General features: G+C 45.5%; 7 protein-coding genes across 10 annotated transcripts; 5 read left to right on the top strand and 2 right to left on the bottom strand.

Annotated features, from left to right (window-relative positions):
- The first annotated feature begins 7,907 nt into the window (after positions 1 to 7,907).
- Positions 7,908 to 20,352, top strand: LOC118779469 (cytochrome P450 4F3). Its single transcript, XM_036531599.1, has 13 exons — positions 7,908 to 8,010; positions 8,371 to 8,590; positions 11,594 to 11,738; positions 12,329 to 12,382; positions 13,627 to 13,754; positions 15,476 to 15,597; positions 16,683 to 16,962; positions 17,538 to 17,604; positions 17,864 to 17,993; positions 18,445 to 18,578; positions 18,879 to 18,943; positions 19,065 to 19,147; positions 19,770 to 20,352. The coding sequence occupies exons 2-13, from the start codon at positions 8,372 to 8,374 to the stop codon at positions 19,939 to 19,941; spliced, it is 1,599 nt and encodes a 532-aa protein (XP_036387492.1). The 5' UTR covers positions 7,908 to 8,010; position 8,371; the 3' UTR covers positions 19,942 to 20,352.
- Positions 20,353 to 21,298: 946 nt separating this feature from the next.
- LOC118784458 (tripartite motif-containing protein 35) lies at positions 21,299 to 28,138 on the top strand. The gene is made up of 6 exons (XM_036538697.1): positions 21,299 to 21,792; positions 23,420 to 23,515; positions 23,624 to 23,854; positions 24,848 to 24,870; positions 25,245 to 25,363; positions 25,898 to 28,138. Exons 1-6 carry the CDS (start codon positions 21,394 to 21,396, stop codon positions 26,431 to 26,433), a joined length of 1,404 nt encoding a protein of 467 aa, XP_036394590.1. The 5' UTR covers positions 21,299 to 21,393; the 3' UTR covers positions 26,434 to 28,138.
- A 2,057-nt stretch (positions 28,139 to 30,195) lies between these two features.
- pnpla6 (patatin-like phospholipase domain containing 6) lies at positions 30,196 to 70,639 on the bottom strand. 3 transcript variants are annotated; one of them, XM_036522945.1, is made up of 36 exons: positions 70,602 to 70,639; positions 67,170 to 67,252; positions 65,532 to 65,591; positions 65,001 to 65,088; positions 64,428 to 64,510; positions 64,210 to 64,301; positions 63,608 to 63,748; positions 63,239 to 63,398; positions 62,681 to 62,761; positions 62,095 to 62,223; positions 61,887 to 61,967; positions 61,574 to 61,709; positions 59,360 to 59,434; positions 58,833 to 58,936; positions 58,078 to 58,260; positions 57,153 to 57,230; positions 56,304 to 56,509; positions 55,534 to 55,665; positions 53,950 to 54,073; positions 53,470 to 53,583; positions 51,725 to 51,800; positions 51,096 to 51,245; positions 50,611 to 50,674; positions 49,950 to 50,118; positions 49,133 to 49,315; positions 48,500 to 48,618; positions 47,990 to 48,146; positions 47,225 to 47,341; positions 46,594 to 46,663; positions 41,794 to 41,910; positions 36,385 to 36,533; positions 35,750 to 35,902; positions 34,616 to 34,732; positions 34,093 to 34,180; positions 32,528 to 32,673; positions 30,196 to 31,937 (listed from the first exon to the last, which is right to left on the bottom strand). In XM_036522945.1, exons 2-36 carry the CDS (start codon positions 67,209 to 67,211, stop codon positions 31,860 to 31,862), a joined length of 4,062 nt encoding a protein of 1,353 aa, XP_036378838.1. In that variant the 5' UTR covers positions 67,212 to 67,252; positions 70,602 to 70,639; the 3' UTR covers positions 30,196 to 31,859. The 3 variants fall into 3 exon arrangements, with proteins under 3 accessions (XP_036378838.1, XP_036378827.1, XP_036378831.1); XM_036522934.1 differs by lacking the exon at positions 41,794 to 41,910 and adding an exon at positions 39,450 to 39,566; XM_036522938.1 differs by lacking the exons at positions 41,794 to 41,910; positions 70,602 to 70,639 and adding exons at positions 39,450 to 39,566; positions 70,465 to 70,583.
- A 3,277-nt stretch (positions 70,640 to 73,916) lies between these two features.
- atp5pd (ATP synthase peripheral stalk subunit d) lies at positions 73,917 to 78,115 on the bottom strand. The gene is made up of 6 exons (XM_036542421.1): positions 78,080 to 78,115; positions 77,042 to 77,175; positions 76,158 to 76,254; positions 74,863 to 74,934; positions 74,543 to 74,605; positions 73,917 to 74,159 (listed from the first exon to the last, which is right to left on the bottom strand). The coding sequence occupies exons 2-6, from the start codon at positions 77,161 to 77,163 to the stop codon at positions 74,028 to 74,030; spliced, it is 486 nt and encodes a 161-aa protein (XP_036398314.1). The 5' UTR covers positions 77,164 to 77,175; positions 78,080 to 78,115; the 3' UTR covers positions 73,917 to 74,027.
- A 413-nt stretch (positions 78,116 to 78,528) lies between these two features.
- On the top strand, positions 78,529 to 83,833 carry kctd2 (potassium channel tetramerization domain containing 2). The gene is made up of 6 exons (XM_036541127.1): positions 78,529 to 79,220; positions 79,608 to 79,716; positions 79,915 to 80,006; positions 81,899 to 81,994; positions 82,519 to 82,644; positions 83,670 to 83,833. Exons 1-6 carry the CDS (start codon positions 78,879 to 78,881, stop codon positions 83,697 to 83,699), a joined length of 795 nt encoding a protein of 264 aa, XP_036397020.1. The 5' UTR covers positions 78,529 to 78,878; the 3' UTR covers positions 83,700 to 83,833.
- Positions 83,834 to 92,913: 9,080 nt separating this feature from the next.
- LOC118786682 (monocarboxylate transporter 6-like) lies at positions 92,914 to 104,597 on the top strand. 2 transcript variants are annotated; one of them, XM_036541928.1, is made up of 5 exons: positions 92,914 to 93,058; positions 96,881 to 97,326; positions 99,399 to 99,542; positions 100,611 to 101,447; positions 103,937 to 104,597. In XM_036541928.1, the coding sequence occupies exons 2-5, from the start codon at positions 96,918 to 96,920 to the stop codon at positions 104,194 to 104,196; spliced, it is 1,650 nt and encodes a 549-aa protein (XP_036397821.1). In that variant the 5' UTR covers positions 92,914 to 93,058; positions 96,881 to 96,917; the 3' UTR covers positions 104,197 to 104,597. The 2 variants fall into 2 exon arrangements, with proteins under 2 accessions (XP_036397821.1, XP_036397829.1); XM_036541936.1 differs by lacking the exon at positions 92,914 to 93,058 and adding an exon at positions 94,086 to 94,111.
- A 10,375-nt stretch (positions 104,598 to 114,972) lies between these two features.
- On the top strand, positions 114,973 to 120,281 carry LOC118784630 (monocarboxylate transporter 6-like). Its single transcript, XM_036538963.1, is given in 5 exon segments — positions 114,973 to 115,107; positions 115,110 to 115,250; positions 116,295 to 116,435; positions 117,565 to 118,401; positions 118,819 to 120,281. Coding segments are annotated over 5 exon segments (1,389 nt in total). The 5' UTR covers positions 114,973 to 115,052; the 3' UTR covers positions 119,034 to 120,281.
- The last annotated feature ends 5,890 nt before the right edge of the window (positions 120,282 to 126,171 follow it).

Raw genomic sequence — 126,171 nt, 5'->3', positions numbered from 1 at the left:
GAGGACCTCAGTCTTTTCATGATTTAACCTGAGGAGGTTATTAGATACCCAGCACTTAATGTCTAACAGACAGTTCACTAATGGGTTAAAGTACAGTCCTTATTTGGTAACACAGAGATACACAACTGAGTATCATCAGCGCAGCGATGAAATTTGACACCATGGTCACAAATGATTTTGCCGAGGGGAAGCTTAAGCAGAGAGAAGAGGAAAGCGCCAAGGAATGAACGCTGTGGGACATACATTCAAAGAAACATAAAACTGCTTCTCACTTAAAGACAACTTGAACCAGTTCAATACTGTTCCAGAAAGGTACACTATCTGGCCAAAAGTGTGTGGACACCTGACCATCACACCTATAGGACCTTAATGGACATCCCATTCCAAAACCATGGGCATTAATATGGAGTTGCCCCCCAACAGCCTACAACAGCCTCCACTCTTCTGGGAAGGCTTTCCACAAGACTTTGGAGTGTGTCTGTGGGAATTTGTGTCCATTCAGCCAAATGAGCATTTGTGAGGTCAGGCACTGATGTTGGACGAGAAGGCCTGGCTCGCAATCGGCATTCTAATTCATCTCAGAGGTGTTCAGTGGGGTTGAGGTCAGGGCTCTGTGCAGGCCACTGGTGTTCCTCCACACCAAACTCGTCAAACCATGTCTTCATGGACGTTGCTTTGTACACAGGGGCACAGTCATGCTGGAATAGGAAAGGGCCTTCCCCAAACTGTTGCCACAAAGTTGGAAGCATACAATTGTCTAAAATGTCTTTGTATGCTGTAGCATTAATGTTACCCTTCACTGGAACTAAGGGGCCTAGCCCAAACCCTGAAAAACAGCCCCAGACCATTATCCCTCTTCCATCAAACTTTACAGTAGACACTGTGTATTCCAGTAGGTAGCGCTCTCCTGGCATCCGCCAAACCCAGATTCGCCCATCAGACTGCCAGATAGTGAAGCATGATTCATGACTCCACTGCTCCAGAGATCAGTGGCAGTGTGCTTTGCACCACTCCAGCCGTAGCTTGGCATTGCGCATAGTGATGTTGGGCTTGTGTGCAGCTGCTCAGCCATGGAAACCTATTTCATGACACTCCCGACGCACAGTTCTTGTGCTGATGTTGCAGCCAGGGACAGTTTGGAACTCTGTAGTGAGTGATTCAACAGAGGACAGGTTTTTACATGCTATGCCCTTCAGCAGTTGGCGGCCCCTCGTGGTCTACCACTTCGTGGCTGAGCTGTTGTCGCTCCTAGACACTTCCACTTGACAATAATAGCACTTACAGTTGACCGGGGCAGATCTAGCAGGGCAGAAATGTCGTGAACTGACTTGTGGCAAAGATGGCATCCTGTGACAGTGCCATGTTTAAAGTCACTGAGCTCTCCAATACGACCCATTCTACTTCCAATGTTTGTGTATGGAGATTGCATGGCTATGTGCTTGATGTTATGCACCTGTTAACAATCTGTGTGGCTGAAACACCTGACCTCAATAAATAGGAGGGGTGTCCACATACTTTTGGCCATATAGTGTATAACCAGTGTTGAAGGCAATCAAATAGTACTTTATTATCAACAGTAATGAAGGCAGCACTTAAGTCTAACAAAAGAGCTGACTCATTTTTTTTTAAGCAACATGCAGATGAAAGTCATTGACTATCTATACTAGAGCACTCTCAGTGCTGTGATTAGTGCAGAAACATACTTGTAACTTCTCAAGAAAGCTACATCAGCACATGAAGTTATTGAATTGTTTAAACACAAACTACTCCACAATTTTACTTGAGTGAAACCAGAGAGGTTGGATATGGAGCTAAAATTGCCAACAGAACAGTCCAGATTATTTTTCTTCAGTAGAGGTTGCTCTATAGCTCTCTTAAGAACAGTTGCAAAATCACCAGTAGCAAGAGAGAAATTTACCGTGTCTACCACACTTTCTGATGGCCGAAAATATCTTTAAAAGTTTAGCAGGGATATGATCAAGACAGCACATAGGTTTCATTTGAGAGACAACTTTGCATAAGATACCTCAATTCATGAAAAGGAGTCCATGACAGTCTCATATGGTACACAACAGAGAGGTTAACCTCAAAATGTGCACAAGTCCTTGCCATGATGAACATAATCTTTTCTTGAAAGAAAGACGTGCACTCTTCACACCTTGTCTGGGAAAAAGGCCTAGTGAGAGCCTTCAGAAGGCAAAGCAGGTCTAACCAAGCAGTCAGTTAAGAGAGAAAAAAATATTCTTGGATTATTCTTACTGCTAACAACAATTGTTGAAAAACAGGCTTGTCTGTCATATTTTGTGACTCTGTTACAGATTTAATTGTTCTTTTAGGATGCCTTCGTGAGTCTGTAGCCCTCTTTTTCTTCCTCTTTGCTCAGCTTTGTTGTAAATATTTTGTATCTGGCTGATTGCGACAGACCTCCATGGCATCTTAGGTATTGAAAACATCTTTTTTTAAATTTCTGAGGGGCAACAATATCCATGACAGCACTTAACTTGTTGTTGAAACTCTCCACCAGCTCCTCCACACAGCAGGAGTCAGGTGACAGCAGAGGGATATTAGCAAGGTCTGCAAATGATTTTGTCTTGCCTTGTGGTCTTTACACATGTTTAGTATACTATTGTCCCTTCCACATGAGCTCTATGGATCAAATGTCAAATGATTGGTATTCCTGACCACTCATACATATCACGTATTCATTTAATTAGCAAATGCCCGTTTCCAAGTCAGCTTTTATAGCATACATTTACAATTATCCATTCATATGGCTGTGTATTTTCTTCTGAACAAATATAGGTTAGGTGTTGTATTAACAATTAAATCGCTACTTCTTGTTCAGCACAGTTCAGAGATGGTTAACCAGATTGTGCAATATTATGTCATCCTGTTGAGGAGCACTGACACATAACTAACCTGGGTCTGGGCTGCTGCACCAGCATGACCAGAGGCAATATAGACACATGCATGGATAAATTTGGTCTGCTTCACCCTCTAAGCCACCAACAACTGATTATATTCTGAATTCTATGATGCTGTAGATGGCAACTATCATTACAATGATTGTTATTGATTGAAGCACTATTATTATTGTTATCATCATCATTATTATTGTATTATTTTTATGTAAGGTGATAAGTGATAACAGCAACAAAAAAAGAAAATCAAAGACAATGCAGCGGACTACACGTTTTTCAATTATTAGACAAACGACTGGATTAGATTTCGATGTTCATCTGGAATGATATTCTGGCACATCTTACCGAGGTCACACATACGGTCTTCCAGTGCATGGGCAGGTGTGGGATACAGTGCAGAACACTGTTATCCCACACAGCAATAATCACGTCGCTCAGCATCTCCGGTAACTATAAATAAGGACTTCTGTTTCCTCTCTGTCTGACTGACTGACGCTGTGACCCCCCCCCCCCACCCCCCCCATCTTTGTACTCTTTTTTATTGGCCAGAAATAGACTGTGTTCGCAACTGTGAGATAATTTGAAGGAAATACAGCCAGAAGGAAAACACGCAACCCTGCCAAGACTAAGAGGCGCTCTGTAGGGCAGCAGAAACAGAGCAGATGATAAGAGAGAGAAAAGAGGAAAGCTATTTGTTGAACATGGGCTATATAGTGTGTTTATGTGTGTGTGCGTGTGTGCCTGTGTGTTTGGCTTTTTGTCGGTATCTCCCGCCACGTGAGAGAATTGGCATTGACAATTACTTCATCCTTCAATCAGTTACAGTCAGTCATATCTTCACTTGCAGTCACAGTTTTGCGGCAATTACGTAACTGAATACATAGTTGAATTGCATAACGTCAGAGGAAACATTCCCTCTGTTGGTTCAACAGTTATATTGCAACATTACCAAGTAGCTTCTCATTTTCCACACAGTTCACTAATTCAAGACATTATTGATTGTTTGCCATCTTATTTAAGTGCAAAGAAATAGCCTGCATTTGGAAACGGCCAGTTTCAGCTTCCCTTGCCAACTATTGCATTCTGTGCACTGTTCAGAAATACATTTCATAATTAAAAAGGCATTAAACTAAAAAGCAAGACCACCATTTTAAGAATATGAAACATTGTTAAGATATTGGCATTCAGAAAAACAACTGCAAGGGCTTTTTTTTCCACTGAAACCACATTGCCTGACGTCGGATTCATAAAAGGTTATAGTCACAGAACACATCAATTTGGACTGTCAACCCCTCTGAAGTGCTCCAAGACGCACCCCCATCCCGGAATGGACATCCTTTCCTTCTCCATGTCTGTTTTACCAAAAAGCTGTCAGGGCAGGCATCCAGCCTCCGAACAACCCCTGCACAGCACTTTGCCCGGTCCAGTGGCAGTGCTTTTCAGGCTTATCGGTCCTCCTACAGGCCCTGAAAGTTCTTAGTAATGGCAATGCATGGCAGCCAGGCCTGTCAGAGAGCAGAGACTCTGCCAGCCTGTTCCAGTCAGGTGTACAGAAGTAGTTGGGTTTAAACAAAGTGGGGAGGTGCACAGCTGAGCGTGGAGTCTTTCCATACATTGCACAGTTGCGTGTGCAGGTCCGGTTTGGACTGCACAGAAGACAGTTGGGTTTAAACAAAGTGGAGAGGTGCACAGCTGAGCGTGGGGTCTCTCCATACATTGCATAGTTGCGCGTGCAGGTCCGGTTTGGACTGCACAGAAGACAGTTGGGTTTAAACAAAGTGGGGAGGTGCACAGCTGAGCGTGGGGTCTCTCCATACATTGCACAGTTGCGCGTGCAGGTCCGGTTTGGACTGCACAGAAGACAGAAAGGAAGCATGGGATACCAAGTATGCAAACCCTTTCCATGCTTCTGACCTGACCTACCATGTCAGTAATTAGACACGCATATTTTGCCTCCTGCTTACCCTATGCACCAGCCACTATTCTCCTGCTTCTTCGAGATGCTTAGCCGTCTTCTGCTCATATAACCGCATTATTCTGTTATGTCCTCTGTCCATCTTGGCCCCCGTGTGGTGGAGCGAGCTTCCTGTCGAAGTCAGAACAATGGAGTCGCTGGCCACCCTCCCTCCAGAATTGAAGACCCACGTCTTCAGACTGTACCTCAGTCCCCCTACCTAACTGTGATGTCTAATTCCCCATATGTGTGGTTTTATACATGGCAGCTTAAATACAGGATATGTGGTAGCTATTCTTTTAGAATAGTATAGTGGCTATAGCGTGTAGTGTATAGCATATAGTGTATACAGCATCAAATATATTCGATTGCAGAAAGTCATTGAACCAAGCACACACTTGTGATCTCAGAAACTGTATTTAGCACTGACACATGTTTGAATGTGGTTGGTAGTTTCCTGTGTGCACCACTTTTCACGCCATTTCATGAGTTGTATTTTGTGTGTCACTGTGAGTAAGAGCATCTGCTAAATGATGAAAATGTAATTGACTTTGATATCCGTGGTTCACTGACGGGGCTGACTTTTCTGAGCCATGGTTCAATCACAGCTGCTACATTACTCTCTCTGCCAGATGTACTGTAGGTGTCTAGAGGCGTGATGTCAGCAAGGTCGGCCAGGCCCCTCAACCCTGTGTAGCATGCGGCCAAGTGATGTTGTGTCTCAGGTTCAGCTGATGGTGGACACTTGCGTGTGACTGCACGCCCTGAAGACCAGTCTGTGAGCAGGAGAGGTCGGTCTACTGTATGTCAGGGATGTGGAGGAAGCAGTATCCAGGCCCACACGAAAAATGATATAGTGTGAGTATTAAAGTCATTTTTAGCTCAATCAATACGCTGAAAATATGTAGATTTTTGTCATTTTGGTGTACTACAATATATTTCAGTTTGCATTAACATATTTTGAATGTATTTTCAATATATCTGGGGGCTGAACAACAAATTTCTCAATATATTTCATATTCCTATGACGGGATCCAGTGCAGAGTCAGGGAGCCTGTCCCTCAGATGCTGATCTGCCCTCAGAAGCCTGCAGGAATGCACAGGCAAGCTTTACACTCCCAACTCTCCTCTGTATGTTAGACAATTAACTCCATTCAGCCTTAGCGCCCTCAACTGGTGGAAAAGGGAACAGCAATCGTCTGCTGGGATTCGATTCCTGAAAACCTCCACTTAAATAAAGCCATTTGAACCTGTAATTGTGTGTCCCGTCTCTAACAGAAAAGTTCGCAAAATCTAACGTTAGACGGCTAAAAATGATTTCAGAAAATAATATTAATAAATAAAATTTATTATTATCATTAGGCTATCATTATTTAGGGGTGCTGAGATGAAATTTAGGTGTGCTTGAGCTCCCCTAAAAAGAGTCTAAAATCGCCAATGTCCTAAACCCCACCAGAAACGCTCCTTATACTGCACAACACAAAATCAATAACCGTAAAACTGTCAAAAATAAATGCACAATGATTTTTTTAATATTTCAATTTTAAATTATATATACAGTATGAGAAAAATGTCCCTATGATCTAGTCTTCAAGTAAGAGCCATGCACTGTAGAACTGTCAGTGTGTCAGTTAATTTTTCCGTCTGCAAGTTTTGTAGTGTCCAGCCAACCAATCAGAAATTATTGAAATCGTTGATCTAACCAATGATATTGACACTAGGGGGGCAGAAAAACGTGATTCGCCTACAGGATTCCAAACGGACGTAACTACTCTGACAGATGTACACATGCGTCTGGCCAGAACAACGATCAGTCGTTTGCGTGGGCAATGCCCACCACTGCCCGCCTCTAGTTTCGGCCATGGCCTAATCCAGCGTTTCCCAAACCTCCCCTGGAGGACCCCTTTTCCTAGCAGGTAGAGATGTAAAACATGCAGGACAAGGGGTCCTTGCTGGAGAGGTTTGGGAAACTCTGGTCTAATCCACTGTTCGGTAAAATTACTCGCTGGCTTCCACCGAAAGTAGTTAAAAACAGATGGAAAACATTCTCAACTGTGCCACAGTATGCGCACTTTCTGACACATCCTTATTGAACTTGTTAACTTATTTGCTGGAGGCGATGCTGTCCTGCAATAACCTCCGCTGGAGGTCACTCACTCTTTTGGGGAGTGGAGTTCTGTCGAAGTCTCCAAAGAGGGCGAAAGATATGGGAATTTCATTGAAGAAAAAAAAACTAAAAAATGTCCAGGAATGCAATAATAATAATAATAATAATAATAATAATAATAATAACAACAACAATAACAATAACAATAATAATAATAATAATAACAACAACAATAACAATAATAATAAATAAAAATTCATGTTGTAACAGGACGAGCGGCCATGATTTGCATTTGTTCGAAAGAATGCGCAATTCTAACTATGAACTTGTGGAACTATAAATCAATAACCATAAACACATGACGTGGAACTACAGACCGTGTAGGACTGCGGTAATACAACTTGTACAGCAGTGCTATCAACAGAATAATTTATTTAGGAAGATAAGACATGTTTTATTTTGTTCATGTAAGTACATTTGTTTTAAAAGTCATTTCGCTGCAGAACTCTCGGTTATTAGATGCAGCATTGCCGTTTGGAGAGCGATTCTCGTTTCTTGCACTGCATATTTTGTCAGCACAATTATTTTCCTATATTTATAAACATGAAAGTGCGAAACACCATTCGCGGTACTGCTCTCAGAAACTGAGATGAACGATAAGGCTTTTTTCTTTTTCAAACGACAGTTTCTAGATGTAGCGCTGCCTTTTCAACACACACACGGTCTCTACGACGCCTGCATAAATAAACATTTGCGGTTCAACACAACAGGCTGCATTTCAATAGATAATCGTGTTAATAAAAGGTCAGAAACTAGTTTTCGCAATTGAGGAAGTAAAGCGTTTCTGAGAGCTGCTTACGAAAGCAGCGAAACACATTCTTTTGCAGCAAGTCAAAACACAAGCGCCTGAGGGAGGCGAGGAAACGATGCGAAACGTCCTCGTTGGAGTCAGTATCAAGGCTGCAATATTAGTTTGCTCGGAATTTGCGGCGAACTGACAGCCTCTCTCGCGGTGAGCAAGTCATCAGGTGAGTTGTTCGAAGGAAAGGTTTACTCCGACAAACCTAAGGGAAGACAGTGTGGGACTTCTGTAACTTCTGTTAACTGTTACGCACAACACGCGGGTGCATTTAGGGTGAAAGCTAGACGTGTTAAAATTCTGAATGTGGATGCTCACATTCACAGCTAGAATTAATGATTACACAGCGATGCCACTGAAAGTCTACGCTGCCCTATACTGAAGGGAAGTAAAAGAAAGAAATTTCTTGCGAAGGAAAATGGTCCAGAGCAAACTCATTGACGGGGTTTTGGGGGGGTAATCAGCATCAAATTTCCTTTATCTGTTTCTTTCCTGTCTGACTGGGGACTGGGTAATCTCTGCCCCACAGGATGGCCTTCAGGGTGGATGGGGTTTTGGGGCGCCTCCTGGGGCTGCTACCCCCCGTCTCCTCCACGTTCGGCCTCCTCCAGCTGGCCGCTCTCGTCCTGCTCGCCACCCTCTTGTGCCGCTTCGCCTGCTGGGTCTGGCGCTACACCCGCAACATTCATCGCCTGAAATGCTTCACCCAGCCTCCCAAACGCAACTGGCTGCTGGGTCACCTGGGGCTGGTGAGTGACTGACCGGGCACTGTTTGCACATACACATATACACAATGTATAATTGCACAGTGCTGTGATATCGGGACACGGTGCATGTGTTGCCAGATGATCTGTTGCGATGAATATGCTGTAACACGGTCTTTTTTAAAAAGAGTACATATGGTATTACATGACATCACAGAGAGCACGTATGATGTGATGTGATCTTTTGTGATTTGCTGCGTATGATGCGATATGATCTGCTATGGTTGAGCACATATGACGCAATATGATCTTTTGTGATAGAGTGCATATGATGTGAGATGATCTTTATGATGAAGTACATATGATGCAATATTCTTCTGTGATACAGAATGGTATAGTGGCTACATATGGTGTAAAAAATTGCATTTTTGAAACTGCTGGATGAAATAAATGTAATGAAATTAGACGTTTCAGTGTTGTGTTACCAAAGCGTGGTTGTGAATTATGTCAAGTCTCAGCCGATACATACATAGATGAACAGTTGCTGAGTCAGTTGCACCAGAGATGGTGGGCATAAAATAAAAACCAATGATCTCTCTCTCTCTCTCTCTCTCTCTCTCTCTCTCTCACTCACTCACTTTCTCTCGCTCTGTTTCTCAAACCACTCACCCAAACCACAAAGTAGCTGCAGTTGTGCCAACAGAAAAAGTAATGCATGCTTTTTTTTTGCAATTTGTTCATAAAAAAGGCATAAGTCAATGCTTATTTGTTAATTTGGCCATGTCGACAGATGAGGAAGCTTTTGTGTACATCAGTTTTTTTTTTTTTTGTCCGTGTGTTGTAAGAGCCCCTCTTCCTGTTCTGGCATTTGCAACAGTTTTGTGTCAAATGGAGAAACCATGCTGACATTATGGAATTATACTGCCATGTCCCCAAGACCATAGGTCCACTTTCACTAAGGTTAACAGCAGCAACAACAACAACGAAATACGGTGCCATCCCATTCTAATCAATAGTGTCGTTCTTCAGCCGCACTCCCATTGTCGCCACATAAATGTTTTCCTTTCTGCCTGGCCTGTACATGGATGATTATGTTAAGCTGTAGATCATGACAGTGTGCCAGTTTGAGTATAGGAATCCATGGCTGTACAGACCACATGGACTTGCCGAGAGTCATGTACGCTTTGCAAGCTCAGTAGAAACCACAGTGTGACAAGCCTAGCTATGTAGCAAGCCATAGCATAAACTCTCATAAGGTGAATTTTTTTATGGACATGTGTGTGAGTCTCAGGCTCACAACCATTGCAAAGCCTTGCCTCGCGTGACTCCCCTCTGAATGGATATGATGCTAGTTTTGCAATGCAAAAATATTCTGCATCCTCATTATATGAGTACAGACAGTGCAATGTTTGTTTTAGGCGTAACCGCCTTGCAGGGACAAAGTGCAACCTCACAGGCACAGTATATGAACCTGAAAGGGCTTGGAGGAAATGCCTGTGTTTACTGAAAGTACACCATGATAGCATTTTGCATACATTGCAGAGATGACGTCTGTAGCATTGATTCATCAGTAGTAATCCTGTTTTAGTGGGGTTAAAACATAACTCTTGACCAGTTATTGTGCTGAGGCCTGCTTACAAAATGGACAGTGCCTGTTGCCTGTCAACCTTTCTGTCTGCAGTATGCTGCCGTGTCCAGTTATCTGTCCTTCAGATGTTGGTCTGTCTGCTATATCTGGCACAGTCTGTTGTCTCAAGCAAAGCCACTGTCTGCTTTTAAGTTTTTAAGTCTGCCTGTCTGTGCTCTTTGTAGCACAGGAAATATGTCTGACTGCCATCTGTCAGTTTGCAACTGTCTGTCTGATAATTTGCCTGTTTCTGTGTCCATTTGTCTGACTTGGGGACCTCTTTGTGTCCATACATTCAAAGCATTAAGGTTGTGTGATATGTGGTCATAGCGGTACATTTGTTTGGCTTGGAGTCTGATGAAGAGATTTCACTTGGCCTTACATTACATTACATTACATTACTTCATTTAGCAGATGCTTTTACTCAGAGCAGCTTACAAATAAGTGCATCACGATGCTAGGAGTAGTTATGGCAAAGTATTACAAGAGGTCAGTAAGATACAAAGTTAAGTGCTAGGCTAGTGTACAGTGGCTTTTTGTTATAATGAAAATAGCAATTGATAGGATAGATAGACATAAATAGGGAGGAAGATAGACTACAGATACAGCTTGAACAAATCAGTTTTAAGTTTTTTCTCAAAGGTGTCCGGGGAGTCCGTTATCCGAAGTTTAGGCAAAGGTTGTTGACCCCTCACACTAGGACATAAAAACCAGGGAAAAGAAAAAGGGAGATGGGGTGGAGGTGGGATGCCATAAACAGCCGATGCGGGCGGGTAGTGGAAAGTGGGATTTTTACAGTCATGGATGAGCCCAGTTTGTCTGTGTTACATATATTATTGTCATTTAGGAGACACTCGTCTCTGGAGTGACTTACGTAGCTTACACTTTTTACATGTTATCTATTTATACAGCTGGATATTTTCTGAGGCATTTCTGAGTTAAGTACCTTTTCCTAAGGGTACAACAGCAGTTTCCCAGTCAGGAATCTTCTGGTTATGAGCCCTGCTTCTTACCCTGTGCTATACTGGCACAGTTTGGTTAATTACATAGGGATCTGAAAATTCTTCTCCCGAATCTTTGGAGATTGATTTGTGGTTCTGTGCATTTCAGTCTGATTTATTGCGCTGGGCTCAGAAGAAGGACATGTTATGAGTGAGTGGGCATTATGAGGGCGGCAGTGTAGCATAGTGGTTAAGGAGCAGGACTCGTGACCAAAAGATTGCGGGTTTGGATTCCCCACTGGGGCACTGCTGTTGTACCTTTGGGCGAGGCACATCACCCCAAATAACATTGTAACTGATGTAATGCTCCGGGTAAGAGCGTCTGCTAAATGCTAATAATGTAATGTAATGAGTAATGAGTAATCACCATCGCAGTGTTGTTACGCCCGTCAGTGAGCGGAGGTCTACCTGTTTCCCCAGATGCGAAACACGGAGGAGGGGCTCCAGGCTGTGGATGAGCTGGTGAAGACCTACCAGCACTCCTGTGTCTGGTTCCTGGGGCCTTTCTACACCCTGGTGCGACTCTTCCACCCTAATTTCATCAAGCCCCTCCTGATGGCCTCCGGTATCCCACCTCCCGCCCCTCACATGGATTGCAGCTTTGTTTATTTGACACAACTAGCTTAACACATTACATTACCACTGCCGTCATTTAGCAGATGCTGTTATGTGACTTGCACAATGCATCTAATAAGTTCCATGAAAAGTTGCACAAACTACGACACCAATACATTTACATGTACATTTATTCATTTAGCAGACGCTTTTATCCAAAGTGACTTACATAGGTTACAGCTCTTTACAATGTTATCCATTTATACAGCTGGATATTTACTGAGGCAATTGTGGGTTAAGTACCTTGCCCAAGGGTACAGCAGCAGTGTCCCAGCAGGGATCAAACCGGCAACCTTTCGGTTACGAGTCCTGCTCCTTAACCACTATGCTACACTGCCGCCCCAACTTACCACACATGAATGAGCATCAGCGCAAAACAGTGCGTTGAGATCACAAATGTGTGCCTAGGTTGGCATTGACTAGGCTTGTATATCCATAATAATGATGAACTGTAGATTGCCACAATGGAAGTGGAAGGACTGGTGTACTAATACCTTCTCTCCACTGTCTGTCTGTCTGTCTGTCTGTCCATCCCTGCAGCCTCCATCGCCATCAAGGACGAGTTATTCTACGGCTTTTTGCGACCATGGCTGGGTAAATATACACCCATCGACACAGACTCAAATACGTGCTCCCACACACACACTCACATGCACACAGTGTATTGCAAGATGAGTCAGTGAAAAGTGCATGTTTTTATGTGTGTGTGTGCATTTGTTTAGAAATGTGTGTGTTTGTGTTGCATTAGTGAAATGTGTGTGTTGCAGGACAGAAAATGTTTATTTGTGTTACAAAAATAAAATGCATCTGTTTGTGTAACATAACTTAAACACGTGTATTTGTGTTACAGAATTGAAATACATGTACACTATATGGACAAAAGTATTCGGACACCTGACCATTACATTGTAATGACATTGTATTCAAATACATATACTTCAATATGGAGTTGGTCCCCCTTTTGCAGCTATAACAGCTTCCACTCTTCTTGGAAGGCTTTCCACAAGATTTTGGAGTGTTTCTGTGGGAATTTGTGCCCATTCATTCTGTAGAGCATTTATGAGGTCAGGCACTGATGTTGGATGAGAAGGCCTTGCTCGCAATCTCTGTTCCAGTTCATCCCAAAGGTGCTCGATGGTGTTGAGGTCAGGGCTCTGTGCGGGCCAGTCAAGTTCTTCCACACCAAACTCATCAAACCATGTCTTTATAGTCAGGATGGAATAGAAAAGGGCCTTCTCCAAACTGTTGCCACAAAGTTGGAAGCATAGCATTGTCCAAAATGTCTTGGTATGCTGAAGCATTAGGATTGCCCTTCACTGGAGATAAGGGGCCTAGCCCAAACCCTGAAAAACAGGTGTGGCCAAATACGTTTGTCCATATAGTGTACTTGTTACAAGATAGAAAATGTTTATGCTACAGGACTGAAATATGAGTGTTTGTGTTACAGGATTGAAATATGAGTGTTTGTGAAATGTGTCTGTTTGTGTAACACAACTTAAACATGTGTGTTTGAGTTACATGGCTAAATTGTGTGTGTGTGTTTGTGTTACAGTGCTGAAATGTGTGTGCTCGTTACAGTACTGAAATGTGTGTGCTCATTACAGGACTGAAATGTATGCGCTTGTTACAGTACTGAAATGTGTGTGCTTGTTACAGGACTGAAATATATGCACTTGTTACAGTGCTGAAATGTGTGTGCTCGTTACAGGGCTGAAATGTGTGCACTCGTTACAGGACTGAAATGTATGCGCTTGTTACAGTACTGAAATGAGTGTGCTTCTTACAGGACTGAAATGTATGTGCTTGTTACAATACTGAAATGTGTGCGCTCATTACAGGACAGGGCCTCCTGCTGAGTAACGGGGAGCACTGGTCTCGTCACAGACGCCTCCTCACCCCCGCCTTCCACTTCGACATTCTAAAGATCTACGTGAAAATCTTCAACAAGTCTACCGACATCATGCACGTGAGTGTGGGATGGGGAAGCCTGAATAATGTCACACCAGGGTGAGGGTTTGGAGAGAGGGAACCGGCGTAGCGCGTGTCTGGAATCGGTTCAGGGAAGGAATGCTGGAAAGTTCACGGTTTGCAAAATGAACACCAGGCCTTTCAGATTTTTTTTGTTATTTGCCTCCAGAGACACTTCCATTATAGGAGAACTGACTGTACAAAATAATTGTCATAAACACTTTTAGTGTTTTTGTCATCCCTAATACTCCTCTGTCTGTGTCTGTGAGAGGGCATTTTTTCTAGTGCATTCCAAACTCCTACTTCCTCTGACCCGCTTCTGTTCTATACTCCAGCTGTTTTTTCTCCCCTGTGCGTGTCTTTCACAATGCTATTGAAGGAATGCGATACCGTGCCATTAAAGACAGTAACGTCCCATAGAAAACAGAAAAGAGATTGCGTCTGTCTGTGTTGTTAGCTAAAGCTTAGTTACTAAAATACAGTTATTACCTATGTCAATTAGTGGTGACTTTCGTAAAATGACTTCCTTAGATTCATAATTTAAAACAATGTTTACATTTATGATACAATGATAAACAGATTTATGTATGAGAAGATAATTAGGTAATAAAATGCAGAATTAATAGATTGACATTATCACAATATGCAGTTTTTTTCCCAAAAAACAGGATAACACAGAGTGTGATCAAGCAGACATTCAAGTTGTCTTGTAATGTCTTGTAAAACTGCGTGTTTTGAGAAATGTGTTTGTCACTAGTTCTCATATTTCCCTGTCTCTGCCCCTGCCTCTCATCTTTCAATAATTTCCAATTGACAGAAACCGGTCACTTCGCCTCTCTGTCTAGGTGTCCTCAGCGTGACATTAAGACGTGGGCTTAAGCAGTTTTCTCCCCGTAAATATGAATTCACCCTATACAAACTGCAACATCCAACCCTCTTGAATCTAACACAATCTGAAGTATGTGTGCTGTCAGAAGACACAGCTTTAAGCAATTTTGAATGAAAGGCGAAGGCCAGGTTTGCAGTTTAAGCAGGGGGACAGCTGTGGGTAGACACTGCTTTGAACAGTGTGCAGTTTTTTTTTGTTTTTTTTTTTCCCCCGACTGCAGCATGTGGTGTAGATTCAGATTCACACTCAGATTCCTTTATTAGTCATGTTAAAGACATGACAATTTTGTAGTGGTCAGAGAAGGATCTTGCCGACCCAAGGTTCTGTGGGACTTGCTGTGATCCCTAGTTAGGCATTGAAGAGTGGAGTCACTAAATTGTTTCAGGTTAGAATAAAGGCGAGCGGGATTTCTTTGGTCTAACCAGGGAGCTCTTTCTTTCACGGCTCTTTCAGTGGGTATGAAAGGCATACAGGAACAGGCCCAACCGCAAATAAGGTCACATTTACCATGTCATAAAACTGACAAGCAAAACTGTTCTGCAGTCAAACCTGTATGTGTTTACTGGAGCTGAGTCAGCTCAGTACAGCCATATGATGGTGATACTTTAGATTTGTTATGAGAAATACTTTTTACCATAAATGCGCAGGAACCGATAAAGGGGAAGCAAAACCCAATACAAAAGCTGTTTTTCCTGTGTGAGTAAACATTTCTCTATCGCTCCCTACATATATTTCTGTCTCTCTCTCTCTCTCACACAAGCACACATGCTATGTGTGCGTTTTTCTGACACCTCCTCACCCTCTCATTTCTGCTGCGGTCTCTGTCGCAGGCGAAGTGGCGCCGCCTGGTGGCGGAAGGCAAGGCGTGCCAGGACATGTTCGAGCAGGTCAGCCTGATGACCCTGGACAGCCTGCTCAAATGTACCTTCAGCTATGACAGCAATTGCCAGGAGTGAGTTTTCCCGTCGCCAGCACTGATGACCGGTCTTTGTAAACACCGCAACACAGAGACTGGGGGGAAAATGACTACTTTACCGCACCATTACAGCACCCACACTACAATTATGTTTACAGCTCAGCTGAGTTACATGTGCACTGTGTCTGGTGTTGTTTTTAGCTGGAATCCGGGCTCCGTAATCAGCGTATTGCAGGGGTGTAAAACGTGATTCCTGGAAAGCTGGGGGTGTTCTGCTAGCCACAGCTGCTGCTCCTAATGACTTTGAATTCAAGCAATGTTTTTTTTTTTACTTTAACTTTACTTTGACTTTATCTGGCATTAATCAGACTTAAAGTGAGTGTCCTTCACACACTCGCTCACTCGCTCACTCACTCACTCACTCACTCACCCACTCACTCACTCACCCACTCACCCACTCACTCACTCACCCACTCACTCACTCACTCACCCACTCACCCACTCACCCACTCACTCACCAACTGAATGAATTGCTCCCCTTTGGCTTTAAATGCAAAGATCATGATTTCAGAAAAACAGGATTCAGAATGGAGCTAGCCATATCGCTAAACAGAACATGGAATAATATACAGACTCATTTAAAAGCATTGGCTGGGATGTAATTCTCTTTACATTACATTATTGGCATTTAGCAGTGACTTATATCAATTACAGGTTTGTACAATGTTATCTGCTTATACAACTGGATATATACTGAGGCAATTGTGAGATTAGTGCCTTGTGGGTTACCCAAGGCAATTGGGTCATTATTGTCATTATTGGCATTTAGCAGATGCTCTTATTCAGTGCAACTTGCATAGGCTACAGTTTTTACATGCTATCCACTTATACACCTGGATATTTACTGAGCCAATTCTGAGTTTAGTACCTTGTGGGTTATCCAAGGCAATTATGGGTTAAGTACTATGCCCAAGGGTACGGCAGCAATGCCTCCACTGGGAATCGAACTGGGAACCTCTCGGGTACAAGTCCCACTCCTTAACCACTACACTACGCTGCCACCCTGCCTTCCCTCGCTCACAGTTTCCCTCTCCCCCCTCCCTCACCTCTCCCCAACGCAGACAGCCCAGCGAGTACATCGCCGCCATCTACGAGCTCAGCACCCTGGTGGTCCGGAGGGAGCACCGTATGCTGCACCACTGGGACTGGCTGTACTGGCGCTCCCCCGAGGGCGAGCGCTTCCGCCGCGCCTGCGGCGTGGTACACAGCTTCACCGCCAACATCGTGCAGAGGCGCCGCCGGGAGCTGCTCCAGCAAGGGGAGCCGGAGAGGCACGCCACCGAGAGCGGGGCCGTCAAGAAGAAGGTGACCGACTTCATCGACATCCTGCTGCTGTCGAAGGTCAGTGAGCGTCTTTGGTCCTGCGCGCGCGTGTGTGTGTGTGTGTGTGTGTGTGTGTGTGTGTGTGTGTGTGTGTGTGTGTGTGTGTTTGTGCGTGCGCGTGTGTATCTGTGTGTGTGTGTGGTTGTGGTTTTATGAGTGTGCATGTGTGCATGCATACATGAATGTTTTGGTGTGTCTGTGTGTGTGTGTGTCTGATTGAGGAAGGCAAATGAGACAAAGGGCAAAGAGAAGGAATGAGAGAGAGACAGTGAGAGAGGGTGAAAACAGAAGAGTGTATAAGTAAAAGAAGCACTATCGTGAAAACAATGATGAAGAATGAAGGATATCGCATTGAAAAGAGTCTGGTGTGAAGGAGAGTAAAAATCTGAAGTGTTTATGAAAAAATAGATAAATTTGTGGTTGGCAGATGCATATTATGAAGCATAGTCAGAGGGAAGACATGCTGGAGAGAGACTGAGAGGGATGGGAAGGAATTTAAAAAACAAAAACAGCAAAAACACTTTTTAATTCAACCCCTGCATAAGAGCATAACTGATACAGAAGTGATGAACTTGTGCATTTCTGTATTCTAGGATGAGGAGGGCAACGGCCTGACCGATGAGGAAATCAAAGCAGAGGCAGACACCTTTATGTTTGAAGGTGACATTTAACGTGCTGAGTGTTTATAAACTGATTAAAGCCCATTTTGGTGTCTGTCCAGACAAACATGTTACTAAACCTCATTCTTCTCTCCCTTTCTGTTCACATTCCTTATCCTTCTACCCCTCCCCTCTCTTCATCTCTCCCTCTCCATCTGCATTTCCCTCTACCCCTCTCCCTCTCTTCATCACTCCCTCTCTCCGCTCTCCTCCTCCTCCTCTTCCTCTCTCTCACTGCTCTACTCCCTCTCATGTACCAGGTCATGACACCACTGCCAGCGGTATCTCCTGGGTGCTGTATAACCTGGCTGTCCACCAGGAGTACCAGGACCAGTGCCGGTCAGAGATCAACGCCCTGCTGGAAGGCAGAGACACAGAGGAGATAGAGTGGTCAGAGCAATCCGCCACACCCTTGCTCCTGTTCGACATAACCTCGTGACTCATTAATAATGTTCTTACTCACTTTCCTATTCCTGGGTGTGTAGTAGTTATTGTTGGTGTAGCAATTATGATACCGATGCTCTTATTCCAGCAATTATTACATCACCGTTGCGTCAGCAGTTATTGCATCACAATTACTGTACCAGCAATTATTACACCATTTTTACAGCAGTGATTGTGCCATTTTCCTTCTACTCCTCTCGCCCCTGTGATGGTAGTGACACATCAGAAGTGTCCTATCCTGATAATAGTAATGCTTATGACTACAGTGATGAAAATATAGGTCATGATTACAGAGGGGATGTTAATCATGTTAAAGACCATGGCATTTGTTAACGGTAGAAGGACCAATAACAGAGGCTGTTGGCAATAACGGTAATGACTGTGGTTGTGGCCGTAGGGACGACCTGACCAACCTGCCCTTCACCACCATGTGCATCAAAGAGAGCCTGAGGCTCCACCCCCCAGTCACCGCCGTCACTCGCCGCTTCTCCCAAGACATGACTGTGCCCGGGAGCCGGGTCATACCAGAAGGTGGGGGCTTGCGGGTTTAATTCCTATATGGGGCAGTGCTATTTTGTCCTTGAGCAAGGTCAAGTGGACTATATGTTAAAAAAAGAAGAAGGAAAAATAGATGGTTAGAGAGATAAGTTGTCTTGGAGCAGAGCATGTACTAAGCAAATTAATAATGAGAGATGGGACATACCAAAAGGCACAAGGTGAATGGGGGGTGGATGGGTCATACCAATGAGAAGGAGTTTGGGGGGATGTGGAGGGCCTCTACAATATTAAACGTGAGATGTACATTTGTAATGGACTGTGTTTATTCCTCAGGAAATATCTGCCTGATGAGCATCTACGGGACCCATCACAACCCAGAAATATGGCCCGACCCAGAAGTGAGTGGTTCTGTACACTCTCCCCATTCAGAAACATTGGCTTGACCCGACTCAGGGGTACTGGTAAAAGAGGAAACTGGCTCTCAAAATGACAGTTCTCTCTCTCTGTTTCTCTCACAAGGTGTACAACCCTTTACGCTTCCACCCAGATAATTCAAAGGGTCGGTCTCCTCTTGCTTTCATTCCCTTCTCTGCTGGACCCAGGTATGTGACCCGGTGCATGACCCCACCCCTCAACAAACCCAACACACCGGATATGATCCCACACCTCCGCAAACAAAACACACCTCACATGATCTCACACTCAGCGCACACTACAAATCCCAAAACCCAACACACCCAACATGACCCCACACCCAACCCGCCCCATACTTACTCACATTTTTCATGCCCCACCCCACACCTCCACACCCTTGTCCCCCATGCTCCATTTGCCACAAAACCTGAGATCATCAACAAAACAGGAACCTTCACCCAAACCAAAAATCACCCCATCACTCCAGAGACAGGCAGAGAAAGAGCTTAGTAAGGGCTCAGAAAAATAGGCTCTCAGAGCTCATTCTAAAGGCTGGAGTTGGGGGCGGGGGTGCTGTGGCTCCAGCTGGAACCCCTGAACCCTTCCTTAGTAGAGACCCCACGTCTCTGCTTAGCGCCCTCTTCAAGCACAACCATAACATAGCCATGCTGTTTTGCTATACAGGCTGTTTTCCCATGCTGTGCAGTGTTGCCCCGGACCCACTGCAGTGCAGGCGTGATGCAGTAACACTCCTCTGTTGCTGTGCCCTCTTCCCTCAGCCTGCTCTCTCTCTCTCTCTCTCTCGTACAGGAACTGCATCGGGCAGAACTTCGCCATGGTGGAGATGAGGGTGGTGGTGGCCCTGACGCTGCGCCGTTTCCGCGTCACGCCCCGGGAGGGCGAGGTGCGCCGGCTCAGTGAGCTCATACTCAGGGCCGAGGGGGGACTGTGGCTCACCCTGGAATCCCTAAGCGCCCCCTAGTGGACATCCTTTGCCTCTGCCTGGTTATCAGCTCGAGCACAACCATACCCAAGTTTTGGTTTTTTTTGCCTGAATATGTTGCCCTGGATATTTCCTTTCTGCAGTTTTTTACATCTCACTGACCGAGGGAAAAATTTTCAATGAATATCATCCAAATGTTCTTTTTAAGTTTTGATAGTGTAACTGGAAAAGCATTACCTTAAAACACCCTGTTTTTTAGTTATTTGTTTTGTCTTTTTATATCCATTTATATATTGTCGTGAGTGTTAGCTGTTCATCCAGAATGTAATGTACTGTATTCACCACCATCCTTGAAGGCACAGGATGAACTTCCACTTGCAGTAATAATACTGTGCTTGATGAGTGACACTGTGATTGATGAGCAAGAGTGTGATTGATGGTAATGCTGTGATTGACAAGTAACATTGTGATTGATGGGTAATGCTGTCATTGATGATTGATGCTGTGATTGAGGAGTGAGACTGTGATTGATGAGTGAAAATGTGACTGACGCTGTGGGTGAATGGTGACCAAAACAATCCACCTACAGAAGTGGCACAAGCAATCCTAAGGATCTGAAATGTAATAAGAGAATCACTGTCATGGCCATACAACCATGTCTGCTTTTATTCGGAAGATGCTGTTCTTTTTCAGCTTGTTTCTATGAACCTAGGTGTCTACAGCGTTTTTTGGACTATTAATAAATAATGAGAAACTGTTTTTGTAGTATCACGTATGATATGGTAAGATATGGTTTCACTTATAGTTCAAACATTTCCTGCACAGGTAAGAGCAATGAACACGTTTTTGGATTCACGCATACAATTTGAATGAACAGAATATCATTAGAGCCTATATCAAAATGAGTTAAAGATGCTGCTTTTCCCAGTGTCTCCCCAACATCACTGGCATTTTCAATGAAAGCGACACTTGCTCCATTTGGCAGCCAGTACCTGCGTGTTGTGTTGTATTCCCAATTGTTGGTGCTAGAATATTCATGGCAGCTGTTGCTCGCCTGTCGGTGGGGCCGTCCGGCCGTAACTCATGTCATTAAACTCATGCGACGTGTCAGCCGCGGAAACGCTGTCCCTCGGTGTGACTCAGCATGCCCCCTGCCCAGCCCCATGCAACCCACTGCTCTCCCAACGAGCACCCCTCTCCGGGAGCAAAACGGTGTTAGGTTCCAGCGCTCCACACCATCAGGGTGAGCTCACAGCACCTCTGTCTAAATACATCACGCTAAAAATAGTATAAAACACACACATACACGCACACATACAAACACACACACACACACCACACAGAGTGCTTGGGGGGATTTCCTGTTGTGTCAGCCTACCCGAAGTTGCAAGGCGAGCGGTCGAGCATAGAGTGGCGAAGGACGTTAGTTCAGGGAGAGAACGAGAGAGCAGGGTGCCGTGAGTAAGCAAGAAAAGAGGGCGAGCGAGAGCAATGGCGGACGAGCAGACACCCCTCCCCGGGGAGGCAGAGCCCTCCTGCCCCGGATGCCAGGGCCGGGACCCCCTGGCGCTCCCCTGCGGGCACCAGCTGTGCGAGTCCTGCCTGCAGCTGTGCCGGAGCGAGCTCGGGGAGAGCGGCTGCACCGTCTGCTACGGCCGGGACGTCCTGGACAGCGTGGTGAAGGGCCTGCTGGACTCCCTGTTCTGCGGGCAGCCCCGGCGGGACGCGGCGGGCGGCAGGGGGGGACACGGAGGGCTCTGCGCCCTCCACGGGGAGAGGCTGACGCTGTTCTGCATGGAGGACGAGGAGCCCGTCTGCACCGTTTGCCAGGCGGGAGAGCACGAGGATCACGAGTGCCGCAGCACGGAGGAGGCCGTGCAGGACTGCAAGGTTCGGGGCACTGCGCGTGTGTGTACGCACACTCAAAAAACACACACACACACACCACACACATCACCATGCACACACACACACACCACCCACATCACCATGCACACACACACTCACACACATACACACACACACACACCACCATGCACACACACACTCACACACACACACCCAGACACACACGCACACAAAACACACACACACAAAACACACACACACAAAACACACACACACCACACACACCACACACACACACACACTCACACACACACCGCACATACACAGACGTAAACACAAGGACACACACATACACGCACACATTCTCATTCGCACCACACACATAAACACAAGTACACACATGCACATACTCACAACACACACGCACACACACATACACACACACGCATAACACACAACGTCCGACATCCTCTGTCCATTACAATAATCAGTCAATCAGGACAAATATGCTCACAGTCACAACAGGAGCCAGACAGCCATGTTTGTGCATCCTGAACTGTACTGAGAACTCTTTGAGAATCTATGCAGACCTTTTTGTAGTCATAAACTGTTCACTGAGACACATTTGGTACAGTGAGAAACTTAAACAGAAAAAAACTGTTCTGCTTTGGGCATGAAATGCGTGTCATTTATGTTATCTGTCAAACTACAGGAAAAAAACAGCAATTGTATGAAGATGAGAGGAGGCAGCTGATGTATGTCCATCCAAGTTACTCTCAGTTCTTATTTTGTTACGTTACATTACATTACATTACATTGCGTCATTTAGCAGACGCTCTTACCCAGATCGACTTCCAAATGAATGCATCACTGTGCTAAGAGTAGTTATCGAGAAGTATTACAGGAGGTCAGTAAGATACTGAGTTAAGTGCTAAACTAGTGTAGAGTGCTTTTTTATAGAAAATAGGGATAGGATAGATAGAAAGGAAGGTAGACTAGAGATACAGCTTGAAAAGATGAGCTTTCAGCTTTCTCTTGAAGGCACCCAGGGAGTCTGTACGAATGTCAATAGGAAGCTCATTCCACATGTTATATCACTGTTTGCCTGTAAGCGTTTTTAACTGACAGAGGTTCTTAATGAAGCCATAGAGGAGCCCCATAGTACTGTACACTTCCAGTAAGACAGTTCTAGCCTGATATACAGGCTTACAGATCCATCATTAGCCTGTGGTCTGTTTGACACAGAGAGAAGTGATCCAGCTCCCTCACCACTGGATTGGCTGGTCCCAGCTCACCTTTTCATTGGCTGATTTGAGCTCACTCTCTGATCGGGCAACAAAACACAGTTGCACTGGTCACAATCATACACATGCACCCAAGGAGGGTTTTAGCTGCATCATTGAAATCTTCCATCCTTTGTAGTTTAATCACTGTGGAGAATCTTAACCATGAGCCTTACCACAGAGCCATCAGCATTAGAAAGCTGAACTGCGATGTGTCTGAATGAGGTGCGACCCAGCAGTGGGTACTGTGAGTGTTGTACTGAAACAGGATCCCTAAACTGACCCCTATTCCCTGGCTACTGGGGCTCTTTGTCCCCATTGGATGCAGGATTTGCTGTCAGCCTGTGTTCTCCAATGAGGTATCACAACCTATCCTTTCATTCCAGAAGGAACTGAAGTCTGCACTGAAACCCTTACAGGAGAAGCTGGAGGCTCTAAACACAGCCAAGCAGACCTGTGACGAATCCGCAGACCACATTAAGGTAGGGGTGATAAAAAGGGTGTTTAAAAAAAAAAAAAAAAAGACCCAACAGTCCTGGAAACTGGAACGGAGAAATAAAGTGGCTCACTCTCATCTTTTCCTCTCACAGAGCCAGGCCCAGCTCACAGAGAGGCTGATTAAGGAGGAGTTTGAGAAACTCCACCAGTTCCTGCGGGACGAAGAGGCGTCTTTAGTAGCCGCCCTGAAGGAGGAAGAGGAGCAGAAGAGTCAGAAGATGAAGGAGAAGATTGACAAGATGGCCAATGAGATCGCCTCTCTTTCAGACACGATCAAGATGGTAGAGGAGGAGATGGAGGCGGAGGACATTTCTTTCCTGCAGGTAAAAAAACAATAGTGAAAAGTAACAACAGAGTAAAACATCTCAGATATTTTATTCCAGACATACCCCCAAAACATGGATGGATAGACATTTTTAAGTAGTTTTTTTCTATCATTTGGGTGAGTCAGTAGGCGATATGAGGGGGGACGCTATCCCCCTTGTTAGCAAAATGACCAAAATGCATCCCCCTTGTTAACCTGCCATCCCCCCTCTCCAGCACCTAGTTAGTAGCAGAGAGAGTGCTGCGTGTGCATCTGCTATCCCCCCTGTTAAAAATTAACAAATCACCTACTGGGGTGAGCCATTTATTTTTAACCAGAGTTGACAAATCCAGAACATTTCAAACATATTTGGTGAACTAAACCATAAATGTTGAAATAAACATGTGTATGTGAATGTTGAAATACAATTGAAACACACTGTTCGAATGGAAATACTGAACAACTTGTGAACTAATTTTTTTTTAAAGCAAAACAAAAAATGAAAAAAAAAATTCAATCATGAATCTCCCTGTGTATACTTGTGGCTGTAGTTATGAGAATTTCCATGACCTCTGCATGTCAATATTTACTCGGGAGGGCAGTTTGCAGTGGACAATTGTAGCCATACTTAATAGTATATGTTACTACCATACACAGTAGTATAAATTATATACTAATCACAATTTATATACTAATATATACTCCATAGTAATATACTATACTAATATATACTAATTATATATTAGTGTATTTAATAATATACAATAGTTATTATGATGTATAATGTAGTTATTACATTATGATATAATTTTGTATTAATTGTTATTAATACAAAATTATATATTATATACACTTACTGGTTTATGTCAGTGCTCAGTGCAATACCCTAGTAATAGTGACTTTGACAACAGATTTGCACTGTTGCCTCTTGTGTTTCTCTGTGGAATGGTACGTGTGCGTGGAATTAGCAGCTGCATCGTTAATCTCATCTCTCCTTTCTGTTGTCCTGCAGAACTTCAAGGCGACCGTGGAAAGGTACGCTGGAGCCCCTTCCTATCCCCTTGCACCCTTTGGTCCTCCTCCTATTCTTCCTCTTCCTGTGGTGCAAGCCCAGGCTTAGACCGACACCCAAGTGTTACACTACGTTACACTACTATTATTTAGCAGATGCTCTTATCCAGAGCGACTTGCATAGGTTACAGTTTTTACATGTTATCCACTTATACAGCTGGATATTTACGGAGACAATTCTGAGTTAAGTACCTTGCCCAAGGGTACAGCAGCAGTGCCACAGCAGGGAATTGAACCGGCAACCTTTCGGTTACAAGCCCTGCTCCTTACCACCACACTACACTGCGGCCCAGAGCAAGTGTCGCGTGCTAACGATCCTAACGAGCGTATCGTTGCAGGGCCCACTGCACAACGCAGGATCCAGAGACGGGCTCCGGGTCGCTGATCGATGTGGCCAAACACCTGGGCTCACTGAATTACAGAGCCTGGGAAAAGATGCAGGGGATTGTTCAGTATGGTAAGTCCTGGGAGCAGGGATTCCAAAGAGTCGAGGGGTGGAGGGGTGTCCATTGGGCTAAAGCTAAAAAAAAAAAATCAAGGCTGTATGTGTTTCAAAACAGTAGGTGTATCAGTCTTCGTTAAACACAATACCTGGGCTTGGATATAAGAGGCAAATACTGTTTTCAGTATTACTTTTTCAGTTTCTGGTTTAGCTTGAGTCACGTGTACTGGCTTTTATGAGAGGCTTTTATGAGAGTGCAGATGGCAGGTCTGCCTGAGAGAAAAGCCAAAGATCTTGAGAAACAGAGGAAGAAAATACATGTAGAGGAATAGAATACATATTGCTCTGCCTTGGTGATTATTTGACATCTGTCTATATGTAAGAGACAGTGCTACATGTGTTTTCCTTATTATTATTAGTAGTAGTATTGCCATTTAGCAGAAGCTATTATCCAGACAGGCTTACATACAGTAGGTTATGCTGTCCTGATGGATGGCTCTACAGATGTACTTACTCTCCTGCTTCTTCTTCCTCTCTCTCTACTTCCAGTCCCCGTGACTCTCGACCCCAACACGGCCGACACCTGTCTCATCGTGTCGGACGACCTCACCACGGTGAGGTACACGGACGAGGAGCAGCACCTCCCCGACAACCCGGAGAGGTTCAACTACTATGAGTGCGTGTTGGGCTCGGAGGGCTTCGGCTCGGGCAGGCACACCTGGGACGTGGAGGTGGGGGACAATTCGGAATGGGCCCTGGGCGTCGCCAAGGAGACGGTACTGCGGAAGGAGTGGTTCCCCCTGAGCCCCGAGCGAGGCCTGTGGAGCATCTGCCTGTACGCGGGGGAGTACCGGGCGAGGGCCCCCATCTCCATCCCCATCACCGTCAAGAAGAAGCCCCTGCGGGTGCGAGTACAGCTGGACTGGGACAGGGGCAAGGTCACCTTCTCCGACCCCAGCGACAACACCGTCCTCTACAAGTTCCAGCACCGGTTCACGGAGAGGGTGTTCCCGTACTTCTCCAACACCTGCAAGCACCACCCGCTGCGTGTCCTGCCGGGGAGGGTGTCCGTCAGTGCAGAATAGCCCCGGCGGGCGTGCCAAAAAAAACCACGCATGCTGTAGAAGATGAACTCATAACCCGACGAAAAGTGCTTCAGAGGCAGTGAGCGGCTAGGACCTGTAACTGAGCCTTTGGCTGCATATTGTGTTGAAACCTTTTTTTTACTGTAGTGTGATGTATTTAATTGTAGCGATTTTAAGCACAATAAATACAAAGCAGAATTTGGAGAAAACCCCTCCCAGCATTTTGTGTTATGCGGTTCTTGGCAAAGTAGTACAGAGGTGGGAGTAACTGAAATTTAGTTTGCTGAAACCGACATGGATATTCGCTCATCTTCCTCCCATTCCCCTTGACCTGTCTCCTTTGAATGGCATTCGAATCCATTTTGAAGGCATGAGTGGACTGAAGCCCTAAGTGTTGATGCATGCTGTTACTTACACTAAAGATTGGCAATGCAAAATCTGCAACTGTGGCTGTGGACATGGTGCGCTCTGCGTTTTCCGGAAGGAAATGAAGAAACAGGAAAAAGCTGTGAAAGGAAGAGGAGGTTATATGATGAATAGTGTTTTTGTTTTTTGTTTTTTTTTTTGCCGGTGGTGCTGTTATTTTGTATTTTCCCTTCATATGAAGCCTATACGAGTTCATATTGTGGGATCTGGGCATAGACTTAATAAAGAAATCGAGTAGCATACCCCTGCGTTTTGCAAGCTTTCTGCTAAATTGCCCACAAGGACGATGCAGTTCAATTCCATGCAGAAGCCCCCGGGTGGCTTTTTCGACTAGGCCGCACCTGCCGCTGTCTGTCAGCGCGGGCCGAGACCACGTGACCCTCGATGGAACGCCGGAGGGGAACTCGATGCCCCTGCTGCGAGCGCTCCGGCGGTTTTGGCGCCCGGACGTGTTTGTGACCTTCCAGTCTCCGTGCTTGCTTAGACAGACGTGCAGATGGCTGCGACTTGCGTGACTCTCGGCCAAGAGCGCATCGGAGAGAGAGAGACACACACACACAAACACAGGGCAGAGGCAGCTGTGGAACCTGTTTGTTTTTACCCTGCAATGCGCACTTAGCAATAAGTGCCCTGTATTCGAAACGACTCGGCTCTGCTGCCAAATATTTACACCCTGAGGCTTCCGCCCTCAATTATCAGGCTGAGTTAGAGTAATTGCCTTCTAAAATTTCTGAACGTACCATCTCTTTTTTTGGCAGATACCCTCACTCAAGGTGATTGGTTTTCAAGAGCAACAACAGGAACTATTCCAGAGATAACCGAGTGCAAGCACAGTGAATACAAATAGTGACAAAAACTAGACAACTAGTGCAAAAACAGAAAAAAATATAGTTTATCAAGCTGCAGTCATAACAGTAGTAACTGTAGTATCACTACACTGAGGTATCAACTACTGTGGACAGAGTTAACAGCAAATAAAATAAATTACACAAGGTATGATGTGTCACATTAAGATGTATTCATTTGCACACATAAGATATTTATGACTGGGTTGGAGGAGACAGTATGTGAAATCCGTTTTTGCTCTATTGCCAGTGGATAGAGCTGGGGGATCCACTCTAACATCACACCTGCGTCATGTCCCGTAGGGAAAAAAGAGCCTGACAAATTTCTGCCCCTCTGAATTATTTCAAACAAATGTGCATTCTCTTTAAAGGCAATAACTGCTCCTGCAGTATGTGATCTCTTCAGACTGGTGAAATATGCTCACCAAAGCGGGTGAAAAATCACTTTTTTTTGCTTGTGTTGTACTCTGCCTCACTTGTAAGTCGCTTTGGATAAAAGCGTCTGCCAAATGAATAAATGTAAATGTAATGTAAATGTTTTCTGTGAGCTCCACTTTTTATCTTGGAAGTTTACTGCCCTCTGCTGTTCACATCCTCACAGTTAACAAACCCTTTCTCCGGCAGCATACCTCAGTGGCTCACACTCAAAGGCTATTGCCGCGCGTGCTTTGGGTCATCTGTAGAGGCATGGTATTCCTGTTATCTTGCACCCAGGTGCTGTTTCTCAGATCCAGTCAGTAGCTAAGAGGGAGCCATGGGAGGGCTGTCCTGTGTAAAGATCTCTTCCATCCTGGTGTCTGTGTTTGTGTATATTCTAAAGTCTAAAGGGATACGTTCCCCCCTGCCATATGGCCAGGGCGCTTGGAATGTCTGCATGGGGTGAAGCTGGAAGCCGTAGGAACATTTCAGGGGTCCAGCATGGGGTACAAAACCCTTTTGCAGGTCTAAATTTGGAAGATCTCAGGGTCGTTCCAACCTTCAAGTAGGGGTTTGGGACAAGGAAAAAGACAAACGGACCATGTCCTTGGTGTGCCAGAAGTCCAAAAAAGCATAAAGGTCACCTCTGATGCCTTACAGGGGAGGCCGCACAGGGTTTTCAAGAACAGTTAACTGAAGAAAAAGGGAGATACACTGGTATTTCAACAGGATTTTAACCGCTGAAATTTCATTGGATATCTCTCTCTTTCTCGGTCTATGATTGAACCACAGCCATATTAATTGTGTATTCCATTGGGAACTAGGATTTTAGTACCAATAAAATGACTATAGAACAGACACTGTCTCTTTGGACAAATGCTGATTTGTCCCCAAGGAAATGAAAATAAAACCTTAGAGCAACATATTTTCTTGAGCCATGGAATTAAAAAAAAAATCCTACTATGGCACAAATCCAGAAAATTAATCTTAAACAGACTGATTTCAAGATAAATGCTCTTAAAATGAGAAACATTTTCCCTCCTGGGCTTTTCAATATTAAAAACATATCTGAAGTCAGGCTTATCCAGTGGTCTTAACTGGTCATATTCTGGAGCAGACTGGCCTGAAATTGCCCCTCTCTCCTCAGCTCTGGCGACTGTGGATCCCAGCACTATGAACCTTGCAGAAAATATCTTGAGCTGAGCTGGAAGAAGAGGTCCTGAATCATGATCCTGTTTGGCAGTAAATGCATAGCGTTATCAGTGACATGCCTGGGATCAAATCAGAGAGCAATTGGCATTACATCTTTATCATTATCATTCAGCAGACGCTCTTATCCAGAGCGACTTACACAGGTTACAGTTTTTACATGTTACCCATTTATACTGCTGGATATTTACTTTGGGCATTTCTGAGTTAAGCACCTTGCCCAAGGGGACAGCAGCTGTGCCCCAGCAGGGAATCGAACCGGCAACCTTTTGGTTACAAGATCTGCCTCTTACCACTGTCCTACAAATGGGTGGAGCTGAGGACAACACCCACGCATACACTTTTAAACACAATTACAGAGGAGACAGCATTTCCCACCTCTGGCAAAAGACTACAAGAGTCACACTCTGAGGGTCTTACCTGTGAAGGTACCCAAGTGAGCAGAGACCAGTAGTAAGCATAGTCACTGGCTTTAACAGGTACATTACTACTATTCTGTCAGTTAATAGCAAACACTAGAATATGCATGTAAAACAAATGAAATAAGAAATGGACAGATGATCTACTTAAAACCATTAAATCTTCAAATACTTTTTGGAGACGATTACAATTAGCGGACACCAGCCAAAGCTAAATGGTAATACAATCCCCTCGGTCTCAGTGATTAAATACTGTGCTGCTGTTACACTCAAGGTTTGTGTCTTGATACAACGCTGGACTTTAGATCACGAGCACTCTAAAACACAACATCTACATTCACTAAAGACTCCGACACTGCTGCTTCCATTAGATTTAGATTTATTTTTCAGTATTTTAGTTCTTTTTTTTTTGTATACATTTCATAAATTATATATCACATCCCGTATACATTAGATATTCCTATTCCATCGGTATTTTAAAACGGATCGAAAATAAAAGTTGCATCGGTCCCTCCAACATGGAATAATTCTACATCAGTACCAGTGCAAAACAGCTAAAGCAATGCTAAAAAAAGAGAATATATACATTAGATTATATCTGTATCCATACATCTCTCATTTAGATTTTCCTCAGTGTTAAATAAAAAAAAAAGTTTAAAAAGAAAAGCTATCAGTAGAACAATTAGGGGAAAAGGTTTAAATTGGCAAACCATTCTGTACATGAGAATGGAATCAGTAGAATGCGCATTTTTTAGGCCAGAGTTCAGAAAAGCAGCAAAGCAGACCGTTTCGTTTGAATAGATAAAATTTTTGTGTTTCATTTACATAAGTCTGTTGGTTAAAGTGGTTCCTCTCAGATGGTGCATTTATGTACATGTTTCTGTCATGCACACATTTCCACATATGAGATTCTGGCTTGTCTTTCCTGTGATGAAATGTTACTGTGACCACGTGAGTTTTTCAAGCAACTGCCAGTCCAAAGAAAAGGGCCCGACAGCCTAAGAGGAGTGGAAGGAGTCACGGACGTCTGAGAGCATTGGAGGGAGTCACAGACATCCATGAGGTTCAGCTGAAGGAGTCACAGACGCCTGAGAGCACTGGAGGGAGTCTCACACATCCGTGAGATTCAGCTGAGGAAGTCACAGATGTCTTCTGATCGCCGGAGAGAGTCACAGACGTCCGCGTGCTTCGGTGAAGAGATGCAGCGGGTTCAGATTCCAGGTTCCAGTGTCATCACAAAGGAATTTTTCCTCCAATGCTTAAGAGTGCAAGCTGAGCTGCAGTAAAGGCAGGAACTGAAGGCAGTCCAGACAGACAGGCAGACAGACAGACAGAGGGAGGGACACACGCCACCCTCTCTCTCTCTCCTTCCCCTTTCTTTCTCTCGTAAGACACAAGCGGACAGGGAATGTCCTCTCCGTGCACATATTCTCTCGGGCTCCTCAGCCAACATTAACAAAGTCAGAGAGCAGCGACCGGCAGAGGCCGGGTCTCTCTGAGGTTAAAGAGGGCAGAGAGAGCGACTGTGGGATGAGCTGCAGATGGCTGCGTCTGCACCAGGCCTCTAGTCTAGTCTACAGTCCCACAGAAGGATCCGGAGCTCCACCTGAGGGTTTTCATCATGGACGCACAGGGTCATTGCTGGGAGAGCAACAACAATGTTATTGGGCGATTCCCCTTAGTCTCGGTGGTTCACGGACAAGGGCGAGCGGCAGACCCTGTCCACAAGGTCACGCAATCCTAAAACAGTGAGGCCTCCCCCTTCTCTGACGTGAAACTCTCCCGAGACAAAGTACCCCCTCCCTCATGTTCCATTGTGACAAACCCGGTGAAGTCCTGGGTTCTGGGATTCAGAAAACAGAGAGCTGACGACTCACTGTTTTAACAAGAACAAAAACAATATGATTCAGTTCAGTTAAGCTGCCAACGCTGGCTTTGGTGTGCCCCTTGCTGTCCGTTTCTCTCCGCCTCTCGAAACCCTGTGCACAAGCCTCGCCTGCGTGCTGTTCTTCTGAAGATGGGGCACACCAACGCCCCTCACATCTTTGCCTGTTCCCCTTCGTCGCTCTACCTGACCCCCCTGCCTGCCCGCCTGCGCCCCCTACTCGGGTCAGCAGTCGGAGATTTCGGAGCAGGTGTTGGAATCGCTGGGGTTTTTCTTCCGCTGGCGAACGGACTTCTCCTCATCCTGCGGCGGGAAAAGCAAGAACACGCAGCGCTTAGCGTGTGTGCTTTCAAAAAGCTCTCAGTCTGCTGAGTGCTGTGTGAGTGTGAGTGTGTGTGAGTGTGTGAGTGTGTGAGTGTGTGAGAGTGTGAGAGTGTGAGAGTGTGTGAGTGTGTGTGAGTGTGTGAGTGTATGAGTGTGTGAGAGTGTGTGAGCGTGTGAGCGTGTGAGCGTGTGCAAGCATAGGAGAGGTGTGTGTGTGTGTGTGTGTGTGTGTGTGTGTGTGTGTGTGTGTGTGTGTGTGTGTGTATGTGCATGAGCGTGGAGCAGGGAATGTGTATGCATTTGTCTGTGTGTGCTTGCACATGCAAAACTGTAGGAAATTGTGTGTGTGTGTGTGTGTGTGTGTGTGTGTGTGTGTGTGTGTGTGTGTGTGTGTGGTTCTTTGCTTGTGTGAACAACAGAAAAAGAGAAATACAGGTATGTTTGTGTCTGTGTGTGTGTACGTGAGTGGAGAATAGTGATGTGTGTGAGCGAATGAAGGAAAGTGGTGTGTACGTGTGTGTAAGTGTGTAAGTGTGAGAGGGAGCGAGATCACACAGTCAAGCGTGTACCGTTTGGAATACACCATTGGGCCCCCATTCTCCAGGGGAGTGGTCCTCTGGGTCATCCGCCTCTTCCTCTTCCTCCTCCCCCTCTTCCTCCCTCACCGTATCCATCCCGTCTTCCTCATACTCCGTCAGGCAGTCCGACTCCTCCGCTGTGGGACACACAGGGGAACGGTGACGTACACCGGCATACACAAACGCAAAGACACACACAGACAGCCACAGTGAAAAAGTAAGACAGAGGTGCAGATGAACTACAGAGGATAATGAACAGGGGTGCACATGACATTTTCGGTCCGGGTCTCAAAGGAGCACCTGAAGATGTTGCTTGGTGCTCTCCTTTCACACTGCCCGAATTTAGTTTGCACTGTGTTCATGTGTTCTTTACTCTTCCCGTCAAAAGCTGGACGACTGAAATTTTTTGCCCCTATATAAAAGGCACTGATTTTATCTGCGAGATCGGGGTCTTCACGGCGTATTTTGCACCACATCTCTGTGTGGTCGTCACCTGTTTGGAGCCATGCTGCCTCCTGCAGCCACTTTTCCGCTAACGCTCAGGTTCAGAACCATGTTCAGGTTCAGTCTGGAGTTTCTTTGAAGGTGGTGGAATACCAAAGTAATTACTTAATGTAGCTTGCTTCTTGGACATGTAGATGAATAAATGAAAATCTTAAAACCAGAGAAAAAAATGTTAGCTAGTTATAACGCAAGCTAACTACTCGCTGGAGCTAACCTTGGTAACTTGGAAAAAAAATCTACTTTATCTAGAACGAAGGCTACAAGTTACACAATTACCAACTGATGATTAACACATTTGTCATAATGGCCAGTGATGCATGGAGAATATTTTAATGTTTTAGTAGGTAACAGTTCCAAAAATGCTGTGAATCGTTTATTTTGACCACGCATGCGCACCTGCGCACCACTTACGCACACCCCTCATAATGAACCATCTTATACACACAAACACATATCCACAAACTCCATTAACACAGACCATAAGATGATTAGAGCCTCTTAATACTTATAATGCTTATACATAATGCATAATCTTCCTCAGGAATTATCCAGCGCTTTCCATATGTCATAAACTTTTAACTCTAGATTAAATTTAGGGAAAAACATGAAATATTAGTAAAAACAAATGGTAAAATCTCAGCACTGCTGTGTTCTTAGGGGTGTAATTCAAGAAGAATTTCTAGGCAATGTGGCAAGACCATGCATTCTTAAATGTTTCTGAGAAATGTGGAAAAACTGCATTAGTGCAAAAGTTACTTGTCTGAGGACACAGATCTTTTTTTCTTTTTCAAAAAAAGTACTTTAACAATTGCATGGTTATGCAAAAAGTTCTTTTGAGGAACTGGTTACATTGAAAACTGAACAGAAAAAGTTTTTTTTTTTTTTTGGCTTGTGTTCACACGTAAGTCGCTCACATGTAAGTCGCTTCGTATAAACGCGTCTGACAAACAAACAAATTTGGTGTAATTTATTAAAAATAAAAGAGCATGAAACATAGCACATGGCTTATCTGAAAGCTGTGAGGTCACATGAGGTCACAGCGAGTTACTCACCCTCGGCGGACACGTAGCTCTGGACCGGCTCGATCCGGGACACGATTTCGGCCAGGTCGGTGAAGTCCGCACCGGGACACGTGCACGTCTGAGGGGAACACATACGTAATGGTAAAGCCTGAACTCTGGAGGCAGTGTGCAGAGGGCAGAATATATGCTGTGAAGTGTCTGTGTGTGTGTGTGTGTGTGTGTGTGCATGCGTACATGTATCTGTGTGTGTGTGCATGTGTGTACCTGTGTTTGTGTGCATATATGTGTGTGTGTGTGTGTATGCGTACATGTATCTGTGTGTGTGTGTGTGTGTACCTGTGTGTGTGTGTGTATGCGCGTGTGTGTGTGCGTGTGTGTGTGCGTGTGTGCGCATATGCGTACATGTATCTGTGTGTGTGTGTGCATGTGTGTACCTGTGTTTGTGTTTGTGTGTGTGTGTGCGTATGTGTGTGTGCGTATGTGTGTGTTTGTGTGTGTATGTGTATGCGTGTGTGTGTGTGTGTGTGTGTGTACACGTGTGAAGGGCACTTACATCGGTCTTCTTGCTGTCGTTGTAGTCGGCGGAGCGGTGGTCCTTCAGCATGTTGTCGATGATATCCCCCCGGGCCCACCCTGTGAACAGCACCTTACCGTGCTGGTACCCCACATCCTGAGAGAGACAGAATGAGAGAGAGAGAACAGAGAAAGTGTTTGTACCCAGTGTATTAATAACCTCTAACCTTCAGTGTCATGTGTACAGAAATGTACAGACTGTACAGAAATCATGTCAATCAAATTTTCAAGCTTCTCATTGAGACAGTAAAAAGAGATGATGCGTCTCCTGTTCTGGGTACGTTATTGTCACTGCCTCCTGGGGACACACACGTCCTGTAATTAACCACAGCTTCTTTCACTGCGAGCCCATCCCAAAACTCACACCCTTAATCATGACAGCAACAGCTTTTTTCAAAAAGACAAGAACGTTCTTGCAAAGAGGCAATGCCACTGCCAGCTCTGAGAGGACTGGCAGCTCAGGGACTTCAGCAGTGCAGCTCAGACTGTTTGGTAGACTTTGAAAATAGGCAGATAAGTTTTAGATGATCCTTGACAGTCTGTAAATGATGGTGTTTATATCTGGCAAAAGGCAAAGTAGTAACAGTGGCTACAACTTGTGAGTGCCAGTAATTTAGCCAGCGAGGCTGCTTACTTTAGCTTGACGTAGCCGGACTACTAAATGACTGCCAATTATTAAATAACATTGAGGGTGGATTCTTAATTCCAGCCTAACACTTACCATAGATTTCTGAATATTTTTCTCAGAAGAAAGAGAGGAGAGAAGGGGATTGTGGGTAGAACAGAGGAGGTATGGAGAGAAGAGAAAGGAATTATGGGTAGAATAGACGAGTTATGAAGAGGAGAGAAAGAGACTGTGGGTACAGTAGAGGAGGTATGGGGAGGAGTGAAGGGGATTGTGGGTACAATAAAGGAGGCATTAAGCAGACTGAAGGGGATTATGGGTAGAGTAAAGGAGGTATGAAGCAGATTGAAGGGGATTGTGGGTAGAATAAAGGAGGCATTAAGCAGACTGAAGGGGATTGTGGGTAGAATAAAGGAGGTATGAAGCAGAGTGAAGGGGATTGTGGGTAGAGTACAAAAGAACAGACAGGCAAAGGGGAGCCAGACTCACATAGATCTCGTCGAACTTGCCAAAGTCCATGGTCTTGAAGCGGTCTATGGGCGGGCGGATGTACTCGCAGTAGGCACTTTTCTTGACCACCTCCAGCTGCCGTACGCAGGACACATAGGCCAGACGGGACTGGATCTCAGCCATGTCCGGGACCTGGAGAGACAGCGGAGTGAGCAAGAGGGGGCGGAGAGTGCTGAGCCTGGGAAGACAACATGCGTCAGGGACGCATTTCTTTCTTGGGGGAGGGGCGAGTTTAAGTCTCATTAATTTGTCTAAATACAATAAAAGTTCACAGTGTTTAGGGGTCTTTTCTAGCACTGTGAGAATTTTGGTGCATAAGCGTAAGACCAGAGTCTTACGCCCACTACATTACATTATTGTCATTTAGCAGACGGTCTTATCTAGAGTGACTTACATTGGTTACAATTGTATCCTTTTATATGGCTGGACACCTACTGAGGCAATTATGGGTTATGCACCTTGCCCAAGGGTACAACTGTAGTGTCCCAGTGGAGAACTGAACCAGCAACCTTTTCGGTTAGGAGCACTGTTTCTTACCACTACACCGCACTACCGTCCCACTAGGATCTGAATCTGTAATGTAGTCGGACACGGTCTCTGCTCTCTTTCCAAACCTTGACTTTCTCGGCCCAGGGGTTGATCCGTTTCCACAGCAACCACCAGCCGGACAGGCTGTCCCCGTAGTTGCAGAGGTCGGTCTCGTCCTGGCTGCCCACGTCGATGGCGATGACCGTCTTGGCGCCCATGTTGCGGGCGATGTCCGCTGTGAGACGTGGGGGTGGGACAGGTGAACAGAAGCGCACGGACAGGCGGCGCGTAAACAGCACCAGGACAATGGGACAGAAGTCAGGAGCGCAGTGACATTTCAGAAGAGCAGAGAAGGGAACGCACTGGTTCACTCTCCCTTAGACACACCACCCAAAAACGGCCACGTTACGGGACCTTCCGCTAAACTCAAGGCTAGCAAGTGTGTGCAGACACCCACACACGCACACACACACACACATACACACACATACATACGCACCCACGCACCCACACACACACACACACACACACACACCCAAACAGTGTCTGCTGTCTCAGGATTATTAGGTTTGATTTGAACTGCTAGGTATGCAGCTTGAAAATGCCGATCTGTGCAGGTCATATCTCAAACCCTGTCTACAGTGCAAGAGAAGGTCTCACCCTCACCCTGAGTCCTGGATGGTCTTCATAATGTGGCCCCGAGGTGTGGTGTGAGCCCCCTGTTCTGGGACTGCCCAGCGCTTGCAAGAAGAGGCTCCAACACTGCAGACTTACATCTATGAAGGGCAAGGGCCCCAGTCTGTAGTGTTGGTCCATTATGCGCAAAGCGAAAGTGACAAAGTCTACAGTGCTGGCACAGCAAGACATTCAAAAGCCACAAAGCAGCAAAAAGACTTTTAAATGTAATTTTTCAACATACAGCCTGCTAAAGTTTGGGATCGTTCTACACATGACCAGCATCTTAAAGACACATCCTCAGGAAAACCACAGAAAATTATCATTTTCAATTTTGTTGGGTTCCGAACTAGTTTCCTCATTATCAAAAAATATATAAAATATATTAAAAATATTTAAAAGATGCTGTTAGCCCATTCTGAATACGGCTGTATGGCTTCTGCATAAGATCCAGACTAGATCCTCCAACAGAGAGATCCATCCAAAGACAAAATCAGACACACTACTTCAATCAACCAATCAAGTAATCACACAAACCGAGGCTGATATCACCCCCCACTCTTCCACAGGACTGAGCATCACTGTAGAACCATGCCAGCACTGTAGCCAGGGTCACACACACACAGACACTACACCGGCGAGCACAAGCCTAATTCCAAACGTCCGCGCAAAACCTCAGTTTCACAATAGCCGACTCCATTAGCTCCACGGGAAGAACAGCAAAAAGGGGAAGCCCTTATGCAAACAGCACAATCATCTGCGTTTCAGTTCGTGAAACGTGCAACAAGATTTTTCTCAGGTTTGATTGCGACCAGTCAGATCCCCACTCCCGCCCCCCCCCAACTGTAACCATGGAAACCAAACCAATGCCACAAATCCACATGTGAGCTGGTGCCCATATGCAAAATTTGTGGCTGCCACTGCCTTGTTTGCCAGTGTACAACAGAAAGGAAGATGCTGCTTTTCTGCTTGCGACTCATTGGCTATTCAAATACTCGTAAACGTGCACACCGGAAATTACCTCCGAATGGTGGAGAGGACAGTAAGAATGCATCTGATTAGTATGTTATTTCAGTAGAGCCCATTCCCTTGACCATGGTGACTTGCATGGCTTGTGTCTGGAAATTGTTTATCCATTTAAATGGCTGGACGTTTACCAAAGCGGTTCAGGATGAGCACTTTGCTCAAAGGAACAAGCGCAATGTCCCAGCCGACGTTTGAACCTGCAACCTCTGGGTTACAATTCCTGTTGGCTGCTGCCACAACACACACCTGTGCACTGATGCTATGGGTGATGTCACGAACAAACGGTCTGTAGCAAGCACAAAAACACTTCCTTTCAAAAATCTTTCAAAAACAAACCAATTTCCGTGAAGTTTCACGAGTTAATTTCTAGTTTCACCCTGCTGAAATGCAACAGAGCGTCACATTTTGGTGAAAAGATGCATGGAGCAAACTCCAACGCTACAATCACATGCATTAACAACACCATTAAAGAAGACCCAATTTAAAAATCATTACCATGTTGCCATTCAACTGGACATTTATGACAAGCCTATGCTATCTGGTGATTTTACTTGTGTAGTTTTTTTTTTTTATTTTTCCCCAATAATAGAACAATTCCATAAGTCTTTTTGACCAGTCTAAACAGAAAAAGTAATTGTGCTTTACAAAGTTTAACCAGACGCATCCCAATAAGAATGCATTAATTAATGACCCAATAAAGGTTACTTCCCACTTTTGTATCAACCAATCAGACACCAGATAGCCCATACAGGCAGCATGGCACATGGAACATCATCGGCATCACAGACAGGTTAATTAAAGCGCTGCCGTGCTGATGATGAGGGTCTTTCACCCTTCACCCAGGACAACCATCAGTGACCTTTCTGTTTCCATCTGAATCTAGTGTGAACACAGCCTGGTCTCAGCCTGGTCCAACACCACATTTTGAATCTGAAAACCAGCTTACCCATTGATGACAGAGTCACAGTGTGTTGATTTCAATTCCTGAGGCAATAGACATGTTGGAAAGGCTCCAAACTTCAGGGTGTGCCTCTGCTGATTATCCTTAACGGCCTGTTACAGCACATGTTTGCTCCTTGTTTACAGGGGTCCTTTCAGGCTATATTATAGCAAAAACTGGACCAATAACATACGCTGTATGGATTTTGCAAGAGACAGCTTTCAAGAGCGTCCAGTAGGATGTTCTGTCATGTTCACAAGGGAGAATGGAATCAATTATTTGACCGCTGCCTCTGTTCACTCCAGCGCAGATGGAAATATGGTCAAACCCACCTCCCCGCCCTAAACAGGAACCCATGGTACTTACCTGTGGACAATTCCTTCCCTTCCTGTTCCACAGTAACTCAAATTTTTATCCACCTGCAACCTCCCCCCCCCCTCCTCCCAACACCCCCTGTTTGCTGCCCAACCTCCTCCGTGTTGGGGGGGGAGGCGGTAGGCCCCTACTTGCCTGGCAGGTTGTTGATGTAGCCACCGTCCATGAGCAAGTTGCCGTCTTTGGGGTCGCAGAGGGGCGGCAGGTACCCCGAAAGGGTCATGCTCGCCCGCACATAGCGCCACAGAGAGCCTGACACACCGGGGAGGGGAGGGGGATAACGTCTCAATAACGTCTCAGCAACGTCTCCATTAGTCGGCAAAGACGGACCGGGCCCGGCGGCACGCCATTGGCCGGCCTGTCGACGGGGCGCCGCCCTGCCCCGCCCACCTGACAACTCCTACCCGCTCCCTCGCTCTGCACTGCGGTCACCCTCATGCGTGCGTGTGTGTGTGTGTGTGTGTGTGTGTGTGTGTGTGTGTGTCCAAGGGTATATGCGAGGTATGCGAGGGTGACCCAGACAGAGGCACAGGGGTTCAGGCGTAGTCAGAGTCGAGAGGTGGGTCGATCTCCAAACCCAGTCACCTGGACACTCTGCAAACCCTACTGTGGAGCTAGACCAGTCGATACATAAAGAATAATGTCTGCCATTGGGTCTTAAAATGTTATGGAAAAGACGTTCTTGTGAGTGTGTTTCTGTGCATGATGGAGGGTGGGGGTGCTGGTCCTCCCCCAAGCATTTTCAGCCAGTGTGACCTGAACCCTAATAATTGACCTAAAATTTTTGGGGATCTGCAATCCGCAGCTGCACACCTGAATGAGAGATTCCTCACGTCTCGCTCGCAAAGGGCGGGAAGATGTTTCTGGAACACAGCACAGGGGTGCAGAGGTCGCAGGGGACGAGGTTTGGGCGATCTATGCCATGGTGAACAAGTGGGGGGTCAGCCAGCCAGTCCTGCCCTGCAGTACCTTTCTGAGCCAGCAGGGGGCAGGAGGCTGGGTGCAACATGGATTGGAAGGAGAAGAGAGAGCTCCATGAGGACAAGCTCATGAGGGGGGGTGTGGTGATGCATGGAGTTTTGGGGTGGGGGGACGCGGGGGGCAGGGGTGGGAGCGTGTCTGAACATGATCACTTGTGTGGTAATGTTGAGGAAGAATTCAATGAGGCTCCAATTGGATTGAACTTAAGTGGAAGTATGCTTAGCAACCTATAATTATTAAAAGTTTCCTCGTTTCCTGCTTGGGCTCTTCGTTAGGGGGAAAAAAGCTGTTTTCTTTGGGTAGGATCCAGAACACTAAGACTGCTTGTGAGACAAAAAGGATGTAAGGCAGTTTACATGTCGCATATAGAAAATATATATATTTAAGATAAATATATATGTATTCATTTCCATGTAAAAAACACAAGCGAAGCAGATGATGGGGAAGCCCTGGAAAGCTGTTGTTGGAAACAGCTGAAGCAACACTTAAAAGCAGATTTGTCTGCACGCAAAAAGGCAACAAAATAAATACAATAAAAGCTTCAACAAATAGCAAAGAACCAAAACCAAAAGGAAAAAAAAAAAACCGTGGAAAAAAAAAAAGGAAAAACTGAAGCATGGAAATAAATATGAGGGTTTTAGCTCTCCCGTGAAAAAAGAAGTGAACGAGGTGATGCTGCATTTTGGTTAAGCTGCGCAGGTTCGGTTGAGAATTTCTACCCTGAAAGACTCCTGACCGAGTAGCTGGTGCTATCCCAACCTCCTGACTCCACCCAGTCCACTCGCCTTTCCTATTCTGCCAAATCGTCTTGCGCCATGTTTCCGAGTTCAAACCAGCTTCTGAGCTGAACAGGCTCCAATTGGAGGAAAGGGGAAGCAAGTCGAGAAGCAGGAAAAAGGATTTCAGACTTTCAATAAAGTAATCTCCCCCTGTTCCCTTGCACCTGAAACTATGAGGGGAGGGAGACGAGAAAGAAAGGATCACCAAGTACTAAAGATTGATAAATACTGCCCTCAACCATGAGCACAAACCAAGAACTTATCCACCAGTTCCATCTTTAGCAGGGGAATGTACACAAGTATATATATATACATGCATGTATATATATATATAAGATTGACATTATCACCTCATGTACCAGCCAAGTGCAGACAGGTAATGTACTGATGGACAGGAAGCCAAACATAAACCAGAGAACACCAGGACGGGAGCATGCATCTCCGACCCCTGGATATGAACCTGCCTGAGCAGAGCTTTGGGATTGGGCGGGGAGTGGGGGCGGGGGGGTATTGGGCGGGGATGTTCCAATTCGGGAAACTGAGTCTGAGACTGTGGGAATTGTGGAGGCTCACACCCATACAGAATTAACCTTCCTTCCAAGCCATGGGTTCCCAATGTCCAACTGGTCAGAGGGGGGTTAAGAGTTGGGGGAGGGGTTACATTGTTTGGGTGGGGTAGAGGTGGGTGTGGGGGGGTGGGGGGGGGGCACAGTTCTGACCTGGGACATTGTTTACATAGCAGCCATCCACAAGCAGGTGACCATCCTTGGGGTCGCAGAGAGGAGGTAAGTAAGGGGTGTAGGAGGCACTCGCTCTAACATAGCGCCAGACACTGCCTGTCAAATGAAGATGGAGAGGATATCAAAATGTACAGCCCCGCATGACAGAGAGAGAGGAGGGGGGGGGAAGAAAGAGAGAGAGAGAGAGAGACGGAGAGAGAGAGGGAGAGTAGGTGAGAGGTAAAGAAGGAGAGAGGGAGCTAGAGACAGAAAGAGAGGGAGAGAAAGAAACTGAGGAGGGGACAACAGGGAAAAAAGGGGTAACACATAAGCAGGAATTTCAAAATGTACAACGTCAACCCAACCCGGGAAACGTAACAGACGCTATCGCCGTTTAGGCTCCTTTTTGTGTGGGGATCCTTTTCTACACTCACTGAGATATAAAAAAAAAACGGGAATGAAACAGATAGTACGGTCCACGCACACACAAACACATACACACACAGCGCACAGTTTGATCCAACAGAAACACAGAAACGAGCTCGACCTGACTACAACAGACCAACACAGTTAGCACACTGACCCCTCCCCTTGGAGCTACACTGCTTTTAAACATTTCCACTGTCTTATCCTCACAGTTTAAAGCCTGTTTGAAATGGCTGATCCTAGACATCAGGGGTTCCTAATGTGCAGGCCAGAGACAATGTGGAAATATACACAATTATTCTACTTTGGTAAATTATCTTTCTCACTAAATAAGCTTCCTGAGACAACTAAGTCCCTTTCGTTCTCCCTGCCTATGTTCTCTCCTTTAACTATGTGCAGTACATGAACATACATTTTAAATGACACACTCTGGAGGAAGTGAAAAGCAGTGATGTCAATAATGTCAACCCCTTCACCTGATAATTTAATAAGTTATCACTAAATTTATGTATTAATTTAATCACTGACAATTTAACACTCCTGACACAGACCGGACTGTCACAATTGTCTGAAATTTGGAAAGGATTTGGTCATAGGGAAAACTACCAAAGACCCACCTCACTTCAACTCGCTTCAACATATACTGCACTGATGAGTGTGTCTACAATGTTGCAGCGTTTACATAGCCTTGGTTCCATACAATTATACAAACACAGTTACAGGGTGGGCCTTGAACTAAGCCCCAGCTGTCGGGTAACTCTTCTGGTGTTGATTATTAAAAAAGGGCCTCAACTTCATCTGACCTAATCTAATCTGAATCTAGCAGTTGCTTGCTGCACTGGTGTGTGTAAAAGCCACAGTCTGAACTTTAGTTTTTGTTTTTCCACACATCACTGCATTGCTATTTCTCAATTTATACCTTAGCACAATTACTTCACACCACATTTCTGCATACTGGACCAAAGCTTCAGAACAGCTGGTTCTGTTTCTGTTTTGGGTGTTTGTGCTTCTTGTGTGCCGGGATTAGAGTTAGCCTTGTTAGAGAGACAGACAACTGAGTCAACACCAAGCCTGAGGGAGAGTGAGAGAGGGGTGAGGAGAGTGTGTGCGTGTCTGTGAGAGAGAGAGAGAGAGAGAGAGAGAGAGAGAGAGAGAGAGAGAGAGAGAGAGAGAGAGAGAGAAAGAAAGAGACAGAGACAGAAAGAGAAATGACTCCCACATTCGCCAAGAATCCACATGCGTATCTTTCCACAGCCCATATTCCAGCCACGCAGACTAAGTTCTACTGTGCTACGCAATGTCCCAGGGTCAGAGAGAGGAGCAGAGAAATAGAGACAGAGAGAGAGACTGGGAGAGAGAGAGAGAGAGAGAGAGGGGAGGTTCTACAAGCCAGGCTGGGTGTTACCCCACACCCATGGAGGAGGATCAAGAATCTTTTTGGAGCAACCTTTTGTTTGGGGGAGTGTGCAGCCACAATTGGAATTAGCCACACGCAGACGTATGAGATGGATCCACCAGACCCCCAAGGGCGGGAATCTGCCCGAGGGCCAATGAAACCGAACAAGCCGAGCAATGGAGTTGCGGGCTTACATCTAGGCTGTTCCACATGCGCCTGCAGCGCGTGGCAAATGGACGAGACATAAAGCGGGGCCTTGCACCACAAACGAAACGCGCCCCCTTTTTTTCCATCCCTCTTTCCGGTAGACAAAGCTTTCGTCAAATGTTGCCCTGGCCGAGTGTGGATGACCTCCCCTCCTTGAAGGTGTGTGTTAGGGTGGTTAGCTCACAGACAGTGGAGAGGTCTAAAGTCACAGGAAATGGGTGGGGGCAGGGCTGGGGTAGCTAGCAGGGAGGAGTGTTCTGGATCCTACCAATTCACAGTGGACCGGGGGTGGGGGGGTGGGGTAGAGACACGTGGAGTGGTTCCCTGCTAAGTGCATAAGCTGATGTTGCTCTTGTCCATTAAGAGATGAACCGTCAGTGAAGGGAATATTGTTAAATCGTTCTTAATGGGTTTGGTATCTTTTCTCAATTTTAGAATGTTGAGACACACAAATGACAGCTAAGGAGAAGAAGCAGTCGGTAGAGGAAACCATTTTTAGGGTCTACATAACTAACACAACACAAAAACAACAAGTAACATTTTTTTTTTGTAAAAACGCTCAGCTAGGTTTGCCAGAGAGAAATAAAAACAGAAAGAAGAAACAGGCAGAAAGAGGAGGGGGGGGGGACCTTCGGGCTGTTAGATGATTGACAGCAGAAGGAAGTGGGGCGGTGAGGAAGAGGAAGTGTGGGAGAGAGGCAGTCAAGACAAGCTCTCGCTGTTAGTGTCATGCCAGGAGCATCTCAGCAGCATTCGGACTGGGGGTAGAGCAGCCCCCCCACTTTCAGGAGACCCCAGCTCAGCAGGAAAATAGTAGCCTTAACAAACCATCACCAAGGGCCGACTAGCATATCCATTACTTTTTTTTGTACATTACATTACTGCCATTTAGCAGACGCTCTTATCCAGAGCGACTTACACAGGTTATAGTTTTTTACAATGTGATCCACTTATACAGCTGGGTACCTACTGAGGCAATTATGGGACAAGTACCTTGCCCAAGGGTACAGCAGCAGTACCCCAGCGGGGACTTGAACCAGTAGCCCTTTAGTTATGAGACCTCGTCCTTAACCACTATGCTACACTGCTGCCCCAGATGCAAATGTGAATGCAGAAAACTGGAGGGCTTAACTGGCACCTTCTATAGGACCAGTCAACAGTTTGGACACACCTGATTAAGATAATGGGAAACATGCATTCAAAGACATTTTGATCTAAAGACTCATGCTTGAATGTTTGAAATTTGTTTCTTAGGCATCAACTTCACTATTTATATTTGTCTATGCATGAATTTCTTTAAATTTTTTTTTTTTTTTGGTTTCTTTGAAGAATCTAAAATATAAGACAGTTTGGACTTGTAGAACATAATTCTGTGTTATTTCATAGTTTAGGTGTCTTTACTATTATTCTAAAATGTGGAAAATAATAAAAATAAATAAAAACCCTTCTATGAGTGTGTCCAAACTTTTGAATGGTACTGTACATTCAGTACTGTCTACCTTTCAGTTACTATACTGCCACACACTTTTCCATACTGTTCAGCACACAGTATTTAGTTGTAGCTTTTTTCATTTTTTTGCTTTTCTAAATATAGACTGATATGATTTGATCAGGATGAGGCAGAAACAGTTGATGGTAAAGGAATAGGACACTGGTGTGGTAACGCAAGCTCCCCCTCTGGGCCCCTGTGCGCCCCCCCCCTCCCCTTCATGGTTTCTGGCACTAAAGGCCTACTGAACTGGGGGCCCCTGGGGAACCTGGGTCCAAGCCCAAGACCCTTGGGAATGTAAGGGGGAGGGGGGAGGCCCCCAGCCCTGCCCACTCAAGTTATACAGCAACAAGGATACATTCAAGTCAATCAAACATTATACAAAAATCACCATCGATCAATGCATGAGGAGACAGGGATAAAGGTAGACGTTTTTTTCTTTTCCCCCCCCCAGACCATAATTCCCAGCCACCCCCCTCCCCCAATTTGTGACTTAAAGGAGGAAATTGAGTCTGGCAAGCCGTGACGTCAGCTAATGCTCTGCTGTGAGTAATGTGATGATGTAATGTGATGATGTAATCGGTCTATCTCTGACTGAATAGATGCACACTCTGTTTATTTTTTTCTTCCCTCTACGCCTGGAGCCTCGTATCTGGCTGGAATAACAATAGCCGTTGCTGAAACTGGGCAGCGACTGCAGTTTTATTTTGTCTGGGGTGCAGGGCTGCGTTACAGTACGGTGATTATTAATCCTGGTGGGTTCTAAAATTAGTTCTGTAATCTCCCTGCTGTCTTGTGGTGAGGCAGCTGGGTCTGTGCGAGGAGTTGTGCTCGCAGCAGAGTCATGATGGTTATCTCTGACCTGCAAGTCCCTTCGGGGCACAAACACCACATATGTCTGTGGCAGTTCTTGTATACTAATATGTGTCCATGTGTGCGTGTTCAACAGACTTAAATGAACAGAATTCCTCATGAGTGATGTAGTCTTAAATTCAGATGTCAGCTGTCTTGCCTGATCCGACATTATCAAAACAATAAACCTTATTTTTAAAAACTTGTATAATGATAACTAATGCTTTAGAGTGAGTGCAGTGAGTGCCTATGATGAATTGCCCTTAAGGGCAGAATTCCTGTGTCTGGGTCTGTGTGGTTCAGCTGAAATCTTTATGACATCGTAATGAGCAGAGTGTGTGTGTGTGTGTGTGTGTGTGTGTCTGTGTGTGGGTGGGGGGGGGGGCATTGATAATGGCGGGGGGGTAGCTTACTAATGGCTGTGACTCACCGTCTTTGTGTACACGCATTGCGGAGGCTGTGATGTCAGTGGTCACGTTGAAGTAGGGCAGCCACAGGTCCTGAGAAGGAGACGGTAACGACAGACACAGAAACACGCAGGCAGACAGGACGACACAAACAAAGGTTTGGACGAACCACACAGGGGGACAGACAGGAAGCACAGCATGAGATTAGACATGGACTAAACAGGCAGTTACACAGTCCCAGTGCATTATAAACCACCAGGTGTCACTCTCTCTGGGTACCACCTCTGCAGCATGGATTCTGACAGTAGTGCTTCTATTACACCTTTGTGTAGTCATGCTGAAAATAAAATTTAAAAAAATACACACATCCACACACATACACATACACTGTAGAAACACTCTACTGAAAAAGCAATCAACTGCCCCATCTGAAGATTACTCAGACTACCTTCTCATATATAGATTACATATATATTACAGATTAAATTTATATATAGACTGTTTTAAACCTTTCAGCCTCCATTAGATGTATACCATGTATGATATTACTGATTAAACCCTTTGCCTCCTCTAGCTACCCTAAACCCTGCTGACTCCAGGCAGGGCCCTCACAACCAGCCCCTCCTTCTCGGCCTGATCAGCCCTCCACCTCACCTCTGCCTGCTTGTCCTGGAACACCTTGGAGATGCTGGTGTTGAAGGCGGAGCCGGAGAACATGGAGGTGATGGGATAGGTCAGGTCCAGGACGGTCTTGAACACGGAGTTCATGGCCTTGGAGAGCAGAGAAAAGAGGGAGAGAGAAAAACGGAAGAACCCATGGTGAGTAAAGGGATGAGTGACAGGGTGAGTTAAGGGGTGTGTGAGGTGAATCACACACACACACACACACATTACATTACATTGCATTACTTCATTTAGCAGCTACTCTTACCCAGAGCGTCTTCCAAATAAGTGCATTACTATGCTAAGGCTAATTATCATGAAGTATTACAAGACGTCAGTAAGATACAAAGTTAAGTGCTATGCTAGTATAGAGTGCCCTTTTTTTGTGAAAATAGCAATTGATAGGATAGATATAGACAGACATAGATACAGAAGAAGGTAGGCTAGAGATACAGCCTGAAAAGATGAGTTTTAGGTTTTTAATGAAGGCGTCCAGGGAGTCTGTTGTCCGAATCTCGGCAGGAAGCTCATTTCACCAGTGTGGAGCCAGTGCTGAGAAGAGAAGGGTTCGAGAGATGCTGCCCTTTCGGGACACAGAGGCGACCTGGGGTAGTAGAGCGCAGCGCTCTTGCAGGCTTGTAGACCATGATCATGTCCTGCACTGTATGTATTGGGGGGCTGGTCCGTTAAGTCCCTTCAAGGTTAGACACACGCACACACGCACACACACACAGACACACAGACACACACACACACCTTGGACCACTCGCGGGCCCGCTGCTTGGTGCGCACGGCGCTGCGCTCCTCGGCGTACAGCGCCCCGATGAAGGAGCCGATGGAGGTCCCGCCCACGATGTCGATGGGAATCCCCGCCTCCTCCATGGCCTTGATCACACCCACGTGAGAGCAGCCCCTGGGAGGAGCAACAGGAGTGTCAGTCAGAAATCTCACACTGGGTGTGCATATCTGTGAGCATCAGTGTATCAGTGGCAGCGTGGCATAGGGGAAAGGAGTAGGGCTTATAACCGAAAGGTTGCTGGTTCAATTCCCTGCTAGGGTACTGCCGTTGTATCCTTGGTCAAGGTACTTAACCCATAATTGCCTCAGTAAATATTCAGCTGTATAAATGGAAAACATGTAAAATTGTAACCTGTGTATGTTACACCGGATAAGAGCATCTGCTAAATGACAATAACGTAATGTAATGTGTCAGTGCGAGTGTGTGGATGTGTGGAAATTACGATATCAAAGGACACAGGTGCTCACCTGGCGCCTCCTCCTCCCAGTACTAGGGCGATGCTGTTCCCCGTCAGAACTCGGGCCAGCCGAGAGAAGTCACTGTGCCTGTCTGCTGTCTTCTCGAAAACTTTCTCATACACCTCCCGCTGTGCACACACACACACACACACACACACACAGAGCACAGAGGTCAGACACGCATACACAGCTGAGAGTACAACCTGGGTCAATATCAGCTTTGGGTTTCTGTGTGTGAATACTGGGTCAGTACCAGCTAGGTAGGATTCTGTGAGAGTATACACATTGGGTCAGTAGTAGGTCTTAGCAGCACTATTTAAGGGTATACATTTGCTCAGTACTTGCTTTGGGTTGCCATGTATGAGTATATATCGGCTCAGCAGCAGCTCAGGGTTAACATGTGTGAGAATATAATAGGTCAGTACCAGCTCTGGGTTGCCATGCGTGAGAATATATCAGGTGGTCAGTACCAGCTCTAGGTTGCCATGTGTGAGAATATATCGGATCAGTACCATTTCTGGGTTGCCATGTGTGAGAATATATATCGGGTCAGTACCAGTTTCGGGTTGCCGTGTGTGAGAATATATATCGGGTCAGTACCAGTTTCGGGTTGCCGTGTGTGAGAATATATCGGCTCAGTACCAGCCTGGTGGGGCTCCGTCGGGAGAACACTCTTCGGGGGCACTTGAGGTGCAGGTGTCCGGAGCACCAGCTGCGCATGTTGAGCCACTCCACGGTTCTGGAGGGGCCCGGCCCGTCCTCACGGTGGAGCAGAATCAGCTGCTTCAGGGCCCGGACCGCCGTGTTCTCCAGCATCTGCTCCAGCTTCAGAGGGAGGGAGAGGGAGAGAGTGAAGGAGAGGAGGGAGGGAGGACGGGAGACGGAGAGAGGGAGACATGAAGAGGCACAGAGGGAGAGGAGTAGAGTGAAGGAAGGAGAGAGGAGGGAGAAAGAAGAAGAAAGAGTGAAACAGTTATGTATAAATACAGATATAGAGAGATAGGTTCCTCTATTATCTCATTACACACAAAAGCCTGATGATAGGTGGCAGGGGTGTTGGGTGAGAGGGTGTGGTCTCAGATACAGCCTCTGTCCCCTCCTCCCATTCCTCACCAGACACTGTGACCCCTTACCTGTCCCATGGTGTTCTAGTCTCCCTTCACTACCCCATACCTGCCCCAGCGTGGGCTACTGTCCCCTAACTACCCCTTAACTGCACCAGGGTGTGCTACTGTCCCCTAACTGCCCCTTACCTGTCCAAAGGTGTCCTACTCTCTCTTCACTATCCCTTACCTATCTCAGAATGGGCTACTGCCCCCTAACTACCTCTTACCTAACCCTAACCCAGAATGGGCTACTGCCCCCTACCTACCCCTTACCTAACCCTAACCCAGAATGGGCTACTTTACTACCCCTTACCTACCTCAGAATGGGTTACTGTCCCCTCACTACCCCTTACCTGTCCCAGCGTGGGCTCCTGGTCCCCCAGCCCCACGATGAGGATGCAGTCTGCCTGGCGGATGCAGCGCTGGGTCCAGGGGGTCATGCTGCTGTCCGTCTGGTACAGAACGATGCGGTTTATGTCCTCCTGCTGGGCCAGCCAGCCGGACAGACGGTACTCGTGGATACTGAGGAGGGGGAGGAGACGGCAACAACAAGATCAGCTGACATGAGAGGAGGACCTTGCTCAAGGGTGCAAAGAGCAGATGGGGCACTGCTGTTGTACCCTAAGGCAAGGTACTTAACCCACAACTGCCTCAGTAAATATCCAGCTATATTAATGGATAAAATTGTAACCTGCATGTATGTAAATCGTTCTGGGTAAGGGCATCTGCTCAATGACAATTATGTGAAGTAATCTAAATTCATATAGTCTTCACAAACACACACTCACATGCACACACATATGCAATATGTACTAATGCAATAATGATAATAATGTAACGAGGATACAGTGACTGAAAGGCAGGGAGGAATTATGAGGGAGAGGTAGGAAAGGGGCAGATAAAGACGTAACAAAGGAAACAGAGATGAGATAGCCACCAGATCTGATTAGTGCTGTTCTACATGAGAAGCGAACACAAAAACCCCCGTCTCCAAGGCGACGGCAGCCCACTGACCTGTCGAGGGCCGAGGCCCCCAGTCTCTCCCGAATGATGTCACTGGTCAGCAGCAGGGTGGGTCCTGCGATTAAACAGATTAGACCGAGCTGCAGTTGCGCCAGCAGCTGACACGAAATGACTGTGAACAGTGAACAGCCCAAAACACGGCTTAGCATTAGCTACGTATCTGCTAGGCAAAGAGCGGGAGTCAGATTCAACAGGCTCTAGGATGTGATACAGGGCGGCAGTGTTGCATAGTGTTAAGGAACAGGACTTGTAACCTAAAGGTTCCTGTTTCGATTCCCCGCAGGGGCACTGCTGTTGTACACTTGGGCAAGGCACTTAACCCAGAATTGCCTCGGTAAATATCCAGCTATATAAGTGGGTAACATATAAAAAACTGTAACCTAAGTTGGTCTGGATACGAGCGTCTGCTAAATGCCAGTAATGTAATGTAATGCGAAGTAATACGACAGGACTGGGGAGGAGCGGGCGCGGCATACCTATGGCATTGAGGGCGTGGCTGAGCTCCAGGTTGAAGGCATTGATTGGCACCTCGTCACACACCGGCAGCACTGCCACAGTGGAGAGGTTGCTGGTTGGGTTGGTGACGTCCGGGCTGGACGACACATTGGACAGGCCCAGGGTGGAGCCTGGAGAGAGAAGGGAGAGAGGATTAGAACTCAAAAACAGAGTTAAAGAGAAAGAAACAGAGAGGGAGACAGGGAGAGGATTAAAACTTTTAAACACAGAGGGACAGAGAGAGACAGACAGAGATGGGGAGAGATTAAAAGTTAAAAATGGATAAAGAGAAAGATAGAGGGGGATACAGAGAGAGGATTAAAACTTAAAAGCAGAAATAAAGAGCAAGAGACAGGGAGAGAAAGAGATGATTCAAATGTGGGAGACAAGTAGGTTTAAAATATGTTAGGGACATAGAGAAAGCACGAGAGAGAGAGAGAGAATGAGAGCACAAGAGAGTGAAAGATGAATAGAATGGAGCCAGGAGATAAGAAAAGGACAGAAAGTTAAATTTTAAAATGTAAAACACTGAACATAGGCAGAGGGCAGGAGGGACACCACGGGGGGGGGGGGGGGGGGGTGGATACCTGGCGTGTCAGCTGCTGCTTACCTGAAAAGGGCCCACGGGCCTGCTGAAGGTTCCCCAGAATCTTCTGGCCCAACAAGTGGATCAGGCGGGTCACCACCTGCAGGTAAAATCAGAGCACAGGAAACACTGCTGAATCACACACAGTCAGAGCACAGGGCGTACCGCTGAACCACACACAGTCAGAGCACAGAGCATACCGCTGAATCACACACAGTCAGAGCACAGGGCGTACCGCTGAACCACACACAGTCAGAGCACAGGGCATACCGCTGAATCACACACAGTCAGAGCACAGGGCATACCGCTGAATTACACACAGTCACAGCACAGAGCATACCGCTGAATCACACACAGTCAGAGCACAGGGCATACCGCTGAATCACACACAGTCAAAGCACAGGGCATACCACTGAATCACACACAGTCAGAGCACAGGGCATACCGCTGAATCACACACAGTCAGAGCACAGGGCATACCGCTGAATTACACACAGTCACAGCACAGAGCATACCGCTGAATCACACACAGTCAGAGCACAGGGCATACCGCTGAATCACACACAGTCAAAGCACAGGGCATACCACTGAATCACACACAGTCAGAGCACAGGGCATACCGCTGAATCACACACAGTCAGAGCACAGGGCATACCGCTGAATCACACACAGTCAAAGCACAGGGCATACCGCTGAATCACACACAGTCAGAGCACAGGGCATACCGCTGAATCACACACAGTCAGAGCACAGGGCATACCGCTGAATTACACACAGTCACAGCACAGAGCATACCGCTGAATCACACACAGTCAGAGCACAGGGCATACCGCTGAATCACACACAGTCAAAGCACAGGGCATACCACTGAATCACACACAGTCAGAGCACAGGGCATACCGCTGAATCACACACAGTCAGAGCACAGGGCATACCGCTGAATCACACACAGTCAAAGCACAGGGCATACCGCTGAATCACACACAGTCAGAGCACAGGGCGTACCGCTGAATCACACACAGTCACAGCACAGGGCGTACCGCTGAATCACACACAGTCACAGCACAGGGCATACCGCTGAACCACGCACACAGTCAGAGCACAGGGCATACCGCTGAACCACGCACACAGTCAAAGCACAGGGCATACCGCTGAATCACACACAGTCAGAGCACAGGGCATACCGCTGAACCACACACAGTCAGAGCACAGGGCATACCGCTGAACCACACACAGTCAAAGCACAGGGCGTACCGCTGAACCACACACAGTCAGAGCACAGGGCGTACCGCTGAACCACGCACAGTCAAAGCACAGGGCGTACCGCTGAATCACACACAGTCAGAGCGCAGGGCATACCGCTGAATCACACACAGTCACAGCACAGGGCATACCGCTGAATTACACACAGTCACAGCACAGGGCGTACCGCTGAATTACACACAGTCAGACCACAGGGAACACTGCTAGACCACGCAGTTAAAGCAGTCTCTTGCCCCTCACACGCGCACACACATGCGCACGCGCACACACACACACACACACACAGACAGACGGACAGACAGACGGACAGACGCACGCACGCACGCACGCACGCACGGACAGACAGACGGACAGACGCACGCACGCACGCACGCACGCACGCACGCACGCACGCACACACGCACACACACACACAGACAGACGGACAGACAGACGGACAGACGGACGCACGCACGCACGCACGCACACACGCGCACACGCGCACACGCGCACACGCGCACACTGACCTGAGGATATCGCCTCTTGATGTTGTTGAGCGTTCCCTCGGGCAGCTTCACCAGCTCTGTGTCCCTGACCGCGTGAACAGTGGTAGCCCGAGGCTGTCTGGTCAGAGCCTCCACCTGACGCACAGAAAAACACACTCACTCAAACACATATTTCACACGCCATTAAAAATTAAAGGCAATTTTTCATCGATTTTCCCTGCAGCTGGGGGCACAGAATATAAGCGCAAACCTCACATAACAATGTTACATTAACCTTCACGGGGCACAAAAAATACGATCAATATTATCTGATTCCTATAAAAAAGAGCTTGTTGAAACTGTTTTTTTTTTTGTTATGCAACCATTTATCTTTTCCCCCCTCGGGTTCTGATGAGTCATGCCAAACATCCTTTATCCAGCTCGGTTCAGGAGTTCAGAGAGAGAGACGCGGATCGATGGCCGTTTGACGGGGACACTCGGACACGCGGCGAGCTCTCTCACCACTCCGATGAGGTCACCCCGCCCGTACTCCCCCACCAGCTCCTTCTTCCCGTTGGCCTTGCGGATGACCGACCGCAGGCGGCCGTTCAGGACGATGTAGGTGCAGTCTGACTGGTCGTCCTGCCTGGAAGGATGTGTGGGGGGGATATAAAGGGGTTTAGGGGGATAAAACTGAAAAGGGCATTTCATAATTTCCATATCAGCTCAATGTAATTGGGGGCAACGATCCTTGTAGAAGCAGTAAGCACAGTCTCACAACATGTTTTGGATTCTGTGATCTAGTGACTGATGTATACTTGGCTTTCCTTGTCTAGTCAGGTTGTACAAGTTGTGGTATGCTCATACTCACTGGTCTGGGGGTGCTGTTAGCCTGGGCTGTCACTGTTGCTCATTTAAACTTGAATAAATAAACTTCTGTTCCCTTGTGCTGGAAGTCACTCTGGATAAGAGCATCTGCTAAATTCATGTAATGTAACTCAACTGTGATGTACAGCAGCGTGATGAAGTACTATGATGCTGAAATCATGTACGACTTACAGGACGACCTCATGCGATTTTCACTTTATAAACAAGGAATCCGCCGCACCGCCAGCAAAGCCACCCGATCCGATTAGCTGGATGGCAGACGGCTTTCTAGAACCAGCTGAACCCATGCCGTGCAAGGAGCGTTGCAGCTACAGTCGCAGCACCGCAGCGGTCAGCAGACAGAGCTTCAGTTTAAAGCTGCAGCTTTCCTTCCGAGACTGGCACGCGTCTCTGAACCGTGCCAAGGGTCGATTATTTTCGGCTGCGCAACGCTTATTCAAATCTCGCCCCCTCGCCCCCACCCCCCACCCCAGAGGACAGAAAGGCCACGGCAGTGAAACTGAACCCTTCAGAGAAACGGCAGAGGAACGAACACCCCTCTGCTTTTCCAATGCATTTACTCATTTCAGGAAATTAGCCAACCGCTGCGCCAGTGCCAGGACATGATACAGTGGATGAGGGCTGCCCGCTGCCCTTCAACAAACTAAGACGATGGAATACTTGTATCATAAGTTATTTCTGTGTAGCACTACATTGCGTACAAACATGAAAACAAGCATGGGCATATATGGGTGTCATTTAGCAGATGCTCTTATCCGGAGCGACTTACATAAGTTATATTTTCGCATGTTATTCATTTATACAGCTGGATATTTACCGAGGCAGTTCTGGGTTAAGTAACTTGCCCAAGGGTACGGCAGCAGTGCCCCAGCGGGGAATCGAACCAGCAACCTTTCGGTTACGACTGCTGCTCCTTACCACTATGCCACACTGCTGCGCATGTGCAGTTAGGTATGTTTACCACAACAGGCCATGCAAGTTAAACTGCTTAAATACATTGCATTTTAAGGAGGCCCCTACTAATAATTAGATAATGTAATGTAATAAGGTGATTCTGCTGAGTCAGAAACAGCTGTGTGGGGAGGGCATAGAGCCCTACAGATCAGCCAGAGAGGAAATATGGGGGGAGGATGAATGAAAACGGGTGAGGGGCACTGCTAGAGGGGCTCAGGGTGACAGGGTTGAATGAGGAAAGGGAGGGGCTAATGGGGGAAGTACCTGTAGAGCGCCCGCCCGGCCTCCACGGCCATCCAGTCTATGGCGAAGTCCATTTGCCGCACGAAGGCGGACATGCGCACCGCCACGGTGTGGGCGGCGCTCAGCACCACGCTGGGCTGCTCTCGCATGATCCTGCAGGGGGCGACAGAGAGCGCAGCGGCGTTAACCACAGGGCAGCTCAACAGGGTCATAACGCTTAACATCTTGCTAAATATCAGCCAGGTATAGATTAATATAATGTATACACTGCGTGGTACAGTCCCGTTGCCAAGGCAATTCACACCACAGATTTTAGGCCCGGCGGTACCCCTGGCCCTATGCCTTGCAATAAGCATTTAAAAGGACTGAAGGTGACTACCAGCAGTGAGGCCGTGTCCTGGGGCTGCACATTTTTTTGTCATGTTTGTCATTTTTGATAGATGCTCTTATCCAGAACTTGCATAAGTTACAGTTTTGACATGTTATCCATTTATACCGCTGGATATTTACTGAGGCAGTTGTGGGTTAAGTACCTTTCCCAAGGGTACAACAGCAGTGCTCAATCAGGGAATCGAACCAGCAACTTTTTGGTTATGAGTCCTGCTCCTTACCGCTATGCTACACTGCCACACAGAGGACAACTCGCACTTTAACGCTTCATTCTCTGTGCCGTACTGGGTGTAAAGGTAACCAGAACAATACGCAGTATAATCCATGTTCATTGATAAAGTTAAGCAAGCTGGGAACACTAGAGTAACCTTTCCTTCCTGAGCTCTCGGGGCTGGACTCACTCGTAGAAGTCGGACTTGGAGATCTTGAGGAAGGTGCAGTCCCGCACGGCCTTGATGGTGAAGATGAGGGGCTCGCCCGTCAGCACGGCCAGCTGGCCCACCATCTCGCCCGGCTGGGTCACAAACAGGCACACTGCCTCCTGCTTGTCAATCATGCGCTGGTACACGTGCAGGCAGCCCGACAGCACAAAGTGCAGACTGACGTCCTGCGACCGGGTGGGGGGGGGCGCGGAGAGAGAACGGGAGGAAAGGGCAGTAGGAGGGAGAGATGTAGGTGAGAAGACAGGGAGGGACAGAGAGGGGAAAGGGGTCAGACAGAGGGAGGAAGGGATAGAGGGGAAACAGAGGGGGCAAAGGAGAGAGGGAGGAGAGGAGTGAGGAAGCAATACAGGGAGGGGTGGAGGGAGGAGAGGATAGAGGGAGGGAAAGGGGAGGAAAAGAGAAAGGGAGGGAGGGAGGCAAGGAGAGTTTATTTAGTCACATCTTTCTTCTGCCACATGAGTCGTTTTGCACCCAAACCCAAGCAGACAACATGAGTAAGATCCTGATGAGTCAGAGCTCTCTCTCAGAAGGAGCGGATGGGTGGAGAGAGATGAGCATTAGTAGGCAGACAGGGGGGTGAAGGAGGAGGAGAAAGCAGAGGGGACGGCATGTGAGGCGGGGGGGGGCTGACAGGAAGGAAGGGGAGAAGACGTGGAAGAGGAGGGAGAGGAGCAGAGGCTATGAATAGGAGAGGAAGCAGTCAGAGAGAAGGAGAAGCACTAGCCTCACAGAGAGGGAGAGGGATGGGGTAAAGCCACACGGGGATATATAGATGGAGCCCACTGCAGTGCCAAATTCTGTGCCTACCTGGTCCCCCTGTCGAGCCAGCACTGCCCCAGCCTTGGCATGGTGAAGAGTCACCCTCCCATTGAGTAAAGCAGGATCCTGATGGGAGAGAGGGAGGGAGAGAGAGGAGGGAGAGGAAGAGAGAAAGAGAGAGAGAGAGAGAGAGAGAGACAGAAGGAGGGAGAGAGAGGGAGGGAAAGAAGGGGAGAGACAGTGGGAGAAGGGGGACAGGAAGAGAGAGAGGGAGGAGGAGGGGCGAAGAAGAGCGAGAGAAGGGAGGGAGAGGGAGAGACAGGGGAGAGAGAGAGAGAGAAAAACAGAGAAAGGGAGAGAGAGGGAAAGGGGGGGGGGGAAGGGGGGAGAGGGGGACAGGAAGAGAGAGAGGGAGGGAGAGGAAGAGAGAGAGGATGATAAAACAAACCGGTGTTCAAACCCAGCTATTGCAGCAGACTGCATGCACTTCCTCCAATGGTTATCAACACCCATGTCGGCCTTGATCTGACAGACAGAAACTGATAAGAGGACGGGTGGGGATCAAAAGCTTCTGCCAGGATGAGAAGCATGATGCAGCGCTCTGTGCAATCAAAACCACTGCCCTGCGGTGAAACAAGGCTGGATGTGTGCTGGGTGGCGCCGCCTGGGCCTAGAGTGTGCTCTGAAGCCTCAGAAAACTGCACGTGGGAAGCTTGAACTGGTTTAACACTTGATGAGCCATCTGGGCCTATAGTGTGCTCTGAGACCTTAGAGAACAGCAGTGGGAAGCTAGGTCTGGCCTAACTCTAAATGAACCGTCTGGGCCTAGACTGCGCTCTCTCTGCCTTACAGAACGGCACGTGGGAAGCCAAGTCTGGTCTAATGCTGGATGAGCTTGGGCCTAGAGCGTGCCCTGAGGCCTTAGAGAGCAGCCTATAGGAAAGCCAAATCTGGTCCAGCACACCACACACACCTCAATCCTCATGAGCTTCAGGATCTCCTTCTGCGCCTCCTCGAAGAGGGAGCCGCAGGGGCGCCCGGGCAGCGGCCCGTAGAAGGTATCCATACCCCCCTCCTCCTCGGGGTACAGGTACACCCCCGACGGAACCTCCTCCACCGTCACGGACTTCCTCTCCCTCTGGTCCTGGGACACCGACTGGAAGCAGAGAGGAGAGATCAGTGTGGCACTATGATTTAAATCTCTCCAGTATGCAAATATTAAACTGTAATATCTGAGAATGACTAGATTTTCTGTGACACCACAACAAATAAACATAAATGAGTGTGTATGTGTATGCATGTAGGGATGTGTGTGTGTGGGTGGGTGGGTGTAAACACACATAATACAATTCAAGCTCAACCAAATATGAGTTTTCATATGTGTATCTCTTTGTGAAGACTATATAAATTTACATTACATCACATTACTGTCATTTAGCAAAGGCTCTTATCCAGAGCAACTTACATGGGTTACAGGTTTTATCCATTTATACAGCTGGATATTTACTGAGGCAACTGTGGTTAAAGCACCTTGCCCACAGGGAAAAGCTGCACCACACTGATCTTAGAAAATAAGATTTGTCTTTTTCTCCTCTGATCATCTACTCCGAAAAACCCTTGTTCAGCTTCTCCAAGTGTCCTCTCTGGACCCCAGATGGTCTGTCACTGCCTCTCCCCACCCCCCCCCCCCCCCTTGCCCAGCTGCCCCCCTACCCCTCCCAAACTGACCCGTGTGAAGGTTGGCGGGGTCGGGGTGCCGTCCTCCGCGGACACCGAGATGCGGCCCCTCTCGTACGCCATGTCGAAGTCCGACCGCAGACTCTTCTGGATGCCTGCGCAGACAGATGTGAGTGCAGCACAGAGCGCGCACAAGCGCGGACGCGGCGCAGACGAAGCACACGCTGCCTACAACATGACATCATCCCGGCCGACATGCGTCGCAAAAGCAAACGCAGGTGTGAAAAAAACACATCGGTTCCCGACAGATCTACCCACAAAAACACAAACAATGGAAAAGAAGCAATGTCAACCCATGCAAATGGCCGCACAGCACCAATGGCAATGCAAACAAGGGCAATGGAAAAGGGATGCAAATGAGTGAACCACAAAAGGCCCTGCCTATTGGAAGCGCCCTTCTGAGTTTGCTTTCTTGCTGCGGCGCAAATCAGATGCGAGGTGTTGGGGGGGGGGGGGGGGGTTGGGACAGGTGGTGGTGGGGGAGGGGGGGGGGGGGCAGGACGGGTACGTGGGCTCACCTGCGATGTCCACAGGCATGGAGATTGCACGGCTGAGCGTTGGCACTGAGCTTCCGTCCTTCCCCTGATCTCCACCTACGGGCAGACCGAACGCAGGAGCGTTACGCAGAGGGATTCACGGCGCCCACGCACCACAAACGCCCACACACAGCACCACTAAGCTGTCATTTATCACCAATGAGGCTGTGCTTTTCTCTTCTAAATGGCCCACTTACCCTAAAATGGAATCATTTGTTTTATTACCAACCGCCATGGTGTCTCATTCATCAGTATGAAAACATCCGATGTGAATCAAGAGTCTGACTGAAGCAGACTTAAGAGCACAGTATTAACTTAACTGATCATTTCATTGCTAAATCAACACTTCTGACAGAAATGGAGGCGGCAGTGTAGCAGAGTGGTAAGGAGCAGGGCTCATAACCAAAAGGTTGCTGGTTCAATTCCTTGCTGGGGCACTGCTGCTGTACTCTTGGGCAAGGTACTTAACCCAGAACTGCCTCAGTAAATATTCAGCTGTATTAATGCATAACATGTCAAAATTGTAACATATGTAAGGCATTCTGGATAAGAGTGTATGCTACATGCCTATAATGTAATGTAATCAAAGCTAATGATGTTAAATTGAAGCGGGAGAAAAGTCCCATACACCGTGTGGGAAAGTCTTGACTATCACCATGACTGGACCATCACTGTAATTTTCAGCCAATCAAAGGTTTTTTCAGGGTTGTCAGATTTAGATTTAGATTTCCAATGACTTTTAATTTTAATAATAAGTGTGATACTTTCAAGGATTATATTTAATGCTGCAACAGTCACATGCTGTTAAAATTAGGCTACATCAAAACTGAAATGGGGTACTTTTTGAGACAAACACATTGAATTGAATTACTATAATGTAATGTAATGTAATGTAATGTAAATGTAATAAATTGGCTTACTCTTGGCCAACAATATCAGTCTCCTCTGACTTGGCAGCAGGCTTCATGTACAAATCAGTAGACTCGCCAAACTGATAGAAACATCAGGGCACTGACCTCACTACATTACTTGTAAATGGCCTCAAGCGAGTGACACATAGAGAAGCACGCATACATTTTACTTGCTGTAAAAAAAAAAAAAGCGAGTGTAAACTTTTTTCCACAACTTTTAATGTAGAGTGGGATATCCGACCATTTTCTGGTGACTGCCCAAAATGAAAACATTTCAGGGTTTTCAAGATTTTTCAGTCATATTTTCCCATGCGCTGACACATATAAGAATTAAGTTTCATTTTTGTGACCAGACGATTGAGAAACCCATCAGTGATACACATCAAAGAAATGCTTAGCAGTTCATGTTGCTGAGCCTGTCTATTACACAACGAAATGCAATTTGCACTTTGCTATTTATTGGGAGTCACAGCGGAAGCTTGACCAATCAGATGAGGGATGCAGAGGCCCTCGGACCAAACGATAGCCTGCAGCAGGAAACGCTAACCCAGACAGAGCTTAGGGCAGCTGCTCTCCTTCTGCAAGGCTGCCTCTGTTGAGGGGGGAGGGGGTGTGTAAATAATGCATGCAGAGTCCACTCTGTCCCTGCACTTCATTTGCAGTAAGAGCCCTATGCTAAACGCTGCCTTCGCGTGGGTCTAAAAACCACAGACAGGCACACCCGGGCTGGCGCAGTGATTAATGCTAACTGCCTCCTCTCCTCCTGTCCTGACAGGAGAAAAAGAGATAACCACCAGGGAGGATGTGACTCCCTTTAGTGTCTGTATCGCACCCCTTGAGAAAGTTCCATGGGTGTTTTTTTTTTTTTAATTCCCTTTCATGAGAGTCCATTTGAGTAAAGAAAAGTAGTACTGCTGTTCTGTGGAAATGCTGTGGAAGATGAGTATGGCTCTTAAACAACCTCTCTGTGCCCCTCCCCTCCAGTCAAACCCTGATGTATCTCTTCTCTTTCACCGCTTTTTCCCCTCACCCTCTCCACCTCCTTCCCCCCCTTCCTCCTTTCACCCTTCCTTTCTGTGTCTCTCTTTCTCCCTCCCTCTCTATCTCTTCCATTCCCCCTCTGTCCCTCCTTCCCTCTCTCTCTCCGTTTCATCCTTTCCCACCCTCTCTTTCCCACTCCTGGTTCTCCAATTCATCCTCTCCCTCTCTCTCTCTCTCTCTCTCCTCCAGTCCTCCACTCCGGCTCTCTCTCCCACCGTGCCCCTCCCCCCTCCCCCCTGCTCACCTGCGGTCTCCGCCTTGCCGGCAGCCTCGCGGTGCTCCTCGGTCACCGTCATGCTGCCGAAGCGCTTGCTGTGCCGGACGGGGCTGGTGCGGGATGGGTGGGGGGACAGGGGCAGCAGGCGGAGGGGCTGCATCTCCTGCGGGGGAGTGGGGGGGAGCCAGCTCTGTGAGCGCCACTCAGAAAACACTACAACATGGGTATATACTAAAACCAGGGAGGAAGTGTTTCTGAAGGAAGAAGAGGAGTGTGTGTGCATGTGTGTGTGCGTATACATGTATAGTGTGTGTGTGTGTGTGTGGGGGGGTTCACTCACATGGCTGAAGAGCTCATTGGTCAGCCCCAGGTAGTTGTGTAAGGCCAGCACGGTTACTCTCTGGAGACGAACCATGATGATCTGCACGACGAGAGAGAGGCATTTAGTTATTGTTGAGTTCACTCATACACACACGCACGCACGCGCACACACATACACACACTATACATGTATACACACACACACACACACACACACACACACTCACCTGCACCACCCGCACCAGGCTCTCGGGGTATTTCTCAAAGATGGACAGAAAGGCCTCCACTGGAAGACGCAGCACGGTGGACACCTCGGCTGCCCGCGCCGACACTGTCCGGTATGGCTTCTGGTGGCCCTGCGGCACACAGGAAAGCAAACACAACTCTCATAACAGCGCCCTCTAGGGACAATCCTCCAAGCATGAAGTTAGGAGTGTTTTGATTGGACTGTTTTATGTAGCATCTTTCTCAACATCTGCAGGCTAGCAGTGAAGAAAATGTTGGGTGCTTACGTAATAAGCAAATGGCACTCATTAGAATGGGCCGAAGGCACAGACCACATTTTCACCTGTCAGTGTTTGAGTCGTCGATACATTATTTTGCCTGTCATTTACAGATTTGAGTACATCAGAAGTTTACAAGACGTAAATCCATTTCTGGATTACTCATTTATATAGACTATTACTCAAACAAAGCTATAGCTTCACTGGCTGTAGCCACACATTTTTCCAGCAGAAAACTATTTTGACAGACAGGAGTCCAAAAAAAAAAACGCAGGAAGTGCAGAACATGTGACAGGAAGTTGGCGCTCACAGTGATGACGTCCAGGATGCTGAGGAGGCTGTGTACGCTGTCTCCTGGGTACACCTCCTTCACCACCCCATCTTTGCCATCCTGCACAAGAACGGGAGGACCAACACATCTAAATAAAACACCCAGGCAAGCAACAGTTTTCTCACAGAATGGAGGATTTACTGGCGTAACTAACTTGCTCTGATAAGTTTTCACATTACATATGCAAGTGAAAGTCTTGTATTCTAACACGGTTTTTCTTAATTCACTTGGTTGTTGCATGTCTGGTATGAATTCAATCTCAGCTTTCAATCATTTGCTCGTTTATTTGGATTAAAAAACAATAATCTGATTATCTGTAGTCAAATGTTAATTGGTGATAATCACTGAAGCTGATGTCTTAATCGGATTCTAACTGGAAGCAAACTGTAAAATCCCACAGCCGCACCTCTAACACACAAACACCCTCCAAAACACAAGCGTATGCACAGACACACACACATACATGTACACACATGCACAGACATACGCAGACAGACATACACATGTGCGCACACACACACACACACACACACACACCTGGCCTGTAAGACACAGCTCGAGCTTGCCGTCCTGCACCACGTAGATGCTGCTGTCTGGCTGTCCCGGGCGGAAGACATACTCCCCCTGCTGGAACTGCAGGAACACCATGTGTTTACAGAGCTCCAGGAAGAGCGGCTTCTCAAAGTGGCCCAGGACCCTGGAGGGGGCAACCACCCACACGCAGAGGGTTAGTGGCGGTACTCACACACACAGACATCACCACGGTGACATGACGACCCCCGGCATTTCCATGGAAAATGCGCACAGTGTCAGTCAGACGTGCACGAAACGGACAGGCGTTTTGAGAGACCCGTCTCCACACACAAAGGAGGTCAGACGGACGTACGGACACACGGATAGACACACCTCACGTTCTTCAGCATGTAGAGCACCTCAGAGGGCAGGTGGGAGTTGGCCACGTCGAACTCGGTGAGGTCGGCCTCCAGCACGGAGGGCGGGGGCTCCTTCATCTGCAGGGTAGGCACCTCCTTCTTAAAGCGTAGGATCCTGGGAGGAGGGGGGGGGTGAGGGGAGGAAGGAGGCAGGACAGGAGAGACGGAGAGAACGAGAAGAGGAGGAAGAGAGGTAAAGAAGGGCAAAAAGAGGGGAGGAAACGCGATGGGGTTAAATGGGGGCAGGGGAGACAAAAGGACAGTACATCACATTACATTACTTTGATTCAGCAGACGCTCTTATACAAAGCAAACTTCCAGCACAAAGCTGAATGAGCAACAGCGTCTGACCAGGCTAACAACACTCCCAGACCAGTGAGCATGAGCATAACACATGAGCATAACGCATAAGAGAGTACGTACAGAGATCACGAGGGAATGTTTATACTGCACCACCAGTAAGCAGTTCAGCCTGCACCACCAGCTCAGCCTGCATTCCCCACACCCAGCTACATAAAAGCACACATAATGCATAATTAAGATCTGCCCGCAGCGCCTGTGCGCTTCGAGCCGTACTTTTTGGCAATGTTGAGCATCTTCTGCTTCTTCTTGAGGCGTGGCCGCGAGGAGGAGGTGCTGCCCACCAGGGACGAGGTAGACTGGGACACCTGGGGGAGAGAGAGGGGCGTGAACAGACAGGCAAGCAGGGCAGCCAATCAGGGTTGAATCTAGACCCGAGACACACATGGAGCCTCCCTTCACCCCCCACAACCCCCCCCCACCGCCCCGCTCACCTTCCGCATGATCTTGCGCCCGTAGAACATGACCTTGTCCCTCTTGCGGAAGCGGTACTTGGGGGTCTCCTGCGCCTCGAGGTCTGCGCGCCCCGCCACAGGATCGAGGGAGGAACAGAACAGAACAGAACACCTTGTGATCTTTCCTCCGCCCCCTCGGAGCTGAACCTCTGAACAGTCAGGGCAGCAGGAGCGTTTTTAAAGAGATCATGTGTTCCGCAGAACCGCGACTGCAGCAATATGGAGAAAATTAAGAGCACAGAGCCATAATGGAGAGAGAACAGAACAGACAGTCCTGTGAGCGGGACGGCACAAAGGGGCTATGGACACAGAGGGGTCAGTATGGAACAGAACGGTGAGTTCATGCTTTAAGAGAATACAACAAGATTGAAGAGACAGAGGAGTTAGTAAAAAAAAAAAAACAGGGCAGATAGTTCATGCTTTAAGAGAGTATAAGGACATTAGGGAGACAGAGAGATTAGTAAAGAACAGTGTAGCAAGCGCATGCTTTAAGGGAATGTAAAGAGACTACTGAGACAGACAGGCACTCAGACGGCGGTGAGAGGCACTGACTTCGTAGCTGGATCCTCCGCAGGACGAAGAAGATGAGGATGGCGATGAGGACGATGGCGATTCCCGCGCCAATCACGATCCCCACCATCTACACAGGGAAAGACAGAGGAAGAGAGAGAGAGAGAGAGAGAGAGAGAGAGAGAGGAGAGAGGGAGGGATGGAGAGGGACAGAGGGATTGGGAGATGAGAGTAGATTAAGAGGTAGAGCAGGAGATGGAGATGGGTGGAGGGTAAAGAGAGGGGAGCAGGGAGAGCATTTTAAATCAGAGAGCAAAGGGGGGGGGGAGAGAGAAGGACAGAGGGAAAGGGAGAAGGTGGAATAGGTGGGAGACAGGAAGAGTGTGGGGGAGCAAAATCACATCTGGATCATTTTATGCCATTAAACTCAATCACGGTGACAGAGTTACAGTTTAATCCGAGCATAACACAATAAAACTTTAAATCCAAATCCGGGACTAACAGCTGCATTAGCTAGTGATGCTGAGAGCATGTGAGCAGTGGGTCAGTTTGATTATCAGAAGGCTGGCTCACCATGCTGGTCTGAAGCTGATCCTCGACGAAGGACTTGATTTTGATCAGCCCGTCGTCCTGCTGCAGAAGGAAAAGAACAGAATGGTCAGGACGCGATTTTTCCGCAAAGCCAGCAAGTTTCCATAGCGTAGCGGTTAACATCTTAGCCTGGGCAGCAGTGTAGCATAGCGGACTCCTAACCAAAGGGTTGCTGGTTCGATTCTCTGCTGGGGCAGTGCTGCTGTACTGTCGGGCAAGGTAACCCACAATGGCCTCAGTAAATATCCAGCTGTATAAATGGATAACATGTAAAAACTGATTTAAATCACTCTGAATAAGAGCATCTGCTGAATGACAATAATGTAAAGATGCACTGCTAGTTGCATCCTCAGAGATTTTGCGATATTAGTGGGACAAGCCCAGCAGACAGAGGGTGTTCGCCGTTCTAGCTTTCTGAACACAGGGCCTCTCAGTACAGTGGAACAGGCCTCTGAGGAGAACTTGACTCCCAACGCCACGGAGAGGAGCCAGACCTTAACTGATCCGAGATCAGTCTCTCACGCTCCGTAGCCGAGTATATTAACCACATTCTCAGCACATTCCTGTGGCCCAGACCGTGACCCGGGCTCTGCGTTTTAAGAGTCCTCCTGGGAGTGCATGCTGGGGAACACAAACACTGTTCTTTCTCTCCGGGTTCGCGCTGACGACAGCGGCGATCGTTACAGCGATTCCTTTCAGCCCGTTTCCCTTCAGTCGTCGGGTCTGGTTAGGGCCAGAGCTCGCATGATGGCGGGCGCTTGTGTAATACACCTCAATGCATGGCCAATGCAGAGGACACCCAGGCTGCAACGTAGTCCAATCCGAATGGGACCTGCTCTTTAACCCTTTCGCACGTGACTCATTTCATGCTATGTAGCGCGCGTGCTACCTTACATGGTTTGCTATGTTTTCATTAGCGCTGTTAAGCTTCTCATCGCTTTCACCGCCGCGTTTGCTGTACTTTTTAATGTTAAATTGCCGTTTCCTCAAAGCTAACATTAGCTCGGATTTTTCCAGTCTAGTGTTCTAACCGCACCGGTTTGACCGTACGCGCTACGCGGCTAATCACACCGGCTTGACTGTATGCGGGAAAGGGTTAAGGGCACGGCCGAGTTGGCGAAACGGCCAGACAGGAAACGCTGCACCTTCAGGTAGTGGCGGAGGGCACAGGACAGGGGGACAGGCGGGCGGACGGAGGGAGCCGCGGGTCAGCTGACCGTGGCCACGGCCGCAGGATTGCGCCAGGGGGCCGCACGTGACATGCACTTCCCTTTTCTGCTAGCCACCACGTCACAGGGACGGTGTAGCACCATGACCAGGGGGCGCTTACACGGTGCTCCGGCACGTGCAGTTCAGTGTGTGTGAGACGGGGTTTTCCGAGCCTCACGTGAGCATTGTGTGTCAATCACAGCGCAGACAATGGGGGCAGGGGGACGGGGGGGGGGGGGGTGTCCATTATTGATCTCCTCTGAGGAAGCCAAGCCTTCAGTGATCAGATTTCTAGACTGTCCATTTGGAGATGCACCCTGACAGATGGCAGGCAAGCCCTCGGGAGGTCAGGGGAGGGGGGTCATAGAGTGGTCAGCGAGGGGTGGCGGGGTGGGGGGGGGTTCCTCTCACCTCAGTGGGCTCAGACTCTTCTCCTGAGGTGTTCTGTCCCATTGTAGCCCCGCCTCTCCACACCACTGGTCCATCAAAGGACGCTGAAAGATAAGACAAATTTTATCAGTCTGCACTCGCACACGTCACACAGGCATGTCGGGACAAAACCAAGACACTCCAGCTCAGACGGCCCACCAGACCAACACCAAGGGGCCGACTTAAGCGCACATTTCACACATAAATAGCAAACAGGGCAACACATGTGTTCCACATCACCACATGTGAAGAAGAGATACACACGCAGCATAAAGTGTTCTGAAAACCGCTGTGGCCTAAACAGGCCGGGCCGAAGCCACCGTCATCTCCATTAAAACGGCGCGGATAACAGAGGCTCGGAGAGCACACACACGCTCAACGGTGCGCCGTGCACCATATGGCCCTATCTGGAGCTGATCCTCTTACCCCCTGATTCAAGCGATGCCCGGGGGACTTAGCTCTCACTGATGCCCACTGCCCCCCTCCCCCCCCCCCCCCCCTCCTGGACATTCCGCGGGAGTCAAACGTCATGCTAGGTCCTTCCCCTGAGTTCACCCCCCCCCCCCCCCCCAAGCTTAACCCCATATGCAAAACATTAACAGCCACAGATGCAACCACATAAACTCCACTTTCTCCACACACACGCACCTAGGCCCACACACACACGGGTATACCTGTATACACACACAGGTATACCTACATACATACATACATACATACACACACACACACACACGCACACAAAGAAGCACAACCCCAGTACACACCATGCACAGTGCAGACTGAGATGATGCACATATTACACACGCTGTCTGAAACATACCCTGCGCTCTCTACACAACCGCCTCATGACCATTCATGTTCCTGGGAATTTTCCATCAAGATCCCTGCCATTGCGTTTTTGCGCCAAAGTAAAAACCGCAGTACGGATGAAATCACATCTTCAGGCGCCGGCCGCCAAAGGCTCAGATTACAGCACACGCCCACGACAGTATTTATTCTCTCTCTCTCTTTTTTTTTTTTCTTCCTTCCGTTCCATCCACAGTATCCTCCAGGGCAAAGCCACAGGGCTGGGCCCCGCACCACCCCCTTCACAAACACTGATTACACTCCTCATGCTCACCGGAACTGGCCTATACTACAGTCCCATACCTCACTGAGCATCAGAGCCAAGCTACTCGTCTGCTTATGAGCTACTCTCCCACGGAAAATGAGCACTTAAAATGCCTCCTTCACCTGCCTGTAACATCAGCCATGAAAACACACCCATCCACTCCATGATGATGTGCCTGCCTGTTCTGCCATTCAAACGTGACCCTGTCCACTGAAACTTGATGTGGGGGACGGAGCTGCCAGCAGGTAGAATCTTTCCTCTTTGGCCCCGCCGTCCTCTCAAGAGGAGAAACCGGCCAGCGGTCAGACGCCACGGCTCGGCTTCACTCCTTTTGCCAGCCCGCGCCTCCGCGGCTCATTGTTCCCGCGGAAACAATGCGGACAGTGTCCCGAGGCAGGGACGGGGGGCCGGGAGGAACACGCGCACAACTCCCACACGCTGTGCATTCTGGGGCCCTCTGGGTCAAACAGCGTCAGCCCGCCACGTTAACCATGAACGCACCTCCGGGTGGGGGATTTTAGGGATCACTGCTAACGCTCAGATCAGGCAGGGTTTATTCTCAAGCATCATCCTTCAGATATTTCCACTGGCCTGAAGCTATTGCAGTTGAAAAATGTAACATGTCCACACAAAACACCAATAAAACAAGAAGGTTCTGGAAAATGTCCACAGTTGTCAAAGCAACCTTCATGGCCACATAGCTGTAACGCAGGCTGACGGTTTGCTTTTAAGACCCACCCGCGTAGCTACACGGGGATAAAAACTATGTCTTATTCTTGTTTTATCTTGTGGCAGTGGGAGGAGATAACGGGCAGAGAAACTCTCAGCTGACAGAGTTTGACCAAGAAAACACGGGTGTTCGAGTCCACGCCGTGTAAAAAACGTATTCTTTTTTTCTTGCTTTCACCCCCGACATTCAGGAGTCCATAAACCAGTACAGAGGAAGAGAAAAATTCTAAGAATTTGTCCTGGACAGTAGTGGTCCAAACCGTAATGAGGAACTGCGCCAAATACAAACCCCGACCGTGTGGCTTTCGACCTTTAGTGGGATGTCGGTGCCGTTCACGTGTAGCCAATTGTTTATGAAACCGAATAACCGGGGAAACACCCGAACGGACCCCGTCCACACACACCGGTCTGGCCGGGGTTAGTCGCCATGGGACACGGTTCCACAATTCAATGGCGTAGTTGCGAAATTTCCGTGGGACCCGTGCAACGTCCCATTGTTCTTCAGCTCAGTCGGAAAAGCAACCTAACGCACATTAGAGTTTAAAAAAATGCACTGCAACGTGATTCAAAACAATCTCTACACGTTTTTTATATACATGTTTTGACAGACAAATCTTTATTTTAAACATTATTTCACTTTGTAAGCCAACTAGCATGCCTGGTCCTGTCCTAACTCGCAAACTCGGATGTAGCCGCATTTGACTTCAGGCCTGCGCACGGAGGTTCGGCGATAAACATAAGCGTAGAATGATGTAGATGTAGCAGGCACACGCACGCCGCAAACCTATTTGTACATCACCGTTCAGAGAAGCACAGCACAATACAGTGTAACATCTGATGTGAGCCAATAATTTTATGACACGCGACTGTGTCAAGGTGCGCTGATAAAAACGAAATGACGCTTGAAGTCTAGCCAAAGATGTGTTGTCCAGATAGCTAGCTACCAACCTAACGTTAGCCGTTTATGTTTATCCAAAGGTTATTCACGGTCTTTTCCTCGGCAGCCAACTTTGATGGAATCAACCGTTCGGCTAGCTTGTTAGCTTGTAGTGGCCATCTCGCCGGTAACATTAATCAACTAAAGATCACGGTTGCTGGCTGGCTAGCGACCAAGCCATGGACGATGGCCAAATAGCCAGAGAACTCCATACCACGCTGCACAGCTACACGTCTCTGTGGATTATTTGCAATCTTTTGTTTTTTTCCGATGGTGACATTTCTTTTTATGTTAGCTACTAGCTCCACCTGTGCCTACTTTAACATCGACAGTCTACTTTTTAAGCGATAACCTTGTGTCAGCGGTATGAGAAGACGAAGATGACACATTTTTGACCCTGGCAGCAACATCAACGAAGAAAATTGACATGCTAGGCGCAGCGCGCTGCCACCTCGATCTGGCGTGCATCTCAAACCCCGATAGCTAACATCACCTACCTAGAGATAAACCGCATACGGAAGTGGAATCCGACAATGCTCATCCCTTGTTAAAAAGCGACATTAACCGCTTTATATCACACATCTGTTTATTACAACAGCAGGATGCTGAACGCTTACTTCACTACGGCCCTTACCTGATCCACAGTGGTTCTCGTCAATCTCCCCTGTCAAACAGCACCGACTCCGGATACACCCATGAAGAGAGTAACTCCACCCTCTTTCCACTGGAAACCGGACTTTGGCCAATCGCGAAGGAGAATCCCCGCTTTTTGAACCAATAGAGATTAATGAAAATCAATCGTCAGTCACCACCCACCCAGGCACGACATAGGAGAGTAAATAGCCAATTCCGCTGCGACTTTCCGGAGAGACGCTCAAAATATGTCGACGATTGGTGTGGAATTTAGAGAGTGACGGTGATGTCACCCAATGCGCAGAAGTACAAAGGGTCCGCAGTATTTTAATATAAACTTTGACTATGACATTGCCACTCAGGAACATGTCCTCTCGGTCCGCTCGCACCGGTCTTGATATAACACCATGACAACATGTATTTACTTCCGGTTAGATCAGTGTGTTGATGAGGGGCGAAATGCTTTCTAACAGTCTATCTCATTTTAAAATGTTATTTATGCTGTTCCTTCCTGAGATACATATGCAAGCACTAATTATGACGTTGGTCTTTTTTACAGTATGGGCTTCGTTCTTTTTCTTTACAGTCATTACTGTATATAAATTTAAAAAATAATAATAAATAAAAAAGTTTTTTTTTTAACATTGTAGCTCATTAATAAACCCTTCTAACTAATTAAACCTTGTAACCTATGTGAATCGCTCTGGTAAGAGCGTCTGTTAAGAATAGAAAATGTAAGTGTAAAAAAACGATAAAACGTTAGAAGTTAGAGGTTAGAAGTTAGATATGAATAATATGAAATAGATATGATAAGAAGTTAGATATGCCGTGTTTGTTCGGCACTTCTCTTTTATCCCTGCAAGTCATTGCAATGATCAGACTAACACAAAGGCGTTTTGCATTTACATAAGGTGTCAGAAACAGTAATGCAGTACAAAGTATGTCTTTTTAAATCTAATCCCATGTATCTGGAAACGTGTAATGTATTTACTTTTTATTTTGCTCAGCTCATGAATACACAGAGGGTTGAATGATGAGGTCCATGATAGAATATGTGACCACATCTCTTCCTGATCTGTTCTGCTGATGTTGTGCATGAAACAGAAACCAAGAGCCCACCAGCCCAAGTGAAATGCTCCCTACTGAAGGGTTGTATTACACGGCAAACAGAGCATTAGGTGATAACAATGATGTGTTTTTCACTGACATTGATTCAGCTGCACCTCAGCCACAGCCATGGTTTTTATTGTGTTTACATTACCCCCAGGTTATAGCACAGCCAGGGCGGGGACTGGCCCGCCTCAGTTCACTTCCTGTCACGATACTTGTCTAGTCACGAACCTGGTCCAAGCCGAGGAGGGTGTGTTTACTGGAACCTTGTGGGACCAGGAACGGGAACGATTTCACTTCGAGCAATCAATCAAAGTTTATTACATATTTTGCATTTTTGCAAATATTTGTCACAAACAGTGTCACGTGAAAAAATAAGAAAAATAAATTGTGAACAGAGGGTAAAATGATGAGCAACGAAAGCAAAATATTGCAGGACAAAATTTAGAAAATGAGAATGAAGAATGTAGAATGTAGAATGTAGAACATAGAGCACAAATGCACGTCTCTATAGATTGAAGGAGACTGGAAGGACAGTGTAACCAAACCCAAATGAAGGACAATGAAACCAAAGCCTACACAAGCAAGCCATGGGTGACAGTGGTGAGGAAAAAACCTGCCTCAGAAGAGGAATGAGGGCGATACCTTCAGGTGAACCATACTCAGTGGGAGAGCCCACACCCTCAGCACGGAACCTGCACTGTGTGACACATGTGTTATGAGAACAAAGAGCCTCAAAAGTGTAAAGATTTTGCTGTATTCCATTGCTACAAGAAACAGCACAAAATGAAGGAAAGGTGGTGAAAAATAAATTCTATAACTGCTGCACTAATCAGTCAAAAAACATATTGCAATATGTATTGTTCACTGATCACAGAAAGTTTTTCAACTACAGAGGCAGAGCTTCATAGTGAGGCAGCCAGGAGCACGCAGTGTGGTGTCTCCCTAAATAATGACTGCTGCTATTATCATTGTAAAGTCTGTAGAGTGCAGTAGCTTGCTGCTATAGTGAATCATGTTAAAAAATAATCAACAGAGCTCTGTTTGAGTCTGTCACAGTCTGTGTGTTATGGGCTGAAGAATTTTATGCTCAGTATGATGCTTGAAAATCTCAAGTGAGTCAAACTGGGAGTATTCCTGACACACTACACAAGTAGGCTACCAAATTAACACTGTGTTCAGGCTGACACACCACATAACTCTTGAATTCAGGGAATTTGCGCATCACCACCTCAGAATGCAGAGACTTTTATATTAGCCTACTACGTGATGGCTTGCGGTTTTCCTAACAGCTTCCGCAGAGGTTTTTAAGAACAGGAATTAGCTAACTTTGGAATGCACCAAATCTTCAACACTCGCTTCTGCCAAGCCACCTGGCTATTTCTTTGTGCTTCCATTGTTTGTCGCAGTAGATGAACAGATGTTATACAATCAATGATCTTTAAATAATCTGTATGATTTATCCCATTTACTGAAACTCATATTAGCCAGTTATATTAAAAGTTTTGTAAATCTGCACATCAGATTAGATAAAAAAAAAAAGTATTTTATTGTGGAGCCATTTTTAGTTGCTGGCAGCCCATTAAAATTGGCAGACTCCTGTGATCTGACATCCAATGCAATTCTGGCAGAAGTGGATTCTAAACCACAACAGTGAGGAACTACTTCTTCCATGGCAAGTGTCTACTTATTGGACCAGGTTTCCAGCAGAATTAATGTTGAGATGTAGCACCATCTGCTGGAATCTAAACAGCACATTAAACTTATTTCAATGCTGGCTTGGCACCCTCTGCTGGTGGAGGGTAGCATCAACACCAATTTATCTGAATGGGGAAACAAGCAGGCTTGCAACGTCCCTGTGCCTCTCCCAATCCGTTATTTCACCTTTCCCCGCAAATCATGGATTTCTTTGAATTCATTTCTACTTACATAAATCCAATAGGAGTTTTGTTACACTGAGAAGATAATTCTGTACGCATGTGTTTCCAATTGTAAAAGTGAAACAATTTCAGCATTCTGTCCGCTAACACCAATCTGCTTTCGGAAAGGTGTGGAGCATACAAAATGCACAGTTCTGTGGCATGATAGCTTTTCAATCACAGACTGTTGAGCTATATAACCATATCATCTTCACAGTATTCATTTTGCTCTGTTCAAATCTCACTGAAAAACAACTGATTAATGGTACACAGGAGACACATTCTCAGTACTGTACAATGACTTTTATTCATATTTCATCTATAATCTGGGAGGGTTTGCAACCAGACTGCTCCCACAGGGAGTGCAGCAGACGGGTAGACGTGGAAAAAAAAACAAATTACAGATCGGCAATGGGCTTGTGCGGCCAGTATGGATATTTTTCCTTGTCCAGCTTCGTCTCTGGGAACGTTTCGTTCAAGTCTTCGACAGTCATCTGATCGAAGGGAATCATGTTCTTCAGTTTCTCCAGCTACAGACACAGAAAGAAAGGCAGGGGAATAAGAGATTACCATGCCATTACATTACATTACATACACTTAGCCGACGCTCTTATCCAGAGTGACTTCCTGCACATTACAATATGACCATTTAGTATACCCCTCTACACTGACAGCAATGCAAGTCAGTAACACTGAGTGAAGGTCAAGAGAATACCAAGGACTGTCTAATCAATGAACTCTGTTCTGTATAACACACATTTTACATACCCTGCCATTATGGTTATGGTTAAGGGAAATTGCACTGATCTCTTGAGCGAACAGATTGCCTGTTGCCAATGCGTGACAGCAGTGTGTTTGAGCAAGAAGTGTGTGTGTGTGTGTTTGTGTGTGTACGCGTGCATGAAAGCCCCACCTCCTTCTCATACTGGGCAATGCGAACTTTGGATGCCTCGACGTAAGCTACGGCACTTTTGTTCTGGAAAAGAAAACGAAACACACTCATTAAGGGCTTCAGAGTAAAAATGCAGTGTACATTAGACAAACAATAAACCCCCCCTACTGTAAGAGTGAAGAGTAAATTTAATACGTCAGAATGAAAAGGGATTCAGGAAATGAAAAAATATATTCAAATAGTAATTATAAAGTCAGGCTTTTTACAGAACAGGCTTCATTCTTTGTTCTGTGTCACCTGTCCAAGACTGGCCCCCAACACGAACACACACAAACACTCACCGCCTCCTGCTCCTGGGTGTCAATCTTGCTGGTCTGGGTGTCCACTGGCTCAGGGATCTGCAGGGCCGTAAACTGCAGGGTGTAAAGAGGGTTAAGGTGAGTTCAGTTTATACTGTAACAATGACCTTCTACCAATAAGTCTGTGAGGAGGACAACAGAGATGCACGCTGAAAAATCCATAAAAGTAACTCAGACCAAGAAAGGAAAGCTTGAGGATGAACTTTAAGCCTGAAAAAGTCCAGCATAGTAATAGCTAGCTGTTACGAGCTTTGCTCAAGAGACTGTATGTCCGTGGTCACTGTAGCAGGCTCAGTGTGACGTCAGCTCAACATTAGAATGTTCAGATTCTCAGCGATCTATCCATGCTAGTCAATGTAAAATCACAAACTTTGGAAAATATTTTGTGTTGACACAAAAAGCACAAGCAACACGATTGTATGCTGGGTAAAGGTATTGGCCAGGTTTTGCACATGTAGCTAAACGCTGTAAGGAGTTAAATACAGAAACTCAGACAGAAGAAGAAATAGGAACAGTAAGTTGGTGTTTTTCAAGGCAACTCAATTGCTGGTAGAATTACCAACTTCCAGCATGCAGGATGGTGCAAATTTAGTGAAGAAAGTCTAGAGCAGTATTTTCTTCAACTGCACAACAGCAACACCCCACTCTGGATTTGGACTTGCAACCTTCCGGTTAGAAGTCATTTGTCTGACACATGCAGTACATTACCAGTGCATCTTCCTGAGACTTTTGATATATTGCCCAATACCCACGCTTTAATGCACAATTCCAAATTGTTGCTCAGATCCGTTTTTTTTGTCTGTCATATTCATTTTTAAAAGTGGCAAGTATCCGTTATGAGTGTGAATGGACCTCCGTCCTGAACTGTCCCACATGTGCATATAAATAGCAAAATATGTCATGTCTAACTAGTCATGCAGAATTATAATGAATTATAATGAAGTGTAACCTGTTACATGCAGAGTGATGTAAAATCAAATGGGCCATTTAAGCATGCTCAATTCCGATATGAACATCCACACAAAGGTCATAGGGCTAGATATCCAACACACTTTAACTTATTTCTGCAGTTTACACTTTTCTAAAACCATCTGAACTGGGTAATATATGAGGGGAAAACATCAGAATAGGGCCACTTTTATCTGCAGTCCGAACGTGGCCTTTGACATTTTCCCCCCATTACCCTCCACTTTAAAATATTACTGGACAGTATTTCCCACTTCCAGGCAGGGCGACATCGGTGGAAGCCACCGGGTGGGAACAGTTTTGGCCCTCACCTTCTTCTCAAACTCCTCCACCAAGGCAACGTTGGCCACAGCGCTCCTGTAGTAGCTCCAGTCAATCAGTGCAGGAGTCTCAGGCAGTGAGCGCAGCCTGCAGACACAGAGGCATCCTTAGAGTCCTGCGTACCACCCTGGACTGACATTCTTGCCATTTTGACCTTGTAAATCTAAAATTCTTGGCTTGTACTTGTAGCTCTATCTCTTACCTTGTATTTGTAGCACATTTTTGCCTAGGTAGTATAGCGGTACTTTATTGTCCCAGTGATTGTATTCCATATATGTAACCTTAGTTCAGATTAGTTCTGACTCACTACACTGACCTTGTGCTCAGCTTCAGCACTATCTGCATTGTATGACCTGTACACATCTTGCCCTTGTGCCTGTTTACCCACTACATGCACTTTTGTACGTTGCTTTGGATAAAAGCATCTGCCAAATGAATAAATGTAAATGTAAAAGCAGCTGAAACCACTAGGACAGCTGCACTACATTTATCTGTAAACTTTACCACTCATGCACACACACCTATGTCAACCAAACGTCACAGAAAGAGGTCACCAGCCATGAGGAAGCTAGCATTAATTGTGATCATATGATAACAATCACATCAACACATTAAAACCTTCAAATGTTTAGCGTTATGTTACTATATACAGAGGCTCCAACACGGGTCAATGGGAAGGGACCTTTTTTCAGAAAGGGCTTTAGACCATCCTGTAATATACTGCATTTGTAATAAAGGAACCATACAAAGCTGGTACTGTCCGTGGGTGCCATTGAAGGTGTTGTAACTTCCATATGGTTGGACGTAGACAGCCAAAGGTAAGGAAACCCCACACTAAACCCCGTCTCACAGAAAAGGTGTTTGGCTGACAGACCTGGCAGCGATGGCATCGCTGCGAGTCTTCAGGCCGTTGAACATGGCCCTCTGGTTGGGCGGAACCCTCTCGGCGAACGCCACCCAGTCGATGGCTTTCAACGCAGCGCGACGTCCAGACATCTTCCCAGTCTCCTGCACACCGTCCGGAGGAGATAAAACCCGTTATGTGCATGTGCTTGCAATTACAAACGCGCAAACCAACGTTTAACAACAGTAACAGTTTCGTGCACTGAGGAATGGAGAACCGCTTCTTTGCTAACGTCTGAGGTTCCCGATACTAACTGTCTTTCATTTAACAGTAATAAGTACGAAGATCGTACGTCAAAAATAGCTAGGATACAAGAGCCCAACTTATGCAATGCAGTTGCACCGGGATTAGTGCAATTAGTGCATTTTGACTGCGTTGTATCACTGTTATACAACACTTAAACCACGGTGATTTGGTGGCGCAATTTCAACAACTTAGTCTGTAATCATCGGGTGCATTGGAAATGAATTTAATCACTGGGTTTGTGCACATATGCAGAATGCTCACTTAAAGTGACGAACTGTCCTTCTTACACCACGATGAACTTGACTGCCCGTTTGGCTTCTTGGTTAAAAGTCAGTAGCTAGCTGCAGACAGCTACGGCTAACTCGCGGCCAACCTCACTAGTCTTGCAGCACAGCTAACGTTAGCTTGCAAGTTACAATGATAACCTAAGAGCAAGCTAACTTACATATTTATTTGCTCACTGAAGCCCTAAAGTCACATATTTAACATCAGTTTACTTGGATGTAATACGTTCAACAAAATATTTATCCATGTAGCACGCCAATTGTCGCGCAAGCTACACGAGCTAACCTGTCAGTGAAGGTCCCGTCTTTCATTTAACACAAGGTCAGAATGCAACAGGACTTAAAATACTGGCCTGAAAAATTGTCTACGGACGATCTTGTCATTTAAAAACCAACTGGGCTACGGTTAATCGAAAAATACGTACAAATTAAGGGTTAATAGACCAAACATCGTAAAATCTTAAGACTACTTACTCACCTTTCTCTCTGCGCCCGGGATTGAAAAAAGTAATGTCCGACCGGATCCGGAATTTACGTCACTATTAAAAATAATCCAGTGACACAACAAACATGGCGCTTATTTCCAGCCATTGTCTGAAATATACAAAGCATGATGAAATAGGGTTTAATTTCATTTTCGTATCAGCTTAGTGATTACAAATCGATGTATAATTCACGTTCCACTGCAATATTTGAGATATTTTGTTTATTTTTCGTAAGTTTTTTTAAAATAGGTAGTCACAATTTAGCAAGCATTTGTGGGCCGTGGCACTGACACGGAAGAAATACCAATGCAGCTGGCTAATATTAAATTTTATCTTGTTTAGTGCCTCATAAAACAGCTCAGTCATTGCATATTACGTGATGTAATATTAAGTATTTACTAACTATCCATGTAACTACGTAATTCCTAGGCAGCAGTAGATCTGATGCTCTGGAATGAGTATTAGTTTACTGGGTAGTGTTTTTCTAGCTTCCTCTACATCTTGCAGCACGCTATACTGTCTGGCAACCCGGAAGCTCTGCCTCCCACTGATTGATTTAATAAAACAGAGCAATTTTGTAGAAACAGAAAGCTAGCTTGGTAGCTAGCTAGCTACTTGAGGAAAAAAAACCGTTTGAAATTCGTTTTGTATTGGGGTCACCCTGCTCAAAAATAATCTAATGCGTACAACGCACCGCGGTCGACCATCACGCTGTGTGAAAAGACAGCTCTATTTTCTGCTCGGAGGGAATAATTAGTATTTTGTGTGAGAGGACTGTTTGACAGTGAAAATATGGCAGAGCTACATATTGTTGAGCCGAGTGGTACTGGTACCATAGAACAGACGGAACACCGGGAGATCCGCGGAGCAGTTCGGCTCGCCTCTCCGACACTCATGATCCCACCGCGGAGCGGCTTGTCCAGCCCCGGGGTGTCGGCTAGATCAGTGTTTGGATTCCCCCTCAAGAGCAACCCTAGTTCCCCGTCCGACCAACCGGAGAAGCCAGGCTCGCGGTGGGTAAGGCTCAACGTTGGTGGCACCTACTTTGTTACCACCAAACAGACATTGTGCAGAGATCCGAAATCGTTCCTGTTCCGTTTGTGCCAAGACGATCCGGATCTGGACTCGGATAAGGTAGGTTCTGTCAGAACGGTACGATCGTGGGCGTTTACTGACCAACTAACGGACTCCCCAAGTGCTCAAGTACAGCTCTTAATTTTAGCTTTCTGTTCAGTCATAGTAGTTGGTAGGTAGTCAGTTTAAAAAAAAAAACAATGAAAGTATCTGTAATGTTAAATGTTCTGGTACATATGGGGATACTTCTGCAAATACAGCTAATGGCAGTGTTCCCCACTGATTACAGTTTGATCCATTTTGGCTTCAGGGTAGACACAAGTTCTTAACGACTGTAGATATGCCACCCCAATGCCAGTACTTTAAGACCGCGACAGACCTCGTGGCACACTGTTTTTTGCGGCGCGTTTTAGCCCCTGCCGTAATAACCCCTGCCTTGTGCTGCAGGACGAGACAGGAGCCTATCTGATCGACAGAGACCCCACATACTTCGGCCCCATCTTGAACTACCTCCGGCATGGCAAGCTTATCATCAACAAGGACCTGGCGGAGGAAGGTAAGGCCTGCACGTGTTTTGAGTCCATTAGCCTGCGGCAGATGTTTCGTTAATTATGCGTTACTTGCTACTTTTACAGCTCTTACGATACGCCTCTTATCATGACGACGCAGGCATTCGGGAATGCCAGATAAGTAGGTAATGCTAACGACATTAATTGTTTCTGAAACTACAGCTTCCCGGTGTTTTTTTTTCCAGGTGTCCTGGAGGAGGCAGAGTTTTACAACATTGCGTCTCTGGTACGGTTGGTCAAGGAGAGGATAAGAGACAACGAGAACAGGACATCCCAGGTGAGCAAGGGGAAGCAGTCTGGGGTGTCTCTGAGTTTGACACGTGCTATTGATGTTATTAGCCTCATTGCATGTGCAGTTTCCACAGTGTGTGCAGTATTGGCAGTGATTCATGCGTATATGTGCAATATCTGTATGTGTGCTGTAACACCCTGCGTGTGCATATCTTTCTATGTTCTAGTTCCTACATGCAATTTGTCTCTGTGGGTGCATTTGTTATGCTCAGTATCTGTGTGTTGTGGCAATTAGAGGCACAGTATTTAAGCTCGTTGTCAGCTTATCATTCAGTAGGTTCTAGGACAGTACCACTTTTCTACAAGGTTGTAGGAGTAAGGACATGTGAGACATTTTTGATGTTTACCCTAACCTCTTTATTCTTACAAGGACTGTGTATTAGTGACAGACAGTGACTCTGAAGGGCGTAAAGCCCTGAAGGCATTTTGTTGATTTTAGGTAGGCTGTCTATTTTAAAAAAGAATTTTAAAAAAGATTTACTTCAGGCATTCACCTTAATCAACCTCAGGGAAAACTGGAACTCTGATGGAAAATTTAGGGATTCACATCACCCCTCTGTAGTGTCTCCACGGCAATTACACACCTGTGTAGTTCCTGTTGCCAAACCTCACATTATTATCAATTGCACTACACATGTTTTACCCCAAGGCTCTGGGCAAAGGCTTTATGGGTTGACACTTTGCTGGTTCTCCTCCTAATCAATACCCTTTTTGCAGATGGGACTTTTGGGACAGTTATTTGATTGTTAGCTCCACTGGTGGTATTTTTTTTTTCATCACTTCCGACTCATTTGCTTCCTTTTAGCATATAGTGTTTTGTTATTATGTTTGCATACATGTTTGATTAATTGTACCACTATAAGATTCTTGTTCAGGTAGCCAGCGTGACTGAATCCATCTGCTAGATAGTGTGAACACTTCTTTTTGCTTGTGCTGGAAGTCACTCTGTGTAAGAGCACCTTCTAAACAAATGTAATGGAATATGTATGGAACTTTCATCCTGAGCCATGTATCCCAGACACGGACTATGTGTTCAGTTTTCCTAGCTAAGAATCATTTATCATAAATACAAATATACACATGCCTGTACTGTTTTGAGACCTTGGTCCACTTATCCTAGAGGCATGGTGTAGTGGAGGAGATATCAGGAAATAGGATCCCTCTACCTCTTCAGAGGGCTTCTGATCAGGACTTGTGAATGCTCTGTCCTGGATGCCAAAAATACGTACCATATGTCTGTCTGACTGTAACGTACAGACCCAGAGCAGATTTCGGCATGTGTGTACCTGTGTGGGCATGTGTACATATTTGTGTGTGTGTGTGTGTGTGTGTGTCTGCGCTTGCATGCGTAGAGCTCGGAACCAGTGATGTCAATAACGTAGCGTATATAGGCGTACATTTGAAGGAATGCGCTACCTAAGAAATAACAATCATGTGTTGTGCGTAGAGTTCAGAGCTAGCTGTGTGTGTAATTGCCGCCGCCTCTTCATGCTGCATTTCTCCATATTCTACCCACCTTACGATCGGCATTTTAGAGTATAGAGGAATTTATTACAGTTTCACATTTAGCCCAGGGTGCTCACTGGCAGCTGCATTGCTACCTGTGAGAAGTGGCAAGGGGGATAAGTGAGACAGGAATCTTTTATGTCAAAGGAGAACATTCTTCTACCTTTAAGGAGCAAATGCCTTCACTCTGTTGTAAGTTACCTCCTGTGATTGCCATAGATTTTTTTTTTTTTAACTCTGGAAAAACTTAACTTTGTCACAAAGGACCTTTGCATCTGGGGCTTCACCAAGGTGTGGCTGTAACTGCATGTCTGTCTGTGTGTTTGCATATCGTGCTCATTATCTGGGTGTTGGTGCGTCTGTCTCCATCAGGGCCCAGTGAAGCATGTCTACCGGGTGCTGCAGTGCCAAGAGGAGGAGCTTACCCAGATGGTCTCCACCATGTCCGATGGCTGGAAGTTTGAGCAGGTAGGACCGCAGGAAGAGCATCATGATTTCGCTTGGACAAATAGGTTATTGCAGTAGTTCTCTAGTGAAAACTGTAGACCTCCGTCAAGCATGTGTTCCTCTTAATACATCACACAGTACATATGTAAAAGTAATGCAAAACATTCTCAGACACTGTTGCAAAGTGTTCTACTGAACTGAGCAAGAGCGGTATACCAGGAAGGGATATCTAAAATGTATGTAATGTGTAATATGTAATGTATATTTAATATATATAATTTCTCTGTGGAAGACCAAATATATGATGCAGCACTACATAAAGGAAGGGCAGCATCCACAAAGTGAAGGAGGACTGGAAATTTTTTTTTCTGTCTGAATGTTTTTCGTGTCTTACACAACGCACAAATTCTCAGATGGAAATCTAGTGGAGATGAATGGCAGAGATTACCTTTGATCAGTAATGATGGATCTCCTTGGTGTTCCCTGTTCTGGTTGCCTCTCCAAACTTACGCTGACTCTGTAACTTTTCCCCTGCCTCATCCCAGCTCATCAGCATCGGGTCCTCCTACAACTATGGCAACGAGGATCAGGCGGAATTCCTCTGTGTGGTCTCCCGGGAGCTCAACAACTCCACCAATGGCATTGTGATCGAGCCCACCGAGAAAGCCAAGGTAAGAGCATTACATGAAGTTATATTGTTGTCATTTACCAGATACCCTTGTCCAGAGCAGCTTACATACGTCGCCTGTTTCGTTTACAATTTTATCCATTTATGCAGCTGTATATTTACAGAGTCAATCGTGGGTTAATTTTCTTGCCCAAGGGTACAATAGCAGTACCCCAGTGAGGGATCGAACCAGCAAGCTTTCGGTTATGAGGCGTGCTCCTAATCACTACACCACGCTGTTGCCTACGAGCGACTGCGAGCGCTAAGGTGTTCAGGGGGTCTGGGGGTTACTCCTGCCACGTCCCTGGAATCTCTACAAAATCCTGTTCCTAACCTAAAACCAGACTGGCACCTTGCAGTGCAACGAACCAAATCCAAGGTTTCGTGCTCAGATCTCACCTAATAAGTGTATTTTCAGCATACGTGTATTCTTGCAGCTGAACCGGAGTCTATATGTGTCAACAAAAAAGTGGTTTTTCGGCAGTTCTTAAATGCGGCCAGGTCCTAAAAATGCGGAGTTGGCTGTGGTACAGATGAATGGACAATCAGCCTTGGTATCACATGTAGTGGAATCTGACCCCTTGTGATTAGAGATAGCTTCTTAGCTACATACTGGAGCTGTCCGTAGACACACCTCTTATAAAAATGAGTTTCAGGAAAACATTTGTTTTTCTAAATATGATAAAAGTAAAAGCATTCATAAGTCGATGTTATTCATACACAATTGGACGTACAGTGGGACTTTTCAGACATCATGTCTGAGTGTGTCCCATGCATATGATCACGGAATATGCAGGCGCTCTGATTTTTCAAAAGACAGCGGTCTCATGGAAGTGATATAAATATCCTATTTTGTTTCCAGCTTCTTCCCTTGGCAAAAATGTAGAGACGGGGACTTGGCAGGATTTAAAAGTGAAAGTGCATAAGCGTCTCTCAGTTTAGTTCGCTGGCTGTGTGGTCTGCCTGTCTGTCTGTCCGTCCGTCCATCAGTCGCTAGGTTGTCACGAGTTTTACTGTTTGTCCCTACAGATTCTTCAGGAGCGAGGCTCCCGGATGTGAGAATCGCCCAAGGCCTAAACGTCCCATCGCAGATGTTCCGTTCCTACAGCTTTTTCAGATCCCTCCACTCCACCAATCACGCGTCTCTCCAAGAACCACGGTCCCAGCTCTGCATGGTTGCCTCTCCTATACCCCCCCCCAGGCCCCCAGGCCCCCAGCTATGGGCTTCCTTCTCTTGCTTGTACCCCCCCACCCCCAGCACTATAAACCGCCACCACACTGTTGGATTCGCACTGTTGACCGTTAAAAGAAATGTCCATTCTATTAAAAGTTATACTAAAAGGCTATACACCCTAATGATGGTAGTGATGGAGACTGTGGAAAGAGGGGACCTGTAGTGTCCAAGCTTAATCACTAATCTCAGTGCCGTCCTCCCCGCCCAGTGCTCTTATCATTGTTATAGTCCCCCCCCCACGCAGCGGCTGGACACCCCCACCGACCTCTTCTTCAGACACACTTCAGTGCCAGGCTGTGCCCCCCCCCCCCCCCCCCCCCCCCCCAGAGGCAGAGGCCAGGTTTTCTTCTGCTCAGGACCAGGAAGGACACAGGACGCAGGACCGCTCGAACCCGTGACGCCCCGCCCATTCCGTGGCGTAAGTCTGCCCCTGTTTGAGGTGGCGGTCGTTCCCTCTCTGAGCTTCTTATGTCTCCCTATGCACGCCTGTGTGTGTGTGTGTGTGTGTGTGTGTGTGTGTGTGTGTGAGAGAGAGCTGCCCGAAGCCTACCTTCCGTCCCCATGGCCGCAGGGGGGACACGGCACAGCGAATCACGTGACGCCAGGAGGTGGGATCCAGGGGTGGGGGGAGGGGGGAGGCTGCGAACGTTGGCTTTGCTTGCCTGTCAGAGAAAGGACCCACAGAAGAGCCAGAGACGGAGGACGAGGCAACAGGTTTCCCGAGTGTGGATGATCGCTCAGCATAGCTAGGGGCGGAGTGCCAATCATCCCGCCGCTGGGGCTGACCTCTCCAGGAGGAATGAAGGTGTGGGGAGGGGAGGGGGAAGGAGGGGGGGCGGGGCAGACCCCACCTTTCATGCCTCAAGCGTCGTTAACCCCTCCCTGACTGACCTGATGGCCTTTAGAACTGTGCATCGCCCGGTGTCCTGCTTCACATTCCGGGTCAGCTTACAAAGGCGCTGTTTTTTTTGTTTTGTTTTATTGTGGAGATCACAGCTTGTCAACATTACAGACAGTGAAGTAACACATCATAAATGGAAGGTACAGCTCACCTGTACAGTTATCAGGTAGGGTAAGTGTAAATACTGTGGGGGAGGGGAGGGGGGGGGGTGGTAAAATTCAGCTGGTGTAAAGCCCTCTCTTGTAATGTGTGTAACTGTGGTGGTCGTAACTTTATTAAGGCGAGTTGTTCTGTTCGATGGAAAAAGGTAGTGCTCAAATCTTTCTTGTGCCCTCTCCAAGGTCCTCTCCCAAGGTGAGGGGGAGAACCAGTGCTGTGTGCAGTACCTCTCTCCCAAAATGTGGCACCCTTCAAATGAAGCTCAAATCAAGGACAGTTTTAGCAGCCCCCCCCCCCCCCCCCCCATTTTCCGTTTCGTCTTGCGTTGGAGCTGGGCAGCTGCTCCTGTCAGTCCTGTCTGCGCGGCTTTGCATGCCTGGTGGCCGGCTGCCTCTAACCAAACGAGGAAGTTGGCCCTGCGCCAGGGGGCCTGCGCGACAGCTCGGTTTGAGCACGGGGGCGGGTGTTGGGTTGCCTTTTGCAGACTGACTTTACTTTTTATTGCACGCATATCGGCTGTTTCGGGAAACGACAAGTCCCCCCCCCCCCCCCAATGCCCCCGAGGCGCTTCCTGTTCCTGTGTTCTGCCCTCCTGCCCGATTCATCGATTAGACCACCGGGTCTGCTGAAACCGGTGCACTTGACCATATGTTCAAGGTAATCAGTTATTGTTGATTCAGAGACCTGGAGAGCGAGGCCGGCCCTGGCGCGGTGTTGCCTCGCCCTGGTTTAGCCCCAGCCTGGCAGCATGTCAGCCACAGCCTTCCTCATCCCCCTTTCTCGCGTGGAGAATGAGGGGGTCGTGTACCATAGCCCAGTCACATTTTGTTTTTCTTACAATGTGTGTGGTGAAATTCTGTTCTATTAAAGCATGAGTACAAGGAATGTTTGAATTAAAAAAAAGAAGAACTTTGTGTGTGCCGGGAGGGCAGGACTGGTTTGGGTGCTTCAGATGAAGAGACGGACAAAAACTGGTCGAGGTACTTGTGCGGTAAATCATTTGAAGATTATATGAAAGTAGCTAAATGCCACTTTTTTAAAAGCTCCCAGACCCTGTCGTAGATTTCCACGTGCTTTTGTCACACTCTCCCGACTTGTTGAGCCTGTAGAATCCTGACCGTGTTGTCGTGAAGTCTTAAGACTGTGCTTCCAGGATGTGCCCCTCCCCTCTCTCCTCCGTGTCCGGTGTCGTGCCTTTAACTGTACTGTGTGCACGGTTTTACCCTTGCTGATCGGGGCAGAGGTGGCTTTTCCACGTATCGGCTGAATCAGCGCTGCCCAGCACATGAAAGAGAAATTGGACTGGGATAATCCTACAGCCTGCAACGTTTTGAGAAAAATCTCCTTCCTCTCTCAGCTGCTTTATGAGTGGCTCATTCCGGATATTTGTTTATATATACAGATATCTGTTTAAGAGATGTTAGTTGGTGTTCTGGTTCAGGCACACAGTGCTTATTGTCTGGTGATATGTGGACGCATGTGCTGGCTCTGAGATGAGTAGGTGACAACATATGAATTTCATATCTCTGTGGGTGCCTACCGTCTTGATCAGTTGTGCTGCTTTGATGTTTCCAGCCCAGCCGCCCCAGGCCTATTCATTCACTTTTGACCTTTCTTGTCTTCATGGTGCCATTCTTTTCTTCTCCTCATTTTGCTGTGGGCCATACCTCCCAAACCTGTGTGGGCCTTGCATATCGTTACTCATGCACTTCACCTCCAGCCATTCTCTCCAAACTCAAAACCCGTGCCTAACCTCTGAACTTCTCATAACCCTACCAAGGAAATTCTCACATACTTTTAACCCCCCCCCAATCCATTTTTCTCCTTCTGGGCCTACAAGCCAGTTAGCATTCTCCCACTGCCACTCCTGTCAGAGGCATGTTGGGGAACATGGTTAATTTTTTGGTGTGCTCACATTGCAGATTTGTGAAACGCACCCAAAACTGCTCAGCTCATGAAATTGGCAGATGTTGAAGAGACCTTTTGGATGCGCTGTTATGAATTTTGTCTCTTTTCAAGTGACGCCCCCTTACCTATACATGCGTCGATCTGATGCGATCCCGTTCCGATCCGAAAGCTGGTCTCGCCTACCCCTGACGCACCACACCTGCGGTATATATCACCTGTTCAGGTGAGCGAGGCTGCTTACCACATGTATGCTTTGGCTTTTGATGGAGGCGAACACCTTGATGACAAAAAGCTGTTCTGTTTTATTCTTGTTTTCAGAGGGGCTGCAAGTAAAAGATTTCTGTGAAAAACGTGATGAATGTTTGCATTCTTGCTTGAACTATGAGACTATGAGTTGTTATTTGAGACCATGCTGCCTAGCTAGGAGTAACCGTGGTTTATGATTCCTCCCGGCTATGGTAATTTATAGGGACAAAAGCGTCTGCTTGATTCTCCTGGACTCGGAACAAGCCTACTGCTGTGTCTGGTGTTGGCCAACTTACTGGTGGTCTGGGTTAGTTTGTTTAAGAAATGCCTCCAGCTCACCTCAGGTATAGCTGACCAACAGCTAATGCGAGTTAGTACAAACATGACTATGATGGTTGCAGTCTGGGTTTTCCTTATCAAGAAAGGCAATGCAGTTCTAGTTGTGTCTGTTTGACTTTTCTAAGAATGCATGTTTAAAGCACCTTGAGTCTTGTTTTGTCTTAACCATTGATTTCCTCGTAACAGACATTGTAATGTTGTAATTTTGTCGGATTTTACTGCATTAATTGTTACAGAACTATTTGTCCCAATGACCTTGATTTTCAAAGGCTATAGGAAGTAAAAATGTTTAATTCATTTCAGTACTTATTCATATCACCAAAACATTTCTTAAACTGGTGAGTCCTCGTGCGTGAGGCATTTCACTGGTTTCATATGCAGCTATTTAAAGCATTCTCAGCTACAGAAGTAAATTACAAAAGAAGATAATTCTTTAGGCAAGTACAAATTTTGTTTCCTCTTTTGGTACATATAAGATATTCTGTCAAGGGTCATATATTATCTGCAAACTGGAAAAAAAAAATTATCTCATCTGGATGGGAACATGTGGGCGCATGCTTTTGAATTTTGGAAGTGTAAAATTCTGTCTTGGAATATTTACGACCTATATATTAGTCTAACCAGTGAACACACGAGGACAGGGCTAGTGTGGTGTTAGTGGATGGCATGGGCTCTTTTTTTCCCCTTTTTGTGCAGAGAGTACTCGGCCGCCCCTGGTCCCGCAGAAGATACACTGTGTCCTGGTTTTTGTTTAATCCGACCCCTTAATTACTTAATGGTATCAATTATCAAGCTTGATTACACAGAATGACCGCGTGTTCAACCGTGCGTGCGGTGATCGACTGGCCCCCTCTGGTAGGAGAACCAAGCTGGTTTTCCGGCTTTTTTTTTTTTCGGGCTAGAGACAGCTTAGAGAAACAGCAGACATCTGCTCTGCAGGCCACACGCCGTAAAGAATGAGAAGAGCCACGCACTTATTTGCAGTCCCAGATTGCATTCATTTCAATGTGACCACGATCAAACATTTCAAAACCTGAAGGCACCGCCTCTCGGATTAGTTCTGACTGATACAGGTCAACTGGAGTGCAAGAGTGTCTGGCTTTTCTCTTCTTTGTTGGGAGTTAAGGGCCTAGGTCTGCAGCTCGTTAATATTGGGTGAGTGGGTGGGGGTGGGGTGGCAGTATTCTGCCTCTTTAGTAATATTTGGACATGGAAAAGAACCCCCCCTCTCCCTTAGACACACCCACCCACCCACACACACACACACCAAGAGATTTTCAGACCCCTTCTTATTCTGCTGTACTATTAAGTAGAGTGTTAACACCTGCATGCTTTTGTTCGTGTACACATTTAAATGTGTACTACTGTAAAACTCTAAACTGTTTATAACAGTTGTTTGGAGTGTGCTATGTATTTATTTATTGACAGTATTGGTGTCAGAAGGTGAATTTTTGTCCGTGGAGATTGGAGCTCAATGTTCTGGAACTGAACCGTCTCGGTCTGAATGTCCTTTTTATTTACTTTTTCAAAGTTTGTCTACTGATGCATTTTCTTTTGTAAGATGTTAAATGTAATGATTTAAACAACAACAAAAAAATGTCAATTTTTTATTATAAAATGTGTTGCTGTGTTTAAAAAAAAAAAAAAAAAAAGTGTGTGACCCTTCTTTTGTGTATTGTTTGTTTTCTGTGCAAGAATTTATATGCAGGTACGAGCGAGAGAGAGCGATTGGTGCGGTATGCTGGGGAAACCACTTTTCCTGTCATAACCACAGTAACAGGCATGATGATGAACTGTTAATCTCCCTGCGTGTATTTGTGAACGTAAGTTTCAAAGCTGTGGTGGTAGGTCTGTTCGCCATGGCAGTGGTGAGGGACACGAAACTGAACAATCGGAAGATCCAACTTTGATGGAGAGGTCATTCATGATCGTTGTGCTAACCGTTTTCCCTGTAGTTGCGACTCTTTTTGGCACATTGTGCTTACCGTATTACCGTGTTGGTTATGAGTATACTGCCCGTGTCAAAGGTTAAGCTAGTGTTAATGCAAGGAAATGCTCAATACATGTTAATGCAAGGAAATTGGAAATGAAAGGAAAAAGAAAAAGGAAATGAAAGCTCAATCCAAAGTACTCAAAGTCCAGCATTACTCATGTAGACACAAGAATGAAAATAATTAAAAACAAGTATTTAGGGCCTAAAACAGAAAGAGTAGGCATTGTATTTTCACATATGCAAAAAGCAGTGGATACCTAACGCTGAACCTTTCTGAGGTTAAGGTACAAGCCATCCACCATATAGCCTTCATTTTCATCTCTCATTTGCATTGCCCCCAGTACCATAGTTAGGAGTTGCCTCTGTGTTGCTACTACAACTGCCTGCAATGCAGAGAGGTGAACTTAACTAAGAGGTTTACCTCAGTTGCCATCAACTGTCTGAATAACGAATGAGGTGGTTTCCTTGTTTTCGCTCACCGAGACCATGACTGTGAACATGAAAGGGGTTGCCTTGGCCTCATACTGTTCTTTGGGGTCAGGAATGCCACACCATAGGCTACTTTATGGCACTGTAATTACTTGCGGGGCCTTATTTACATTATTTTCATTTATCAGATGCTCTTATCCAGAGTGACGTACAAACATTAGGTTTCAATTATATCCATTTATACAGCTGGATATGAGTTAAGTACCTTGCTCAAGGGTGCAGCAGCAGTGCCCTAGCAGTGAATCGTATCAGCAACCTTTCGGTTATGAGCCCTTCTTCTTACCATTACACCACACCACAGTCCTGCTGTTGTTTCTGAACGAATTGTGTAAATATCCTCATTCAAGGGCAATAAAGTAATCTTAATCTTAACAAGACAGATCTCAAAACGTAATGTAAGTACAGCAATTGGCATGAGTGACAGTGGCTTTGTCAATGGTGTCAACATGCTTAGCTGTCAAAGATTCTCATGCACAGGCTAATGCTGTCTTTTTAAAAATGTCTTTACCATCCAAGAATACAACCAAACACTCTTGCATTGTTTTTTGTGACCCTTGGTTTGTGGCCATTTCCACAGTGACCTGGACCTTCTTCTGGAAAATAGCTTTTTCAGACCTGGTAGCTTCGATTCCGATGAAGGGGAATGCCTCTGACAGCTCCAACGAATAACTGGTCCGCACACACTACACACTCTTAATGTGACACTTCCCAATTAATTTATGTATTTAATTGTACATAAACATATGTACTTATGTTTAAGCTTGGCTATATTTCTGCCACTCAGCATAATTGTGGACCAGTTTGCCCTACCATTATGTGTGTGGGGGAGAAAATATTTCAGACACTGCTTGGAACAAAATATTATTTCTTGTGCATGAAATAGCATCCTTCCTTTGTCCTTCATGCCAGCATAACATACAGCAGCTGTCTATGTAATGGGAGGTTTAGCCACTTACTCCAAAGTGTTTTACGGATTTTATTGACATAAAAACACAAATGAAAACAGCGAACCAGGAATAATCCCTGGCTGTGACCACCACTCAGCCAAAATAACAGCCACAATCTCAATGACATGAGTTATCTTGATCCCACCCCTCCTAGTCCTTGCCTCGATTGTTGCCATGTTTAATCACCTTCTTTCACCGTGAAAGGCTCAGCTTATTTCCCCTTGTGACAAATGGCCTTAAATGCTTTGCTGAGCATGGGCCTCCTACATCATACAAAGCCTCCTTCAGATACCTGGCATAATCAAAGAGCACACCATCATAGTCTTCATCTGTCCTTCACTATGAAAGAAATCCATTCAGGATCATTTGCTGTAATTCAGTTATTGAGGTAAACATCTCTTCAACTGATTTCTGTTAATAGCTTCCTCTTGCATAATTATTATTTTTTGTACTCAGTCATGCCTACTCAGCTTTGGAACACCTTTCCAATTGAAAAGCAACAACACAACCACACCTTTACCTCTCACCCCATTCTGAACACATTACAGCCATCTAGCAACAGCCAACCACCACAACTGGACCAGCATCAGCCAATACTGTATTGATCAGTGTTTCCCAAACCTGGTCTTGATGATGTGTATTAAAACTACTTTTAGGTAATTAAGTGTGAATGAGATTTAGAAATACTGATCTACCTGACCATTCTTGGGAGTGGTTGTTAGGGAAGCAAATGAATGAGTGGTGTTTACATTTAAAAAGTAGACTATACATTACATTTTTTTTCTTTGCTTTTATCTTTTTAATAGCACTAACACACATCAAACAATAAGTTTAGTTCACTAAGGACTAGCGCCAGATAGTTGTCAACGAATCTAGATTTAATATGCAGTTAATGATTCCATCATATGTGATCAGTTGAGCCCAGTTGGAAAGCCAGTAAATTGGGGGGGGGGGTTTCCCAGGACCAGGATTGAGAAATACCACCATTAAATCACTTTCCTCCACAAGCAGCTCTAAACTCTACCCCCAAAAAGCCAAGCATGTTTCATAAACAACCCATTCTGATTCAGTAGGTCCAACTGTACGTGAGAAACAGCATTATGTAATTCAAATGTTTTCCTGTATACGTTGGGAGAGCTTTGTGAAACTGTGCTGTTGTCCAAATAGCTTCAGAATATTTACAGCCACTTAGGGTTTTGACTTTTAACTAGCCGACTTAACGATTCCTCCGGGAAAAAGTAATAAGACTGGTTGGATGCATTAAACAGGTGTGTAGGAGAGAGCACGCAGTCTCTACACCTCAGTGAACCAAGCACAGTAAATATAGTCTTTCTGAAGCGGATTCACAAAAGTATGGTATTTCCAACTACTTTCCCTGAGCTCAGTTCTTTCATAGAATGTGCATGGATCTTACTGAACAGAATTTTTCAAGCGTTGCGCACTATGCACGAACTTTCGTCTGTAGTGTTTAGAGAACTATTTCAGGACCAAAGTTTTAAAACAGAGTTATGTATGTCATTGTCTGACCCACTGAAGGGGGGTTCGAAGCATCAACGGGGTTCATGTGCAAGCAATATATGCTGTTTTCCTGTATTGCTTGTTGCACTCCCCTTGTTCTCCAAGTTTAAGAAACCTACGTTCGGCTTTAGAGCATAGCCTGTCCTAGCAAACAAACTCAAGCAATGTTTTTCAAGAACTCTCGAGGGCTGTAAACGAATTATCCGATTAATTGTTGCACGCTTTCGCACCACACGTAGAATTTTCCCTCTAGCCAAAGGCATGGATTGTACCAATCGTGCAGAATGCAGACGAACAAGCTACGGCGGACGACCACTTCTCCGCAGCCCCGCCTTTGGCCCCCTCCTGACTTTGGCGACCCCCTCCGATTCCTTCCTTCCAGGCGCACGTTTTTTGCTGCAGTCAGTGAATTTTGTGTGAAAGGTGTCCGTCGGTTTAACGCATTGCATTAACCAGTGTGTTTTTAACCTCGTGATTTGGCTATTGCCTGTGATGAGCCCAACGTTCGGCTCACCCAGATTTCGAGATAGCTATCAGATTGCTTGCTTTGCTACCCGTCCTGTCTCCTCCCATAAGAACACGAAACTGTCGCGGCGGATTGCGGGTTCCAGTCTGCGGGGCCGTGTATGAAATGGGCGAAGCCGGTAATGGGTGTTTCGAACTTGAGCTGTGAACGCGATGAAGGTGAGAAGTTCAAAATAGCCTTTTCTCTCTTTTTTTTTGCTCTGTCGTAGAAACACGGTTTTGTTTCCTTTGTGTTCGTGCAGTGCCTTTAGGTTTGACTGGGGAGGAAGTATTAAGACAGCCTACGTCGGGGAAAGCCCATCGACAGCTCTCTTGGTTGCGTTTGGAGCGTTATTGTATTATTTTGTTTTGCACTGGCGATTTATCGGTTACTACCGTGGAAACATCGAATGTTTACGGGAGGCAGCGTTTCAGATGAACGTTGTTAAGTGGCTCATTGTAGCTTCTGACACGAAATGTCATTGTTCGGTTCGTGCAGCATGTCTGGGTGTTGCAATAAATCGTCATAGCTGGACATTTAAATATAACAAATTTAGTGAGCCGGGACACAATTAATTTCGTCCAGTTGGGTTACCTGGGGAGACAGGAGGTTACCTAACCTAGATAAACCTGACATTTCCAAAACATTTCACTGTGTCACTCCCGCTGTTTTTTTTTAGCTCACCCTGGCGAGTTGTTTACAATACAGAAACGAGTTCGCTCATCTGTCTGTCGAAGTGACATCTAATATAGTTTTCTCCCCGAACTGCCACGTGGGGGTCTGTAAAATAAAGCGAGAACTCGTCTAAGTTAAAATACCCAAGTAACTACGTCCACAGTAACGTTGTTGTGAAACGTTGTAAATGTTTTCGTGCCACCTCGAAAAAGTACGTATTGCTACCCAGCTGCATCTTGGCTAGTTATGCTCTCAAACTATGATGCGTCGGTGGTTCCCCCACAGTTTACGACCGTCGCGTTATCTTGTATGGTAACTGCATAAAAAGTTTGCGATTGCAGTGAAGAAGGTCAGCATCTCATGTCTATGATGGCGTCTTGTAGAGGCGAACAAATCGTTCCCCTTTATCCTTTCTAATTCTGCTTATGGTTAGGCTATGTGTGCATCGGCACCGTGTTTTCCACCAGCAAGCATTTTTGCATACTCAAACTCAAGCTACTCAAATTCCAGGAAGCTGTGTGAGAAATCCCTTCACCCTTACCCTTGTTCTAGTACTGGTGAGTATATGAACAGTAAACAGTATGAAATATGCGTTCCTTCTCTCCATTGGCCGCGGTCCTCGGCTACACCTAAGAATATGGCTTTATATAAGCCCAGGAGGTTATTAAGGACTCCTTATTTCTACACATTCTCGACTGTCGCCGTTGATAGGCTAGCCGACGTAGCCTAATAACTGACAATAATTTGAATGTATCTCGGCATTAACAGTTCTCCTTTGAGGTAAGAATCGTTAAAAATACGTTGGATAGACATAAATATGCATCAGACGTTTATTAATTATAAAATATTTAAAAACATATTTCAGCATATTCATATGTAGCTACTTCATAGGCAGAGTTGGGTAGGAGTGAGTAGGGTTTTTTTATCCGCGCTTTCTACCCCTCGACCTGTGTAAGTGCGACAGGTTTAGCCAGATGGCAAGAAGCGTCTCATCTTGAAACAAAAGGACAAAGTCGCCGGTACTTGGTGTGTCATTTACAGCTGCTACATCTCCTATCAGAATGACGCTGTTTGATTCAGTGTACTCGTGATGTAGGCCTATCTTATCATCGTTGGCACTGCTTCTGTTTGTTTTCCGTTCGTCCCATTCCAGTTCGTTTCCAATTGCCGTAACTTCTGCTCGGTGGTAATAGCCTCTGGCGCGGTCGGCTGCCGGTGTTCCCATGGCGACAAGCAGAGACCTCTTATTGACTGGCATGATAGGGACGAGTCACTAAAATATCAAACAAGCTTTACAAACTCTACATACTCTTCAGATGCTCTGCAAACATTATATATTATGTATACCCTTACGATCTATGTTGCTCTCCATATTTATTCCTACCCTTGACTAAAGAAGCATGTTGTACTATAATATTGATAACACTTACAGCAAATTCAGATCATTTACAAATAATGAATTTTAATCCAGAAAACATAGGGGTCACAGTTTTTTGCACTCCTGAAATCAGCATTTAGTAAATTGTCTTGGATTACACTAACAGGATGTAAAACTGTAGAGTTTTATGATGTTCTGGCACTTCTGAGGGGAATATTTACATTTACATTTGTATTACATTTATTCATTTGGCAGACGCTATCCAAAGCGACTTACAAGTGAGGCAGAATACAACACAAGCGAAAAAACCATACAATATTAGTCAACAACATTAGAAGTACTGCATGACAAGTTCCAGAGGTTGGTCATTTTCGTAAGATGTTTTAATTTTTGTTTTTACGTTTTTGTGCCTTCAGAAGAATTTTTTCTATGCGCTCTGGCCATGAATACAACCTTCATGCGTGTAAGTTTGAATGTTTCTTTTTTGAAGTTTTGTAACCTGAAGGTGGCAGTTTTTATTAGGCCTCCAAGTGTTGCCTTTGGGATAATTTCCACACTCCTAACAAACCACATCTGCCACCAGCATTTCTGTCCAGTTAAGGTTTTAGCGACAGGCTTGTGTCTCTTCCTCTTCCAGTCAGCAGGTCATCTTTTCAAACATACCTGGAAAGGAGTTTGCGTTAAGCTGTGTGGTGACATCATCAAGGCGTGCCAGATCAAAGCAACAAAACAAAAAGTGTGCATAAGTGATGTATCTGTGACCCATTTGTAACAATCCTCTTTTAACCAGGTGTATGAAAGTATAAATAGCCACAAATTTCTTAATAACAGACAAGTTTAGTGCAATGTGATGTACAGAGCTTTTTATGAATTCCTTCATAGCCATCTTCTTACTTGTGGAGGTCAATGACCATATACAGTAGCTGTAGTCTTCAAAGAGCTCTCAGACTTTATCCATGATACTTCTAATACTTCTAATATGATCGCAACAGATCATTTTAAAGCAGTACACAAAAAGGGAAGGAAGAACCTAACAGATAGCATAGGAGCTTATCATATAGCATGCACATGTCCTGACCTGTTGTTTTTGTGTAAGACACCCTTTTTGCCCTGAGAGACAAAGTTTGGTCTTGTCTGTCTCACTGTGTGACTATTATGACATTGACATTTGTTGAAGGGGCTTTTTCAGTGTTTTTAAGTTTGACGCACGAAAGCCAGACTTACAGGGTTTTAGGGAAGCACTATTCTCACTCAGTGCAAGTGGCCTGTTCTTAAATCCAGTGCCAACAAATCGCAGCCTATAAGACCGCTGTGTGGTGTAGAGTGATGTGGACAATTCATTTTGCACCAGCATTCCTAACTTTAATAATGTGGATGGAAAATTGATTTTGGGTTTTGGGAGTTTTATGGTTATGAGAATAATAGGATTATATATGCAAAGTGAATTATGACATTTTACTTACAGCAATACATATTTGGACAGTGTCTGTTGCAGTGTTAATTCATGTGAGTGATCACATGAATGACTGTTGCGCAAGTTGACATCACCCCCCCCTAAGCTAGAGCAAGAGTGTGGTGAGTTCCCTGAGCAAAGAACCTTGGTCATTAGCTTTGCAGGTGACTCTTATCTGCGCTGTGCGGATGGTGAAGACCATGATTTTAAACCTGAAGTTGAACTGCCTCCGTTATACATGCATATCACTGATATGTCCGTGTGCTGCATTTGCAGTGTTAAATTAAATAATCGATATAATTACAGCAGGCAGAGACATTTCTCTGCTCTAGATATGGGATTTCTTAAGATGTTATTCTGTTCATATTCTTGGCTCATTATCTGTTTCAGTCTTCACGTTTCCTGCTCAAACAGTTCCCACTTATCGTCGAGGAAGAATGTGGTAAACTGAGATTCTGTAATTAACTGTTTTCCCTCCGCGACTCTCTTCCCCAGAGTGGACGGTGGCCACACAAAAGCGCAGTAGTCGAGGATGACGCAGAGCGAGGGCCACAGCGCCACCCGCAGGCGGAGCAGTGAAGGTGCAGGCAAGGGCCCTGGGATGTTTAGCTGTGACTCCCTGCAGTCCGTTGGCGCTAACATGGAGGCTCCCGTCCAGTGCGATTCAGAGGAGGAGAATGAAGGAAAGCAGGAGGACATGCAGGCTGATGAGCAGAATAATGTTGCGGAGGGACCGAGGGAGCATGCCCACCAGCAAGAAGCCCCAGATGGTGGGTGGGGCTGGGTGGTGCTGGTGGCCTCTGTCCTTGTCCTGGCCCTGACCCTGGCCTTCCCCTCCTGCCTTGGGATCTTCTACACTGACCTGCAGACGGACTTCCAGGCGAGCAACAGCGAGACGTCCTGGGTTCCCTCCATCATGACTGCAGTGCTGCACGCAGGAGGTATGAGGAGTGGGGGCATCGCAAGTCTTACACCTATTTTCAGTTTCTTTTGTCTGTAAACGTACATATTTGAACTTTCTGTCTTTTCTGCTGTAATGTCCCCACCACCAGCGACCCTCATATCGCCATATCACTGTGCAGCAGATTGAGAGGGAGGCAGATTGTTGTGGTGTGGGACCAGGGCCAGGCTTACCACTGCTAATCCCCGGTCACCGTGGCAATAGCTCTTGCCAATTATTAACACAGAGCTCAGTGTGTGGCCGGGTGGTCCTGTAGATACAGTGGCCGGTAATAACTCAGAGAGGGACGTCCTTGTTCAGAGAGGGGGGGTTGGGCACTTTCTCTCAGTTCTCCATCATTACACCAAGCCATACATTTCAGATGAGTCAGAGGCTAGGACCCGCCTGGTGCGTACAGTACACTTTGACCTGCTTAAGGGTGGCCGGCACAGCTCACCAACCCACTCCCAGGCACAGACGGCCATTGTTCTCGAAGGCGGAGAGGTCGTTCAGCACTTGCACACTCACGGTTACGATATACTCATCAGAGATACGCGCGTAAAGTGGCAAGTCTCCAGCAGCGGCTAAGGAGTGCTGACTGCTGGAGCTGTTTGCTCTTTGGTGGGTGAGAGGTGATAAAGCTTGCCAGCTTCGCAAGTCACACAGTGGGCGCGCCACCATGAACAGTGCGCGCTGGGACGGATGGACGCCTCCCGTGTTAACAGTGTTATTGTTTTCATTGTAATTGTCCTAGAAATGTGGAAGGGTATTATTCTTGAGTTCTCTGCTACCATCATCATTACTGTCTGAAATATTCTCCGGCCTGAAAGGAATGTAGCCAAAACTATTATTTTCACATTGTTATGAAGTTATGCCCTTTGCTCTGACGAATTTTTGTGGGACATTTACATTTACATTTATTTATTTAGCAGATGCTTTTATCCAAAGCGACTTACAAAAGTGCATACAGTAAGTATAGCGACAGTGCGGGGACAGGATGTGTACAGTTCCACAATGAGACAGTTCTCAGCTGAGAGCAAGGTCTTTTTGAGGACACAGTACTATCAGATTTGTACAACTACAGCGTATAGGGCAACTAATACGATACACCTTCAAACAGTAAACTTCAACAGCTTCAAACGGCGCAATGAGCGTCAGGGTAAAGGCGGCAGCAAGAAACAAGGTACAATTTTTTTTCTGGAGAAATACTAACGTGAAACACCAACACAGTACAGTACAGCATTGTCTGAAATAGCATGAGGCCGTCCTTTTTCTTTTTTTTCTCCTTTTTTTCCATTTTCTCCTTAATTTGGAATGGCCAATTCCCCAAATTCTGGAATGCCCAAGTAGTCATCACCGATGTTCGGTCACGCCGTCCTTTTTCTAAAATGCCGAGAGGGGTCACTGAATTGCCGTGTGACTGCTACAATTGTAAATACAATGTCATACTTCATAAAAACACTGAATGCTAGATCAATGAAGGCAGTGTTTTTAAGCATCTAAGAGCCCCGGGACATTAAGCTCAATTTTATGAAATTTCATTTTTAATGACTGTGACGTGCGTGTGTGTGCGCGCGCGTGTGTGTGTGTGTGTGTGTGCGCGCGCGCGCACGTGTGTGTGTGTGTGTGAGAGACTTTGTTGGTCTGGGGTTTTGAACCAGCAGATTAAAGTGGATTATATCTCCAGGTATTTGGCTAAGGGGAACTTGCATTCAAATACAAATTGACACAAAAAGTTCAATTGATGAAAGTTTTCCACTGAAACACAACAGACTATACAGTACATTTTTACTCCATGCCAAAGTATTCTGAGGACACATGAAAAGTGAAGGACATCCACCAAATTGCTTTACATCAGTATGACCCCGAAACACAATCATGCAAATAATGGTCAACCGGTGATGTAAATAGGCCTCATCAGGTTGACCATACAAGTAGGGTTTATAAGTACAGGAATGTACAGTGGCTGTCTCTCAGGTCTTCTGTGCATGTGTGTGTATGTGTGTGTGTCTGAGTAAGTGTATGAATAAGCCTCATATGTTTTGCCCATGTATAACTGCTGTTTCCCATCAGGCCCTTTGTGCAGTGTGTTGGTGGAGCAGTTGGGATGCCGGGCTACAGTGATGCTGGGCGGGGTCCTGAGTGGGCTGGGGATGGCAGCCAGCTCCTTCACTAACACCATCGTGGAGCTTTACATCACTGCTGGGATCATCACAGGTCAGACTTCACTCGCTGACAAGGTCTTCCACAGATATTGTATTCAATGAACAGATACTCAGGTGTTTACACCAATCTTCCAGCAAATTTCCAGTAAAATTCCAGATATTATTCTCACTATAGGCTCCCATGACATCCTGATGCATTAGGACTAAACGCGTCATTGAACACGCAGTTTACTCAGTCATGGATTATGTCATCTTTTCAAGACAAAACAATGATTTTAAACTAAAAAATATCATTCATGGTAGAAACAGTTACAGCTGACAATCACAAATATGGGTGAAATAGGAGAAAAAGACTGCTGTGAGTTGCTGTCTCATAATGAACATTCATGAAGGGGTCGAAGTCATAACATCTGTAGCTAGTACAGAAATTCAAACAGCTTTAGCACCTTCTTAACACAGCTACTCATATAGGTAGGAGGAAGGAATGACATTGAACAAGATGATACATGCTCACATGATAAATTAATGTTTATTAGTCACAGTTGAGTAAAACATTACATGCAATCTTATTGTTGTGACTATCCAAGCAGGAGGCACAATTTAAAAACTGGCAGCAAAATCCTTGAAAAGCTCATCGTTAAGGTAAACAAACCTGCTCCATGACCAAAGAGGCTCATAGTCTGTGAACATTGTTAATGACAAAACCAGACCTACTTCCAAAGATGTCATGAAATAGAGGATGTGTGAGAGGTAATGAATTTCTTGGAATTTTTCTGGTAGCTAGGTAGAAAGCCAGGTGTGTGCGTCTCTTCTCTCGAGCAAGGGTGCATTAAAAGGGACCAGTTTAGCAAGGTGTGTTGAAAGCTAAAATGTTCTTTTGTGTGACTGAAGCAAACCAGTTTATTATTGTCATTATTGCCACAGTTATCCCTACCTTCCATAGGTGTGACTAGGTCTAAGCTGTGCATTGACTCTTGTGCTTTTCATATTTGTCAGATCAGTAACAGTGACATTGTGCATACCAGCACAGTTAGTTTAAAAACATTTACAGGGCTTTAAAATATACAGTGGATTGTTAGTGTTGTTTTTTTAAATTTTGTTCAAACTTTGTCTTCCCCAGGAATTGGGTTCTGCTTCAGCTTCCAGCCCGCGGTGACCATCCTGGGCCACTACTTCCATCGACGGCGTGCCTTCGCCAACGCCGTGTCATCCACGGGAACCGCCATTGGGCTGTCCACCCTGCCTTTCCTTGCCGACTACCTGCACAGCCAGCTGGGCTGGAGGGGGAGTTTCCTGGTGCTGGGGGGAGTGCTGCTAAACTGCTGTGTATGCGGGGCGGTCATGAGGCCTGTGGAGCCTAAGTATCGGACATCACAGAACCCCCACGCAAACAGTGATCAGCCCCTGCAACCCAAGCAGGACGGGCTGAAGGGGCGAGTGAGGGCCTCCCTGGCCAACCTCATGGCCTCCTTGCGCAGAAACATGGCGTTCGACCTCTTCTGCAGCAACCTGCGGTATAGAATCTACGCCATCGGCATCACCTGCATGATGCTGGGGTTTGTGGTGCCCCTGATCTTCCTGGTGCCCTACGCCACCTCCCACGGCATGGAGCAGAGCCGAGCCGCCCTGCTGCTCGCCATCCTTGGGTTCGTTAACATCTTCGTGCGCCCTCCCGTCGGCCTGCTCTTCAGCATGCCCTGGTTCCAGGGCCGCCACATATACGTGTTTTCGGCGGCCCTGCTGGTCAACGGGCTGAGCAACTCCATCTGCTGCCTGGCGGCCAGCTTCCCTGTGCTCCTGGGGTACGTGGTCACCTACGGGCTCTCCATGAGCATCGTCGGCTCACTCCTGTTCACTGTGCTGATGGACATCGTAGAGATGAGCCGGTTCCCAGCTGCTCTTGGCCTGCTGGCCATCATGGAGAGCGTCACCCTACTGGTGGGGCCCCCCCTCGCAGGTACGCTAGAGCAGGGAAGGTGGTTGGTGGTTGTTTGTATGGGTGTGTGTGTGTGTGTGTGTGTGTGTGTGTGTGTGTATGTGTGTATGTCTTCTTCCCTTTCCCAACTGTGCTTCTTATCTAAGTATGTGATTCAGAGTGCTAATGTCTCACAGTACAGTCACCTATATTTTGAAGTTATTTTGAAGTAAAGGGGATTGAGACTGAATTCTTGGCTTTACTTGGACTTACAAAAGCAGTTGCCTTTCCCTCTTCCCACCGGCCGTGGCTCTGACCAGCTCACACTGCCTCCTGCTGCCCTGTCACCATGGTGACATCCCTTGAACCATGCGCACTCACCCAGAACAGTACACCACCTATGGTGTCTTCTCGTTTGTGTGTGTGACCTTTGATGTCAGTGAAGGTAACCTGAGCTTCAGTGGCTCAAGAATGCCATGGGCCATGAGAAAGATGCGCACTAAAGTGCGAGTTAGGTACTAGATATTTACACTGAAACAAAAGGAAAACAAAAAGAAATCAACAGCACATTAACACATTATTCTCACATTATCCAAGAACTGCTGAAGATGATCACATCGTCTATGTAGGCTGCACAGAAGTATTCACAGCCACTCAGCACTTAACCCAGGGCTCCCCAGTTACTGGAGAGTTTCTGGCGCACCAGGTAGGCCGAAAGGCATAACTGCGAATTGGAAGGATCCAAAGGTTGTTGCTGTACTCTTCTGATGCCTCTTCCATTGACACCTGCCAGACCCCATTGGTCCACCATTCTGATGTAACTAGCCTTTTGCCAGTTTCTAGGAGGTTGTCAATTTGTTGCATTAATATGCATCAACATATGAATTGGCATTGATTTTTAAATCAAGATACACTCGAAACGACCGGTTATTCTTTGGAATGATGATAGCCAGGATTGACCATTTACTCTTTTGAGGCTCACTCACTGACCGCCTGAAAACAATTTTGTAGCGAAGCCTCTGAAGTGTTTCCTGTGTGTGTGTGTGTGTGTGTGTGTGTGAGAGAGAGAGAGGGAGAATGTGTGTGTGTGTGTGTGTGAGAGAGAGAGAGAGAGGGAGAATGTGTGTGTGTGTGTGTGTGTGTGTGTGTGTGTGTGTGTGTGAGAGAGAGAGAGAGGGAGAATGTGTGTGTGTGTGTGAGTGTGTGTGTGTGAGAGAGAGAGGGAGAACGTGTGTGTGTGTGTGAGTGTGTGTGTGTGTGTGTGTGTGTGTGTGTGTGTGTGTGTGAGAGAGAGAGAGAGGGAGAATGTGTGTGTGTGTGTGTGTGTGTGTGTGAGAGAGAGAGAGAGGGAGAATGTGTGTGTGTGTGTGTGTGTGAGAGAGAGAGGGAGAATGTGTGTGTGTGTGTGAGTGTGTGTGTGTGAGAGAGAGAGGGAGAATGTGTGTGTGTGTGTGTGTGTGTGTGTGTGTGTGAGAGAGAGAGAGAGGGAGAACGTGTGTGTGTGTGTGAGTGTGTGCATGTGAGTTTGAATGAGTAACAGAGTCAGTGTTCTATGACAGTACACACATTGCTGGGGGCAGGGCCCTGGCAACACTGCTGGAGTATGAGGACCATGTGTTTTTGCTCTTGGGGTCAGGAGGGTGTTCTCCAGTTTTGGCATCCTAGCAGCTCAAATGTCAGGACTGGAAACAGCCTCCTAGTATTTGGCTGGTGTCATCTGACTGCGTGTTCATGGTTCTTAAGGGTCTTATTTAACATTTCCTTTGAGCTCAGAAGTAGAACCTATGATGTTTAAACCTCAGAACAATTGTTGTGGACAAAAGACAAACGCAGTGCAATGTGAACTCTGCCCAGCGTCCAGAAAGTAAACACCAGGAATGTATTAAAGCTACTGGGAATAATAATGATTTACCATTTATTTAATGCCTGAGACAATGCATTACCTATCCCAAGATAGTGTGCTACTGGCAGAACTTGATTCTTTAGGTATTACGTGGCTCTTGAACATTGACAGGCATGAACTGAAATGGAACCAGCATTAATTCTTTCTTTTTCTACAGCACAAACGCAGACCTCATGTTATCACTCAGTTTATCTGGAGAACTTGAGCCCTAGATCATTTTCTGTAAGGGGAGGGGGGGTTGGGTGACAGGGTTGTGGTCAGATTGTCTTCTGCCTTTTGCAGTGAGGCGACCAGACATGCTTCCTCTTTTTACTGAGCAGCAGGTGTTGTTCACATGACGCAGAGCTCCAGGGCCAGCTGCGATTTCCTCTTAAGACAGACGCATACATGTGAGAGCTGTCCAAAGAATGGTTTTTTGCTGTTCTTGTAACACCCTGCGATAACTACTCTTAGCATAGTGATGCACTTATTTGTAAGTCGCTCTGGGTAAGAGCGTTGGCTAAATGAAGTATTGTAATGTAATGGTGTTGTCACACCACTGTAGGCTCCGTGAGGGCTGGGTGCCCTGACCAGGCCGAATCCTCAGGCTTTCCTGACCCAGTGCCCTGATGTTGCTTCTGTGTTGCAGGGACCCTGGTGGACAGAACTGGGAAGTACACTTACGTCTTCTACGCCTGCAGTGCCTTTGTGGCCTCATCTGCCCTCTTCCTCATGGTGTCCTTCTACTGGCTGGACAGGCGAGAAAGGAAGGCGAAGCGGCTCTCCGAACCTCATGCTATCCCACCAAAGCCTGGTGTCACCCTTGCTCTTGATTGCAAGTACAGCAGCGTACCGACACAAGGGGGCGGCGCTCCCAACACGGAGACGGTGTACATCACCGCCTTGTGAACAGCAGCGAGCACACAGACTTAGGCCGATACCCAGGCAGCCACTCAGGAAAACAGGCACGCGGGCTAGAAGGAACGTGCATTGTGGTCACTTCGGATGCTACGGCAGCTATTGGCTGGGTCTGGTCAAATTAACTGGCCTCCACCAAAGGTTAGGTGTGGTGAGCAGTCTGGCTCAGACAACCTGAGAATTATGTTCTCAAGCAGGATTACTCTGTGGCAGTGGATGTGGACTTACTCCACGTGCAATAAGGTGTTGTTGTTGCTGTTACTGCATACACTGTGTTAAGGCAAAACATGTTAAATTTGTCTCTCTCTTGTGTTCTGTTATCTCTCTTGTTCCTTCGCTCTCTCTCTCTCTCTCTCGCTTTCTCTCTCTCTCTCTCTCTCTCTCCCTCTCACTCTCTCTCTCTCGCTTTCTCTCTCTCTCTCTCTCTGTCTCTCTCTCTCTCTCTCTCGCTCTCTTTCTCTCTCTCTCTCGCTCACCCCCTCCCTCTCTTAAGCAAGTTGGATTATGATTTTAAGGCCAACTTTGGAGATATTTTTCTCGCTCTCTCTTGCTTGTTGTCTCTACCTTTCCCCCTTCTCTCACATACTTGGTCAGTGTTGTAATGGTATTATGCAATCAGAAAAAAAAAAATAGTGGGTGAACAGCAAACACGACCAGGGTGGGTGTTAGCTTATGGAAGTACCCGGTGTATTTTTGACAAAAGTCAATGGAGAAAGAAAAACTGCCATTTGGCTATCTGATATCATTTATCTCTCTCAGTGGTGAAAATGATGCAAACATTACTGGGCTCTGCCTAAAATATGTAAAAAAAAAAAAAAAAAAGATAACTTTTGGAGACCAGTTGTGTCCATATACAGCTAACAGGATCCAAAGAAGTCAATGATGACTCTGCTATATTAATAAATGATGTATACATATCTTGCTCCAGTAAATGCTATAACTTAAATTACCTTGAATCCTTGAACAGGAGAGCAGGGGTGGCCCTATGGCCTCATGCAACCTCAGAGCTTCATGTTTGGCCCCTGAAGAGAGTGGGTGGAAAAGCACGCCCATTATGAATAGGATCAATGTTATGATTAAAATGCTAGTGTTGGGTCCTGTGGAAGATGGTATTACAATGCTATGAAAAATGCTATTAAAGCATCAGATGAACACATTACATTACATTACATTACATTACATTACTTAATTTAGCAGATGCTCTTACTCAGAGCGACTTCCAAATAAGCTCTCTAATAAGCTGCGGTCAACTTGGCCATTTCCCCTCACCTGAAGCATGACGTCCGCGCAATGATGGTTTATGTTTGGCAAGACAGCCATTTAGCATTCAGCAGATTTCCGTTTACAAATGAATGCATGAGTGGATAACAAAAATGTTTCCTCTCAGGATAATCAATGAGTCAGACATTAAAGGTATTAAAATTAATGAACCTTTGGCAATCACGCTGGTAAATTTTTGCTCCTACTCTGGGTCTTTCAGGACATGCATGTCCTTAGGCATTGTTGTACTTGGAATTTAGCTAGCAAGCTAAAGATGATGTACTGAACAGGCTATCACATGGATTTGCTCTCACTGGCATTGGACATTTCTCCGTAACAGACTGGCGAATGTCAGTTTGCTAGCTAGAACCACATTACATATTCAAGGCAACAGTATAACAATTCATGTTTTGGATAATTCATATTTAGATGAATCACTTGGAATGTTTTTGATTTGGTAAATAAGGGTGTTGGTACATTGATCACCACCTACTTTAAGCTAAGGTTTTCTATATTTAAAAGTATTTGTATAGCTTCCACATCAGATTTCAAATGGAGGGTATTTTTATGTAAACATTTAAGCTCTACTTAAGATGCTGCTGCTTCTATTGGTCACTTATGACTGAAGTGGTTTAGAATGACATGTTTTGTATTCTGTATTAAGATTACAACAGAGTGGTTAACTTGTGAGGGCTGATTATTGAAGATTTGGGAGGAGAATTTTCGGACAATTTCCTTCTCAATTAACCAAACTTTTGGTTCCATCCAAGATAATGCCGTGTATCACTCCCGTTCTATGTCAGCTGTTAATGACATCCCTCCCTGTTTATGATGTCCAAAGGGGGGGGGGGGGGGGGGGGGGGGTTGGGCAACATCTTTGGCCCATGGCCAGGTGTGGTCCTTCTGTCGGGACTCCAAGCCAAATAAAAGAACCGCTATAACCTCCTCAAACTCAACCTTCACTTTTTGATTGTATGGATTTACTGAATCGCATCATGCAACATGATGGCATGATATATCATTTAATGCGGCCTTCGTTGTGTTCACAGTGTGTAAGGCAGTTGGGTTCCTTTTTTTGACCCCCAGCTTACTGTTGTTCTAAACAAAGGGGAGAAGGGTATTGTGAAAGGTAATGGGATTAAATCAGTAGGTTTTGGGAATGGGACAGAATCATTTCCTGGCTATTACAAAGACTAGCTGTCTATGTTATGCAGTGGACTACAGTTTTAGATTAACCCTCTGAACCAGGTGCCTGCTCTTAATATGCCTCATACACTCAGCTGGTGACACTGAGTGTACAATACAATACACTGAGTTCCAGTCCCTTCCCAGCTCAGCTAATTTTAAAATGCACCACGGTGGACCGTGGCTCAAACAGTAAATGTTTTGGAGGCTCCTCCTGCAACAGGCAAACCTGCTGTGTTATATTTCATGCAACAGTTGCAAGTGCGCACCCCCTGTGTCTTCCCAGTGGACGCAACATGTTTTTATGGCGCCTTCGTGTGAACGAATTGGCGGGGTCAGTACGACTGAGTCTGTGTCAACGGTGAAATTTGCACAGTCTTCATCAAGAGTGGTCGCCTTCCTGCTGTATTGTGTCTGTGAGAGTGAAATGTTTTTTGTTCATTGAAATGCAGAAGCTATCAAATTTTTGTATATAGCAGTAGTTTCTATTACACCGTGGGAACATGGCTGAATCTTTTGAGTACAAATTCTATATATTTATACAAATTGATACTGTGATTTGTAGTAAAGTTATATGATTCGTTCATCATTAAAGTGTCTGTTTTTACTTTGTTTACAAAGTTTCGCGTCTGCATCTCACATATCTGTTGAAACAGTGAGAGATAACCTGTTGAGAGTGAATAGTCACGATAGAACACGCCAGGCAAAGAATTCACTGCAATAATGTCACCATTAAGTCATGTGTTTTGGCTAAATTCTACTGTAACTGCTCATTATTCATCTCGGACATGCCCTCCTATGTACCTTTTCAGTACCTATAGCACAGGGAACTTACATAGAATGAAAACAAGACTACGTCTGGTTTTTTTTAAAAAAAATTATGTTCATCCTGGAAAATATTAGCTAATAATAGCTACTGTTAGCTAGCTGTTTCCTTGGAAGCTGAAAATAAATGTATAAATAGGGACTTTTTGGTGACATTGTAGTGTCATACTGTCAAGTAAACATTACCTCAAAAGGTAATTATACCTGATTATGTAAGTTGAAATACTGTAGCTATATTTTGTATATTTTAAAAACATTTTTGCTTATGTTAATGCATGCACAGTTTAAACAAAGGAGGTGTGTTGCAACAATGCAGCTACAGAACAAAATTTGTTCATTGTCAGACATACACCTACAGTACTTTATAATTTCATGCAAAAATCATCAGATCATAATGGATGTGTGTTAGTCACGATTGCTTGTGATTTTTACACATCAGCATGTGAACATCTATTCCACCAACGTGGCTGCAGGATGTGGGTTGCTAAGTAATACGTTAAGTAATAAGACTATGCAATCACAAACCGTTTGTGTTCATAACAAGTGACTTATGTAGGCAGTGTGTGTGGAGACTGAGTGCTTTCCTCTTGTGGACAGAATTCACAGACTGCAGTCTCTTCAAGGGGGGAAATGAATCTTATTTCAGCAGGTTTCTGGAATTTCTTATTGTTTTTGTTTGATAAATGTGGGGTTATTGTTTGTTGTGCTTCAGTGAAAATGATGTGTTCAGGTGCTGTTTGGCTCCAACTGTAAGAAGACTGCATGTGTGTCTCTTACTCAGCAACTTTGCTTACAGGCCTATGTCGGGTCTGTTTTGCTCGGGCAGACTGGCTGTGAAATTATTGCTATGCAACGTATTGTTGGTAATTTACCGACCCACTGATCCTAGTTATTTGGTCAGGCTGGAAGAGCTTTTTATTTGAACAAAAGAAGGGGAGAGCATCAGGTAGGCTGATGTAATGTTATGGTATGTGTTTTTGGTATTTCACCTCAAAGTTTTCAAAATAGCAAATCAGATTTTCTACCAATTCAAGGCCCGTCAACTTTGGTTTTCACCGATTTCCACTCGCTTGTTTGTGACGGTTGGCTTGATTAATGCCGTCATATGGGTAAACTAACGGTGCCATCTAGTGAAGAAATTGTGACAGAGGTTAAAACTAAGAATGCTACCGCAATGCTTCATACCAATCGCTACCACTCTGGGTAGTAAAGCTGGATTTACAAATGACTTCCCTTCGCTGCAATTTAGGCTGGATAGCCCACTAAGGCAAATTTATAACCAATATAACACTTAAATGCTTACATTGCTAGTCTGAAAGTGGAAGATTAAAGGGAGTGCGCATCTCGTCTTAAAGTAGCCTGTTTTGCGTTTGTCCATATTGACATTTCGCATCTAACGTTACTTCCTGTAGATGTAATTTTACCTCCGTACCGTCCTGTACAAACTGTGCTTGTAATTAACGAAAAACATTAGCACAGGAGAAAACGCGATTTACTTATGTGATTCATGCAAAATTGCTTGGATTTCGAAGTGATTCCTAGATGTCATCGGTTTTTTCCGGTCCAGAGTTCTGAGTAATTTTTTGGAGTCGCTCTTTGTTTTGGAACGAGACACGGCGCTGAAACGATGACAGCGGAGTGTCTCGAATTCGTTCCCAAATAATATCCTTCCCCTTCCCCCTCAAGTATTTACCGGTGTGATGTCACGTAAAATACGGACTCCGTTCGCTTGCTTCACTTGCGAATTGGGACGCAGCCAAAACATTGGTGCTATGTATGTGCATGTACCCCCATAACGGGAAAAACATGTTTATCCGTGGACGAGTACAAAAACTCCCTAGAGCTAATGAAAATAAAACAAGGAAATGAAACAACAGAATTTCTGCGCTGCAAATTGCATTCTTCGTAGGTAGAATCAAAAGCAGATGGACCGAATAATGCGTGGAGGGCACGGTCTTGTTACACTGTCGTCTCAATTTACATTTACATTTATTCATTTAGCAGACGCTTTTATCCAAAGCGACTTACATAGGTTACAGTTCTTTACAATGTTATCCACTTATACAGCTGGATATTTACTGAGGCAATTGTGGGTTAAGTACCTTGCCCAAGGGTACACCAGCAGTGTCCCAGCGGGGATTGAACCAGCAACCTTTCGGGTACAAGTCCTGCTCCTTAACCACTATGCTACACTATGCTACACTGCCACCCCCAATGCCACCCCCTCAATGAAGACGGAGAGACAAGCGGCCGGCGAAGAATAGAGATGGCATTCAGTGGACCATGCCGTAGCATCAGAAGTCAAAAACCTGTTGCAAATGAATTCATTCAAGCACTGTGCTTCTCTAAACAGCTAATGGGTCCGCTGTACAGTTCTCTCGAAGATTTCGTTTGTAACCACTGCCCAGCCGCAAAGATTCTGCCTCATTCAACAAACAAGTTAAACATACCTTGACGAAAACGGCCATGCTATCATCAGAAAAATTAAAGAAAGCTTTATGATTTCCAATGAAAGACCAGAAATACTGGGTAAACCCAATCCAATGATTTCATTCTAATTGATCATTTTACATCTGAGAAACCAGCTCTTGTTTTGGCAGATCTAGTCAAGTCTACAGACATTGGTGACACTCAGTTTTACTTATTTTAGTAGTTAAAATTGTTTGTCAGCTTTTGCTACTGTTATACAATACACCTGTGCCATTTTAAATAGCTTTTACTGAACACAAAATCTTGAGATTTGATAATTGTATACACATTTTCAATGCAAGTGCAGCCTAATATGTTGTTAAAATAACCCCCAGTTTTCAACTGCACTTTTGAATGTTTGAATTTATAAACCCATTCTAAAAATTCAAATAAACACTAACACAGAATTTCACAGTCTTCTGAGAAGAAAAACTGTGGTGTCCTAGACTAGCCTGTTTAAACCAATTAAACAATCCACTTAAAAATACACAGATGTGTTCTCAAGTTTTTTAAAGAAAAAATTAAAACCAAATCTACTGAGTATTAGGCTAACATGCTTGAATTTACATTTCTGTCATTTAGCATTTACATTACAATTTTTACATGTTATCCATTTATACAGGTGGATATTTACCATGGCAGTTCTGTTTTAGGGGTACAGTAGCAGTGCCCCAGCAGGGAATCAAACCAGCAACCTTTTGGTTACAAGCCCTGCTCCTTACTGCTATGCTACACTGCCACCCCAACTTACAAGCTGTTATTTAAAAACATCAAATAAATGCAACAATTTCCTGGGTTCTTAAAAAGGAAAAAAATATAACCTCAAAATGTTGAGGCCTAGCCAGGGAGCATACTAATTGTGAAGTATTTTACAAGGTGCAGCTAATTTCACATCCAGACTTCCACACCCCCACACCGCTCCCCTCCCTGCTCAGGCCGTCTTTTGCCTGTCTGTCATTGTCCTGCACACCCCTGTCTCCACCAGATGGCATATGTTGACAGTTGTGTACATTTATCTCTCCAAGTTTGTGAAACTCAAATAAAATCATATAATGGCCTGCTGACCATTGCTGATTTTAGGGTGCCCGAGAGCAGTGCACCGTTCTCTCAGTAGTGAGCAAGGAAAGGTCATACGAACAATCCCTGATAAAACAGCTGGGCTTGAACGCTGGCTGTATGGACCAGCCAGAACTCCAGGCCAGCAGCTTGCCAAGTGAGCCAGCCAGGAACGCCTACAATCATCTTCTTTTGCTGAAGTCAATGCAATTTCTGTAGAAGACATGCATCAGTTTAAAAAAAAAAATACAGTGCGTTTCATTGAATATTGATTGAAAATTCTACCTTGAATTTTACAGCTGTGCGAGCTGGCTGACATTTGGCTCACGCGGATGTTGAGATTGCAGCGACTCTTGTCTCCTCCCATTAAGAACAGGACGCCGCCGCTGCAGGTTCTACTTCACAGAGCTGCGGATGAAACGTCCCAACACGATCAATGAGTGTTATAAATTTAACCTGTGAAGCCAATTAAGGTGAGGAGGTGAGAAAATAACCCATTTCTTTAACCGTCGCGCTGTACCAGTGCGTTTTTGTTGTAGCTGTACAAGCTGAAAACCTGTACTTTGTACTGTTACGCTATATTAGGGTATATATGATTACCCTGTATGATTAGGATTGCTGTTATAAAGCATTTTGATAAAGATATAGATTGCAGATCTCTGTCGTTAGGGCTTGGCACGTTATTTCGGTTTTCGCTCACGATTGACACTAACGTGGAAACATCAAGTGTTTGAAGCAGCTAACTTTTATGCTCAACTTTATTACCGAAGTGAACCTTTTTAGGCACACATTGTCATTGTTTTATTTTCTGCTAAAAGTTTGGGTATTTAAAAATCAGCTCTACATTTAACAGAGTAAATGTTGCAGTCTGGGACACAAATTATTTCGTGAAGTGGGGTGCTCTACCTAACCTAGACTAACTAGATATTACCAACAGGGTTCATTTGGGTTTTTGTTAGCGCAGGCTGCCGAGAACACTAAATCTTTGTTCACTGTGCAGGAAGGAGTTCAGTAGTTTGTCAGTAAAAGCGACACGAATACAATTTTCTGTAGGAACTGCCACGTGTGTCTGTAAACTGTGGGGGAAAACTTTGTCCGCTATAAAAGTGGAACATGAGGTGTATTTTTGCCATCCTAAAAAGTGCGTGCTTCACTTGCATTTTGGCTGGTGCTTCCAAGTCGCACCGTTGGCTCCCATACAGTCTACAGAAGCCGTATTATAGCGTACAACAGTAGGCTATGCGTGTTTATTGTGAACAAAGTATGCAACTGTAATGTGGAAGGCTAACATTTCATGTGTATGATAAAAATGAATCTTTTAGGCGAATGTCTTCTTATTTACAGGGAAACTTCTCGTTTACGTACACCGAGTTATGTTGGACAGCTAAGCTTTGGTGCTTTTATTTCCTGCTTTGATAAGAGCCTATCAAAATAATATTTCCAAGCTTTTCCAGAAAACGCATGTTGTCCAAAAACATGATTCTGTGGTTTAATGTCGTAGTAGGGGGCGTGGCAAACCTCATAGAAAGCTCACCTTACAAGAACACATACTCAGGTCAATACCATAAATTTCTCCTGAAATTGATGTGTATGCTTGTCCATAATTTTGGGCTAACCTTGCATACTATGTACTGGCGCAGCAAAATTAATTAGAAAGCGACAGATATTACGTCTTGTAATTTTTTTTTTAATTCAGTAAGTTGTAGCAGTTCCACAATACCGAACATAATTAGGGAAAGAAAGACAGCACGTGGGCGTGTTTCTGTTAATGTGTGACAGTATTAAATGCTATTCCACTGGTGGGAAAAATCGCATTTTACATGGGATGCCTGCATATTTGCATGGTAATTTGGGGTACTCAATTCCTTTATTTATGAGGTTGCCCTTTGGGTCACTTTGACATCAAGGGTCACTACATTGTTTGCCTTTATAATCATAAGCCATGTAAGTCATGCTGACCAACTTCTGTAGTCTCTTTACAGGTTGTAGAATGTTGCAAAAGGTAAAGCCACAGATACTGTATTAACCTATGAAAAAAGGTTTTGTTGACTACATGGATACAGAAGGGCAGGCAAAAGAAGGGACAGTTGCTACAGACTTTCATTCAATGGGCTAATGCAAATGAAAATATTGATTGTGAATTGTAATGAACTTGTCAAACTGAATTCCAGAGTATAATGCTACCTAAAAGACAGACAGATGGTGGCAGAAAGAGAAAGGAGGCGTCTGGGAGACAGGTGAACCGTTGGAGTTAGGAAAGAAGGAGGGGAGCCATCCATGACTTCAGACAGGAAGTGGAGGCAGGGCAGCTTCTGCAGCTGAGGTTTTTGGCACAGACCTGGAATGTGCCAAAGTCAACAATTATAATCTATTGCAGCGCCGCGCAAGATGGCTTGTCACTGTATTTTTGTTTAAAAAAAATTGGTGTCCCGTATTTCCAAATGAGCTGTACCACATTACCTAATGCAGACGAAGAAAATAGGGTAGAGGGTCAAAGTGTATGTAAATGTGTCTTCAGTCTCCTGAAAGATATCAGAATTTTTCCTTTGAATGTGGTTAGTATTAACGTAAAAGTAACAAAAAATGTCCTGCTATACCCCAATTCACCCCCATTCCTCCTAGACTCGCATCAGTGAGTATGAGGAGTAAACAGTATGAAATATGCCTCCCTTCTCTCCCCTGGCTGTGGTCCTTGGCTAAACCTTAGAAAAGGAATTCCATAAACTCTGAAGGTGACTGAGGACTTTTTATTTCTCTACATTCCCACTTTGCCATTGATGCATAAAAACTGACGCTAATTAGAATGCATTTGAGCGTTAACAGTTGGCCTTTGTGCTCAAATACATTGGATGGACCTAAATATGCGGCTTACTTTTATCAACTCAAACGCATTGAAATCATATTTCATAATCTTTAATTACTTTACAAGCAAGGTGGGTGAAGAGAGGGTTGTTTTTTTATTGTAGCTTTTTTTTATTCAACCCTAGGTCCATGTAGTGACAAGTAGGGATATTTAACACAAATGACCCCTCTTGGAACCAAAGGACAAGCATCCTCTAAATAATATGCCAATTACAAATGATACACAATGATCTTCATCATTGTGATGCTCTCAGTGATGATGCTACTTATCATTGTTGTTACACTGTGTTGTTTCTACTCATTTGGGATGAATATAATACTCATATCACTCTACAAACATGAAAAGTAATCACCATAAATGATCATCTCTGATATTTGTTAGTAATCTCTTTTCCAGTGTTTTAAAGTTTGACACAGTGCTGTTCTGATCTCAGTGCAACTAACCTATTCCGGAATCCAACACCAAACATTGATACAGTGCCTGTGACACTACTGTATAATGTAGAGAGATGTGGCTGTTCGATATTTCACCTGTGCCACTAACCTTACAAATACAAGTGAAAAATCACAGAAATTAATTTTTTGGATCTCTGTGTTAAGTACATCATGGCACATTAGTTGCAGCAGTATGCATTTGGACTGCAGCTGTTGTGGCATTTAGTAATGTGAGTTACCACATGAATAACTGCTGCATGACGTGATGTCACCCCCTAAAGCCAGAAAAATGGTACAGTAAGGTCCCTGGGCTGGGGACCTTGGCCTTTAGCTTTTCGGGTGACTTTTATTTGTGCTGTGTGGATGGCAAGGGCCATGGTTTGAAACCAGCAGCTGAGCTGCCTTTAAGATTTCCCATTTATTATTGAGGAAGAATGGTGTGGTAAAGTCGGAGTGTGTAATTAGCCGTTGTTCTCTGTGTTCTCCATTTTTTCCCCCAGAGTGGACAGTGGCCAGTGGCCAAACAAAAGTGCCACGGCCAAGGATGACGCAGAGCGAGGGCCACAGCGCCACCCGCAGGCGGAGCAGTGAAGGTGCAGGCGAGGGCCCCGGGATGCTTTCCAGTAACTCTCAGCAGTCAGTTGGCGCTGGCATGGAGGCTCCCGTACAGTGCGATTCAGAGGAGGAGAATGGAGGAGAGCAAGAAAATATAGAGCCTGAGGCCTGGAACAGCACTCCAGGGGACAAGAGGGAGCATGCCCACCAGCAAGAAGCCCCAGATGGTGGGTGGGGCTGGGTGGTGCTGGTGGCCTCTGTCCTTGTCCTGGCCCTGACCCTGGCCTTCCCCTCCTGCCTTGGGATCTTCTACACTGACCTGCAGACGGACTTCCAGGCGAGCAATAGCGAGACGTCCTGGGTTCCCTCCATCATGACTGCGGCACTGAACGCAGGAGGTACGCTGGGGGTTGGGTAAGGGGTGGGAGGGGCACTGTGGCGAGAGGGTGGGCTTCACAATTGACTCATTGCTTTTATTGTTGCTTTTCTGTTAGTTTCACCGATAAATAGACATCTCTTTACTGTAATGTCCCCTTGCACCAGTGATCCTCATATCACCACATGTCCCTGTGTTGTGCTAGGAGAAGAAGCAGATAGTTGTGGGGTAGGACCAGGGCCAGGGTTACCTGTGCTCATCCGGGGCTCTGTGGCAGTAGCTCTGGCCAATAATGACAATCATGAAAATCATGTTGTTTCCACACCTGTTGTTTTCACACCTGTCCAGAAATGAGATTGTCTGCAAACATTTGCAAGCATACCCCTGATAGTTCACTTCATTTAATTTTATTTTGTGCCAGTTTTCAAGTGCATGTGATGACCCAGGCTATTGTTCTGTTGGATGCAAAAATTATATATAATGATATATATGAAAACAGTGGATGATAATGAGAAATAACGTGTGTTTTTGCATTTACACTCAATGCAGCACATTGCACATTGACTCAAAGTCCTATTGATGAGACTATAATGACAATAATGACAATAATCTAATATAATGAGGATTTACCAATGAACCATAAAAAAGCACGTCATCACATTGCATTTGATCGGTGTGATCTCTGTAAATGACACTCATGCAAATAATAGTTGCTCAATGATGGAAGTCGGTTTTGTCGGGTTTGCCAAACAGCGGGTTGTGTAAATGCAAGAATGTGGAGTGACTCTGCATGTGTGAGTTTGTGTTTAGGTGTGCGCATTACACTGTCGTATACTCCATTTAGTATTTGGGGATGCCAACTAATACTGACGAGACATGAGACTGGGTAGTATTTCTTGTGAGCTGATGTATTGTGGGGCAGAACCCAGGAATCAGCATAACAATAACTGAAGGTAACACAAGGGGGGGGGTGTGACGGTGTCTTAAAAGGGAAAAACTTAGGTGGTCAATACACAACATACACTTCAAGTGTTTTTGTCCATGTGCGATTACTGTTTACCAACAGGCCCTTTGTGCAGCATCTTGGTGGAGCGGTACGGTTGCCGGGCTACAGTGATGTTGGGCGGGGTCCTGAGTGGGCTGACGATGGCAGCCAGCTCCTTCACTAACTCCATCGTGGAGCTTTACATCACTGGGATCATCACAGGTCAGAGGTCACATGCAGAAAGAGCTGTGCTAGAATTTTAATGTCTGTGTTGAAACTGTTGTTCTGATTTGCTGTCTTACAGTGAATATTCAGGAAGTCAAAACACCTGTAGCTAACATAGACGTGCAGCACCGGAAAACTCCTAAATACAGAAGTGGGAGGAAGGAAAGAACACACAAGCTGAATATCTGTTCATTAAATAAGATATCTGTACATCTGCCCTGCCTAAACTCTAAATACAGTCTCTTCGCTGAGATCAGTCATCAAAGTCAAAGGCACAAAATCCTGAAAAACTTGTGAACATTAAAAAAGCCCATGTTGCACAGACTAAGTAGGTTTCTAGTCCACCCTTGGTATGACAAAATCAGCTACCCTTCCATGAATGCCTTCATAAAGAGGGACAGCTCAACAGTAATAAAGTATTGTCAGGAAATTACTGCTGGCTAGCTGTATAGATGCCAGTTTGCATTGGAAGGGACCTGGTTTGCAGGTGTGTTGCACAATAAAACACTTTTGGTGTGCAATAACATAATGATTTGTATTTTTAATCATTGCCACAACAATCATCTCTAGATTTGAATGGTTCTTAATTGTGCTGAGTTGCACTGACTCTCCCATGTTCAAAATGAATATTTACATGTGTGCGTATATTGTGGGATGGAAATTTCAGATTTGCAGATCTCTGATAGTGACATTGTGGATAACAGCACAGTTAGATATCAGCAGTGCTTTCACAGTAAACAGTATGTCTTTACTGTTATTCCTTTTTGCAAATTGTATATACACAAGTATATATTTATAAAAAAAGTATGTATAATATATGCATATATTTCTCTTCCAGTGATCTTGGATTCTGTTTTACCTGTTATTTAAAGACATTTGCAGAGCTTTACAATATACTGAAAATCTGTACTCTCAGTATTTAATTTTTTATATGCCTCTTCCCAGGACTTGGATTCTGTTGTAGTTGGTACCTTACTTTATTGTCATTTAGCAGATGCTCTTACCCAGAGCAACTTTCCTAGGTTACAGTGTCATCTATTCGCTTGTTATTTAAAGACATTGGTAGAGCTTTACATTATACAGTAAGTCTCTACAGTCATTCTTTTTTTATTGCGTCTCTCCCCAGGACTTGGTTTCTGCCTCAGCTTCCAGCCCTCCATAAGCATCCTTGGCCACTACTTTGTTCGACGGCGCGCGTTCGTCAATGGCGTGGCCGCCATGGGAACGTCCCTTGGGCTGTCTGTCCTGCCGATCCTCGCCAACTTCCTACACAGTCAGCTGGGCTGGAGGGGGAGTTTCCTGGTGCTGGGGGGGTTGCTGCTCAACTGCTGTGTATGCGGGGCAGTGATGAGACCCGTGGGGTCCAAGTACTGGAGATCACAGAACCCCCACGCAAACAGTGATCAGCCCCCGCAACTCAAGCAGGACGGGCTGAAGGGGCGCGTGAGGGCCTCCCTGGCCAACCTCATGGCCCCCCTGCGCAAACACATAGCGTTTGACCTGTTTTACAGCAACCCCCGCTATCGGATTTACACCATCGGGGTCGCCTGGACGATGCTGGGGTATTTGGTGCCCCTGATCTTCCTGGTGCCCTACGCCACCTCCCACGGCATGGAGCAGAGCCGAGCCGCCCTGCTGCTCGCCATCGTGGGGATCATAAACATCTTCGTGCGCCCTGCCGTCGGCCTGCTCTTCAACATGCCCTGGTTCCAAGGCCGCCACATCTACGTGTTTTCGGCGGCCCTGCTGGTCAACGGGCTGAGCGACTCCATCTGCGGCCTGGCGGCCAGCTTCCCAGTGCTCCTGGGCTACGCGGTGGCCTACGGGCTCTCCATGAGCATTGTGGGTTCGCTCGTCTTCACTGTGTTGATGGACGTCGTGGAGATGAGCCGCTTCCCCGCCGCCCTTGGCCTGCTCACCGTCATGGAGAGCGTCACCCTACTGGTGGGGCCCCCCCTCGCAGGTACGCTAAGTTTGCGGACATAGGTGTGGGGTGTGTGTGCCTGTGTTTCCCCATTCACAGTAATGTTTTCCTACACACATATTTTGATGTTTAGGTACATAATGAAGATTGAATACTTTTATTTACGAAAGCAGTTGCTTCCAGTCATGTGTGTTCAGCTGAAACAGTACACCACTCATGGCGCCTGTGTGTGTGTGTGTGTGTGTGTGTGTGTGTGTGTGAGCGTGTATGAGGTTATGTGTCCCCTGACAAACAGAACTTCCCTTCAAAACAAACCCACATATCTGAGCACTGTCTTCATCATCATAGATTTTTGTTATTGCATCACTATAGGCTCTGTGAGGGCTGAGTGCCCTGACCAGGCCGAATCCTCAGGCTTTCCTGACCCAGTGCCCCAATGTTGCATTTCTGTTGCAGGGATCCTGATAGACAGTACTGGGGACTACACTTATGTCTTCTATGCCAGCAGCGCTATTGTGGCCTCGTCCGCCCTCTTCCTCATGGTGTCCTTTTACTGGCTAGACAGAAGGGAAAGGAAGGGGAAGCAGCTCTCCCAGCCTCACACTATCCCACCACAGCCTAGTGTCACCCTTGGCCCTCACTGCAAGTACAGCAGTGTACAGGAGTCATGAAATTCAGTGTAATTCAGCCATTCTTGTAGGGGTGTCCCCAACTAAGAATTTACATAGTCCAATCTGATTGGTCAAGTCTTGCCTATCGTCGACTGATCGTCAAATCATGTTTGTTTGTTTTTTTTGCTCATTGATCCATATTCTCATTTGCCATTTTTTCACATTCCCATTTTTTCCACACCAGACGAAAGAGCTGAAACACCCATTTAAACAATTTGTCTTCTTGAATCATACAAAAATAGCCAGTCTTTCACTGTGCCTGTGTCCGCTTGATTCTTTTCAAATTGTGTGTGAGGAAAACCAACTTGTTCACGTTGCCCGGGAGAACTACGCTCCTTGCTTTGCTGACCATAAAACCTGCCTTTGAGAACATCCTCTCTGATGGTGTGGCGGTGGATGGGATGCTGTGGATTGACTTGTTCAAAATGCTCCCACACTTTTGAAGTTTTTTTCCCAGACATTGTGAGCTATTAGGTAGCTAAAAAGATTTAAAGCCCAGCCAAGATGCTGCTCCGGTGGTCACGCAAAATTGGATAGTGCAACTTAGTCTACCAGGTGATTTATTCATGCGTGCTAAGGAGATTGATTAAAAGCACATGAGTTATTCTCAAATTTTTATTAACAGTATTATTAATAGGCTGATATTTATACCAAAATAGGCAATATATCATGATTTATTGGGAGAAACCAAACAATTCTATGTAAAATCAGACATTTAGCACCCCCATATAGCCAGCACGAAATGATCTTTGTTTCATAACCACATTTTGCAATGATTCGGCTGTGAGATTGGCAGTCGAATCAGGCTCCTTGGATCGAATTGTCGAATAGTCGACTATTCAGGGTCACCCCTACATTCTTGTCATGGTGTACTGTATAACATCATTAGGTTCAAACTCAGCACAGTAAGAATGTCAGTAATCTATTTTTTGTTTAAATCAACTGTAAACATACACTTTTCAAAGACCTATTTTCAGAGGTGCTGAGATACTGTAAAAAAAAACACATTATAAACATTTCTGGCCAAGACTTTTGAGCTCTGAACCTTGCAAACATAGGTGTTGGCTACGCATAGGTGATTAAAGCATTCAGAAATTTCATGTGGTTTGACTACTAAAGTGTTAGAACTTTGGAGTGACACTATTTTTTTCAAAGCCTACACAATGAATATTGATGAGGTAGGTGAGGTACACCTGTCAAAGCCCATCAGTCTGGAATGTCATTGTGGCCCTCTCTGCCCCCCCCCCCCCCCCCCCCCCACACCCATCAATTTGGAAAGTCAGTGTGAATTGTAAGAAAAGAAGGAGACAATAAAAGCTTTTTTTACAGTTTATTGAAAACACTGTGTTCAAACCCAGACATGCAATGGATATATTTTTGATGAATAAAAAGCTCACATTATATTACTGGAATAATACAAAATAAGAAATGAAAAAAGAACAATAAATTTTTAGTCCTGATCAGGATGCCAAGCTTCAAAACCGTTTCTGTCTGGTTGAAGGCAAAGGTAGACACATACTTTGCACTTCCACGGGGTTTTTGTTTGCTTGCCCCTATGCATCCTGCAACATACACAGGTCTTATGGCCAGCGGTAGTCTTCATCCTGCGGTCATCAATTGATCAAGAATCCCCTATGAACAACCATTACTGATGAGCAATTGATTGACCTGGGAGTGCTCAGCGTAGAGTCAGGGAGTGCCAAGTCCCTAGATATGGACAAGTTTATTCGAGTATTTAGCAGCCAGCACAAAAATCGCAGAATACAGCTGTTCTGAGGCAGAGCATAGCCTACATGTGTGACGGTGCAGTTAACCCACATGAACAGACACAGATTTCAAGCTCAGAACATGGAGTACAGAGAACACACACACACAGACACACACACACACACTACAATGTCTGTATTGAAAATAAAAAGTTAAATGAATAATTAACACCTATGTGATGTTTTTTATTTAGTAGAACAAAATTGTGTTGTCCTATCCATGCAAAACAGTTATTCAGTACAAAACGATTTTCAGGCTCTTGTGCAGTGCCACTTTTCATGTAATACCACCTGTATTATGGCACAGGGCACTGCACAAGAGCCTGAAAATCATGCCCAATGTTTTCTAAGCCAATTTTCAATGCTGTATTTATTTCCAGTTTTCTAAGCCAATTTTCAATGCTGTATTTATTTGCTGATAGAATTTTCTGATTTCCCACGGGCCCCCCTGACTGGTTCTTGGTCCCCCCGTGCCACCTCATTTAAAAAATCCTGGAATCACCACTGCTTTCTATCTATATGAATTTTAAAGTTAAACTGTTGAAGGTTTCAGAAGATGTTTTTTTTAATGTTTCTAGGACAAAATCTCACAGAGTTTTCAAAGCGGTTTGGCAAAATTTCTGTTTTAAGTTGCTGGTGGCATTGGCAATCAACTACAGGTTTGATTGGGTCTTAATTGTGCTGAGTTGCAGTGGCTCTCCGAGGTACAAAATAAATATTAACGCGTATATTGTGGGATGGAATCTTCAAATTTGCAGCTCTCTGATAGTGACATTGTGGATAATAGCACAGTTAGATATCTGCAGTGCTTTAACAGTATACAATATGTCTCTACTGTCATTCTTTTTTGCAAATTGTATATACACAAGTATATATTTATAAAATAGTGTGTATAATATATGCATATATTTCTCTTCCAGTGATCTTGGATTCTGTTTTACCTGTTATTTAAAGACATTTGCAGAGTTTTTACATAGAAAACTGTCATTGTGCAATAAATTGTAATCTATCGCACATTCACTATTTGTAATAACTGATTCGTTGTTCTGAACCGTGGGATGCAAGCTGCCTTAAGCTGGTGCCACAAAACACCGAGTTTCAGTCCCTTCCCAGCTCAGCTAGTTTTTAATAGACTACAGCGGATTGTGTTCACACAGTCAACATCTTGGGAGATGACTCCTGCAACAGGCAACCCTCTCGTCTTATCCGCTATACAGTAGTTGCACATCCGCTCTCTCTGTGTCTACCCACCTAACAGAACGTGGTGAAGGGGCGGCAGTGTAGCATAGTGGTTAAGGAGCAGGACTCGTAACCGAAAGGTTGCCGGTTCGATCCCCGCTGGGACACTGCTGCTGTACCCTTGGGCAAGGTACTTAACCCTCAATTGCCTCAGTAAATAGCCAGCTGTATAAATGGATGACATTGTAAAGAACTGTAACCTATGTAAGTCGCTTTGGATAAAAGCGTCTGCTAAATGAATAAATGTAAATGTAAATGTAAGTGAGGGGCCAAGTCATAGAAGGAATACACGTGAGGCTAAGATGGCTGCACTAGATGGCGACATAGGAGCCGCTGAGCTGTGAAGCCATGAAGTTTCCCACACCTAAGCAATATCCATTCAGTAGACTCTCATTTAAGCTGTGCCACTTCACACCTCAATGTGAAGTATCTTTTTGGGGACAGATGGGACAGAGGGACCTGGTGAGCCTTTTGACAATATTTGTTTTGGAAGAAAATTTGTTATTTGCCTGTTTTGCCAGAGAACCGGATTTGGAACCTGGCCTGTTTATGACTGAGGTCTCAGCCTTGAATCCAAACTTTGGAACTGGAGTAAACGCCAGTAATAGGTCAGTGCCAAATTTCTTTTCCAGGAAAGTTGTTCAGCGACCCAGGTTTAGGGAGAGAAATCTAAAAACCCAGTTTGGGGGTAACAATTGCCCATGACAGCTGGCAGAAGGACTTACATTTTTTCATTGTTAGGGACGGATCTGTGGAAAGGTAGGAGAGCCTAAAGTCCCTTTCACACATGCACTGAAAGCCGGAACATATCCGGCCCTTAGCCGGAGGAGCTGCATGTGTGAACGCAAATGTCCATATAAATTGTCCCAGAAATGTGACAGACTTCTTTCTGCCAGCTCCCTAGTAAAAACTCCGCCTCATGTCGGAGTTAACCCATGTGTGAACAGAGAAGGTAACGTTCCGGAGAATCCACCGCGAGCGAGTGGGCGTGTTGATGACGTTTCTGTCATGCGACTGGTGCGAAACCGGAAGAATACAAACATTTGCTTCGTACTCTTTTCCGCAGTCCTGTACATAGCTTTCCACTGTTTCATTGACATTGCAGATGTCCAAGTACATGCTATTTTGAGTCCAATGATCATTAAAGACAGTTAGCTATAGCTATACTGCCAAAACATGTCTCTTACGATGATTAATAACGTTGGTTAGTAGTTTATTATCTGGTTAGTAGCTAGCTAAGCTGTAGCTAAGTAATAGTGATAGGTATAGTGAGATAGGTGAACTGGTGACCTAACATTACATAGCGAACAACAAAAACTTACCTTATTGTTATAATAAATGTATAATTAATTATAAATTATGTGTACCAGTAGCACCATTTGGATGGCTATGTGTGATTTTTTTTATAGGCTACCCAAAAGTATAATGGCTATGTTCGCCTTCTCCTCCTCCGTGCCACAGTATGTACCCGTACCACCGAAAGGTAAGACATTGAAAAGAAAAAAACTGAAAATACTTCAACTCGCGAATACTTTAGGTGATCTCGTCAATACTTTTCACTCGTGAGAATGCAAGTGGCATCTAACTGGAAAATACCACGAGGAAATCTGGACGTTTCTATACTCGAAATGGTTTCAAGCGACAATGTAACATACTACAAATGTAATTATTAATGGTTTTGAATACAGCCACGGCGATTTCTGCAGCGTACTTTTTGCGTCATGTCCTGCCTCCAGCACTCTCTACCCAGGTGCCACCCCTCACCTAAACCAAAGCGGAGTATTTCCTGTAGGTGAGGACCTGATTCTCCGCACTTTGTCCGGAGTTCATATGTGAAAACGGTTGTTGGTTGTCATAATTTGTTTTCCCCTAAGAGCAACAGCCCATGCACTGCTCCCAATGCAACAGACAGGTCTTTGAAAATAGGAATTGTGGGTTCCTAACAAAAAGACACCCACTCCGCACTTGTATGTGTATACCGTATATAGAATAAGTGAAGAGCTTTAATTTAAAGTGCATCTCCTGTTGGAACACATACAAATGCCTTGCCTCTGAGACTTACACTTAAGGCATACTGAAACATTGATGTTTTGCCACTGGAAACAGATGTTGAAGTGGAAGGAAAATGCACAAAAAGCTAATGTATGCAAAGTCTACTCAGTTTCCTAAATCCTTTCCCGTTTCTCTCCTTGTAGAATCTTTTATTTTTTGCTCATCCATAATCATCACAAATGATTTGCATCCATTTAGTCAGTATTAGGCCTATTTTTCAGCTACAGTGAACTTTCTGTCTGGTTTATTGTTTGAGGTTCAAGCACTGTTAGGTTTTGTTTTCTGTTTAGTTTATTAATCATTCTGTGTAAGTGTATTCCGTTTAAAAGGTGTCTGTCAGTAGCTGTCAGGTCCTGTCAGTATGGGTTTGTACTGAGAATGATAGATACAGTCTTACTCATGACCTGTTGCTGCCTTGCTGTATTTTCTGTGAGTTTAAACGTTTATTATGTTTTAAACACAGAAGTCGTTACTTTTTTGTATTTGGCAACTTTTTACACTGCTGGAAAATAGCTGAACCTTTTAAATACACATTGGTTATTTATACAAATTGATACGGAGATTTGTATTAAAATTGCGTGATTTGTTGATTGCTGGTGTCCTTCTTCGTTCCCAAAGAAGTCCCGCTATCAGAACAGAGATGCCCAACTATGGGCGCAGTCATAGTAAAACGCATCACTGCAATAACGCTAGAGTTGTGATGTGGTGTGCATTGGTTATCGTTTATAGCAGGCTATGCCCTCTTGCGGAGGTTTTCGGTATCTGCTGCGTCTCGAACATGCACAGAAGAAGACAAAAATACCACCATTAAGTTTTACTAATGTAGTTGTTCACCCTGGCGTGTCCTAGCTAACAGTAGCAAATATTAACTTGCTAGCGGTGTGCCTTTTTATTGTGACTGTCTTTTTATAGTTTAGTTCTGACCACTCCTACATTCTTGGAAAGCGAAAATGAAAGTGAATCTGGTGACACGGTAGCGTGCAAGTGTCTTTAAAAAGGTAATACTTATGTGATTTTTCTAATTCGAAATGGTTATTTTATATATTTTTAAAATCAACTGTCGAACCTAAAGTGTATAGTTAACTACCTAGTGAATACAGAATTTAAATGATTGTGTCGCGAGGCTGTAGCTGTGTACCTAGTAAGTGTTTGTTTTTCTAAAAAAATACCTTGCTCCGTGGTCCTGTACTTTAATGACAAAAATGTGGGTGCTCAGTTTATAAGGGGTGCATGTATAAATGTGCATATCTCAAGAGCTCATTGGAGACGTACCTGCAACGTGTAATAACAAGCGAGTTCACTATCATACCGATTTTTGCTTTCATGTGTCAACAAATGAGGATCTGTTCGATCAGAATGGTTACAGACGTGGGTCGTTAGTACTAAGACAACGCAATCCGTGAAATGTCTGTATATAGCAAACGATTTTCATTGACAGTCTGTAGATTTTACTGGCAGGAGTAATTGCTATTAGGCGACTGCAGCGTTTTCATCGGAATTGTTCAGTTGATTGGTAGAATGTCTGAATATTCTGGTTTGATAAACACTGAAATTGTAAGCCAGCGTTCTTGACAAGTTAGTAAAGACAGTTTTTTTTCATGTATTTAGATCTAAAGATGTAAAAGTATGTAGATCGGTGGACAAAGTTTCTGCTGTTGACTGAGAGTACAAAATAATCAGATGCACATTAAAAACCCTTCCCACAACCACAGGGCAGGAATGGTTCTACTGTCACCTGGTCCATAGCAACAATCTGATTCTTAATGCCTCTATAGGGCAATCTGGCCCTCTCTGAATTATTCATACTGGACACACCTGATTAGGGGAACTGGAACCAGTCTTTCCACATGCAACGGCCGTGCCACATGCTGTCCATGCAATCATCAGTACAGTAGAGCAAACCTGAATGTGATTGGAGGCAGTTCTCTATAAGCTGAATTCCCTTTACATTCAAAAATGTACAGAAGCTGTTGAAAACCTGTTGTGCGAATGCACAGCCGTTCCATCACATTATATTACATTGCATTACGTTCATTTAGCAAACGCTCTTATCCAGAGTGACTTCCAGCACAGAAGAACAG

This window comes from Megalops cyprinoides, chromosome 1 (assembly GCF_013368585.1).
Source record: "Megalops cyprinoides isolate fMegCyp1 chromosome 1, fMegCyp1.pri, whole genome shotgun sequence".
NCBI classification, from domain to species: Eukaryota; Metazoa; Chordata; class Actinopteri; order Elopiformes; family Megalopidae; genus Megalops; species Megalops cyprinoides.
Note: the sequence above shows the minus strand (reverse complement) of the source record. Positions and strands in the feature narration are given on the sequence as shown.

What these genes read in the sequence shown, in the direction of transcription:
- kctd2 (XM_036541127.1), top strand. Translation starts at nt 78,879, where the DNA reads ATGGCAGAGCTACATATTGTTGAGCCGAGTGGTACTGGTACCATAGAA. An exon ending in CAAGGACCTGGCGGAGGAAG is followed by an intron (nt 79,717 to 79,914) that starts GTAAGGCCTGCA and finishes TTTTTTTTCCAG; the next exon opens with GTGTCCTGGAGGAGGCAGAG. An exon ending in ACGAGAACAGGACATCCCAG is followed by an intron (nt 80,007 to 81,898) that starts GTGAGCAAGGGG and finishes TGTCTCCATCAG; the next exon opens with GGCCCAGTGAAGCATGTCTA.
- atp5pd (XM_036542421.1), bottom strand. Translation starts at nt 77,163, where the DNA reads ATGTCTGGACGTCGCGCTGCGTTGAAAGCCATCGACTGGGTGGCGTTC. An exon ending in AGCGATGCCATCGCTGCCAG is followed by an intron (nt 76,255 to 77,041) that starts GTCTGTCAGCCA and finishes CTGTGTCTGCAG; the next exon opens with GCTGCGCTCACTGCCTGAGA. An exon ending in ACACCCAGGAGCAGGAGGCG is followed by an intron (nt 74,606 to 74,862) that starts GTGAGTGTTTGT and finishes TTTCTTTTCCAG; the next exon opens with AACAAAAGTGCCGTAGCTTA.
- LOC118779469 (XM_036531599.1), top strand. Translation starts at nt 8,372, where the DNA reads ATGGCCTTCAGGGTGGATGGGGTTTTGGGGCGCCTCCTGGGGCTGCTA. An exon ending in CTTTTTGCGACCATGGCTGG is followed by an intron (nt 12,383 to 13,626) that starts GTAAATATACAC and finishes CGCTCATTACAG; the next exon opens with GACAGGGCCTCCTGCTGAGT. An exon ending in AGACACCTTTATGTTTGAAG is followed by an intron (nt 17,605 to 17,863) that starts GTGACATTTAAC and finishes CTCATGTACCAG; the next exon opens with GTCATGACACCACTGCCAGC.
- LOC118784458 (XM_036538697.1), top strand. Translation starts at nt 21,394, where the DNA reads ATGGCGGACGAGCAGACACCCCTCCCCGGGGAGGCAGAGCCCTCCTGC. An exon ending in AGGCCGTGCAGGACTGCAAG is followed by an intron (nt 21,793 to 23,419) that starts GTTCGGGGCACT and finishes CTTTCATTCCAG; the next exon opens with AAGGAACTGAAGTCTGCACT. An exon ending in AGGACATTTCTTTCCTGCAG is followed by an intron (nt 23,855 to 24,847) that starts GTAAAAAAACAA and finishes GTTGTCCTGCAG; the next exon opens with AACTTCAAGGCGACCGTGGA.
- pnpla6 (XM_036522945.1), bottom strand. Translation starts at nt 67,211, where the DNA reads ATGGGACAGAACACCTCAGGAGAAGAGTCTGAGCCCACTGAG. An exon ending in GCCGGGCGGGCGCTCTACAG is followed by an intron (nt 54,074 to 55,533) that starts GTACTTCCCCCA and finishes ACATCCTTCCAG; the next exon opens with GCAGGACGACCAGTCAGACT. An exon ending in TCCAGGACAAGCAGGCAGAG is followed by an intron (nt 46,664 to 47,224) that starts GTGAGGTGGAGG and finishes TCTCCTTCTCAG; the next exon opens with GACCTGTGGCTGCCCTACTT.
- LOC118786682 (XM_036541928.1), top strand. Translation starts at nt 96,918, where the DNA reads ATGACGCAGAGCGAGGGCCACAGCGCCACCCGCAGGCGGAGCAGTGAA. An exon ending in TGCAGTGCTGCACGCAGGAG is followed by an intron (nt 97,327 to 99,398) that starts GTATGAGGAGTG and finishes GTTTCCCATCAG; the next exon opens with GCCCTTTGTGCAGTGTGTTG. An exon ending in GGTGGGGCCCCCCCTCGCAG is followed by an intron (nt 101,448 to 103,936) that starts GTACGCTAGAGC and finishes TCTGTGTTGCAG; the next exon opens with GGACCCTGGTGGACAGAACT.